The sequence below is a fragment of the Castanea sativa genome, chromosome 8, assembly GCF_040712315.1.
Source record: "Castanea sativa cultivar Marrone di Chiusa Pesio chromosome 8, ASM4071231v1".
In the NCBI taxonomy this organism is placed as follows: Eukaryota; Viridiplantae; Streptophyta; class Magnoliopsida; order Fagales; family Fagaceae; genus Castanea; species Castanea sativa.
This window is the reverse complement of record NC_134020.1, coordinates 53791306-53934233: the sequence shown is the minus strand read 5'-3', so window position 1 is coordinate 53934233 and position 142928 is coordinate 53791306. Positions and strand designations below refer to the sequence as shown.

Sequence of the window (142928 nt, the reverse complement as noted above, 5' to 3'; positions counted from 1 at the left end):
CAGCGACTCTGGTCCTTTTCCACCTGGTTCTTTCCTTTTTAATAATATCTCAAAGCTATATGCCAAAAAACTGAAAATAAAAATAAAAAGAAAAAGAAAAAGAATTGCTGTGATATCATAAATTGAAATTAGGGTGAATGAAATTAAATTCACAAAAATAATAAATTAAAACATGCACACAATAATAATATTTAACATGGTTTAACAATATTGTACTTACAATAAAGTTTAACTAATTAGATTAAAATTAACTATTGGCAATATTGATTCTATATAACTAACATAACCTTTACAGTTCTTGCTGTTCTTCACAAACACTAACTCACGCATAATTTCTCATCAAGCGAAACTAAACCAAGTAAAATACTAAAAATAAGCTCTTAATGTGAACATACAAGCTTCATACACTCTCACAAATACTAAAACCCCAGATGATCCAATTATGCTCTCATACTAACGTATTAATCATAATCAAACTCTCAACTCATACATGTGGGCTAGCTATCTTCAACCCTAAAAAATAAAAAAAACTACCAAGCACTTTCAGCTTCCCAATAAAATCACACTATGAAAATATTTCAACACAGCCATTTTTTTACACTTTCAAGAAACACGCTTCACGTTCTTCTTAGTGCCTTTCTTCCCAAATGGAAGGACCGTTTGGTCAATTCTATGTTCTTTTTGGAATTTTTCGTTTTAGGCGTAAATCTCGTCAGGTAAAATCACATTAATTTTGTTAAGGACATATTTTATGTAGTTGGCTAATCCTTTGACAAAACGCACTTTACTTGTATTTGGGTAGATCTAGGAAGTGCTTAATGCTTCAAAGAACATGTTGTTCAAGTCTAGTATTAAAGCCATGAAAATTGGACTAAGAAACAAGTGAAGAAAATGTGTTTACTAAAGCTGGACACCTGCGGACAGCTGTTCGATAGATAGCTATCTATCAAGGTTTAATGAGGCTCGACACCTGCTATCTATCGAGGTATCTATCGAGGTTACGGGAATCAGAATTTTTAGATATGATTTTTGGGCCAGGCTTTTGTATTTGTGTAGGGTTTCTTTTCTCACAACCCTAGACATATATAAGACTTATTTTAGAGGCCGTCACATAAGAGAATACAAGGAGAACATATGCAAGAGGTGACCGAAGCCTTATTCTCTCTGAAAGAAGCTACTGCGTCTTTGCGCCTTAGGGTTTTGTAACCAAGTGCTTCTTGATTTTCATTGTTGATGAAGTGAAGAACTTTGCAACCAACATCTTCTTCTTTAGTTGGTGATTGAAGTTGCGTACTGGGATCCGCACAATTGGTTAGTCACGTATTGGGATTCGTGCATCAAAGGGTGGCGTTCATATATTGAAGAGTTCAGAGGTTCTGAAGTGATAGAAGGTTTCTACTGTAAGTTCATCTACGAAGATTATAGAGTCTAGGGACAAAAGTTTTGTATTAGATCTGAAACTTCTCTTTACTCTAGTGAATTGCTTTTTGGGAAGGTTTCCCCCCAGGTTTTTTACTGTGAAACTGGTTGGTTTAATTGGTTTTCCTGGGTCATCATATCTTGTCTTGTTTATTTTTCCGCTGCACTTAGTTTTGACATGATATTGATGTTTGTTTGTTTTAATAAGTTTTATGAATAATAAATCTAATTAACAACTTGAGTTTAAAACTTGTTTATTCTATCAATCGGGGTCTAAATTTCCCAACAAATTTATATTTATAATTTGGAAATGTGATAAAGAAATAAAAGAATACATATAAACCATAAAGTACGTGAATTTATCATTTCCAGACTTTCTGATACATAAATATTCCTTAGGTTTCTATATTATTAGTTATTACTATAGCAAAGCCGACGTAAGTGACAACGAGAAACTAATGTTGAGATGGATACCATTGGGCACGGTGCAATGATTTCTAATTCTTTATTAAAAAGTTCTATGCATACAGTATAATACTGTACAATACTCTCATAATAAATCTTAAATGACAGAGCGTTACTAACTCTTATTAATAGGTAAAAAAATAATTTTAGATGTGGGTTCAATTTTTTTTTTTTTGGAGAAAGATGTGGGTTCAAATTAGAATTTTAATAATTTACTACTTAAAATTTCTTGTGAAAATATTTTAAACAAATTATCAATTATAAAAATGTTGTGAAAATGTTGTGGACGTAGCACTTAGTTATTTCCAATTATGTTTTTGTTTTTGTTTTTGTTTTTTTTTTCTTTGCCCTTCAAGTGGACTTTTATTTAATTCTGCTATATATGGAGCACTGACTTCCTCTCAAGTTTATTAATTAATATACGTTAGTACGTAAGATAAACTTAATTATTAGCAAACAAATACATAAATGAGAGAATGAATAAAAATAAAAAAGAAATTTCACAAAAGATTCGTATAATTGAATTGTTCCATGACGAATATCCTAATACCCTATTCCAATCACGCATGAATCTCACCAACACACGAATATTTATAGCCTTTGAAATGTGCCAATGTCCTTATCTCTCTCTCTCTCTCACCGTCACTGAGTCTAAGCTAAGGAACACTCGCCAGTGAGTACCATGGGGGAGATCACAGAGAAAAGCATGGAAGAGAGTTTATTACTGAAAGAGAAATCAGAAATAGTGAAAATCGAAAGTGTAACATGGAGTGCTTTGACTCAGGAGTTGAAGAGAGTGGGATGCATCGCAGCACCCATGGTGGCTGTGACTTTAACCCAGAACTTGATGCAAGTTATTTCATTGATGATGGTGGGTCACCTGGGTGAGCTTTCTCTCTCTAGCACTGCCATAGCCATCTCTCTCGCTGGTGTCACCGGCTTTAGTCTTCTTGTGAGCTTCTCTCTCTTAAGTTTCAAGTATCATTTAAATAATTACAAAAAAAATATTTTTTTTTCTCAAAAGATTTTTTTTATAGAAGAAATACCATAGACTTTGATTAATAAATTAGCCATAATCGGCTAGAAGAACGTCTTGAAGGTGTGGAAATGCATTCTTCATCTACACTAAATATATAATCACTAACATGCCTGATATGTTTAATTAGGTTATGCACTATAATATTGCTTAATGCAAGCCTTAGACGCTTATGTAGGTTATGAGCTATAATATTGCCTAGTTCACGAAATGAGAAAAACATATACTTTCTATATGAACAAAGAAAAAGATTGACAAAAACTAGGTAGAATATAAGGACATAGTGACTTTTTGTCATGACCGATGGATGCCTTTTTTACCATAAAAATCTCTATTGGAAATGATTGGGGCTTAATAAATTTCATCTTCAAAACTTCATGGGATCTCTTTGTTTTACATTCTGGTGCTGGTTGCATTACATTTGGGTAGTGTACTTTTAGAAATACAAAAAATAGCAATTTGTGATTTAAGTGGGACACTTCTATTTTTGTTTTTCTTTTTGTAAGTGACATGTATTAAGAGATTAATTAAGGGTGGTTTTATTGATGGACTCAAAATAAATTTATCTTTTGGAATTTGGATGATTATATGTCTATGATCATCTTGCCAATAATGAGCCCTAAGCATATTTTTATATATATTTTCATTAATTTTTATACCACACTTGTTTTGATACCATGATATGTAATTATCACTTGTTTCTAATTAAAATTTAGAACAATTAAAAATTAATAAATTTATAACTATATAATATTCAATAGTATTAATATTAAATATGTAAATACAAATTATTACAACATTTTCTATTATTCTTTGATGTGGGTGATGCATAAGTCACATAATGACATAGGTACCTGTTTGAGGTCAATATTAAAGTCAATATTAAAAACATATGACAATAGTATATTTGGGATCCACCAACAAGACACCACATTAGTATATTTTGGATCCACCAACAAGACATCAAATGCACATGTGGATATGAGGGGTAGATATGTAACATGCACACAAATAACTTTATTCTTGCACACACTTGGAGTGCTACCTTCGTAATTATTTAATCTAAATCATGATTTCAAATGGGAGGAAAATTTCTTAAAAAAAACTTATATTCAATTTCTTAGGTGTTTGAATTAAGTTTTTTAATTAAATTAAATTAAATTGTATAATTGTATTAATCAACATAACACATCTTTTTGTAAAGATAACTCAAATTCAATATATAAAAGTTGAATTTAAATAAAGAACTTAAGGAACTGTACTTAAAACATAGTTCACAAGAAATTGTACTTATGTTTTGTTTAAAATTTAATATGTGTACTTTTTCAAAACACTAATACCATCAAATAAAGACATTAATTGATTTATTTTTGGTGTAGACGAGATTTGATCCTGTATCCTTCATTCGATGATAATAAATTTTTACGAATTGAACTAATTAACTAGAATCCAAATCACTCACCCTCCAAAAAAAAAAAAAAAAACTAGAATCCAAATCTCCGATTATATTGGTCTACATAAGCAATTTGGAGTCTTGTTATTAAATATGCTCCAGTTTTTTTTTTTTTTTTGAGAATAAAATATGCTCTAGTTGGTAAGCGGTTGCTGTCATTTAACTTTAAAACATGCAATAAGACGGAATATGCTGAGACAGCGAATAAACTCTTTTGGTTTGATTGTAATTGTATGCACGTGGGCTCGGTATCTTTAGCATCATCATGGTGAAAATTATTTCATATTCATAATCACAATCATAAAGGCCAAAGGGGTCACAGCTTGGAGTGCAACATATTATGTCATATCTTTAAGTATCATCATGATGAAAATTATTTTTACTTGGAGTAATAAACAACTTGAATTACTGCTACATTCATGATTATTTAATCTGATTCAGGATTTGAAATGGGTGGGATAATTTTTTGAATAAAAAAAAACTTATGTTCAATTTCATTCTTAAATGCTAAATTAGGTTTTTCAATTACATTCAATCATATACCATTTTGTAAAGAAAACTCAAATTTAATGATAGTTAATAATAGTTAAATTTAATTAAAACGCCTTAAGATACTATACTTAAAACATACTACGCAAGAAGCTTTACTCATGTTTTGTTTATTTCTCAATATATAAATGTAATTGAGTAATTCTAGTACTACATAAAATGCTACAACTTTTATCACAATTATCCTGCATGTCAAATTGTGACTGGTTGCCTATTACTTTCGTATGAACTCATTACTTTTTCTTTACTATTCACAGTCTACCATATAGATAGTTGTGACACAAATTTTGGCATTTTACGCGGTCTTATAATTTGTATGGAAATTTATCTACATTTGATAACTAACTAGACTTTGTAACTCCTCATGTTCCCAATAGTTTGGAATGGCAAGTGCACTAGAAACCCTATGTGGGCAAGCTTATGGAGCTGAGCAGTATCGAAAGCTTGGAATCCAGACACACACAGCTATATTTTCTCTAACCTTAGTCTGTTTCCCTGTGTCTTTGTTATGGATTTACATGGGAAAGCTACTTAGTCTCATTGGCCAAGACCCTCTAATTTCATATGAAGCTGGTAAATTCATTGTTTGGCTTATTCCTACACTCTTTGCTTCCGCTGCTCTTCAACCATTTATTAGATTTTTCCAGACACAAAGTTTGATCATGCCCATGCTTGGGTGCGCTTGTGTTAGTCTTTGTTTACACGTACCTATAAGTTGGGTTTTGATATTCAAGTCTGGCTTGGATAACCTTGGAGCAGCAGTGGCACTCGGTATTTCTAACTGGTTGAATGTCATTTTACTTGGATTATATATGAAGTACTCTTCTGCTTGTGAAAAAACCCGTGTCCCTGTTTCAATGGAGTTGTTCCAAGGAATAAGAGAGTTCTTTCGCTTTGCTATTCCTTCTGCCATAATGATGTGGTAATTTACTTTTCCCTATTAGCTTGTTTAGAAAGGTTGAGAGAATGGAATCAATATATATATATATATATATATATATATATATATATATATATATATATATATATATATATATAATGAAGTCATTAATTTTTTCTTTAATGTTAATGTTGTCACATGAGTTTTTGAAATCTTACAATTTTCCACATTTTTATTATAATAAAATTTTTTAACTTGTGTTTTAAGTTACGAATAATATTAAATTACGTTATAGTTTGAAGTTTAAACTGGTTAAAACTTATTGTCCTTTTAAATAAACCATCCAAATATTAATATATTATGATTAAATTAGGTTTGATCAGATAAATTCTAACTAAGTTAAATTTACTTTTTTTTTATGGGCTTTTATAATTTACTTTTTACATCTTATTCCATTTCTTTATGATAAACGTATCTATAAAAAAAAGTAATTCTTTTTTAAGATACTAATTATACATATATTTTTTCAATGATTGTTGATTCTAGCCTTGAATGGTGGTCGTATGAGCTTCTCATTTTGCTATCTGGGCTTTCACCTAATCCGCAGCTTGAAACTTCAGTTCTTTCTATATGGTAGGTTTTTCTTTAAAGAATCAGTACAACTTGGATACTCTTGAAGTTAATTGGAAATTGTGATTTGAACCTCAAAATTGTTCTAATTTACTGTCTTTTTTTTTTTTTTTCCTGGACAGTCTCACTACCATCTCAACACTCTATGCAATGCCTTATGGACTTGGTGCTGCAGTAAGGTTTGCTCCTAGACAAGTACACACACACACTCTATCGTGCACAAATATGTAATGCATTGTTTAATTAATCTTTTCTTTGTATTATAGCACTAGAGTTTCAAATGAATTAGGAGCTGGAAACCCACAAGCTGCTAGGATAGCCGTCTTTGCTGGGTTATCTTTTGGAATCACTGAGGCTTGCATATTAAGCACAACCCTCTTTGCCGGCCGGCATATTTTTGGTTACAGTTTTAGCAACGTGAAGGAAGTTGTGGACTATGTCACAGCCATGGCTCCTCTGATTTGTCTATCCATAACAGTGGACGGCGTTAAAGGGGTACTTTCAGGTTGGAATTTCGTCTTTTCTGCCAATGAGTAAATTTCAACTAAGGAAAATAGCCTGAAAAAATTACATATCAAGGAGTAACAAATTAAAGAGTTCTTCTAGGTCACAAAACAAATGATTCACAGCACCCCCTTAATTTGTATATCACCTTCCATATGGGTCATTTTAAAACAAAAAGAAATTTTTTGCAAATATTTTTTGGCACAATTCTATATAGTGATATTTTATAACAGGTGTTGCTAGAGGATGTGGGTGGCAGCACATAGGAGCTAATGTGAATCTTGGTGCATACTATATTTGTGGAATTCCGACTGCTGCTATGTTGGGTTTCTGGCTGCAGCTGAGGGGAAGGGGCCTTTGGATTGGAATACAAACTGGTGCTATTGTTCAAGTAGTTTTGCTCTCTATCATAACAAGTTGTACAAATTGGGAAAAACAGGTCCAATCTACATTCCTTTTTAATCTTAGTTTAGCCAAAATATTCACAGTCAAATCCCTAGCAGCTAGCACTAATATTATACATATGATCACTCCAAAAAAAATCCAAATATCCAATGATTTAGCACAATCAAGTGAGGCCCTCCACAGAGCCAATTTCATGCCAAACAAGTCCTTTCACTTATACTTTATCTTTTGGGGGTAAACTCATTTAATTAAACTTTAATTGTGTATTAATTATGTTTACATACAAATTCATGTATCTAAACTCAAAAAAGGACGTGGCTTCTATCTAGTTCCTCCAATGCACTAGACTTGCTATGATCATGACATGTGTTCAAAAATAGATACGTGTCATGATCTCAGCGGGTCCAATGTCACGAAACATTGGACAGAAGCCATAACCCTTAAAAAATACAAAAGCACTTAATTTGAATTTATTATACTTTTATTTAATACTATGATTGTATACAATATTACTCTCCCCATTCCAATTTGTTTGTCTTCTATTTTATTTTTGGATGTTCCAAAATATTGTCCTGTTTTTAAAATTATAAATCATTAATTTACTAATATTCCTATTATGCTCCTATTTTGTTTCCAAAACTACCATTTTGATAAATTTATTTAAGGGTAGTTTTGAAAACTTATACATTTTTATATAGCAGACAAGATAATAAATGATATTCTCTTAAAAAATTGATTTTTAAAACATGACAAATAAATTGGGAAGGAAGGAGTATTTATTAAGTAGCACTGCTACATATGTGGGTGTGTGTTCTACACCATGCATATACATTGTTTTTAAATCTGGACCGAACCGGCCGAGTTAACCCAGAATTGGTTCTTGGACCAATTCTGTAAGACATGGTTTAACCATGTCATTATTTTGATAAAAATTAATGAAAATATAGGACTTTTTTTTTTAGAGAGTTTCAACTTATGGCGTCTAGCATGCAAACCATTGGGCCACGCATATCATGTTGGTCAATAATGAAAAATTAATAAATATAAGTCAATTCAAGTATCAAATATATTAAAAAAAATTAAATGACACATCACGGTTTGATCTCGGTTGAATCTTGGTTTGACTTCAAAAGTCTTGAACCTCTCATTTTTTCAGTTCATTAAACGGTTTGAGTTTCAAAACCATATGCATATATAAACTAATTTACACTTATATATACTTAACACAAAAATAGAGTACAATTAAAAAGACACTTGGCATATAGTTGAAATTGATTTAAAATCTAAGGACAACTAAAAGGATACATTAATTACACAACATTTGAGTGCAACTAACATTTAATTTGAATTCTTGATTAAGTTTTCTCTTTAATATATAATATAGATTAGTATAATAAGGATGATCATTGATAGATTATTTATTAGTTTTTGCTCATAAGAAATGATATTTAGCCACCAAAGTTATGGAGACTTGATTCTATATATGGATCATATCACCTTAATTATTAGGGGTGCAGCTTACGTCCAGTGCTCCAGTGCACTGGACGCGTTACGATTGTGACACATGTCACAATCGGCGCGGCTCCAGTGCACTGGAACACTGGACTTAAGCCGCATCCAATTATTAGGACCCAAGTAACATGACAGCATTATTAAAAACAGAAAGAAAAAAAAAAAAAGAAAAAGTAACACATATAGCACCTCTCTCTTTCTCTCTCTCTCTCTCTCATGGTAGGGATATTGGGATATGCATATTGGGATTTTGTTATAATTATAGTCAAATTCTGACTTAAATGATAAATAATTAAAGGGATCTTCATGTGCAGGCACGTAAGGCAAGGGAGAGATTGTTTGAGCCAAGAAATTGATTAGAAAATGAATTAACGTCAGAATAGCATCCGAAGAATTTTCAAAGAGCTGATTTCATGTTGCATCTGTATTGGAGAAATATTGCTTAATTGAGGTAAAATCAATTTTCACAGTATATGGAAATGAAGCTTCGGTAATAATTGTATTTGATATTGATTAGTAAAAAAAAAAGTGTACCATCGTACGGTCGATAAATTTTTATCCAGCAGATAATCATCATCACGTACCTGTACATCATAATATCTTAATCTTAGATGATTTGATTAAGAATTATGTGACTATCTAGAAGTTCATAAAATGTTCTCCCAAAAAAAAAAAAAGTTTGTAAATTGTACCTTCTGAATTTGAAGCAAATTTATTTCAGTCTTTCCGCTTTACTTTCGTTTAATTAAGTAATTTAATTTTTAAATTTATTTAAAGTACTTGATTCCTGTTATTTTCGTTTAAAAGCAATTTTCAAATTTATGCAAATTAAGTACTCTTAACTTTATTTCGGTCTTCCTTAAACAAAAACAAAAAAAACTTTATTTCGGTCTTCCTTGAGTAGTCAAAGTACTTGATCTTTAATTGAAGTGAACAGTCAAACTGATCAGTCCATGTCTCCCACAACGATAAGTTTAAAGGGCTTCTGTTCAAATGGTTATGGGAGACATGGACGGATCAGTTTGACTGTTCACTTCAAATAAGGATCAAGTACTTTGACTACTTAAGGAAGACCGAAATATATATATATATTTTTAAATTCATATTCTTGATGTTCTTGATACGTATATCAAATTTCTTTCAAATCGGTTGTTATTTACTATTCGATCAATAAATTTATGTTTTTACACAAATTTAGATCACAAAAACTTAAAATTTTAATATTTGTTTGATAACAAAGTAATTGATCTTTGATTTTCTTGAAATTTTGCAAGCATGAATGATATAATAAGAACATGCAATTTAACAGTTAGATTTTCAAAATTTACATTCAATGTAAAAATATATGATAAGTTTGAAATGTTTCTCTCCAAACTAGTTTTGAGAGAAACTTTGTTCTTGATAGAATCATCATCGCCAAACTACAATACCTATGGCCTCCCAGATAAAATCTCATCTTTAGGGTCCGTTTGGTTGAAGGAATGAAAAAGTGGGAGAATGTAAAATATTTAGTTTTTCTTCTTGTGTGTTCAGTTGGAGGAGTGGAAAAGTGGGAGGGTGGAAAACTTTTTTGTTTGGTTGGAGAGAAAAAGGAAATGATGGAAAATGTAATTTATATAAATAGACTATTATATCCTTGTTACATAATATGTAAGAAATCGATTTATTTGTACTCATTACATAATATAAAATTTATCACATCATATATATAAATTTTTATTATTATTTTTATTATTATAATGTAAAAAAAAGAGAATGTTGAATAGGGCCATGTTGAAAAAAAAAAGAATGTTAGGTCACGCTGTGAAAAAAAAAAAAGAAAAAAAAAGATTTGAAAAAAAAAAAAGGAACGTCAGGTCACGTTGTGGAAAAAAAAAAAAAGTCAAGGCATGTTGTGGAAAAAAAAAATGTTAGGTCATGATGAAAAAAAAAACATTGAAAAATGGAAAGAGGACATTTTTGTAAAAGTGCTACCATAGCACTTTTCTTTCTAGATTTTCCTTCCGATTTGGAAGGAAAAAAAATGTGGGCAGGAGAGAAAACTTTCTCCTAGATTTTCTCTCTCTTCTATTTTCTTTTCCCAAACGAATAGTGAAAAACAGTATTTTCTACTATAGTTTCCTCTTTATTTTCCATCATCTCTGTTTTCCACCCAAACGGACGAGCCCTTAATGTTGATGAATGCCCTGAATTTTTCCTAGTCGATTTTTTTTTTGTTTTTTTGTTTCAACACTTTATACATTATTTTAAAAACAAGGTTATGTTAACGGTGTCTTTCGGATAATTTTTAATAAATCTAATTTTATAGGAAATACAAAAAATTGTTAAAAAAATTAATTATTTTATTATTTTACAATAAAATTAATTATTTTAATATCAAGGAAGACGATTTCGTATCACACTGGCCGGTACCACTGGAATATTCCGTTCCCATATCTTAACCAGTATTGAAATAAGGCTGAATTGTACCGCTCCAAATACCGGGGTATACCGGCTCATTTCGGCTGTTCTGTTCTGGCGGATTTCAGAGCTTTTCTTAAAAAAAAACTTTATACTTACAGCAATTAGTGGCCATCATTGAAGCATCGGCTTGCCAGATCATCAACAAAATCATTTTCTTCTTCGTTTTAGCCACTTAGATCTTCTTTTAAGCCACTGTAATCTCCCTTCGTCTCCGCTTGTATTCTTTCTCAACACACTACACAGGCTATCAATGTTTTACGTTTTACTTTAAGGTTGTACTTGTACTAGTGAAGTTGTGGGCTGCTCACCTCATTTTCGGTTTCTCCACCAAAAGCTTAAAAGAGTTTTATTTTATTTGCCTTTTCCAAACCCACGTGACTCCTTGGTTTTTATCTCTTCTCTTTAATACTTATTATGTTTTTTTTTTTTTTTTTTTTTTTTTTTTTTTTTTTTTTTTTTTTTTTGGGCTGAATGCTTATTTTGCTCTTTCAAATTTTCAATTACTTTTTTTTTTTGGTCAATTGCTAAGATGGGCAAGTGTCAACTCCTAGTGGCATTTAGTTTTAATTTACTCTACTTAATAAATTACATGGGCCATAAATAGAAATTTAGGACTGTTTGGTGAATAAGTTATAACACACTTACACACATTTTAAACAACCTTATACATATTTCAACACACTTTTTTATCTACATATATATAAAAAATACTCAAACAACATAACTTAAATTACTCTTCCAAACACCTCCTTAGCTATTGTTAAAATGTGTTAACAAATTCTATAAGTCCTAAACAACATAAAAGGTATACGCTCTAAGAAAATTATTATTATTATTAGCAGTATTTTCGAAACGGTACACTGGTACAGTATTTCGTTCCAATAATCAAACCAAAACGGCCTTGAATATGGTATTGACCTCCTTGTTTAATATACTCATTATAAAAAACTGAAATTCATCATCAAAATTCATTTAAAAAAAAAAGAAAAAGGAATTCAAACCTCATGCAAACTTTTGCAACGTGGTTCATTCATTCTACACAAATGTTACAATTTCGTTGACGCCTTTTCTCTTTACACACTCAAAAAAAAAAAAATCTAAGGCATATATAGGTCTAGCCCATGAAATGAAATACCGAAAGTCCAAAACGCATCTCTATCCTATCCTGTTCCACATTTGAGCGAGTGAGGTGGCTGAGAATGAGTTTTAACAGAGACACAGAGAAAGGCATGGAAGAGAGTGTATTAGCAGAAGAGAAAAGAAAATCAGAAACTCCATCTCTAACATGGGTTACTTTCAGTGGGGAGCTCAAGAGGTTGGGACTCTTGGCTGGTCCTATGGTAGCGGTGATTCTATCACAGTACATGTTGCAGGTCATTTCAATAATGATGGTGGGTCATCTGGGTGAACTTGCTCTCTCTAGCACTGCTATAGCCATCTCTCTTTCTGGAGTCACCGGCTTCAGTTTTCTTGTAAGCCTTTGTTATTTATTTTTTTGTTTCTTTTTTGCCATTTGAAAAGATATCAGATTTTTCTTATCAATAAAATTGTGACAACATTTATAATTTTAAATAATGGACCACACTATTTAATTTTGGAAATAAAATCTTAATCGTAAAAATGGATGAAATTGAGATCGAAAGAAATCAAATAATGGAAGAAAATTATTGTATATTTTTAAAAGTATACAGTGTGATCACGCCTCATTTTATATAATACAGAAATGCTTAAGTCTATAATATATAATAAGAAGAGAAATGATATGTCTACAACATTTTTACAACATTTTTACAACAAATCTTAAGTGGCAGGTTGTTACTGGTTGTTATTGTTGGGGCAAAAAAGTAATTTTAGTGTTAAGTTCAAATTTGAACCAATAATAACTAACCACCTATGATTTGTTGTGAAAATATTGTAAAAATGTTGTGGACGTAGCACCTCTCTAATAAGAATCATAAAAATATGCAATCAATTGTATGATAGAGTAATTATTGGAAATATTATGTGATTGCTTACTTGGAGGGATTATTACAATAATGGTTGACAAGGACTAGATTTGGTACGATGGGAGCTAGTGATTGTCAGGATTTCGGAGGATAAGGGTTTAGATTAGGTCCAGTGTTCTAGTACACTAGGTCTGATTGGATGGTAATACGTGTCCAAAAATAGATACATGTTACAATCCTAACGGGTCCAATGTCCACCCAAACCTCCCCGGAGGATAATGTGCAACTATTTCCTTAGAACATCTCAATATTAAATATATGGTTGGCTAGAGTCAGATATGGTAAAAATGGGATTGACAAGATTTTGTATCTTTGCCTTGATTTCCATTAGTAAAGATGACTAGAGATAGAAAGGACCATGTTCTATATAAATTCTTTAAATTTTTTTTTTGGTAAAATGCAAAACTGATCCTCTAAGTTTCTTTAATTTTCATTTCAGTCCTCTAACTTTGTTTTTGTTCATCTTAGTCCTCTAACTTTCATGTTTATTCAATTAAAGTTTTTTCATCAACTTTTGTTATACATTGTGGTTAATTTTTCAATTTAAAATTTTTTCTTCAAATTTTTTTTAAATTAAGAAAATTAAATTAATGATTGAAAAATATTTTCCAGATTTTTTTTTCCAAAAAATTTTAACAAAAGTTAACGAAAATGCCTTAATTAAATAAGTCTAAAACTTAAAGGACTAAAATGAACGAAAGTAAAGTTAAAAGACTTAAATAAAATCTGAAGAAAGTTAGAGAGTCAGTTTTACATTTTAGCAATTTTTTTTAATTTGTAAAAATGTTAAACTCAACTTAAAAAAAAGGGTTTAAGTTATACCTAGTGTAATTTCTATGGAGTTATACTTTTTATACACTGTAGATTTATGATAGATTCAATAGTAAAAGGTCAACTACCATATCATTTAACTTAATTTAAGATAATTCTTTTCTCTCTCCTCATTTAATGCTATATAGGTATAAGGAAAGTGATATTCATGGAGAAAAAAACCGACTAATAATAGAAGTGTAGAAAGTGGGAGGAAGTAGGAGAAATTGCAAAGAAAAAAGAAAGAAAGATTTAATTAGGAGAGAGAAAAAGAGACACAATAAATTAATAAGGAGAGAGATGATGAGGAGACTATTAATAAGATAAGTATTTAATGTTGTAATGGATAATAGTATAAATTATCATTAGACTTTTGGTAATTTACACCTTATTAATTAGATAAGTATTTATTGTTGTAATGGATAATTAGAGAAATGCTCCGTCTACATATTTTCATAACAAATTCTAAATGGTAGGTTATTATTGGTTGCTATAGATAGATAAAAAAATAATTTAAGTTTTGAATTCAAATTAAAATCAATAACAATTTTACACCTATAATTTGTTGTAAAAATGTTGTGGACATAACACCTCTTTTTAAGAGTAATGCTATACTCACAAACTCTTTTACAACATTTTTACAAATTGTTTTTGGTAGCAAATTTCTATTGGTTCGCATACGAGCCCACAACTCATATAATTTTTTTTTACTTATCAGTAGCCACTTATCACATTAGTAATTTAAAAAAAAGTTTGTAACTCTCGCATTTTCCTTATTTTAGTGACCATAATAAAATTTATAGATCTAAAATCTAAAACAAAATATAAAAAAAAAATCTCAACAATAAAAATTACCAATAGTAAAACTAAAAAAAAAATTAAGCTCAATCAATCAATTTGATCCAAAATAAACAACTTTGCCCTTTAAAAAAATTCTATACAAAAATAATTTTTTTTTTTACCCACAAAAAAAAAAAAAATCTCAAAAGCTAAGTAGTAGTAGAGTCAGAGGTTAAAACCGTTGTATATAGCCAATAGTACAACCACCTCCCCTAATTCAAAGTTTTGGCTTTGTCCCTGCAAAAGGCGTAGCCATGATATTTTATTTGGGGGGCTGAATTATATATCCATAAGTCAGTCATAACTCACACATATGTTATATACAAAAAAGAAGTGCTACATTTTACAATATTTATACAATAAATTCTAGGTGGTAAATTATTACTAGTTCTAATTTGAACCCACCACTGGAATTAACAGTCATTAACAGCCTAACATTTAGAATTTTTTTTTAGAACAGTAATACTTATTAGAACACAGACAAAAATAGTAATATTAGTATTTTAAACCAGATTTATTATACATTATATAACCAGAGTACAACTACATAGGTTACCTTTGAAGTTGTAGACTAGGGTTATAAACAGCGAACACTAGATACACACAACCAATGTGGGATAAACAGCTCTACTATTGTGGACATAACATTTAGAATGTGAGGTTATAAACAACCTAACATTTAGAATTTGTTGTGAAAATATTGTGGACATAACATTTCTCTATACAAAATAATCAAAGAAATTTAATAATCTTTCTAAACTCAAATCATTGTACAAAAATGACTAATTTGCTATAAACATGAACCAAAAAAAAAAAAAAAGATTTAGCTTCTCCTATAAAAGTTATGTTCGACGCTAATCTTTCATAGAATAAAAAATTCACCAATAATAAATCTCTATTGTAACATAAATTCTCTTCTAGAAAAAGAAATCAAAAGGAAATTCAATGTTAGCACAACTTATCAATCACCTAAATCCAAAAGTAAAAGATAAAATCGGCTAGAGAAAAAGAATGAGATGATGAGAGAAAAAAAAAAAATCAAATTTGTTGGGAGTATAAAACCCTCAGTGCATTGTGCACAATGCGCATCAAAATTGAACACACAAAAAATACATAGCACTTTTGCTAGAAGGGTGTGTTTTATTTGCGTGGGGTCTACATAAAAACTAATAGTGGAGTACTTCTATTAAATTTTAGGGGGGGGGGGGGTGGTTCAAAGCTATACGTGCCTCTACCTTTGGAAAACTCTTATATGTTACGGGTGCATATTATCTCTCTCTCACAAGGGGTGGACCCCACCCTTTTGGGAGAGAGAGGTTACATGTTACGAGTGCATATTACCTCTCTCTCTCACAAGGGGTGGACCCCACCCTTTTGGGAGAGAGAGGTTACATGCACCCGTGGGGTCCACCTTCGTGTGAGAGAGAGGTAACATGCACCCGTAACATATAATAACTTCTTTTGCCTTTGACCAGGTATAACTCGAATACATCTGTGAAAAAATTAAACTTATTATTATTATTAGTGTTATGAATAATCAATTTGAGATATTTTACATGATTTGATAGTGTGCATCGGTTATCGAATAAAGCAGCTGTTAATACACTATATGAAAAAATTTGGTTACAATTGCTAGAAATCAACACCACATCTCTCCATCTAGAAAATAATCTCTCATTTCAGAATTTTCTCTCTTGCTCACACCGGAAATATCTACAAAACATTTCTCATACTTCCTCTGTAACCTCTGTAAGCTTCCCTAGACAATTAACTTTCAGCCGCAATTTGCCTAAAGTTCTATAAGCTGTATTGTGAAAGAAATAAGAAAATGGGAGAAGCACAAAAACCGGAAACTTGTAGAATAGGGACTGTACTGACAGAAATTAAGTTTATTTCGATCAGTTTCATTTATCTCAAATGATCAAGATGCACATCTCGACCGATTGAGATTCATGCTAGATTTCAAATCTTGCTTTACTCTCAGTCGTTGGATCTAAGGTTTTAATGGATTTTAAGTATATATAAATAAAAACTTTAGAGCATGTTTTTACACATTCAAAAGGGTAGTGTTATATACACAGATCTGGAGATTTTCCATACCCTTTTGAAGTTACAACTAGAGATCTTGTGCAAACAATAGATCTAATCATAAAACAAAGTTGTTGCATTTAGTCAATCACAGTTGTTGATCTAAATCTTTGAGTGGAGATCTCAAAGTCACAAATTGGAGGATTTGTATTGTTGATCCAAATCTTTGACTAGATATCTCAAAGTCACAAACTAGAGTTTGTGTAACAGTTTTACAATAGAAGGGTCTGTGAATTTGGAGTTACGTGTGATCACGCCAGTAAGTATTACATGAGATAGCAGTCAAGGGCGGCATTATGCATGATTCAGGGTGGTCACAGGACCACCCTAAACTTAGAAAAAATTAAATTTTATACCTTATAAAAATAATAATTTTTAAATAAATATGGGTTCTTGACTCCCTAGAGAAAAAAACTTGACCACCCTAAAAAAAACACTTGAATATCCTAAATAAAAATTTGAGTCCATTTAAACTAAAATTTGACAAAAAAATTATGAAAAATGCTACATTCACAATATTTTCACAGCAAATCTTAAGTGATAAGTTGTTACTGATGAACAAAAAAACAATTTCAGTGATATGTAATTTAGGACCAATAACAATTTTCAATTAAAATTTTTTGTAAAAAATTTTGTGGACATAGCATTTCTCAAAATTTATCAAACAAATAAATTAGCCTAAAAGCTCAAATCAAATATTAATTGTAATATTTAAATTGTTTTTTTTCAAAAGACTTAATTTAAAATTGCTATTTTTTTATATAAAAAAAATTCATATTTTCCAATAGCTTGTTGGTTAGTGCTTGCTTTAGTCTTTAGTTGAATTTATGCGATGCATCTTTTTTTATTATTATTATTATACAAGATAAAAATTCTACTATAGTTTAATCTAAGTGTATATATGTGCGATACGTCTTGAACATACATATATGCACTAAAATAATATCTCAGTACTTTATTGAACATTATTAATGTGACGGTTTAAAGCCTAAGTTGAATATTTTGAATGAATTCATAGTTTACCATTTATTCTTTTGTTAGCACTATTGACAAAATTCTTATAAGAAAATCACCTTTATTGCAAAATTTATCTTCTAAGCAAATTCATATTCACTTGAATAATCTTCTTTCAGATCTTAGGCTATGAGAAAATGTCTTATCTTTTCATCATAATGATAAGGAGAAAATTAAAAGAGAATATTTACAAAGATATTCTTGTCAACCTCTTAACCATGATTGCCCTAAAAAAGAAAATAGTGGAGCATTGCATTGATTTAATCCTGATTAGTTTAAAGAATACAAAATATTGGTTGGAACATATCATAAAAAAAGATGATGCATTTTGTTTATATTGTTACTTATTTAGGCAAGATTTTGGTAATTGAATGAGAGAGTAGTAGTTAATTTAATGATTACTTGATTGTGTGTATTGAAAAATATGTAACTGATAGCATTAATAATGAAGCTATTATACTACAATTTCAAATATGAAAAACTCATAGAATGAAATTTTAAAACTTCATGTATTTGAGTTTTTATTTTTATTTTTTTATGTCAATATATTCAAGTTTTATTTTTATTAAATTCTGTTTAATTTAAGTTTCTTAATGACCACCCTTAAAAAAATTCTTAGAGCTGCAATTGGTAGCAGTAGATTTAAGGTTAAGTCTATTGTATAAACTTCGATTTTATTAGTGAAATCTTGCCTTGAGAATTGTTTAGGTTAAATCCACCCAAATTTTTTACTTTGAAACCACAGTTTCAAAAGTTTTCCTAGGTCATTATTTTTGGTATTCATGTGATATGTGCTTGTTTGATCTTTAATTGATTCAAATCTATTGCATAATTAATTTAATTAATTATTTTATCTGAGATAGTTGGGGTCTGAAACCTAATAGTTTTTAGTCCCACTTCCTCTTGCCTGGTTTGCATAAATAATTGTTGTAGACTAGTTACTATCTTCAATAAATGGATGTCTTTTCAACATGGACTGGACGACGGGTAGAGTTGGAGATAGGTGAGTAATGCTTAGTTACTCGGGGGAGTGAGTATTGTTAGTTACTTATAGAACGAGTTTCTTTAAAAGATTATCAACAACAACAAAAAAAATGTTTCTTGACAATTGAATTCACAAATTTTTACTGATTTTTATATGAATATGCTTTAGTGATATTATTTTATCTACTAATATTATTTTAACAATTGTGTCTTTCGTGGATCTAAACTTATTGCGGGAAAATTTGCAGTGTTTCATTATTTAGTATCAATTTCATGATGTTAGACACTGTGCATTAGTTTTATGAATAGAAAATATGAATTCATATGTGACATGAGATTAACGAGGCCACACTGAAAATCTCCTTATCCCATTAAGAAAAAAAAGTTTCATGACGTTACATGATTGAATTTAATGTGCACGATAGGAGTCTAGTGACCGATGAAATAAAATCCCATTCCTAATAATTATAATTGCCAGCCTTCTCCTTTGCAGTGGTACCTTACCCTGAACCAGTGACCCACAAGAAGCTTTATGCTTTTGTTTAACACTAACCCAACAATAAGGGGAGAAGACAGCAGTAGATAGAAACTAGAAAGGGATGAAATGGTTAATTCATCATGTTTGGATTTTAAAAAGAAGATGGGAAATGATTTGAGGAGAATTAAAATGATATCTTATTTTAACTCCTCCCCAAAAACTTTTTTCTTGGGAATCCCACAACAACTTGTTTTTAGTTCTTCAAATTGGGACAATTTCAACAAATGGAGGAATGTGACTAAAAGGATTTTCTATTCAGATCAACAGAACTTGAACTTATTTATTTTAAAGAACTAATTGGATTTTCTATTATGCATGTGTGACAACAGTTAGGAATGGCAAGTGCACTGGAAACTCTATGTGGGCAAGCTTATGGAGCTCAGCAATATCAGAAAATTGGTGTTCAGACTTACACTGCTATATTTTCTCTCATCCTAGTCTGTCTTCCTCTATCTTGGATATGGATCAACACAGAAAAGTTACTAAATTTTATAGGCCAAGACCCTCTAATTTCTCATGAAGCTGGAAAATTCACAACTATGCTTGTTCCTGCACTCTTTGCACATGCAACTCTTCAACCGCTCGTTAGATACTTTCTGACACAGAGTCTGGTCATGCCAATGCTTATAGGCTCTTTTGCCACCCTATGTTTTCACATACCTTTATGTTGGGCTTTAGTATTCAAGTCTGGAATGGAAAACCTAGGAGCAGCTTTAGCTCTTAGTATTTCATATTGGTTTAATGTGATTTTGCTTGCATTATACATGAAGTACTCTCCTGCTTGCGCAAAAGCCCATGCTCCAATTTCTATGGAGCTCTTTGAAGGAATTGGGGAGTTTTTTCGCTTTGCTATCCCTTCTGCTATAATGGTTTGGTAATTGTTTCCATTTGCTCCCATTGTAAAGAATTGAGTGTATATGTTCATATTAATTATTGTTTTTGTTTGATGTTTTTATTCGTTTTGATGATTGCAGCCTTGAGTGGTGGTCTTTTGAGCTTCTTGTACTATTGTCTGGGCTTTTACCCAATCCAGAACTTGAAACTTCAGTTCTTTCTGTATGGTAAGTTTTCTTGTAGCATTTCATATCAAGAACACTATGGATCTTCTACAAATTAATCAGAATTTTTCTTTGATTTATATGCACTAATGAGATCCATTCCTCCAAAGAATCTGAATATTTAATTTATTGTTAACTTTTCTTGACAGTCTCAGTACCAGCACTACACTCTATACAATACCTTACGGATTTGGTTCTGCTGCAAGGTTTGCTCAATCAAATATATTTAAACATACATATAAAGACATTTATAGCTAATATTACTGCCGTTTATTGTGGTAAATGCAGGAGCTATGATACTACTTGTGTAATAACATTAAGAATGTGAACAAATTTCAATAAAAACATATAAATCAATTGGCACACACAATGAACACTAGAATTTATGTAGTTCTACAAATAGCCTAACTCCATGGAGAGAGATCAAATCCACTATAGTTAATAAGAAATACGACTATCAATCTCTCTTACATAGCTTTCTCACAAATGGAATTCCTTTCAACCCCAAGAAAACTATCAAACTATTCTTATTCTAAGAAACTTCTCCTTTTCCCATACAAGAGGATCCTTGGGCCAAGACCAACAAATCATTTAATGTATTGTCGATCTATAATCATTCACATCCTATTTTTTGATGGACGAAAAATATCAATTACTTATTTGTCAAGAAATACATTAGTTAGTTAGGTTTTTTTTTTTTTTTTTTATACAAGGATTAGACTTTTCATTCACACAAAGAAAACCACAATTGATTTAAAAATTAGGAATTTGGAGCTGTTAAAATTTCATATCTCTAAGAATGTTTTCTCTTTCTTTTTGGTTTAGTACTAGAGTTTCAAATGAGTTAGGAGCTGGGAGCCCACAAGTTGTTCGTGTAGTTGTCTTTGCTGTGTTGTTTCTTGCACTCATGGAGAGCAGTTTAGTAAGCACAATCCTTCTTGCAAGCCGGCGAGTTTTTGGTTATGCTTTTAGCAATGAGAAGGAAGTTGTGGATTATGTCACAACCATGGCTCCTCAGATTTCTTTATCGGTTTTATTGGACAGCTTACAAGGGGTCCTTTCAGGTTGAAAATTTCTCTTTTTTGCCAATGAGTGCTTTCTATTCATAATATAAGTTTTTGCATATAGTTCAATCTAGTTATTGTTAACTCATCAGGTATTGCTAGAGGATCTGGGCGGCAGCATATAGGGGCTTATGTCAACTTGGGGGCATTCTATCTTTGTGGAATTCCAGTTGCTATAGTATTGGGTTTCTTGGCAAAGTTAAGAGGAAGGGGCCTTTGGATTGGAATACAAGCTGGTTCTTTTGTTCAGACGCTTATGCTCTCTATTATAACAAGTTGTACAAATTGGGAGAAACAGGTCTATCCTCCAATTCTATCTCTTGATCCTTTTATTCCTAGTCTAGCTTGGAATTCCCATTTCCTTCGCTTGGTTGCCAAGACACTAGGAGGAAGGATTTTCCGATAACCGTTGTGATCCGAAATGCTTATCAAATTCCCATATTTGTTCCCTTTTTTCCATTTCTTTGGATTTTCATCTATCCACTTGGCAATTGATACCAGAGAACCTCCCCAAATAAATGTTATTAAGGAGAACGTTAGATTTTCCATTTAAATTTAAAAACATAGTTTCACTGTATATAATTATGCTCGGAAAAAATAATGCAATTTGTCTTTCGTTGGTTAATGCAACCATATGCTTAAATTTAGTTGAAAAATCTAATGTATTGCATTTAAGAAATTGTACCTAAGTTTTTTCTTAATATTTGCCATGAATTTTACTCGTAGTGTTCCTTTTTTAAGGGGTAATTTCTTTTGACTTTCTTGATATTTCAGGCAAGCATGGCAAGGGAGAGGATACTTAAAAGGAAACTTCCAATAGATAATGATGTGAATGAGCAGAGAACCAAGGTAAGCTAAATTTTCTTTGATGTCAGCACCACCCATATAAATAATGTTGGTCAGGAAGTTACCTTATTGAGAAGGAAATTCCAGCTGTGTTAAAATTGTAAGTGCTATGTCTGCAGCACAAGTGGAAGCTAAGGGAACAAGTGATGCAACTGAAGTTAATCTCTAGAAGTGGCCGAAGATAAAGCAGCTGAAGATAAATGCCTCAAATGTTTCGTATTTGAATCAAGTGATAGTCGTTGTTGATGTATTTAAACTATGAGCCATTGAATAAGAGGCAAGTTGATATTTGACGGGATAGATTTCTTGGGTGCCATAGTAAGGAAAACTAAGGAAAAAGGAAGCAACACACGCGCTCGGAAACGAGAATAGAAAGGAAGAGTAACGCATGCGAATGCATGAGCATGTGACATGTAAAATTAAAAGCATCATGAGCAAAAATCCATCCATACTACTGCACTCACAAGTTATTGAAGCACACAGCCTAGAAATTGCATGAAAACTAATGTACAATAGAATGAAATACATGGCTATGTGATAGCAAAACAACAACACCCAAACCCATAATTTTATCACAAAAAAAAAGACCCCAAAATTTCCAAAGAAATTCAAAAACCTAGATCTAAATGCATGAAATTCGTGAGAAATGAAGAAAAGATGAGATTTAGACCACTTACCAATGAAATGAAGCTCAACCATGTGTTTATAAGCTTTTTGGTATCTTTCTTTTGCAAGTCGGTTTTCAAAAGCCAGTTCTACTTATGAGTTTGTAACATTTGGTATTAGAGCCAACCACCACGTTGAATAATCGGACGTAGCTCATTGAGTATAAGATAAAATGAGTTGTAGCTTTGTGGTTGGATATTTTTAATTCTTCAAACTGGGACAATTTCAACAAATGGAGGAATGTGACTAAGAATATGCTGCTACAATTCCATACATTGCTTTACTTGTGATTTGGATGACAATTATGAATACATGCAGAGAAAAATCATTTGGTTGGAATGCAAGTGAAATTTAAAAATTATTTTCTCACGAACAAATGGCAGTAATACGCTATAAAAAAAATGGTGGATGATTGTAGTTTATTTTTCTAAAAACGAAGTAACATTAAATTTGTTTAGCTCGTTATTGAGATCAACAGAACTTGAACTTATTTATTTTAAAGAACTAAGTGGATTTTCTATTTTGTATGTGCAAAATGGCAAGTGCACTGGAAACTCTATGTGGGCAAGCTTATGGAGCTCAGCAATATCGAAAATTGGTGTTCAGACTTATACTGCTATATTTTCTCTGATGCTAGTCTGTCTTCCTCTATCTTTGATATGTATCTATATGGAAAAGTTACTAAGATTTATAGGCCAAGACCCTCTAATTTTTCATGAAGCTGGAAAATTTACAACTATGCTTGTTCCTGCACTCTTTCCACATGCAACTCTTCAACCACTCGTTAGATACTTTCTGACACAAAGTCTGATAATGCCAATGCTTATAAGCTCTTTTGCCACCCTATGTTTTCACATACCTTTATGTTGGGCTTTAGTATTCAAGTCTGGAATGGAAAACCTAGGAGCAGCTTTAGCTCTTAGTATTTCATATTGGTTTAATGTGATTTGCTTGCATTATACATGAAATACTCTCCTGCTTGCGCAAAAACCCAAGCTCCAATTTCTAGGGAGCTCTTTGAAGGAATTGGGGAGTTTTTTCGCTTTGCTATCCCTTCTGCTATAATGGTCTGGTAATTGTTTCCATTTGCTCCAATTGTAAAGAATTGAGTGTGTATGTTCATATATATTATTGTTTTTCTTTGATGTCTTTATTCATTTTGATGATTGCAGCCTTGAGTGGTGGTCTTTTGAGCTTCTTGTACTATTGTCTGGGCATTTACCCAATCCAGAACTTGAAACTTCAGTTCTTTCTGTATGGTAAGTTTTCTTGTAACATTTCATCTCAAGAACACTATGGATTTACTACAAATGAATCAGAATTTTTTCTTTGATCTATTGCACTAAAGAATCTGAATATTTAATTTATTGCTAACTTTTTTGTGACAGTCTCAGTACCAGCACAACACTCTATACAATACCTTATGGATTTGGTTCTGCTGCAAGGTTTGCTCAATCAAATATATTTCTACATACATATAAAGACATTTATAACTCATGTTACTGCCGTTTGTTTTAGTAAGTGCAGGAGCTATGAGACTACTTGTTGTGTAATAACATTTAAGAATGTGAACAAATATCAATAAAGACATATAAATCAACTGGCCAGTGAATTGTTTAATGTATTGTCTATCTATAATCATTCACATCCTATTCTTTGATGGACAACAAATACCAATTACGTATTTGACAAGAATACATTAATATTTTTTTTTTTACTATTAGACTTTTCATTCACACAAAGAAAACCACAATAAGTTAATAATTAGGAATTTGAGACAATTTTGAGCCGTTAAAATTTCATCTCTAAGAATGTTTTCTCTTTCTTTTTGGTTTAGTACTAGAGTTTCAAATGAATTAGGAGATGGGAACCCACAAGTTGCTCGTGTAGTTGTCTTTGCTGTGTTGTTTCTCGCAGTCATAGAGAGCAGTTTAGTAAGCACAATCCTTCTTGCACGCCGTCAACTTTTTGGTTACACTTTTAGCAATGAGAAGGAAGTTGTGGATTATGTCACAACCATGGCTCCTCTGATTTCTTTATCTGTTTTATTGGACAGCTTACAAGGGGTCCTTTCAGGTTGAAAATATCTCTTTTTTGCCATTGAGTAATTTCTATTCATAATATAAGTTTTTGCATGGTTCAACCTAGTGATTGTTAACTCAGGTATTGCTAGAGGATCTGGGTGGCAGCATATAGGGGCTTATGTCAACTTGGGGGCATTCTATCTTTGTGGAATTCCAGTTGCTGCAGTATAGAGTTTCTTGTCAAAGTTAAGAGGAAGGGGCCTTTGGATTGGAATACAAACTGGTTCTTTTGTTCAGATAGTATTGCTCTCTATTATTACAAGCTGTACAAATTGGGAAAAACAGGTCTATCCTCCACTTCTATCTCTTGATCCTTTTATACCTAGTCTAGCTTGGGATTCCATTTTCCTTTGCTTGGTTGCCAATGTACGTTTTTAGACCCCTTAAAACACAACTAGATTAACTTAGTTATTTAGCCAAGTGATTAACTTAGGTAAATTATGTAGATCTAGGTGAGCACATATAAATCATATAGTTGTAAAGTGTAGAAAATAAATAACACAACAATATAATGACCCAGGAAAACCAAACGGTAAAAAACCTGAGGAGGATTTAACTTAGCTATCCTCAAGGTAAAGCAAAAACCACTATGAAAGAATTAAAGTTTACAAAATAGTGACTTAGACCACTAACATCCTATTGCTACCTCGAGTAAGAAACTTACTACCACGACCACGTGACAGCTTCGAGTCCACAGACTACTTTTTTCTTGAATTCACAGCAAGTACAAGTACTCCCGCTTGTATATCTTTAAGCTCTTGAATTCGCAACTGAATTGATCACCAAGCTCTTGACATCATTCTAGATCTTGATAACCCTAAGTGTATGTGAAGGCAAATACCTCTAGATCTCACAAGAGATTCACACACACAGAGCAAAAAGAGCCACAACAACCAACATCATAAAATGTGGTTAGGGTTTTTCCTTTTATACCTAGGGCAAAATATAAAACCCTACACGTCAAACCGGGCTTGGGCTGAGTTGAAAAATTCTGCAAAAAAATAATCTGCATGACTTTCGATTGGTCGAGTCTAATTCTCGATCTATTGAGCCTAGCAGAATTGCACAGACATCCTACAGTAACTCGATTCCAACTTTACATAAATGACACATACTTTGAGCACGTCTAAACAAGACTAAAACATTTTGATCATGATTTGCCAACATCACAAATTAGAGTTCTAATACATTTAAACCTAAAGGTCTTAGAACCTAACAAACTCCCCCTTTGGCAATCCGTGACAAAACACAAACATAACAAAGTGCTCAAAATTTACATAAAAACAATCCATTACAAAATCATAGCCCAACATAACAAATTCAACCCAACTACTATCCATCAGTTGCAAGTGTAGACAGCAGCACGACTAAATCAACCTGTATATTCCTGTAACACTTAATAGACACATAAATGCGTGTGTGGAAAATACAAGTAAGATAAAAATATAATTTCTTGATTTCACATAACACAAAATAAAGACATATATTATGAATAACCTCATAAATATAAATCAATAAACAATGTGAAACAAGAAACATATAAACAAAGTATCTCCCCCTATCATGGACAACCCAAACACAATACATCATGAGCCAAAAAAGATAAATACAGAGTGAAGCACCTAGATACAATCTAAAAACTCCATAGCTCCAAACAACACAAAATCTCCCCCTAACAACAAAAACTCCTTTCTACACCATGTGCACTCCCCCTATTTGTGACGAATTGCCAAAGGACACTCACTCATCATCAAAAGGAGGTGGCGGTCTAATACTGCTTAGCTTTTTACATTTTATTATATAGTCTAATTTACTTATTAATAAAAATCCTACATATTGTTCTGGAGTCCTGCAAATAACATGTGTAAAAAAAAAAAAAAAAGAGTAGCATAGGTAAAAAAAATGAAATAAAATTCAAACCCTTTGATAATACTTTCTATATTTCTCGAGAAATACATATAAAAAAATTACTTTAGGTGTGTAAAGACTATTTTTAATACTTTAGGTGTCTAATACTTTTTACTAATTTCCTAATGATCCATATCAACCTAGCGTTTTGATCTATTCAGTCCATTCAAACATGTTTTGTCTACTTTGGTCTTTTTTGATTCTATTCGGTCCACTTCGATTCTATTCGGTCTATTTCGGTCTTATACAGTCCATTCTGTCCGCTTGAGTTCTATTCGGTCCACTTTGGTCATATTCGGTCCATTCAGTTCTATTTAGTCTATTTTTTCCACTTTGGTTCTATTCGGTCCTATTCGGTCCGCTACGGTCCTATGAGATCCACACTAGTCCAATTCGGTCCTATTACTTCCATTCTGTCAACTTCGGTCCTATTCGGTCCACTTTGGTCCTATTCGATCTACTTCGGTCCTATTCGCTCCACTTTGGTTCTATTCGTTTTTATTCAGTCTACTTCTGTCCATTCGGTCCTATTTCGTCTATTCTTTCCACTTTAATTATATTTGGTCTAATCAGGTCCATATCGGTCCTATTTTTACCATTCTGCCCACTTCAGTCCTATTCGGTCCACTTTGGTCCTATTTGGTCAACTTCAGTCTACTTTGGTTCTATTCGGTTTTATTCGGTCCACTTCGGTCGATCCGGTCCTATTTTGTCTATTTTGTCCACTTTGATTCTATTTGGTTCTATGAGGTCCACATTGGTCCTATTCCGTCCATCTTGTGCACTTTAGTCCTATTCGATCGACTTCATTCCTATTTGGTCCACTTCGGTTCATTCAGACAACTTCAGTTTATTTCACTCCATTTGGTCAAGTTTGGTCCATTTCGGTCCATTCAGTGCATTCAGTCAATTACTGTGCACTTAGACAATGGGAAAAGAAAGGTTTGGGTTTAAAGCACCTCTTCTAAATCGAAATTTATTAAAAAAAATATATAGATCTCAATCTCCTAATATCTAAAATATTAAGTAAAGCATTTACTATTTCTATGCCTCTGTTAAGTCATATTAACGTAGCATTTCAGTCGATTTTTATATGGCTAAATTTAAGTGAAGATCTTTCTAAACATGAAGTCTTACTTTAGAACAATTACTTATTTATTTTAACGCCATTACTTTTAAATGAATTGCATAAGGTTGATTAGTTACTTACGGCAAGTTTTTGGTTACACTTTTTTAGCAATGAGAAGGAGTTGTGGACTATGTCACAACCATCGCCCCTCTGATTTTCTGTCCGTTTTATTTGACAGCTTACAAGGGGTCCTTTCAGGTTCAAAATTTCTTTTTTTGCCAATATTGATAAGTAATTTCTGTTTAATAATATAAGCTTTTGCACGATTCTATCTAGTATTTGTTAACTCAGGTATATTGCTTGAAGATCTGGTTGGCAAATAGGGGGGCAAAATTTGCTAAAGAGAACCATTTTAGAAAGTTTGGTGAATAGCACGTGGTTGAAGTTAATTAGTTAAGTAGACAATTTTGGAACTTGAGTTTGGGATAGAACTCGAGTTTGTCAAACTCAAGTTCCAGCCCAAACTCGAGTTTGACAAATTTGAGCTCCAAAAAAGTCTACTAAACTAATTAATTTCGTCCGTATGCTACTTTCCTAAAATATTTCTAAAAACATGCTATTTGGCAAATTTTGCTCAAATAGGGGCTTATGTCAACTTGGGGGCATTCTTTCTTTGTGGAGTTCCATTGACTCATTGAGTGAGTGTTTGGATTCAGAGTCCACGGCCACGTTTTGCATTTTTCACTTCTTTTTTTTTTTTTTTAACCAACGCATAATATATTGTTTATGGGACATGAAGAGTACAAATAGAAAAATGAACAGTATTTTTGGTGTGAACAATAATCTGAAAATTATTTTTTTATTATTTTCAGCTTTCAGAAAAATAAGTGGTATTTATACACACCCTGAATATGTGAATGTAAGAGGGTTTGTGTGTGAATCAAATTATTAGTGTCTGTCTAAGTTCTGAGGTGTCTAATGACTAATCTAATGTTTTAGCTGGTGAGTTTTGTTAGTGTCCTGAGCATATATGGTGGCTATATCCTTTTGATGTGTCGTGCATATGTAATGGGACTCTGATTTATGTACTATAGAGCCTGTGTTGTGTCTTTTGTTGTAACTTTCCCTTAAAAAAGCCCAACCAATATCCGTATGATATTAGTACTCTCGCGGTTCCGTATGATATACCGCTCTGTGACTGGGTTAGTTGTGCTGGTGGAGGTGACGGTGGGTCATGCTTTAGATGAGAGAGAGAGAGAGAGAGAGAGAGAGGCATAAAAAAAAATAAAATAAAAAATAAAGAAAGATTATTTAAAAAAAGTGGTTGCTAAAATAGAACTATTGATATTGGGTGAATTGTAAAGTGAGATATTAAAATAGATAAAGTAAAATTTTGAGTCGATAAAAGCTAAAAAATATGAGTAATGCTACAGACGCAAACTATTATTCAGTATTTTTACAAACTGCTGATGTGACTTTAATAATTTTCAAATAATTATTAGTAAACATAATTATGATGTTAGTGGTGGACCCATATTAGAACTAATAAGAATTTATTACATCAATAATTTGTAAAAATATTATAAAATAGTTTCTAACTGTGTCATTACTCAAAAAATATGAGTCCACCAATGTGGATGCTCTAAAAGCATTTAAGTACGTAGCTTAATTTGACGAGTAAATAGTTAATGAGCAGTCCTACTAATAAAATTTAGATACAAGAAAATTGCATCCTCCATGTTAATTTTGATTTTAAGTTTAAAACTTTGGTTTTAAGCCCGTTACTTATATAATGCTTCGAGTCCTTCCTTCTAAGTCTATTTCTGAGGTGGCCGTCAAGGTGAAATTTTTTACTGTAGCATGGATATTATAATTCCATTAAAGATAAATCTTATTATAATTTTACTTTAATTTTTTTATAAAATATTTGCCCACTTAACTAGTTTGTTATCTATTGTAAGGGTATGTCCACCGGTGCTCCTTAAAACATTTTTTAATGGATCATTTTAGAAAATTTTTAGCTCTTTCATAGAAAATATAAAAAACTGTGAAAAAAAAAGTCAATTACTTTTTTCTTTTTCTATAAAAAAAATTTTAAATAATTTTCTAAGCCAATGCTTTTAGGATATGCATTAACATTTCCTTAATAATAAAGATCCATTTTATAAGCTCTTATCTATATCTATATCTATTCAATATATATCTAAAAATTGAAGCATAACATTTATTATTGATATACTCTTATTGAACTATATTGGTAGATATGTCATTATTTTCTTTTTATTAATAAACAAAATTATATTATTTTCATTTATTTCTATTAGTCTTTTAACGATTTCACAACTTTCACTTCAACTTCCAAAACACCCCTGACTCTCTCTTTCCATTGTTTTCAACTTCTATGCTCCTTAATACCTCGGACTCTCCCTCTTCTCATTTCTTGCCACTTCCTCTCCTCATTGAACCCAACCAATTTATACATGTTTGGTTGCTGCCGCTGCCATTATAAAATCAAAGAGATAATATATAAACTATTAGACGTCCTATCTCTCTAAACTATAAAATGAATGGTTTTGGATTTAGCTCTTGCCAAAAAATAGCTCATTCCAGAGCAATAATCCTATATTCTTGAGTGGAGATATTGCTCTATTCCTTAAAACAACATGGTATGTCAAGCATGTTTTATATAATGGAGTATTATGAGTTTTTATTTTTATGTATCTTTTACAATGAATTTTTTCCGGGCAAAATGGTTTGCTCTCTATTTCGATACTAAAGTTGATCCCAATATTTGCAATTCTATGTTTCATGTGTTTAATAAAATGATGATAAGAAGATTTTTAAAATTTTTTTTTCCATACAAGATAGAAATTTTACTCTAGCTTAATCCAAGTGTAAATGTGTGTAAAGTTTCCTCCTAGAAACTTGAACTCCGGCCCTTATCCCCTACACCCCACAAACACTTATACTTGTAGAGTGACTACCGCTCCAAGGATGCACGGTGGTACGTGACTATAAGAAGAATTAAAAAAAAATCAAAGATGGCCATGTTCATGTAGAAGAACAAATAGGAAGAACGAATGTTGAAGATGCTATTATGTTAGTAAAATTCATTCATAAATAGGTTTTCAACACTATGTAAAATTCTTAAGGTGCGTTTCATTGGATTTATCGTAGCAATAAAGATAGTAAAAACAATATTAGGCAGCAATAATTTTGATACATTATCCTCTTCTCTATTAACATGTTCTAACAATTGTTCATGTTTTCCCCTTTAGCACCAGGATTTCAGAAGTTCAAATAAAGAACAAAGATTTGCATAACATATACTTCATATTAGTTTGCATCGATCGCACCAAAAAATGACAAGACATACAATATACTTATATTACAAATAATCTTTATTTTCATTATCCACATCATCTTTGCCAAAATAGAATAAACAATCTAAAAATTTTGTGACTCTAATAATAATAATAATCAAAGTCCTATTTGAAACATTTCACTAAATATAGAAGTCATCAAACACTATAAGAATGACTCTTTTTTTGCCTAGGTAATTCAATCTTATGAGTATATGAGTATGTTCTATATTGTTTTAATTACTTTAAATTACAATCAATTATCTCCTCCTCTTCTTCTCCAAAAAAAAAATATATATATATATATATAAATAAATAAAATAAAACTGTCTCCTCCATTATATTAGAAAAAAAAAGTTTAGGTTTTAATTATTTTTTCTCTTACTTAATATCAAGAAGTCACAATAATCATTCAAATAATAGTTAGATTCTTACTCATCTATGTATATATATACAAATAGATCAACAAACCTTAATATGGAGTCTACAAGTATGACAGTGATATTCAACTACACAAAAATTTACACAAAGATTTGTCTTTTTTTTTTTCTACTTCTTTTTTATTCTTATTCTTCTTATGTCAATTTAAATTCATCCATTTTGTAAAACCATGTATACTTGACACTATTTAATTACAAAGTTTCTTGGGTATGTCATATATTTGATGGCTGACAAAATGATTCTTATGTGGTAAAAATATCCTTTTGGTGATTCACAAAATGATTCTTAACGAACTATTATTATATATTTTTACTTTAAAATAAGTACCATACAATGATCATTAATAATAGTCTCATGCATCGCGTGGGTCTACGGCTAGTTATATTTAAAAACTGATACATCAAATTATAAGATTTGTAATATCTTTTATCATCCGGTTAAGGGTTTACTTTAAGAGATTTGTTACTAGACTATTTCAGGAATGTTTTAATATCACTTTTATGAGAAATATAGAAATTTGGGAAAAAATGTCATTATTTCTTTTTCTATTAAAAAAAACTACTAAAAATGTTTTATAAACCAACACAGTTAGGACATTTGTTAACTTTTTCCTATCTTTAATATCTTGTACTTTATTTTTTATAGCTACAACAAAGATGAGGGAGTTTCAAATCTAGATTTTCATTTAAAATGAGAACAATCAATGTCAATGCCACTAAATTAGAAGGCGCTTGACTTTAACGTCACTCTAAAGATAACATTAAAACAAACAAACAAACAAAATAGAGAAATGGAGGTGATAGTTACAATTTACAACACATACATATCAAGAAAAAAAAGAGAGGCTTTTTAGTGCATTTGAGCAAGTTAAATTCGTAAGACTATAACCCCCATCAACAACCAAGTTCATCCCACTCACATATTTAGACTTTTTAGTGCATTTGAGAAAGTTGGATTGGTAAGACTATAACCCCCGTCAACAACCAGGTTTATCCCACTCACATGTTTAGACTCATCACTCCCCAAATATAGTGCCGCCTCAGCAATATCTTCAGGCTCCAATAACACTCCCTTCAAGTTTGCACAAGATGAAACTACATCCTCCACCTTATTTTTCTCCATCATCCCCATAGCTTTTCTTAGCATAGGAGTTGCAGTTGAAAAAGGAGACACACAATTAACTCTTATTCCATATTGTCCCAACTTCACACTTAAGTTCTTAGTCATTCCCACCACAGCATGCTTTGATGCCACATAAGAATGTGGAACATTGCTGGCCATTACTGAAGCAATGCTTGAGGTGAAGAGAATGCTTCCTTTTTTAGCTAGAATCATAACCCTAGCAGCATGCTTGGCACCCAAGAAAGCATCGAAAACGTTCACGTCTAAAACCCTTTTGAAATCTTTGTTTTCAGATTCTAAAATTCGTGATTCCATGTTGCTTGAAATGCCAGCATTATTGAACATGATGTCCAGCTTTCCATACTTGGATACAACCATGTCCGCAGCCTTTTCAACGTCAGATTCATTTGTTACATCACAATGGATGTAAGAGATGGATTCAGAGCCAATGTCGTTGCAAACTAAGTGGCCAAGCTTGTCTTGGACATCTGCAATAAGGACCATAGCACCATGTCGAACAAAAAGCCTTGCAGTGGTCTCACCTATGCCACTGGCACCACCGGTTATTAACGCTACCTTACCTTCTAATCTTCAAGGACAAAGAAATAAGGAAACTAAAATTTATTAGTCTAAACTCTTAGCTAATTTTAATATAACATAAATGATAGAAAAAAAAAAGTGAATTAGAGGATATAGAAAAAAAAATGTTGTTATAAGAATACCTTTGGTGATGGGAGTTGCTGAAGAATTAGCATTCATCTTTTCCTTAAAATTGATGTGAAATCTCTGCCAAATCGAAGATGTGAGTTACAGGAAGGTTGAGTTTGGTGATGGAGAGTTGGCGGGGGTAGTGCTACAATAAATAAGTTACTTTTAACTAATTTTAGCATCTGAAGTTTTCGGCCATCGTAAAAGATAGCAAAAAAAACTAATGTCTTATTCAGATTAATTTAAGGTCATTCAAAAGTGTATAAATCAATTTAAAATTTTTTGACAAAATTATATGAGAAATATTATATTCACAACATTTTCATAAAAAATTGTAAGTGCTATGTTCTAATTGGCTGTTACTAGTGGGCAAAAAGTAATTCTAGTGGTGGATTCAAATTAAAACTAATAATAACTTATCAATTAAGATTTTTTGTGAAAATATTATAGATATAACACTTTCTTAAATTATAAAAATCTAAACATAGGCATATGATAGAAATTTCCTGGCATTGAATAAAACTGTGTCCAATTGAGTCACAAATCTTATAGATAATAAAAATGACTATTTGACCGGCATGATTTAAGAAAAATGTTAACTAAATTAAGTTGCTACATGTTTAAGATGGTGTTTATCCAAGAAAAACATGTTTAAGATGACAAGCCTAATCCTAATAAAGGCATAAGACATTTTTTTTTTTTTTTTTGATACAAGATAGAAATTCTATTCTAGCTTAATCTAATTGTATATATGTGTGTGAAGCTCCCTCTTGGAGACTTGAACCCGGCCCTTGCCCTCCATACCACAAATTTATTGACAGTATTTTACTTGTACAACAAATTTATTAACCATGTATTATGTATGGTTGTTTTAGGATTTAGTATCAAGGTGGTCAATACCATACTGACCGGTATGTACCGTACCGGTATGTATACCAGTATCGAAATACTAATGTTTTATACCAGTTTAAATACCAGCCAATTTCGGGCATTACCTAGGCATACTAGTCGGTACAGAAATTTTTTTTTTTTTAATTTTGTAATTTTTGAATTTTTGTAAGGGCAAGATGGTAACTTATTTGCATTAACTTATTATTATTATTTGTTTTCTTAGTATGCAATGAATAATTAAGTTTTCTATTTTTTATGTTGTGTTTTTTTTTAATTGATGCTAAAATCTAAAACCATGAATAATTTATTCTGAATTGAAGTAATGTTTTATGGTAAATTTTTATATTTATTATAATACATACACACACAACCATTGGTATGAGATTGACTCCCTTGTTTAGTATCCTATAAATATGATATCTCACATTGAGTTCATTATAAAACTATACTCAGTATAGTAAAGATATAATTGTTAAGGGCTTTCTTATGTGAACATAGGCCAAACCATGTAATCCACATCTTCCCTCTATAAACAATCCTATGATCTAGCTACTTAAGATGGTCAAGATCAAGTGGCTACAAATATCTATCTTCAAGCCATATTAAGGAGAGGAGAAATAAAGCTAGCCCTAACAAGTGGAGAACATATGGTTGAAGGCTTGAAGTGTGAATTTCTAAATGTAGGTCATCAAGTTTATTTTAATTAACAGTCTTATTAATGAACATTGTATCATAATTTTTTTCACATCTCCTTTAAACTTATTTTCATATTGAGGTGAAAATCATCATTCCTTCATCAATTTGTCATCAATTTATTGAGTTCTCAAGGTTCTGCACAAACGCAAAAATGTAAATCTAGGGTGTGTTTGGATACTGCTTATTTTGCTGAAAACTGAAAACACTGTAGCAAAATAATTTTTAAATGTGTAAATAGTGCCGTGTGACCCATTTTTAATGAAAGTTTTGCTAAAAAGAGAGGGTTGTGGGTCCTGTGAACAGTGCTTCTCAAAAAAAAAAAAACGAAAACACGGACGCTGAGGAAATCATCAGTATCCAAATGGGTACTTAATAGTTAAAATGAATATATGCCAATGTGACATGTACACACACAATAATAGAAATTGAATTAATATTTAAATTACTTACAAAATAATACCATTAATAAAATTTTAGAAATTGTTATATCAAATTATAAGATTTGTAATATCTTTAAGCATCTGGTTGGACATAAATGGAGATGGCTTGACGTTCTTTCAATTAGCGTTAGGAGCAGTGAGCAGTGAGTAGTGCACTATACACGAAAAAAAAAAGTGATATGAAACATTGATTAAACCCGCCAAAAATTCGATATCTTCTCTTACCATCCATCGATAAAGTATAACAATAAAATACTAATTCCAGAGACATACATAGCCCACAAATACTCCACCAAAATCTAAAAGTTCCAAACACTTTCTTCTCTCTCTCTTATAATTATTCCAAGCTTTAGCTAGTAAGGCGGCTGAGACCAGATAGTTTCACGAGACACAGAGATAGAGAAAGACATGGAAGAGAGTTTATTAGCGAAAGGGATCAAAGAAGGTGATAAAAGAAAATCAGAAACAAATCTATCATCTCTAACATGGGCTACTTTCACTGAGGAGCTCAAGAGGTTGGGCTCTTTGGCAGGTCCTATGGTGGCAGTGGCTCTATCACAGTACATGTTGCTGATCATTTCAATGATGATGGTGGGTCATCTGGGTGAACTTGCTCTCTCTAGCACTGCTATTGCCATCTCTCTTTCTGGAGTCACTGGCTTCAGTCTTCTTGTAAGTCTTTGTTTTGTTGTTTCCAACTTAATTATTATATATTTTGTTTTCTTGCGTATAGGATTTTTTTTTTTTGGATTTCCATTAACTGGTCTGATAAAGCTCTCTTCTCAAACAACTAGATATCTGAGATTTAAACTTCAATTATATTAAAAATCAGTTGGTGTTTTAGTGTTGTGATAAAAGGTTTTATATATACATTAATTTTGTGTTTGAGTCACCTTGGAAAATATAAAAAATGTTCTTTTTGAGTTCTTAACTTCTTATAACAACCTACGTCAGATTCTTGATTCACTCATCTGGTTTTGGAAATTAGGTTTTAGGCTCTTTGGATGCTTAAATCAAAATATTTTATTTGGATATATAGTTTAAAAGATCAATAACTTGAATTTGGGCCAGCTAAAGAGTTTAGAACCTATCCTTTGATTTGAAATAACATCTAATTAGATGTTATAAGCATTTGGTCAGCATATGGATGAAATTTAATAATTACAATCTCACTATGAAAGGGCACTGACACACCAAAAAAATGGCAGAGACATGAATGGGTGAAGTCATGCATTTACAAAAATATATATATTGGATGATGGTCAGTTGAATGTTTTAAAAAGAAATAACATTAAGTTTGTTGACATAGTTACTGAGATGAACAGGACTTTGACTTATCTATTTCAAATAACTAAGTGAATTTTCTATTTTGTATGCGGTAAACAGTTAGGAATGGCAAGTGCACTCGAAACTCTATGTGGACAAGCGTATGGAGCTCAGCAGTATCAAAAAATTGGAATTCAAACTTACACTGCTATATTTTCTCTAATCTTGGTCTGTTTTCCTTTGTCTTTGATATGGATCTACATGGGAAAGTTACTAATCTTCATAGGCCAAGACCCTCTAATTTCACGCGAAGCTGGAAAATTCACAATTTGGCTTGTTCCTGCACTCTTTGCATATGCAACACTTCAACCACTCGTTAGATACTTTCAGACACAAAGTCTAGTCAAGCCAATGCTTATAAGCACTTGTGCTATTCTATGTTTTCATATACCTTTATGTTGGGCGTTAGTTTTCAAGTCTGGACTGGAAAACCTTGGAGCAGCTTTAGCTATTTGTATTTCATATTGGTTGAATGTGATTTTGCTCGGATTATACATGAACTACTCTCCTGCCTGCACAAAAACCCGTGTTCCACTTTCTATGGATCTGTTCCAAGGAATTGGGGAGTTTTTTCGCTTTGCCATCCCTTCTGCTATAATGATTTGGTATTTTTTTTTCATTTCCTCTAGTTGTAAAGAAAACTGTATGTTTTTATTTAACGTTTTTGTTTCTTTTTGATGATTGCAGTCTCGAGTGGTGGTCTTTTGAGCTTCTTATACTACTGTCTGGGCTTTTACCAAATCCAAAACTCGAAACTTCAGTTCTTTCTGTATGGTAAGTTTCTTGTAGTAGTTCATAAGAATAATGCTATGGCTCTTCTACAAATTAATTAGAATATTTTTTTTTTCCTGATCTATATGCACTAACATGATCCATTCCTCTAAAGAATCTGATTGTTATAATTTGTTGTCAACTTTTCTTGACAGCCTCAATACAATTTCAGCACTCTATAAAATACCAATGGGATTTGGTTGTGCCGCAAGGTTTGCTCAATAACTGAACATATTTATACATACATGGAAAGACATTTATATACTCAGATTACTAGTGTTTATTATGGTTAATGTTGTGTTATAGTGAAAAGCTCTGACACCACTTGTGTAATAACACTCAAGAATTTTTTTTGAGCAAATAACAATAAAGGCAAATAAATCAATAAGCACACGCATAGAAACATAAATATTTTCTGCATACAGCCTACTTATACAATTAATGAATTACACCAATAAATTGAAATTTATTATAAGAACATATCATGGAATGGGCCGACGCTAAAAATCTTACAGTAACTAAGACAACTTTTTTTCCATACCAAGAAAAATAAAATAAGTAACCAAATGCAATTAGAAATTTGAGACAATTCCCAATAAAAGTGCATATTTCGAAGAATTTTTTCTCCTTTTTGGTTTAGTACCCGAGTTTCAAATGAATTAGGAGCAGGGAATCCACAAGCTGCTCGTGTAGTTGTCTTTGTTGTGTTGTTTCTTGCAATCATCGAGACTAGTATAGTAAGCACGATCCTTCTTGCAAGCCGGCAAGTATTTGGATACACTTTTAGCAATGAGAAGGAAGTTGTGGACTATGTCACAACCATGGCTCCTCTGGTTTCTTTGTCCGTTATATTGGACAGCATACAAGGGGTCCTCGTAGGTTAAAAATCTCTCATTTTTGCTAGTGAGAAATGTCTATAAAGAATATAAGTTTTTGCACAATTCTATCTAGTGTTTGTTAGCTCAGGTATTGCTAGAGGATCAGGGTGGCAGCATATAGGGGCTTATGTCAACCTGGGGGCATTCTATCTTTGTGGAATTCCAGTTGCTGTAATTCTGAGTTTCTTGGCAAAGTTAAGAGGAAGGGGCCTTTGGATTGGAATACAAACTGGTTCTTTTATTCAGACAGTTGTGCTATCTATTATAACAAGTTGTACAGATTGGGAAAAACCGGTCTATCCTCCACTTTTATCTCTTGATGCTTTTGTTCTTAGTCTGGCTCAGAATTCCTTTTTGCTTTGATTTATTGCCAAAACACTGGAAGGAGGAAAAGATCCAAAATATTGGAATTTTTCAATATCCATTGACCCTGAATGCTTATTAAATTCTCATATTTGATTATTTGTTAATAATCTTCTATATATTTGGATTTTCCTCTATCCTCTTGGCAATTGACTAAAGAACCTTCCTAAATAAATGGCACTGTGGACAATGTCAGTCACTATGAACCCCGTAGTGATAATCAATCACAATTACAAAGATTTGGAGATTTAAATGCTTTAAGATTTTCATGAATTTTACTCATATTGTTCCTTTTTAAGGAGGTTATTTCTTTTTGGGCTTTCTTGATATCTTAGGCAATCAAGGCAAGGGAGAGGATATTTCAAGGGAAACTTCCAAAAGATAATGATGTGACTGAGCAGAGAACTATGGTGAGCTAATTTTCTTTGATGTCAACACCATCGCTGTTAGGTCAGGAAGTGACCCCTCTGAGGAGGAAAATCCAGCAGAGTTTAAAGTGTAAGAATTCATATCCAATTAAACTCTAAAGCTGATTTAAGAAAAGTGAATCAGTACTGGATAAGTTTCCAACACATCCAAACGAGCATCAGTTATTGTTGGCTTAGTGGAGGCCAGGTCGGCTAATTCAGCTGACTTTTGATGAACATACATAAAAGGTTTTAATGTGAGGCAAATTATGAATGTCTGTGTGCAAGTTCATAGGTTTCTAAAGTTCTAGTATGTGTTTGTGTGCTGAGCATATTTGTTGATTATGTTATTTTGATGTGTAATGCATGTAATGGGACTCTTATTTTATGTACTGTAGTACTCCAGAGCATGTGCTGTAATTTAGAGCAATATTCATGAGTTGTCGTACTGGTAAGGACTCAGTAGAATCAAAGCTTAAATGAATGAACTTATCAGCTTTTTTTCCTTTCTCTTATTGGTGGGACCCAAATCACTGCAACCCAGTAAGGCAATGACATACTTGAGTTTGGTTTAGAATTTAAAGTAACCCAGCTAGATAGAAATTGGCATAGCCATTTGATAAGGTTTAAGTAAAACTTTTGTCTAAAATTATCAATTCTTCCTCCATAGAGCCTGTGTGATTTCCATGGCCATTATATATAAAAAACAATATTCACAACCCAGATTAAAAATCCTCTTGGCACTTCATCATGAATTAAGGTAAACAGCTTATCATTAAAAACAAGGAGGCAAAGAAGCCTGGCAGTTCTCAAATCCTCTAGGCATCAAAACTTGCATCAGACAAGGTTTTTCTTTCTCTGTTCATCTGTCTACAGCTCATGTAGTACTGTGTTGATAATTGCCTCAAATTATCAACATATATGATGACGATGTTGGTTCCTTTGTATAAGTTCAGGCACTGCTTGGATTTGGTTGGTGTTTGCAGCTGGTGATAACGCTTAATTAGGGGCTCTGATGGAGGAGTTTCATTCATGATTCTTTATCAAAATTCAAGCTAAAAGGTGAAGATGTTTTAATGGATTTTATTAATGTGTACTAGTATACTATTTTTTGAGAAAGTTATCGGAAATTAAATAAAATTTACAGTTTTTTTAATTTTTCATAAAATATTTTCAAAAATAAATGGATTAGGCACACATTAATCCAGACCTTTTTTTTAATTGGTGGCTTGAATGAGTGCACATAAATAACCACTTAGGTTTATATATCAAATTAATAAAAAAATATATATAGAAAAAAAAATTTTAATATCAAACTAATATGCATCAGCAATGATTCCCAAATGCATGCATTTTTCCACTAAAGGTAACAATTCCACTGTGCTCAAAAACTTTTTGACTGCTAGCACATGCAGAAGTCTTTTGCCCTTCACCAATCACCATGCTTGGACGATAATGACTATTGGCTGTTACTTTAGAATGGCAAATGGTTTTGTACTTGCCCTCGGGTCTCCACCTTAGCACTTGTATGAAAGAAGCGCACTGCGCATGTGAACCAAATAAGCTTAGAAAAGTGTTACAAAGTAACTATGTCAGATAAAGCAGACTATATATATATATATATATCCATGCAAGCGAAGGCCGTGTAAAATTTACTAGTACTATAATATTGAAAACTGAAAAGTGCCGAATGACTAATGTGAACGAGTTCTTAAACCCATCTACTAGGAACTTGTGCATGGTGAAGATATCAATTTGTGTTTGTCTTCCAATAAAGACAATGAGTCCAAGCACTTCAAAAAAAAAAGACAATGAGTCCAAGTGTGTTGTCTGCTATAGCTAGCTCAAAAAATCACTGCCAGCTATTGCTCATGTTCTGCATTAGCAAATTAGGACCTCCTTGATCCTCGCTATATATTAATAACAACGTAATAGTTATGCTTGAGCCAAGAGATAAGATTGAATATGCCTATGAGACAGCCAATATCAGGTTTGCCTTGTTTAGATCTATTATTTTAGCCTAATTTTTCCCGAAGAATATAAATCCATGCACGGGGAGACTCACAGTGAAATTAAGGCTTAAGGAAATTTGAACGTGCAGCTTCATTTCTAAAATCCATACTACAAACACTTTTAAATCACATGGCCGAGCTTCAAGAGACCAATCCATACCCTTATACCATAAGGGTACTTTTGTATACGTCTTGTTTATACATCAAACTTTTTGTGTCTTGATTCTAATTAATATTGAGTTCAATGAGATTTTGAAGTAGAATTAATTAGATGAGTAATATGCAGAGATTGAGAACACATCTATATATATATATATAGAGAGAGAGAGAGAGAGGTTCAAGTTACACCTGGTGTAACTCTACAAAAGTTATATATTTTTTAAACCATAGATTTCTATGAAATCTAATGGTTAGAAAATCACTATAATCAATGTCATCTTTAAAATTTATATTTTTTCATATTAGCTAACCTAATTAATTTGAGAGAATATTATATTATTTTCTTTTTAACTTTCTTTTTCTCTCTTAATCAATTCATCCCTAACCTTACACAAAAGCGTATTCTCAACTTTCTTGGGCATGGAAATATGCACTGGATTGAAATGGTTGTCTAAACTCAGCCAATTAATGAATTAAAATAAAAAATAAAAATAAAAATAAAAAAAAAACTCAGCCAATTAATTCTTTGTCCAGCCTTGCCTACTATACAACTGAGATCAAGCTAGGTTCAAAATTTAGTAGTCAGAAGATTCATGCTTGAGCACTTTTTTACTCGATTAGCCTTAGGGGTCTAAACATGCAAGGTTAAGCCAAATGGCTTTTACATACTCATGTTCTTGTAAATACTTTCTAAAAACTATCCTCTGATTGTGAAACATGCCCAATCATTGGCGTGAAGAAGTTGTTTAGAAAAAGTATACTTTGGGGTGAGTTGGCTTTTATTTTTTATGAACACAATCCTTGTTTTCCGAGAATATGAGATTTAACTAAATTTTATATTATCAATCTGCTCGGTTGTCGTTAGAAATTTGTGGAGAATGTTAATCAACAATGCCATAGACGTCACACTAGTGGTGCTTAGCTATAGTTTTGACCATTGCATCGTTGCAAGATTTTCTGTAATTTAAGCCTAGCATTGGAGCTATTAGTGATGTAGCCCTAAGTAATTGTGAATGATAATTGTTTGATTTTTTAGCAGTTGATGATGTCGTTCAATATAAATAAAATATAAATTTGGTGAAAAATCCTCAATGTCCTTGCTCTCAAGTGGATTTAGCGATGTGACATTCAAAAGTTATAATGGGTATGTTGAAAAAGATTCCCAGCAAAAGTATTTTTAATTTTGATAAATCAATAGAGCAATAATACAAGGGTTCTGTTTGAATATGCAGATTTGGTCATTACACAATCCCTCATCAATGGCTTATTAAACAATTGAAAGTCCAGCACAACTGCCTCCATGCCCAAGAAAGATGAGAATATGCTTTTGTATAAGGTTAGGGATGAATTGATTAGGAGAGAGAAAGAATGTTAAAAAGAAAATAATATAATATTCTCTCAAATTAATTAGGTTAGCTAATATGGAAAGCAATTAATTTAAAGAAGACATTGATTATAGTGATTTTCTAACCATTAGATTTCTTAGAAATCTACGATTTAAAAAAGGTGTAACTTTGGTAGAGTTACATTAGGTGTAACTTGAACATATCTCATATATATATATATATATATATATATATATATATATATTTATATTTAAAGCTAAATTTGAGAAAAAATTCAATTAAATTTTAAATTGAATTTTAATTAGAGTCCAATTTTAAGCCATGTGTCTCATCTATATTTTTTAGTTTTTGTGTCAAGTGAATTATTAGGTGCAAAATCGATAAGTCTAAATTTAATTAGATTTTAAATTGAATTTCAATTGAAATTCAATTTTGCGCTAAATAATCTATTTATATATATATATATATATATATATATAAGATAAAAATTCTACTCTAGCATAATCAAAGTGTATATATGTGTGAAACTCTCTTTTGAAGGCTTGAACTTTAGCCTTTATCCTCCTCTCTACACTGCACAAGTATTTATACTTGTAAAGTGACCATTGTGCCAAGAGTAAATTATTTGGTGAAAAAATAACCGAAAAGTCCAAATAAAAAATCATTACATATTTTAAAAAATTTATGACTTAAAAAATATGTAAATTATAACTCTTATATCATATATAATTTAAATTTATATACATGTATAATTGTGATTGACTAATTATTTTTATTTATATCCGTATATATACACGTATTATATATTATTTATTTATGTGGATGCCAACAGACCCAGGGACGTAGATTTTGTTTTTGTTAGTTGTTTTTCTGTCACATCATTTATTATTATTTTTTTTATAACATTAGTATATCATTGTTAATTATTAGTTATATGAAGATGTATTTGAACTTTCTTCTCAAAAAGTAAAAGACGTTTTTGGACTTTTCCTCGGAGATGAAAATGCATGAACGGAACTTCTATTAACTTTTCTAAAAGTGAACCCTGGCCCCTCCGATGTGGAACGAACGCAACGCGTGAACTTTCTTCTTACCCATACAATTATTGTGGGTTTCAATATTTTTGATAATGACAACACTCTTTTTTCCAGCATGCCATTTTGCCACGTTTGCTCACACTTTGTAATTCATTATATATACAGAGTCGGTTTGGTAGAGGCATTTAAGTTGAGTTATTTGTAAATTTTTAAAATATATATGATGAAAAGATATGTAAAAAAATATGTAAGGTTGTTTAAAATTTGGTAGAGTTGGTTTGAACCACTCTACCCAACAGGCCCTAGACATTATGAATTCCACTTTGTTCCAAAAAGCTGTATTCATACCGTTATGTCTCTTGCACATTAATGCTCGTAATTTAAACATATTCCTGAGACTTGGTTGGGTGTGCCACAAACTTGACTCACCCATATTGCAGATCCCAGGTTTTTCCCTGGAATAAAATATGGAAAATACTGTGAACACAAAAAGTTTCATAATTTTTTCTGCAATTCATCATGTGACAAGTTGTGAATAACAAAGACTAAATGATAAGTTCACACATTTACTGTTCACAACTCACAACATAACGAGTTGTGAAAAAAATAATGATACTTTATGTCTCTAACATTATTCATAAACTATTTGCCGACATTACATTAAAAAACAAAAGAAGATTATGTGAACTCCTTCTAATCATGTTGTCAATTACTATTTTTTATTGGTCGTAGTGTTATGGAGTACTAAATTCATGACGTTTGCTTTTGGGTCCTACAAAAAGAAGGAAGATTACTAGTTGTAATTACTAATTACTAATTTGAGTCCATGTTGAGATGGGTTAAAAATTGTCTCAAATTGCTTATTTGATTTGATTTCCTGCTCCTAACTCACAACATAATGAGTTGTGACAAAAATTATGAGACTTTACGTGTCTCTAACATTACTCATAAAATATTTGCTGGCATTAGAGCACTCTCATCGAGCATGCCAAATGTCAAAATATGGCACATTTGGCACACCAAACTCTAAAATATAAACCTCATGAAATGTTTTAAATGCCAAAAAATTTAACATATATGCACAGTACCGTTTCAAAGATGAGACGGTACGAAGATATATGTCAAACACTGTTTGGTTTATTAAATTCGTTTTTTTTTTTCTCTCTTTCTCTCATCTGCAACTCAACTTTCTCTCTCTCTCTCTCTCTCTCTCTCTCTCTCTCTCTCTCTCTCTCTCTCGTCTGCAACACATCTCTCTCTCTCTCTCTCTGTCTGGCCACGCTGATGATCTTGTTTTTTCTCATCGCTGATCTCACCACGCCGATCTCGCCACTGATCACTGACCCACTTTACGACGAAGAGGAACTCCAGTGTGAAGGACACGATGGCCAGAAGTGAAAACTTCCCTCAGTGACGGCGACGGAGGCGTGGGTTTGTGCCGGTGGTGGATGTGGGTTTGTGAAAATCTCTCTGGTTGTGTTTTTTTTTTTTTTTTTTTTTTTTTTTGAGGTGGCATTGGTGGATGTGGGTTTGTGCCAGTGGTGGCTGTGGCCGTTGTTGTGGTAGGGGTGGTGGTTGTTGTTGTTGTTGTTGTTGATGATGATGATGATGATAGGAGGAGTTAATATATTATTTTAATATGTAGTAAATATTATTTTAATGTATAGAATTGAAGGATAAAACATCTCATAAATGAGATATTTTAAAATGATGTGGTAAAATGATAAAGTAGGTGTTTGGTGTGTCAAAATAACATTTTTTTTTTAAACATCTGATGAGAATGCTCTTACATTAAAAAAAAAAAAAAAAGATTATGTGAACTTTTTGTAATCATGTTGTCAATTACTTTTTTTAATTGGTCCCAGTGTTATGGAGTTTGACTAAATTCATGACTTTTGCTTTTGGGTCCTATAAAAAGAAGGAAGATTACTAGTTGTAATTACTAATTACTAATTCGAGTCAATGTTGAGATGGGTTAAAAATTGTCTCAATTTGTTTATTTGATTTGGTTGGGTTTATTTTGTTGGTGGAATGAAATTCTATTCCTTCTTAAAACTAAGATTGGTTGTGAGAACTATATGGGCTTGGGAAAAATCTTACAAATAGTGAATAGATAAAAGGAATGAAGAAAACTAAAAAAATAATAAAAGATTCAACACAACTCATAAGAGAAGAATAGATAAGTTTCTATTTCCCTAATCTAATTGCAGCACAGGACAGCATACTAAGGATGAAGAATAGATAAGACTGCACAACAAAGCAAACCCCATAAACAATCAAGAAACCTAATACATATCACAAATAGGTCGGTTTTAGGTTAAAACAAAAGGTGACTCACAAGTAATAGACAGATACCAAAACACAAAAGTTAAAGCCAGCTTGTGTACTTAAATAATTTAAGCCACAAATTGTCAGGCAGGACCATGTTAAATAAAATAGAAAATTTTATTGCACGATTAATTTTTAGGTCTTTTTGGAATATGGAGAATAGTACTCTCTCATCTTACATTTATGGTAGGGTTTACTTATTAAATTCATGATAGAGTCCATCATGAATATGAGAGGAGGGAGCATCATTTCTCCGTGTTTCAGAAATACTTAAGAATTTTCCTTATTACACTCCGAACACACCCTCTTTTGACACTATAGAATCTATAGTTAAAAATTGTGAAATGGTGTTTTGAAAATACAATTTTAGTCCATGTGGCAGTATGTATACAATGAGTATGTTTTTTTTATTTTTTTATAGAGTTTCAACCTATGGCGTCCGCTCCTGATAATAGCTATTTATTATCAGACCAAGACACCAATCAGTTTTTGGTGTAGGCGAGAATTGAACTCTAAATCTCTTATACAACCATCAGAGACTTTACCAGCTGAACTAACTGAAACTTACTACAATGAGTATGTAATAAGGAGTATGTGTGATAATCATTACTCTAGTAAAATAGGGATGGCTACATAGTCTATAAAGCTCAACTGCATAATACATTATGGTATTTTCGACAAAGACATCTAGGTTTAAATTATTTTACCCCAAAACCATCGATTTTTATATATACTGTCTTGGAAATTTTTGTTATTAATTTGAAGGAAACAGCCTTGTTGAACTGAACCTTGAAAGTTTAGTTTTGAGATAGATGTGTTTAAAGAGTCCTAAGCCCTGACACATATTTGATGGACCATCTCCTTGGTTGATCTAATTTTTTCGCGCCAAGCATGGTTGATATGCTTAGATCCCCCATTTTTGTAGGACTTAGATCCCCATAATTTGAACACCAAGCATTCCAATACCCATTTAAAGTTCGAAGAAGAAAGAGCCAATTCCCAATACGGAACCATTATTTATGAGAAGATGAAATCATATATTATTAAGTAATTAAAAGAAATATAAAACGATAAAATTTTATAGGAGAAGATTTTAAATAAATAAAAAATTCAGAGTAAAATCAGATTGCTATGTTATTTTTATTGTACTATGATTGTGGAACTACAACACCTGCCCTTTTCAGGTCTCCCAGTTAAAATTTCACTTTTATATTTAATGAATTCTATTGTTAACTAATGTCCTAACTTTTCTCTAAAAACCAACAAAAAAATATATTAATTTCCTAAATTAATGCAATTTTTTTTAACATTTTATAGGAAAAAGTTTAACTCCATAGCCTAAAAGATATGTGGCCATGAAATAGGAATTAAGCAGAACATAATTAACTAGGTGGTAGAGTCATGGAAACATCTTTGTCTTCCATATTTTGGACCTTAACTCCATGGAACAGTATACTTACTTCTGCTGAAACATGAAAGAATTGAAATCTTATATCAAAACATTATGTATGTATGGATGATATGAAATGCCTAAACAAGATTTTTTGAACAGCAAACAACTTGAGCTAGTACACACTACATCAAACAAATTCCATTAATAAAAGATGTAAGTCCATTGAAAAATAAAAAATACTCATGTCGGATGAAATGATTGTTGCTAGTTTAGAGCTATCTTCCTCTAACCCACTATATGGCGATTAGGGGTGACAATGTATGACATGACCCATGAATACAAAAGATTTTTTTGTGAATTAGTGTTTAGTGTAATTGGGTGGACATGCTTTAACACGATTAATAACTGATCAATTTTGTGTTGACTTGCTTAACCGGCAATTATCATGACATGACTCAATTAATATAAGTAAATGTAATTTTTATCTAACATAAATTTGAATTCTAAATATAATTGAGTACTTCAAAATCTTTTAATGGTTTATTAAGAAATTATTCATTAAAAATCTTAAGTCCATAAACTTTTTTTTTTTTTAGATTATCTATTAAATGGGTTGTGTTGCACTTATAGTGTTTGGATTGAGGGGTTTTGACACAACTATTAAATGGGTTGGGTTAGGGTTAAACAATGTATTTAATTACCCTTACCTCAACATGATACAATCACAACCTCCTAACACGAATTTCCACCCTTATAGGTGATTGAATAGATCATTCATGTGTAATTTTGTTTATGTGACTTTTTTAATGAGTCATGTGACTTATTTATATAATACACATGGATAGTCTTATAAATCATCATATATTAGGTTGGAGGAATTAGCTCCCAAACTAATTTGAGGCTAAACTCTGTGCCATTTTACATATGTATTAAAAGAATTTATTAAATAGTAGAATCAAGTCATATTTATATTCTTCTAAAAAAAAGTTATATTTATGTTTTTTTTATTAGTCATATTTATATTGATTGTGTGTTATATGTTTTTTTATTGGTATATTTATATTTTGTATAATTTTAAATTTTCATTTAAATATAAATATTTTATGCATAAAATAATCATGGTTAATCTTAAAATTTTGTAAGCCAACTATAAGAGTAAGGAAATGTTTAGCTTCAAAATAATTTGAAGTTATTTTCCTCTGGCTGATTAATGAGTCATGTTAATAATATATATTAATAGTGTTATGACTCATGAGTAATGCTATTGAGGCAACAAAAAGTCATAATAATTTTACAACATTTCTAAATTAACATGACACATATTAAAAAAATATTAAATTAGAGATTGTGGTGGGCCATAATATTGGAATATTGTAAAATTATTGTTTTTTTTTTTGTTAGAAGTAAAATTATTGCGACTCGTTGTTAGGTAATGGGTTGGAATTGGATGATATTTTTTTGAGGGAAAAATTAATAGATGCCCTAAAAGTATTGGTTTAAGAATTATTTTAAAAAAAATTTATGAGAAAAGAAAAAAAATAACTAACTTTTATTTTTATCATTTTTTTTTATATTTTTCATAAAAATGGTATTAGAATTTGAGTAATATTACAGTCACAAACTATTTTACAATATTTTTACAAATTATTGATGTGGTAAATTCTTATTAGTTCTAACATGGGTTCACCACTAATATCACATTCATGTTTATCAATGATTATTTGAAAATTACTAAAGCCACATCAGTAGTTTGTAAAAATATTATAAAATAGTTTGTCTGTAGTATTACTCTTAAAATTTTCCAAAAATGGTTCATTAACAAATGCCTTAAGGCGCCTTAACGGACCCACTAGATTGGAACTGGTCCTTTATTTATTTATAGATAAAATGCAAAACTGACCATATAAGTTTCTTTAGATTTTATTTCAATTCTCTAACTTTACTTTTGTTCATTTTAGTCCTCTAACTTTCAAGTTTATTCAATTGAATAAATCTGAAACCTAGAGGACTGAAATGAACGAAAACAAATTTAAAGAACTAAAATAAAAACTAAAGAAATTTAGAAGATCAGTTTTACATTTTAACCTTTCATTTTTTGAATAAAAGACTTTATTGACAAATAAAGAAAACTTCGCAAAGACTGGAGCTGGTCTTTGTTCCAGTGAATTTCAGTACATTCCGACCATTACGGACTGTTTCGGCCAATTCCGGCCAAAACTGGAATTTTGGGCGGAAAAATGATACACTACATTTGCTTTTTTAACTTTTCTCCGCATCATATTGTCAGCTACTACTACTTTACTTTTTACTCTTCTTCCTCTCATTTATTGTATTTTCTTTGCTTCTTTCTCATTTGTCTTTTCTTTACTCTATGTCTTACGTAGCAATGTTCTATTTTTTATATTTGTTTTCTCTTTCTCTAAAAAATTAAAAGCCTAAGAACTTATCAAGTTATCATTCATTTTCCTCTCCAGGCACTATAATTTATTATTTTATCTTATTTTATTTTAGATATATTTTGACTGTAAAATATATAATATATTCTATTAATTGATATTAAACTGATATATATATATATATATATATGTAATAATGAAATAAATAATATGGTATATATATCTTTTTAAAAGAAATGGTATACATTTGATTTTCAATTTTGATTTGTGTAATGATTTTGATTTTGGGTCATTTTTTTAAAATGCTGTTTGACACTTTGTGATTTGTAGATTTGTGTTTAATTTATAGTTTTATACAATTAAATGGTGTCTTTTCTTTGAATTGATAATTTTATGTTATATAAGAACATATAAATTTTTAGAAACCCAAAAACGCCTTAAAATGGTATATCGAAATAGGTTGATACCGAAATAAGCCAATACCGAAATATTCCATTCTAATGAACAAACTAAAATGGATCCGGAACGATATTCATAACATTAATATATACCACACATGGCCCCGGAAATATCAAAAGTCCAGGAATCTCTCCTTCTCTGTTTTTTCCTTGGACCTCTCATATTCCACGTTTGAGCTACTGAGGCGGCTAAGAGACAAAGAGAAAGACATGGAAGAGAGTTTATTAGCAACAGGGATCAAAGAAGAGAAAAGAAAAGCAGAAACTCCATCACTAACATGGGTTGCTTTCACTGGGGAGCTCAAGAGGTTGGGATTCTTGGCTGGTCCTATGGTGGTCGTGACTCTATCACAGTACATGTTGCAGGTCATTTCATTAATGATTGTGGGTCATCTGGGTGAACTTGCTCTCTCTAGCACTGCTATAGCCATCTCTCTTTCTGGAGTCACTGGCTTCAGTCTTCTTGTAAGTCTTTGTTGTTATCTACTTAGCTTTTTTTTGCTTATATACATTTTTAAAGTCTTACTTTTTAACCAACTTTTAGTAAATAAATAATAACCAAAAAAAAAAAAATCCAATGCAACATTTAGTTTGTTTTCTTTCATGCATACTTTGGATTAATTCTTGTTCAACCACTTTTTTTTCTATAATATTAGTACAAGATATTTTAAGCTCACCTTGGAAAAACATGAAACTTGTTTCTTTCTGAGTTATTGTGATTACCCTTGTGACAAGATTCCTGGTTCATTTTATGTGATTTGAACTCACTGCAATTTGAGTTTTTGTGATTACCTCTTCGGGGCAAGGCAGGTCATGCCGGGTGGGAAATTGATTACTTTTCAACGTAACCGGGACTAGGGGTAATTGGAGATGTCAGATGAGGGAATGGTGACTTGGGTAGTCTTATAATGTTTTATCTTCGGGTACCAGATTCATAACAGTTTAGTAAAATAAACCACTTCCATGTTTTGTTAATGAATCACTAAACATGTCTATAAGTTTCATTTTGTTCTTTCAATATTTGTGTGATTTATGTAATGATCAGCTTCTTGTCATAATGGATTGGACTAACATTGCTCAACTTGTGATTTGGATAACATTTATGAATACTAGTGCAAAAAAGCATTTGTCATGATTTGGATGAAATTTAATAATTAGTCTCACTGAATGGCAGTGACACACTGTCAAAACAAAAAAAGAAAAAAAATCAAACGGCAGTCACATGTATGAGTTTCAATAAGCCAGAGCTACTAGAAGATATGGGTGAAGTCATGCACTTACAAAAATATATATTGGATGATTTAAATGTTCTAAAGGCCAAAAAACATTAAATTTGTGGACCTAGTTACTGGGATGAAAGACATTGAACATATCTATTTCAAATAACTAACTGGATTTTCTACTTTGTATGTGTTAAACAGTTAGGAATGGCCAGTGCGCTAGAAACTCTATGTGGGCAAGCTTATGGTGCTCAGCAATATCAAAAAATTGGAATTCAAACTTACACTGCTATATTTTCTCTAAACCTTGTCTGTCTTCCTCTGTCTTTGCTATGGATGAACATGGGAAAATTACTAAGTTTGATAGGCCAAGACACTCTAATTTCACATGAAGCTGGGAAATTCACAATGTGGCTTGTTCCTGCACTCTTTGCTTACGCAACACTTCAACCACTCGTTAGATACCTTCAGACACAAAGTCTAGTCAAGCCAATGCTTATAAGCTCTGTTGTAATTCTATGTTTTCACATACCACTATGTTGGGTTTTAGTATTCAAGTCTGGACTGGGAAACCTTGGAGCAGCTTTGGCTATGGGAATTTCATATTGGTTAAATGTGATTTTGCTTGGATTATATGTGAAGTACTCTTCTGCCTGCAAAAAAACCCTTGTTCCAATTTCTAAGGAGCTGTTCCAAGGAATTAGGGAGTTTTTCCGCTTTGCTATCCCTTCTGCTATAATGGTTTGGTAATTGTTTTCATTTACTCCAGTTGTAAAGAAAAGAGTTTGTATGTTCATCTTTAATATTTTTTTTTTTTCTTTTTTTTGTTGATGATTGCAGCCTCGAGTGGTGGTCTTTTGAGCTTCTTATACTGCTGTCTGGTCTTTTACCTAATCCGCAACTTGAAACTTCAGTTCTTTCTGTGTGGTAAGTTTTCTTGTAGTATTTCATATCAAGAACACTATGGATCTTCTACAAGTTAATTAGATTTTCCATTCCTAAAAAATCTGATTGTTCTACTTTATTATCAACTTTTTTTACAGTCTCAATACGATTGCAACACTCTATACAATACCGTATGGACTTGGTGCTGCAGCAAGGTTTGATCACTCAAAACTATGTATACATCTATATATTATGAATATTACTAGTGTTTATAATGGTTGAAATTGCATATCTCTAATAATGTATGCTAATTTCTTTTTGTTCAGTACTAGAATTTCAAATGAATTAGGAGCAGGAAACCCACAAGCTGCTCGTGTGGCTGTCTTTGCTGTATTGTTTCTTGCAGTCACAGAGACAAGTATAGTAAGCGCAATCCTTCTTGCAAGCCGGAGTGTTTTTGGTTACACTTTTAGCAACGTGAAGGAAGTCGTGGACTATGTGACAACCATGGCTCCCCTGGTTTCTCTGTCAGTTATACTGGACAGCTTACAAGGGGTACTCTCAGGTCAAAATTTTCTCTCTTTTGTCAATGAGTGTTGTCTGCTAAAAATTTTAGTTTTTGCTGAGTTCTATCTGGTGTTTGTTAACTCAGGTGTTGCTAGAGGATGTGGGTGGCAACATATAGGGGCTTATGTCAACTTGGGGGCATTCTATCTTTGTGGAATTCCAGTTGCTGCGGTTCTGGGTTTCATGACAAATTTAAGAGGAAGGGGCCTATGGATTGGAATACAAACTGGTGCTTTTGTTCAGACAGTTATGCTCTCTATTATAACTAGTTGCATAAATTGGGAAAAACAGGTTTATCCTCTACTCTTATGACTTGATGCTTTTGATCTTTGTCTAGCGTATGTTTCCCAATTGCTCTACTTGGTTGCCAAGAAATTGGATTACGGAAAAGAGAAAAGAATTTTAGATTGTTCAATGAGTTAGAATTTTTAATGCAACTCCACCATGGATTTATTAAAATATTAATCATTCATGATTAAATGAATGGTTAAGATTTTGTTATGTCATTAGGTCATCATCATTTAAATAAAAATAATGAAGCAAAATCTAAACTACTTATTAAAGAAAGAATGATTTGAATTTTAAGAACTCTACAGTGGAGTTACCTTAGGAACTCTTGAGGTTTCTAATAACCTTGATGGCCCTAAATGGTTATCAAATTCCCAAAGTCATTCCTTTTCTTCCATCCCTTGGTAGGATTGGATTTGCGTCTATTTTGCAATTAGGCAGAGGACATCTCCAAATAAATGGGATGAAGGACAATATCACTCTGAACCTCATAATGATAGTCAATCACAATTAAAATGTTTTAGATTGTCGAAGTCTATAATATTTTTTATCAGTTCTACCCATAGTGTTCCTTTTTAAGGGGTTATTTCTGTTGTGTCTCTTGATATTTCAGGCAAGCAATGCCAGGGAGAGGATATTTGAGGGGAAACTTCCACAAGATAATAATGAGAGTGAGCAGAGAATTTTGGTGAGCTAAATAATGTTATTATTACTGTTGTAACCTGAAGGAATAAGGAGGAACATTGATTATATAAATGAGCTTAGTTTATCCACTTCGCAGTATATTTAGCTCATGTTCAATTCACAAGCAAGATTGATTTCCCGCCTAAACAAATGTACTCTCGATTCCACTCTGCTCAGCTTGGTATCAAAGTCAAACTCACATTGTACTACAGCTGTAACCCTTTTGTTTGGTATGAATTTTGTTTTTGGGGGGGGGGGAGTGTTGTAGTAGGATATATGAATGCCTTATTCTGATCCCAATTACAAAAAATTATTAAGTGTACCAAAAATATAGTGACGTGATACTCTCAGCTCTTAAATAATAGCGGATCTCACAAACTCAAATACTTACAAGTTCATTAATTATTGTTACGTGATACTCTCAGCTCTTATATAATAGCGGATCCCACAAACTCAAATACTTACAAGTTCATCAATTATTGTTCGTTATGTTCAATTTATAACCATTAATGGTTTTCATCTATCCTAATAAATGTTACAAGGACAATGTCACTGGGATGGAAAGAGATGAATCCCATGGTTCAAATATGACAACATGACTGTAACAGAATATTTACAGAACCTGTTTTGCCAGTGTAGTCCTGTTTATATCAAATTTCCTATTATCAATATATTATGACAACATGAGATTTTAAATATTTACTGTCATAAAACTCATGTAATACCTGTATAAGATAGACCTTCGACTGGGTTGCCTGGATATTGCAAGCAAGGCAAGATAGAGGATTATTAAAGATCTTCAACAAATGGATTAATGTGAGCAAGCAGAGGATTTTGACGAATTGATTTTCATATGTTTATTACATAAGTTGTAATAGAACAAATTAGAAAAAGAAAAAAATGTTGTAATAGAAGTCCAATGGTCTTTTTTAAATATATCAATGTAGAAATCATGAAATTAGGAATTCTTCTATCGTTTTTTTAGAGAATTTCAACTTGTGATTGTTTACTCTTAATGATAGCTCTTTATTATTAGACCAAGACAACAATCTTTTATCATCATTTAATTAAAAAAGGAAGATTCATTTTTGTAACAATCCAAGGAAAATCGTTAGCCATATCTGTGTTATATTTCAAAAGGATTAGTCACAATTGAGACTCTTTATATTTGTTAATAAAGCCTAGATCTACCCAGTAAATACTCGATGTGGGACTTATCACTCACTCACACACATCACATAATCAATCAAATTGGGGCATCACACATTTCCTTTTTATTTTTACGCTACAATAAAGGAATGATTTAAAAAAAATTTTAAAAAAAAGTTTATGAACTAATGGTATTCCTTCAAAAAAAAAAAAAATCTTCCATTATTTTGGCAGTAAGCTTCCACAAGGTGGACCACAACAGTTTATTTGATTTGTTACATATATCTTCCGTTTTTTTAATGTCATATATATATTGAAAATTAAATCAACCTCCATTGATATTATATGAAATGGCATTTCCCTCCACCAAACATTTCAAGAAATGATACTCCCCCCCAAACATTTCAAGAATTTTTGAACAACAAACAACTTGAGCTAGTACTCACTACATCAAACAAATTCCATTAATGAAAGATGTAAGTCCATTGAAAAATAAAAAATACTCATGTTGAATGAAATGGTTGTTGCTAGTTTAGAGTTATCTTCCTCTAACCCACTATGTAGCGATTAGGGGTGAGAATGTATGACATGACTCATGAATACAACATGATTTTTTGTGAATTAGTGTTTAGTATAACTGGGTTCATGTCAAAATGGGTGGACATGCTTTAACACGATTAATAACTAGTCAATTTTATGTTGACTTGCTTAACCTGCAATTATCATGACATGACTCATTTAATATAAGTAAATGTCATTTTTATCTAACATAAATTTGAATTCTAAATATAATTGAGTACCTCAAATTTTTTAATGGTTTATTAATAAATTATTCATTAAAAATCTTAAGTCCGTAAACCTATATTTTTCTTAGATTATCTATTAAATGGATTGTGTTGCACTTGTAGTGTTTGGATTGAGGGGTTTTGACACAACTATTTAACATATGTATTAAAAGAATTTATTAAATAGTAGGATCAAGTCATATTTATATTCTTCTAAAAAAAGTTATATTTTTTAGTCATATTTATATTGATGGTATGTTTTATGCTTTTTTATCCGTATATTTATATTTTGTATAATTTTAAATATAAATATAAATATAAATATTTTATGCATAAAATAATCATGGTTAATCTTAAAATTTTGTAAGCCAACTATAAGAGTAAGGAAATGTTAATAATACATATTAATAGTGTTATGACTTATGAGTAATGCTATTGAGGCAACAAAAAGTCACAATAATTTTACAAAATTTCTAAATTAACATAACACGTTATTAAAAAAAAAATTAAATTAAAGATTGTGGTGGGCCATAATATTGGAATATTGTGAAATTATTGTTTTTTTTTTTTTTTTTGGTAGAAGTAAAATTATTGTGACTCATTAATAGGTAATGGGTTGGAATTGGATTATATTTTTTTGAGGGAAAAATTAACAGATGCTTTAAATGTATTGGTTTAAGAATTATTTTTAAAAACTTTTTATGAGAAAAGAAAAAAAAAACTAACTTTTATTTTTATCATTTTTTATAAAAATGGTATTAAAATTTTCCTAAAATGTTTCATTAACAGATGTCTTATGGCGCCTTAATGGACCCACTAGATTGGAGTTCGTCCTTTATTTATTTTTGGGTGAAATGTAAAACTGACCATTTAAGTTTTTTCATATTTCATTTCAATCCTCTAACTTTACTTATGTTCATTTCAGTCCTCTAACTTTCAAGTTTATTCAATTAAAACTTTTTCATCAAATTTTGTTATATGATGTGGTTAATTTTTCAATTTTATAAATTTTTCTTCAAATTTTTTAAATTAAAAATTTTTTATTAATGATTAAAAAATATTTTCCTGATTTTTTCTTTTAAAAAATTTTAACAAAAGCTAACAAAAATGCCTTAATTAAATAAATGTGAAACTTAGAAGACTGAAGTGAACAAAAACAAAATTAGAAAATTAAAATAAAAACTAGAGAAATTTAGAGCTCAGTTTTGCTTTTTAACATTTATTTTTTAAATAGAATACTTTATTGACAAATAAAGAAAACTACGCGAAGACTGGAGCTGGTCTTTGTTCCCAGTGATAATCCACGGATATATACCGTACATGGCCATGGAAATACCAAAAAGTCAGGACTCTCTCCTTCTCTGTTTTTTCCTTGGACCTCTCATTTTCCACGTTTGACCTATTGAGGCGGCCAAGAGACAAAAAGAAAGACATGGAAGAGAGCTTATTAGCAAAAGGGATCAAAGAAGAGAAAAGAAAACCAGAAACTCCATCTCTAACATGGGTTACTTTCACTGGGGAGCTCAAGAGGTTGGGAATCTTGGCTGGTCCTATTGCGGTCGTGAGTCTATCACAGTACTTGTTGCAGGTCATTTCATTAATGATGGTGGGTCATCTGGATGAACTTGCTCTCTCTAGCACTGCTTTAGCCATCTCTCTTTCTGCAGTCACTGGCTTCAGTCTTCTTGTAAGCCTTTGTTGTTATCTACTTAGCTTCTATTTGCTTATATACATGTTTTTCTTTCCTTAAATACAATTTCAAAGTCTCTCTTTTTAACCAACTTTTAGTAAATAAATAATAACCAAAAAAAAAAAAAAAAATCAATGCAACATTTAGTTTGTTTTCTTTCATGCATACTTTGGATTAATTCTAGTTCAACCACTTTTTTTTTTTCAATAATATTTGTACAAGATATTTTTAAGCTCACCTTGGAAAAACATGAAACTTGTTTCTTTCTGAGTTTTTGTGATTACCCTTGTGACAAGATTCTTGGTTCATTTTATGTGATTTGAACTCACTGTAATTTGAGTTTTTGTGATTACCTCTTCGGGGCAAGGCAGGTCATGCCGGGTGGGAAATTGATTACTTTTCAACTTAACCGGGACTAGGGGTAATTGGAGATGTCAGATGAGGGAATGGTGACTTGGGTAGCCTTATAATGTTTTATCTTTGGGTACCAGATTCATAACAGTTTAGTAAACTAAACCACTTCCATGTTTTGTTAATGAATCACTAAACATGTCTATAAGTTTCATTTTGTTCTTTCAATATTTGTGTGATTTATGTAATGATCAGCTTCTTGTCATAATGGATTGGACTAACATTGCTCAACTTGTGATTTGGATAACATTTATGAATACTAGTGCAGGAAAGCATTTGTCATGATTTGGATGAAATATAATAATTAGTCTCACTGAATGGCAGTGACACACTGTCAAAACAAAAAAAGAAAAAAAATCAAACGGCAGTCACATGTATGAGTTTCAATAAGCCAGAGCTACTAGAAGATATGGGTGAAGTCATGCACTTACAAAAATATATATTGGATGATTTAAATGTTCTGAAGGCCAAAAAATATTAAATTTGTGGACCTAGTTACTGAGATGAAAGACTTTGAACATATCTATTTCAAATAACTAACTGGATTTTCATTTTGTATGTGGTAAACAGTTAGGAATGGCCAGTGCGCTAGAAACTCTATGTGGGCAAGCTTATGGTGCTCAGCAATATCAAAAAATTGGAATTCAAACTTACACTGCTATATTTTCTCTAAACGTTGTCTGTCTTCCTCTGTCTTTGCTATGGATGAACATGGGAAAGTTACTTAGTTTGATAGGTCAAGACCCTCTAATTGCACATGAAGCTGGGAAATTCACAATGTGGCTTGTTCCTGCACTCTTTGCTTATGCCACACTTCAACCACTCGTTAGATACCTTCAGACACAAAGTCTAGTCAAGCCAATGCTTATAAGCTCTGTTGTAATTCTATGTTTTCACATACCACTATGTTGGGTTTTAGTATTCAAGTCTGGACTGGGAAACCTCGGAGCAGCTTTAGCTATGGGAATTTCATATTGGTTAAATGTGATTTTTCTTGGTTTATATGTGAAGTACTCTTCTGCCTGCAAAAAAACCCTTGTTCCAATTTCTAAGGAGCTGTTCCAAGGAATTGGGGAGTTTTTCCGCTTTGCTATCCCTTCTGCTGTAATGATTTGGTAATTGTTTTCATTTACTCCAGTTGTAAAGAAAAGAGTTTGTATGTTCATCTTTAATATTGTTTTTTTTTTTTTTTTTTTTTTGTTGATGATTGCAGCCTCCAGTGGTGGTCTTTTGAGTTTCTTATACTGTTGTCTGGTCTTTTACCTAATCCGCAACTTGAAACTTCAGTTCTTTCTGTGTGGTAAGTTTTCTTGTAGTATTTCATATCAAGAACACTATGGATCTTCTACAAATTAATTAGATTTTCCATTCCTAAAAAAATATGATTGTTCTATTTAATCATCAACTTTTTTTGCAGTCTCAATACGATTGCAACACTCTATTCAATACCGTATGGACTTGGTGCTGCAGCAAGGTTTGATCACTCAAAACTATGTATACATCTATATATTATGAATATTACTAGTGTTTATAACGGTTGAAATTGCATATCTCTAATAATGTATGCTAATTTCTTTTTGTTCAGTACTAGAATTTCAAATGAATTAGGAGCAGGAAACCCAAAAGCTGCTCGTGTGGCTGTCTTTGCTGTATTGTTTCTTGCAGTCACAGAGACAAGTATAGTAAGCGCAATCCTTCTTGCAAGCCGGAGTGTTTTTGGTTACACTTTTAGCAACGAGAAGGAAGTTGTGGACTATGTGACAACCATGGCTCCCCTGGTTTCTCTGTCAATTATACTGGACAGCTTACAAGGGGTATTCTCAGGTCAAAATTTTCTCTCTTTTGTCAATGAGTGTTGTCTGCTAAAAATTTTAGTTTTTGCTGAGTTCTATCTGGTGTTTGTTAACTCAGGTGTTGCTAGAGGATGTGGGTGGCAACATATAGGGGCTTATGTCAACTTGGGGGCATTCTATCTTTGTGGAATTCCAGTTGCTGCAGTTCTGGGTTTCATGACAAATTTAAGAGGAAGGGGCCTATGGATTGGAATACAAACTGGTGCTTTTGTTCAGACAGTTATGCTCTCTATTATAACAAGTTGCATAAATTGGGAAAAACAGGTCTATCCTCTACTCTTATGACTTGATGCTTTTGATCTTAGTCTAGCGTATGTTTCCCATTTGCTCTACTTGGTTGCCAATAAATTGGAAGAAGGAAAAGAGAAAAAAATTTTAGATTGTTCAATGAGTTAGAATTTTTAATGCAACTCCACCATGGATTTATTAAAATATTAATCATTCATGATTAAATAAATGGTTAAGATTTTGTTATGTCATTAGGTCATCATCATGATTAATCATTCATGATTTGAATTTTAAGAACTCTATAGTGGAGTTACCTTAGGAACTATTGAGGTTTCTAATAACCTTGATGGCCCTAAATGGTTATCAAATTCCCAAAGTCATTCCTTTTCTTCCATCTAATGGTAGGATTGGATTTGCCTCTATTTTGCAATTAGATAGAGCACTTCTCCAAATAAATGGGATGAAGGACAATATTTTACAATGTTTTAGAGTGTTGAATTCATAATGATAGTCAATTACAATGTTTTAGTGTGTTGAATTCATTAAGATTTTTTATTAGTTCTACCCATAGTGTTACTTATTAAGGGGTTATTTCTGTTGTGTTTCTTGATATTTCAGGCAAGCAATGCAAGAGAGAGGATATTTGAGGGGAAACTTCCACAAGATAATAATGAGAGTGAGCAGTTGGTGAGCTAAATAATGTTATTATTACTGTTGTAACTTGTAAGGAATAAGGAGGAACATTGATTATATGAATGAGCTTATGGACCTTTTTTTTTTTCTTTGTTTTCATTCGTCTTCCTTTCTTTTTCCCACCCCTCTTTTAATGGTGGCAGTGACATCCTTGAATTTGGTTTACATTCTAGAGGAATCTATATGGGATTGGCATAACCATATGGAAAAATGTTTTCCTTGCCAAAACATGTAGGAACTCTGTCTGCAGCTAAATTAATAAACTGTCCCTCATAAAAAGATTAAAATAAAAAAATTGGTTCACAAATACTAATCCTTTCTCTATAGATTATATGGGTTTCAATTGCAATTAAAGATTACTATTTACAAACCTAGAATCCAATCCTCTAGGCATTTCATGGTAGATTAGAGTTACAGTTTTTCTTCAAAACAAGCTAGGCAGTTTTCAAAACCTGCACCTTCTCTTCTTTTTTTCTTTTTTTGGGTAGAAGCTTAGGCACCAAAACCAGCATCAGGCAAGGTTTTTGTTTCTATGTTTATCTTTTCAATGAGTTCATAAATTAATCTGTTTGTAATTTTCAAATTATGTTCATTGTTGTGTAGGTTGACCAAACCAAAGTGGTCAAGTTTTTTAGCTATGTACCTTAAATGTTCAAAAAAAAATTATAAATTTATTATAATGTCTAACCTGTTCTCTAAAATATAATAAGTTGACAATTTGCTATGGAGATGAGTAATTAAACTGATAAAAAAATAATTTATATATATAATATTTTTTTAATAAAAATTCAGGGGGTAAATGAATCCCCTATGACCAAATATGATATAATTAGCTGTACATTGGAAATTTTAGATTTGAAGCCTTGTGTTGTCACTGTTGTGTTTCCAGATTGATATTGCTATAGTTAGTGTGGGATTGGGAAGATCAAAAATTAAAATTATTTTACTATTCAGCTTATTTTTGCTACTATTCAAGGGCTTTACTACACTTTTTGATACTATTCATGGGCTCCGTTGTACTGTTTCAACTAACTTTTACCTTTATCTAAAATATTTTCAGCAATAAGTTTTTAGTTTTAGAAAAATAAGCAGTATCCAAACACACTCTTAATAACACAATTTGGAATAAAAAAATATAGTCAACAAGACCTTTACACTACGAGAAAGTCATGACTGGCTTAATGAGCACTGTCTTCACATTTGATGGAACCATATATTGTGAGAGGGTGCTCCATAAGTCGATATCATAAGATAATTTTTCTTTTATAAGGTAGGACATAAAATCAACGGTCAAGGTGTTTAATATAAAAACAAGTGACACTTACCTGTCTGCCTTAACATGAGCAAATTTTCAAAATTGCCGGCAAACCAGCATTCCAATTACTTCTCTTTGGATATGAGTTATTCATAACCAATCTCTGTCATTGAGCTTCCTACAAACTTCAATTGGCCTCTATTATTTTGGAGGAGTTTTTACAAATTTATCAATGGTTGTTTAAGAGTCAACCTCCAGCAGAATATTCGAATAACAGTGAAGCCTTGAGTTTTGACGTGAATAACAACAACGTTCAACTACCACATTTGAAGCCATCATTTTTTTTCCTTGTCATGTTGTAATTAGGGATGGCAATTTTTCCCTGCCTCTCCCCGCTTCGCCCCGTGCGGGTTTTTCCCGCCCCGCAAAAGTGATGGGCGGGGATGGGGCGAGATTTTAGACCTGCACCACGGGGCGGGATGGAGATGGGTTTACACTTTTTAGACCCGTCCCGCCCCGCTTCGCCCCATCCCCGTCCCACCCCGCGTTAATAAGGATTAAGTTGTAATTTTTTCATACTCTAAAATCCTACTTTTTAAACAAAAATATCATTAGCTTATTTTATTCTACCTAACGTGGTTCTACCTCTCTTTTCTCTTAAGCAAAGTTGAAAATAAGGTACCAATTTTAACTGTCTTTTTTGCCTTTCATACATGATTCATATGTCTTTCTCAACTTACTTTTCATTATTAACATAATATGAGATTTTTGTGTCATACTATGAGATTTTTGTTGTGACATTGTCTTGTTAAACATTTAGATAATATTATTTAGTTTTTGCTAAAAATTAGTTTGATTTGACCGGATAAATTTATTTATAATTTCAAGTATATTTTTAATATTGAAACATGTCATTTTATTTGAAAAAATGGTAATAGTTTTAGGGAAAATTAACAAGAAATAAAGTTTTACGGTGTAGGGTGGGGTTTCGCGGGTCTTCACGGGGCCTTAAGGGCAGGGATGGGGCAAGAAATATTCCCGTCATGCAGGGCGGGGCGGGGCGGGGCGGGAATGGGGTAAGAAAAATCTATACGGGGCGGGGGTGAAGATCCCACCCTTCGGCCCCGCCCCGCCCCATTGCCATCCCTAGTTGTAATCTTTCATCTCTGACCTCATAATTATATTGCTGACATTATATTAGAGTTATTATGAATATGTTATGGCCAAATCAGGCCACACCTCTTCTCAAACAAAAATTTTTAAAAAACCATTATTGGCCCAATAATAATAAAATTGGGGCTCAATAATAATAAAATTGGAACCTGACCGGTTTTTTTTTTTTTTTTTGAGGAAGGAACCCGACCAGTTAATCCGTCCAAATCTGCAGAAAATAAAAAGAAAGTTGAATTTATTGGACCAACTGTAGAGTGTAGACTATAAAAATTAATTACTAGACTATAAACTAAAGCATTTATGTATTATTTTTATTTATTAAGTGTTTTATGTTTTTTCTTTTATTATATACGGATAAAAAAATGTTAGAAAGTGTGTTAATGTTTATTTATTTTTGTACTTGAAGAAAAATACGGGTAACATTAGATTGACCCATCAAAGCCCGGGTAAAGGTTGTCCAATCCAACCTATTTTCCAAAGCTAAGACAATCAAGCAAGATTAATTTATCCACTTTGCAGTATATTTAGCTCATGTTCAAAGCACAAGCATGATTGATTTCCCGCCTAAACAAATGTACTCTCGATTCCACTCTGCTCAGCTTGGTATCAATGTCAAACTCACATTGTACTGCAGCTGTAACCCTTTTGTTTGGTATGAATTTTTTTTTTTGGGGGGGGTTGTCTTGTAGTAGGATATATGAATGCCTTATTCTGATCCCAATTACAAAAAAATTATTAAGTGTACCAAAATTATAGTGATGTGATACTCTCAGCTCTTAAATAATAGCAGATCCCACAAACTCAAATACTTACAAGTTCATCAATTATTGTTCTTTATGTTCAATTTATAACCATTATTGGTTTTCATCTATCCTAATAAATGTTACAAAGACAATGTCACTGAGATGGAAAGAAATGAATCTCATGGTTCAAATATGACAACATGACTGTAACAGAATATGTATAGTACCTGTTATGGCATTGTAGTCCTGTTTATATCAAATTCCTTATTATCAATATATGATGACAACATGAGTCATGAGATTTTAAATATTTGCAGTCATAAAACTCATGTAATACCTGTATAAGATGGACCTTCTACTGGGTTGCCTTGATATTGCAAGCAAGGCAAGATAGAGGATTGCTAAAGATCTTCAACAAATGGCAATGTGAGCAAGCAGAGGATATTGACGAATTGATTTTCATATGTTTATTACATAAGTTGTAATAGAAGAAATTTTTTTTTAGAAAGAAAAAATGTTGTAATTAATAGAAGTCCAACGGTCTTTTTTTAATATATCAATGTAGAAATCATGAATTTAAGAATCCTTCTATCGTTTTTTTTAGAAAATTTCACCTTATGGCTGTCTACTCTTAATGATAGCTCTTTATCATCAGACCAAAACACCAGTCTTATATCATTTGATTAAAAAAGGAAGATTCATTTTTGTAACAATCCAAGGAAAATCGTTAGCCATATCTGTGCTATACTTCAAAAGGACTAGTCATAATTGAGGCTCCTTATATTTGTTAATAAAGCCTAGATCTACCCAGTAAATACCCAATGTGGGACTTATCACTCACCCACACACATCACATAATCAATCAAATTGGGGCATCACACTTTTCCTTTTTATTTTTACACTACAATAAAGGAATGACTTATAAAAAATAAAAAATAGAAGTTTCTGAACTAATGGTATTCCTTCAAAAAAAATCTTCCATTATTTTGTCAGTTAGCTTCCACAAGGACCACAACAGTGTATTTGATTTGTTACATATATGATATAACTTCCGCTTTTTTAATGTCATATATGTATTGAAAACTAAATCAATCTCCATTGATATATTATGAAATGGCATTTCCTTCCACCAAACATTTCAAGAATTTTTGAACAGCAAACAACTTGAGCTAGTACTCACTACATCAAACAAATTCCATTAATGAAAGATGTAAGTCCAATGAAATTTTTTTTTAAAAAAAATACTCATGTCAGATGAAATGGTTGTTGCTAGTTTGGAGCTATCTTCCTCTAACCCACTATGTGGCAATTAAGGATGACAATGTATGACATGACCCATGAATACTACAAGAATTTTTTGTGAATTAGTGTTTAGTGTAACTGGGTTCATGTCAAAATGGGTGAACATGCTTTAACACGATTAATAACTAGTCAATTTTGTGTTGAGTTGCTTAACCTGCAATGATCATGACATGACTCAATTAATATAAGTAACTATCATTTTTATCTAACATAAATTTGAATTCTAAATATAATTGAGTGCTTCAAATTTTTTTAATGGTTTATTGATAAATTATTCATTAAAAATCTTAAGTCCGTAGACCTTTATTTTTCTTAGATTATCTATTAAATGGGTTGTGTTGCACTTATAGTGTTTGGATTGAGGGGTTTTGACACAACTATTAAATGGATTGGGTTAGGGTTAAACAATGTATATAATTACCCTTGCCTCGACATGATACAATCACAACCTCCTAACACAAATTTCCACCCTTATTGGTAATTGAATAGATTATTCATGTGTAATTTTGTTTATGTGACTTTTTTAATGAGTCATGTGACTTATTTATATAATACAAATGGATAGTCTTATAAATTATCATGTAGTAGGTTGGAGGAAATAGCTCCCAAACTAATTTGAGGCTAAACTCTGTGCCATTTTACATATGTATTAAACGAATGTATTAAATAGTAGGATCAAGTCATATATATATTCTTCTAAAAAAAAGTTATATTTATGTTCTTTTTTATTAGTCATATTTATATTGATTGTATGTTATATGCTTTTTTATCCGTATATTTATATTTTGTGAATTTTGTATAATTTTAAATTTTAAACATAAATATAAATATTTTATGCATAAAATAATTATGGTTAATCTTAAAATTTTGTAAGCCAACTATAAGAGTAAGGAAATGTTTAGCTTCAAAATAATTTGAAGTTATTTTCCCCCCGGCTGATTAATGAGTCACGTTAATAATACATATTCATGGTGTTATGACTTATGAGTAATGCTATTGAGGCAACAAAAAGTCACAATAATTTTACAACATTTCTAAATTAACATGGCACAAATATTAAATTAGAGATTGTGGTGGGCCATAATTAGGGGTGTTCACCAAATTGCATAAATCGCACAAACTGTAAAAATCGCACCAAAACCACCCGCAAAATGGCAAAACCGCACCGCAAGTAAAATAGTACACCGCACCGCACCACACCGCATGGTGCAGTTCGGTTTGCAATTTTATAATAAGAAAACCGCATCGCACCGCACTCTTTCTATATATTAATATATTTAATTATTTTTAATATTAAATATATTATTAATAGTTTAATAACCCTAGTTTTCAAAAAAAAAAAGTTTGATAACCCTAACAAGTGTTGATTAGGAAAGCTAGCTCAAAATAAAGAAAAACTAGCTCAATAGTTTGAAACTTCGAACAAAACAAAAGGAAAAAATTAGTTTTGGTCTAGGTAGAAAAAACCTAAAATTTGAAAAATATACCAACTTCAAATCATTGAAACCGCATTTTATACACCGCACCGCATATGTGACCGCAAAAATGAGGTGCAGTGCGGTTATGGTTTTAACTAAATTTTAAATCGCACCACATCACACCGCACCGCACATGTGACTGCAAAAATAAGGTGCGGTGCAATTATGATTTTAGCTAAACCGCACCGTAAAGTGCGGTGCAAAAAATGGCCCAAAACCGCACTGCAAACACCCCTAGCCATAATATTGGAATATTGTATTTTATTTTATTTTTTTGGTAGAAGTAAAATTATTGTGACTCATTGCTAGGTAATGGGTTGGAATTGGATGATATTTTTTTGAGGGAAAAATTAATAGATGCCCTAAAGATATTGGTTTAAGAATTATTTTTAAAAACTTTTTATGAGAAAAAAAATAACAAACTTTTATTTTTATCAATTTTTATATTTTTCATAAAAAATGATATTAAAATTTTTCCTAAAATGATTCATTAACAGATGACTAAAGGCGCCTTAACGAACCCACCAGATTGGATCTAGGCCTTTATTTATTTTTGAGTAAAATGCAAAACTGACCATTTAAGTTTCTTCAAATTTCATTTCAGTATTTAACTTTGCTTTTGTTCATTTCAGCCCTCTAACTTTCAAGTTTATTCAATTAAGATTTTTCCATCAAATTTTTTTATATAATATAGTTAATTTTTCAATTTTATAAATTTTTCTTTAAATTTTTTAAATTAAAAAAATTTAATTAATGATTGAAAAATATTTTTCTTTTTTTTTCAAAATTTTTTAATAAAAGTTAATAGAAATGCCCTAATTCAATATATCTAAAAATTAAAGTACTGAAATGAAAGTAACTAAAGTTAAAAAATTAAAATAAAATTCAAGAAAACTTAAAAGATAAATTTTGCATTTTATCTTTTATTTTTTTAATAAAAGACTTTATTGACAAATAATGAAAACTACGCAAAGACCGGAGCTGATCTTTGTTCCCAGTGGTAATTCCAGGGATATATACCATACATGGTCTTGGAAATATCAAAAAGTCGGGGTGCTCTCCTTCTCTGTTTTTTTCCTTGGACCTCTCATATTTCACGTTTGAGCTACTGAAGCGGCTAAGAGACAAAGAGAAAGACATGGAAGAGAGCTTATTAGCAACAGGGATCAAAGAAGAGAAAAGTAAACCAGAAACTCCATCTCTAACATGGGTCACTTTCACTGGGGAGCTCAAGAGGTTGGGATTCTTGGCTGGTCCTATGGTGGTCGTGACTCTATCACAGTACATGTTGCAGGTCATTTCATTAATGATGGTGGGTCATCTGGGTGAACTTGCTCTCTCTAGCACTGCTATAGCCACCTCTCTTTCTGGAGTCACTGGCTTCAGTCTTCTTGTAAGTCTTTGTCGTCATCTACTTAGCTTTTACTTGCTTATATACATGTTTTTCTTTCCTTATATACATTTTTAAAGTCTCACTTTTTAACCAACTTTTAGTAAATAAATAATAACCAAAAAAAAAATTCAAAGCAACATTTAGTTTGTTTTCTTTCATGCATACTTTGGACTAATTCTTGTTCAACCACTTTTTCTTATTTTTCTATAATATTAGTACAAGATATTTTTTAAGCTCACCTTGGAAAAACATGAAACTTGTTTCTTTCTGACTTCTGAGTTTTTGTGATTACCCTTGTGACAAGATTCTTGGTTCATTTTATGTGATTTGAACTCACTGCAATTTGAGTTTTTGTGATTACCTCTTCGGGGCAAGGCAGGTCATGCTTGGTGGGAAATTAATTACTTTTCAACTTAACCGGGACTTGGGGTAATTGGAGATGTCAGATGAGGGAATGGTGACTTGGGTAGCCTTATAATGTTTTTATCTTTGGGTACCAGATTATAACAGTTTAGTAAACTAAACCACTTCCATGTTTTGTTAATGAATCACTAAAACATGTCTATAAGTTTCATTTTGTTCTTTCAATATTTGTGTCATTTATGTAATGATCAGCTTCTTGTCATAATGGATTGGACTAACGTTGCTCAACTTGTGATTTGGATAACATTTATGAATACTTGTGCAGAAAAGCATTTGTCATGATTTGGATGAAATTTAATAATTAGTCTCACTGAATGGGAGTGACACACTGTCCAAACAAAAAAAGAAAAAAAATCAAATGGCAGTCACATGTATGAGTTTCAATAAGCCAGAGCTACTAGAAGATATGGGTGAAGTCATGCACTTACAAAAATATATATTGGATGATTTAAATGTTCTAATGGCCAAAAAACATTAAATTTGTGGACCTAGTTACTGAGATGAAAGACTTTGAACATATCTGTTAGGTTCTAAGTACTTAGGAACTAATGTATTAGAACCCTAATGTGTATTGTTGGCAAACCATGATCAAAATAGGTGTTTAGTCTTGTTTTAGACTTGCTCAAAGTATATCATTCATGTAAAGTTGGAATCGAGTTAATTGCAGAAGTTACTGTGCATTTCTGCCTAGCTCGATCGATCGAGAATTAGACTCGACCGATCGAAAGTCGTGCAAATTGTTTTTTCTGCAGAATTTCCAACTCACCCCTAAGCCCATATGACGTGTAGGGTTTTATGTTTTACCCTAGGTATAAAAGGCAAACTCTAGTCACGTTTTTGAAGTTGCTCATATTGCTATTTGTGTGAATCTTTTGTGAGATCTGAGAGGTGCTTGCCTTCACACAAGCTTAGGAATTAGGATTATCAAGAAGGAGATTTCTTCAAGAACTTGATGATCATTCAGTTGCTACCATAAAAGCTTAACGATACACAAGCGAGAGTGCTTGTACTTGCTGGAGAATCCAAGAAAAAAGGAGTCCGTAGTCTTGGATCTTGCACGTGGTTGTGTCAGTAAGTTTTCTACTGGTGGGTAGCAATAGGATGTTAGTGGTCTAGGTTGCTATTGTACAAATTTCGATTCTTTCATAGTGGATTCAGTTTTACCTTGAAGATAGCTAGGTTAAATCCTCCCCAAGTTTTTTACCGGTTTGGTTTTCCTGGGTCATCATATCATTGTGTTCTTTATATTTCCGCTGCTTTGCATGATATGATTGTTTTGTGTTAACTTAGATCTGCATAATTTACCTAAGTTAATAACTTGGCTAAATAACTAGGTTAATCTAATTGTTTTAAGGGGTCTAAAAACGTACAATATCTATTTCAAATAACTAACTGGATTTTCTATTTTGTATGTGGTAAACAGTTAGGAATGGCCAGTGCGCTAGAAACTCTATGTGGGCAAGCCTATGGTGCTCAGCAATATCAAAAAATTGGAATTCAAACTTACACTGCTATATTTTCTCTAACCCTTGTCTGTCTTCCTCTGTCTTTGCTATGGATGAACATGGGAAAGTTACTAAGTTTGATAGGCCAAGACCCTCTAATTTCATATGAAGCTGGGAAATTCACAATGTGGCTTGTTCCTGCACTCTTTGCTTATGCCACACTTCAACCACTCGTTAGATACCTTCAGACACAAAGTCTAGTCAAGCCAATGCTTATAAGCTCTGTTGTAATTCTATGTTTTCACATACCACTATGTTGGGTTTTAGTATTCAAGTCTGGACTGGGAAACCTCGGAGCAGCTTTAGCTATGGGAATTTCATATTGGTTAAATGTGATTTTTCTTGGTTTATATGTGAAGTACTCTTCTGCCTGCAAAAAAACCCTTGTTCCAATTTCTAAGGAGCTGTTCCAAGGAATTGGGGAGTTTTTCCGCTTTGCTATCCCTTCTGCTATAATGGTTTGGTAATTGTTTTCATTTACTCCAGCTGTAAAGAAAAGAATTTGTATGTTCATCTTTAATATATATATATATATATATTTTTTATGATTGCAGCCTCGAGTGGTGGTCTTTTGAGCTTCTTATACTGTTGTCTGGTCTTTTACCTAATCCGCAACTTGAAACTTCAGTTCTTTCTGTGTGGTAAGTTTTCTTGTAGTATTTCATAACAAGAACACTATGGACTTTCTACAAATTAATTAGATTAAAAAAAATCTGATTGTTCTATTTTATTGTCAAATTTTTTTTGCAGTCTCAATACGATTGGAACACTCTATACAATACCGTATGGACTTGGTGCTGCAGCAAGGTTTGATCACTCAAAACTATGTATACATCTATATATTATGAATATTACTAGTGTTTATAACGGTTGAAATTGCATATCTCTAATAATGTATGCTAATTTCTTTTTGTTCAGTACTAGAATTTCAAATGAATTAGGAGCAGGAAACCCACAAGCTGCTCGTGTGGCTGTCTTTGCTGTATTGTTTCTTGCAGTCACAGAGACAAGTATAGTAAGCGCAATCCTTCTTGCAAGCCGGAGTGTTTTTGGTTACACTTTTAGCAACGAGAAGGAAGTTGTGGACTATGTGACAACCATGGCTCCCCTGGTTTCTCTGTCAATTATACTGGACAGTTTACAAGGGGTACTCTCAGGTCAAAATTTTCTCTCTTTTGTCAATGTGTGTTGTCTGCTAAAAATGTAAGTTTTTGCTGAGTTCTATCTGGTGTTTGTTAACTCAGGTGTTGCTAGAGGATGTGGGTGGCAACATATAGGGGCTTATGTCAACTTGGGGGCATTCTATCTTTGTGGAATTCCAGTTGCTGCGGTTCTGGGTTTCATGACAAATTTAAGAGGAAGGGGCCTATGGATTGGAATACAAACTGGTGCTTTTGTTCAGACAGTTATGCTCTCTATTATAACAAGTTGCATAACTTGGGAAAAACAGGTTTATCCTCTACTCTTATGACTTGATGCTTTTGATCTTAGTCTAGCGTATGTTTCCCAATTGCTCTACTTGGTTGCCAAGAATTTGGAGTAAGGAAAAGAGAGAAGAATTTTAGATTGTTCAATGAGTTAGAATTTTTAATGCAACTCCACCATGGATTTATTAAAATATTAATCATTTATGATTAAATGAATGGTTAAGATTTTGTTATGTCATTAGGTCATCATCATTTAAATATAGATAATGAAGCAAAATCTAAACTATTTATTAAAGAAAGAATGATTTGAATTTTAAGAACTCTATAGTGGAGTTACCTTAGGAACTCTTGAGGTTTCTAATAACCTTGATGGCCCTAAATGGTTATCCAATTCCCAAAGTCATTCCTTTTCTTCCATCTCTTGGTAGGATTGGATTTGAGTCTATTTTGCAATTACGCAGAGCACTTCTCCAAATATATGGGCTGAAGGACAATATCACTCTGAACCTCATAATGATAGTCAATCACAATTAAAATGTTTTAGAGTGTCGAAGTCTTTAAGATTTTTGATCAGTTCTACCCATAGTGTTCCTTTTTAAGGGGTTATTTCTGTTGTGTCTCTTGATATTTCAGGCAAGCAATGCCAGGGAGAGGATATTTGAGGGGAAACTTCCACAAGATAATAATGAGAGTGAGCAGAGAATTTTGGTGAGCTAAATATTGTTATTATTACTGTTGTAACGTGAAGGAATAAGGAGGAACATTGATTATATGAATGAGCTTAGTTTATCCACTTTGCAGTATATTTAGCTCATGTTCAATGCACAAGTAAGATTGATTTCCCGCCTAAACAAATGTACTCTCGATTCCACTCTGCTCAGCTTGGTATCAAAGTCAAACTCACATTGTACTACAGCTGTAACCCTTTTGTTTGGTATGAATTTTGTTTTTTTGGGGGGGGGGGGGGGGGGGGGTAGTAGGATATATGAATGCCTTATTCTGATCCCAATTACAAAAAAATTATTAAGTGTACCAAAAATATAGTCTCAGCTCTTGAATAATAGCGGATCCCACAAACTCAAATACTTACAAGTTCATTAATTATTGTTACGTGATACTCTCAGCTCTTATATAATAGCGGATCCCACAAACTCAAATACTTACAAGTTCATCAATTATCGTTCTTTATGTTCAATTTATAACCATTAATGGTTTTCATCTATCCTAATAAATGTTACAAGGACAATGTCACTGGGATGGAAAGAGATGAATCCCATGTTCAAATATGACAACATGACTGTAACATAATATGTACAGAACCTGTTATGATTGATTTTCATATGTTTATTACATAAGTTGTAATAGAACAAATTAGAAAAAGAAAAAAATGTTGTAATAGAAGTCTAATGGTCTTTTTAAAATATATCAATGTAGAATTCATGAAATTAGGAATTCTTCTATCGTTTTTTTTAGAGAATTTCAACTTGTGTCTATTTATTCTTAATGATAGCTCTTTATTATTAGACCAAGACAACAATCTTTTATCATCATTTAATTAAAAATGGAAGATTCATTTTTGTAACAATCTAAGGAAAATCGTTAGTCATATCTGTGCTATATTTCAAAAGGATTAGTCACAATTGAGACTCTCTATATTTGTTAATAAAGCCTAGATCTACCCAGTAAATACTCGATGTGAGACTTATCATTCACCCACACACATCACATAATCAATCAAATTGGGGCATCACACTTTTCCTTTTTATTTTTACGCTACAATAAAGGAATGATTTAAAAATTATAAAAAAAAAAAAAACAAGTTTATGAACTAATGGTATTCCTTCAAAAAAAAAAAAATCTTCCATTATTTTGGCAGTAAGCTTCCACATGGTGGACCACAACAGTTTATTTGATTTGTTACATATATCTTCCATTTTTTTAATGTCATATATGTATTGAAAATTAAATCAACCTCCATTGATATTATATGAAATGGCATTTCCCTCCACCAAACATTTCAAGAAATGATACTCCCCCCAAACATTTCAAGAATTTTTGAACAACAAACAACTTGAGCTAGTACTCACTACATCAAACAAATTAATTCCATTAATGAAAGATGTAAGTCCATTGAAAAATAAAAAAATACTCATGTTGGATGAAATGGTTGTTGCTAGTTTGGAGTTATCTTTCTCTAACCCACTATGTGGCGATTAGGGATGAGAATGTATGACATGACTGATGAATACAACATGATTTTTTTGTGAATTAGTGTTTAGTATAACTGGGTTCATGTCAAAATGGGTAGACATGCTTTAACACGATTAATAACTGGTCAATTTTATGTTGACTTACTTAACCTGCAATTATCATGACATGACTCAATTAATATAAGTAAATGTCATTTTTATCTAACATAAATTTGAATTCTAAATATAATTGAGTACCTCAAATTTTTTTAATGGTTTATTAATAAATTATTCATTAAAAATCTTAAGTCCGTAAACCTATATTTTTCTTAGATTATCTATTAAATGGATTGTGTTGCACTTATAGTGTTTGGATTGAGGGATTTTGACACAACTATTTAACATATGTATTAAAAGAATTTATTAAATAGTAGGATCAAGTCATATTTATATTCTTCTAAAAAAAGTTATATTTTTTAGACGTATTTATATTGATGGTATGGTATATGCTTTTTTATCCGTATATTTATATTTTGCATATTTTGTATAATTTTAAATTTAAATTTAAATTTAAATATTTTATGCATAAAATAATCATGGTTAATCTTAAAATTTTGTAAGCCAACTATAAGAGTAAGGAAATGTTAATAATACATATTAATAGTTGTAAGTGCACAATTGTACCCGGACCTACAAACGAATGTTGGGCTCAGACCCATTGAGCCTTATACAATAAAACTTGTAGAGTATGGGTTTGAAATCTAGGTTCGGGATGTTGGAAGTTCAATTAACAGGTTATTAAAATTGTTACAATCCGTGCAAATGATGAACAAGTATGACAAATAGATCTCCTCGGACGTAAGCCGAGGATGATTCATATAAATGTTTTCTTTCTAGGCTAATGTTTACAATTCTTAGTTCCTATTTTTGTTTAACAGAAATGTCCAGATCCCCTTCTCTTTCCTCTCTTGCCTCTTTATATACTTCTTTTTCACTAGCTCCTCCACGTGTCATACAAATCTTCCCCTCAGATACTTGTCCCATCCGCCACCTTCTTGAAATCCTCAAACAATAGCAGGGAGGCTGGATCCTACTGTTCAGAGGTCATTTTCTCATTAATGCGGCCAGGGAGGTAGGTGCAGGGTCTTTAATGTGGAGGTTGCAGCATTTTTCTTAGATATTTCTCTCACGTCCTTGCTTCCAGAGGGTACTTGGATCACCCTCTTACCCATTAGCCTTCTCCAAAACTGTGCCTTTAACCTTCTTGGCAAGTCCTAGGGTCATTAGCGGACCTGTCCGAGGAGACATTCATCCTCAGACAACTCCTTGGACCTCTGCAGTGTAGGTCGACTCGTGGGTTTAGAGGCCCAATGACAAAAACAAACTGGTACCGATTGATCAAGCCCAAAGCCCATTTGTTCATTTAATAGCTCTTACCCCCCACAATAGTGTTATGACTTATGAGTAATGCTATTGAGGCAACAAAAAGTCACAATAATTTTTCAACATTTCTAAATTAACATAACACATTATTAAAAAAAATATTAAATTAAAGATTATGGTGGGCCATAATATTGGAATATTGTAAAATTATTGTTTTTTTTTTTTTTGGTAGAAGTAAAATTATTGTGACTCATTGATAGGTAATGGGTTGGAATTGGATTATATTTTTTTCAGGGAAAAATTAACAGATGCTTTAAAGGTATTGGTTTAATAATTATTTTTAAAAACTTTTTATGAGAAATTTTTTTTAAAAAAACTAACTTTTATTTTTATCATTTTTTATATTTTTCATAAAATTTGTATTAAAATTTTCCTAAAATGTTTCATTAACAGATGTCTTATGGCGCCTTAATGGACCCACTAGATTGGAGCTGGTCCTTTATTTATTTTTGGGTGAAATGCAAAACTGACCATTTAAGTTTTTTCAGATTTCATTTCAGTTCTCTAATTTTACTTTTGTTCATTTCAGTTCTCTAACTTTCAAGTTTATTCAATTAAGGCTTTTTCATTAAATTTTGTTATATGATGTGGTTAATTTTTCAATTTTATAAATTTTTCTTCAAAATTTTTAAATTAAAAAATATTTTCTTGATTTTTTTTTCAAAAAATTTTAACAAAAGTTAACGAAAATGCCTTAATTAAATAAATGTGAAACTTAGAAAACTGAAGTTAACAAAAACAAAATTAAAAAAGTAAAATAAAAACAAGAGAAATTTAGAACTCAGTTTTATATTTTAAATTGAATACTTTATTGACCAATAAAGAAAACTACGCGAAGACTGGAGCTGGTCTTTGTTCCCAGTGATATATACCATACATGGCCCTGGAAATACCAAAAAGTCAGGACTCTCTCCTTCTCTGTTTTTTCCTTGGACCTCTCATATTCCACGTTTGAGCTATTGAGGCGGCCAAGAGACAAAAAGAAAGACATGGAAGAGAGCTTATTAGCAAAAGGGATCAAAGAAGAGAAAAGAAAACCAGAAACTCCATCTCTAACATGGGTTACTTTCACTGGGGAGCTCAAGAGGTTGGGATTCTTGGCTGGTCCTATGGTGGTCGTGAGTCTATCACAGTACTTGTTGCAGGTCATTTCATTAATGATGGTGGGTCATCTGGATGAACTTGCTCTCTCTAGCACTGCTTTAGCCATCTCTCTTTCTGCAGTCACTGGCTTCAGTCTTCTTGTAAGTCTTTGTTGTTATCTACTTAGCTTCTGTTTGCTTATATACATGTTTTTCTTTCCTTATATACATTTTCAAAGTCTCACTTTTTAACCAACTTTTAGTAAATAAATAATAACCAAAAAAAAAAAAAATCAATGCAACATTTAGTTTGTTTTCTTTCATGCATACTTAGGATTAATTCTTGTTCAACCACTTTTTTTTTCAATAATATGTGTACAAGATATTTTTAAGCTCACCTTGGAAAAACATGAAACTTGTTTCTTTCTGAGTTTTTGTGATTACCCTTGTGACAAGATTCTTGGTTCATTTTATGTGATTTGAACTCACTGTAATTTGAGTTCTTGTGATTACCTCTTCGGGGCAAGGCAGGTCATGCCGGGTGGGAAATTGATTACTTTTCAACTTAACCGGGACTAGGGGTAATTGGAGATGTCAGATAAGGGAATGGTGACTTGGGTAGCCTTATAATGCTTTATCTTTGGGTAACAGATTCATAACAGTTTAGTAAACTAAACCACTTCCATGTTTTGTTAATGAATCACTAAACATGTCTATAAGTTTCATTTTGTTCTTTCAATATTTGTGTGATTTATGTAATGATCAGCTTCTTGTCATAATGGATTGGACTAACATTGCTCAACTTGTGATTTGGATAACATTTATGAATACTAGTGCAGGAAAGCATTTGTCATGATTTGGATGAAATATAATAATTAGTCTCACTGAATGGCAGTGACACTCTGTCAAAACAAAAAAAGAAAAAAAAAATCAAATGGCAGTCACATGTATGAGTTTCAATAAGCCAGAGCTACTAGAAGATATGGGTGAAGTCATGCACTTACAAAAATATATATTGGATGATTTAAATGTTCTGAAGGCCAAAAAATATTAAATTTGTGGACCTAGTTACTGAGATGAAAGACTTTGAACATATCTATTTCAAATAACTAACTGGATTTTCTATTTTGTATGTGGTAAACAGTTAGGAATGGCCAGTGCGCTAGAAACTCTATGTGGGCAAGCTTATGGTGCTCAGCAATATCAAAAAATTGGAATTCAAACTTACACTGCTATATTTTCTCTAAACGTTGTCTGTCTTCCTCTGTCTTTGCTATGGATGAACATGGGAAAGTTACTTAGTTTGATAGGTCAAGACCCTCTAATTGCACATGAAGCTGGGAAATTCACAATGTGGCTTGTTCCTGCACTCTTTGCTTATGCCACACTTCAACCACTCGTTAGATACCTTCAGACACAAAGTCTAGTCAAGCCAATGCTTATAAGCTCTGTTGTAATTCTATGTTTTCACATACCACTATGTTGGGTTTTAGTATTCAAGTCTGGACTGGGAAACCTCGGAGCAGCTTTAGCTATGGGAATTTCATATTGGTTAAATGTGATTTTTCTTGGTTTATATGTGAAGTACTCTTCTGCCTGCAAAAAAACCCTTGTTCCAATTTCTAAGGAGCTGTTCCAAGGAATTGGGGAGTTTTTCCGCTTTGCTATCCCTTCTGCTGTAATGGTTTGGTAATTGTTTTCATTTACTCCAGTTGTAAAGAAAAGAGTTTGTATGTTCATCTTTAATATTGTTTTTTTTTTTTTTTTTTGTTGATGATTGCAGCCTCGAGTGGTGGTCTTTTGAGTTTCTTATACTGTTGTCTGGTCTTTTACCTAATCCGCAACTTGAAACTTCAGTTCTTTCTGTGTGGTAAGTTTTCTTGTAGTATTTCATATCAAGAACACTATGGATCTTCTACAAATTAATTAGATTTTCCATTCCTAAAAAAATATGATTGTTCTATTTAATCATCAACTTTTTTTGCAGTCTCAATACGATTGCAACACTCTATACAATACCGTATGGACTTGGTGCTGCAGCAAGGTTTGATCACTCAAAACTATGTATACATCTATATATTATGAATATTACTAGTGTTTATAACGGTTGAAATTGCATATCTCTAATAATGTATGCTAATTTCTTTTTGTTCAGTACTAGAATTTCAAATGAATTAGGAGCAGGAAACCCACAAGCTGCTCGTGTGGCTGTCTTTGCTGTATTGTTTCTTGCAGTCACAGAGACAAGTATAGTAAGCGCAATCCTTCTTGCAAGCCGGAGTGTTTTTGGTTACACTTTTAGCAACGAGAAGGAAGTTGTGGACTATGTGACAACCATGGCTCCCCTGGTTTCTCTGTCAATTATACTGGACAGCTTACAAGGGGTACTCTCAGGTCAAAATTTTCTCTCTTTTGTCAATGAGTGCTTTCTGCTAAAAATGTAAGTTTTTTCTGGGTTCTATCTGGTGTTTGTTAACTCAGGTGTTGCTAGAGGATGTGGGTGGCAACATATAGGGGCTTATGTCAACTTGGGGGCATTCTATCTTTGTGGAATTCCAGTTGCTGCGGTTCTGGGTTTCATGACAAATTTAAGAGGAAGGGGCCTATGGATTGGAATACAAACTGGTGCTTTTGTTCAGACAGTTATGCTCTCTATTATAACAAGTTGCATAAATTGGGAAAAACAGGTCTATCCTCTACTCTTATGACTTGATGCTTTTGATCTTAGTCTAGCGTATGTTTCCCATTTGCTCTACTTGGTTGCCAATAAATTGGAAGAAGGAAAAGAGACAAAAATTTTAGATTGTTCAATGAGTTAGAATTTTTAATGCAACTCCACCATGGATTTATTAAAATATTAATCATTCATGATTAAATAAATGGTTAAGATTTTGTTATGTCATTAGGTCATCATCATGATTAATCATTCATGATTTGAATTTGAAGAACTCTATAGTGGAGTTACCTTAGGAACTATTGAGGTTTCTAATAACCTTGATGGCCCTAAGTGGTTATCAAATTCCCAAAGTCATTCCTTTTCTTCCATCTAATGGTAGGATTGGATTTGCCTCTATTTCGCAATTAGATAGAGCACTTCTCCAAATAAATGGGATGAAGGACAATATTTTACAATGTTTTAGAGTGTGGAATTCATAATGATAGTCAATTACAATGTTTTAGAGTGTTGAATTCATTAAGATTTTTTATTAGTTCTACCCATAGTGTTACTTATTAAGGGGTTATTTCTGTTGTGTTTCTTGATATTTCAGGCAAGCAATGCAAGAGAGAGGATATTTGAGGGGAAACTTCCACAAGATAATAATGAAAGTGAGCAGTTGGTGAGCTAAATAATGTTATTATTACTGTTGTAACTTGTAAGGAATAAGGAGGAACATTGATTATATGAATGAGCTTATGGACCTTTTTTTTTTCTTTGTTTTCATTCGTCTTCCTTTCTTTTTCCCACCCCTCTTTTAATGGTGGCAGTGACATCCTTGAATTTGGTTTACATTCTAGAGGAATCTATATGGGATTGGCATAACCATATGGAAAAATGTTTTCCTTGCCAAAACATGTAGGAACTCTGTCTGCAGCTAAATTAATAAACTGTCCCTCATAAAAAGATTAAAATAAAAAAATTGGTTCACAAATACTAATCCTTTCTCTATAGATTATATGGGTTTCAATAGCAATTAAAGATTACTATTTACAAACCTAGAATCAAATCCTCTAGGCATTTCATGGTAGATTAGAATTACAGTTTTTCTTCAAAACAAGCTAGGCAGTTTTCAAAACCTGCACCTTCTCTTCTTTTTTTTCTTTTTTTGGGTAGAAGCTTAGGCACCAAAACCTGCATCAGGCAAGGTTTTTGTTTCTATGTTTATCTTTTCAATGAGTTTATAAATTAATCTGTTTGTAATTTTCAAATTATGTTCATTGTTGTGTAGGTTGACCAAACCAAAGTGGTCAAGTTTTTTAGCTATGTACCTTAAATGTTCAAAAAAAATTATAAATTTATTATAATGTCTAAGGTGTTCTCTGAAATATAATAAGTTGACAATTTGCTATGGAGATGAGTAATAAACTGATAAAAAAATATTTTTTATATATATAATATTTTTTTAATAAAAATTCAGGGGGTAAATGAATCCCCTATGACCAAATATGATATAATTAGCTGTACATTGGAAATTTTAGATTTGAAGCCTTGTGTTGTCACTGTTGTGTTTCCAGATTGATATTGCTATAGTTAGTGTGGGATTGGGAAGATCAAAAATTAAAATTATTTTACTATTCAGCTTATTTTTGCTACTATTCAAGGGCTTTACTGCACTTTTTGATACTATTCATGGGCTCCGTTGTACTATTTCAACTAATTTTTGCCTTTATCTAAAATACTTTCAGCAATAAGTTTTTAGTTTTAGAAAAATAAGCAGTATTCAAACACACTCTTAATAACACAATTTGGAATAAAAAAATATAGTCAACAAGACCTTTACACTACGAGAAAGTCATGACTGGCTTAATGAGCACTGTCTTCACATTGGATGGAACCATATATTGTGAGAGGGTGCTCCATAAGTCGATCTCATAAGATAATTTTTCTTTTATAAGGTAGGACATAAAATCAACGGTCAAGGTGTTTAATATAAAAACAAGTAACACTTACCTGTCTGCCTTAACATGAGCAAATTTTCAAAATTGCCGGCAAACCAGCATTCCAATTACTTCTCTTTAAATGAATTTTGGAATTCTTCTATCATTTGATTAAAAAAAAATGAAGATTCCTTTTTTTTTTTAAGTTACAATAAAGGAAGGATTTTTTTTTTTTTTTTTTAGAAATGTTTCTGAACTAATGCTATTCCTATAGGAAAAAAAAAAAAACTCTTCCACTATTTTAGAAATAAGCTTCCACAAGGACCACAACAGAGTTTTTTTTTTTTTTTTTTTGAGAGAGAGAGAGAGAGACCACAACAATGTATTTGATTTGTTACGTATAACTTCCTTTTTTTTTTTATGAGTAATGCTATAGTCATAAACTATTTTACAACATTTTTACAAACTGCTGATGTGACCAGCCTTTTATTTGTTTTCATCTAGGCCCACCATTAATATCACTTTTTCATTTACTAATAATCACTCACTATATTAGCAGTTTATAAAAAAATTTGTAAAATAATTTGTATTTCTAGCATTATTCTTTTTTTATTGTTACACATGACTTAATAGGTCTGCATATATATATATATATATATATATATATATATATATATATATATATATATATATATATATGAGATTAAATTCTATAAGAACGTGGTGTAAAATCCATATTTTACCTCTTTATCCCAACATGTCACATCATCTTATCACATATTTAAAAATAAACACAATTAAACTCAATCAATTCTAATACCCATATATAAATCCAACAAATTTGGAAATCTATCGAGATGTTAATAGATGTAGTAAAATGTATTGAATTTTAAGTAAAATGCTAATGTGTTAATCACTTATTGAATAGTGTAAAACATGGATTTTACACCCCATCCTTACAGAATTTAATCTCATGTATATAATTAAATCAACCTCTATCAAGATTTTATGAAATGACGTTTTCCTTGAAACATTTCATGAAATGATACTCTCCAAATGTTTTAAGAAACGACATTCACATTTTTATAAATGTATAAGTGCAATCACTTTCACATCGACAATTCATCTCCATCCAATCAAATCGAATATTATGTTAAATATTATTATAGGAAAGTCAAGATTTGGGAACACCATATTTTTTGTGTGTAAATTATATCAATTTTCCTTAAGGTTTTATAAAATGACATCTCCGTCCAGACATTTGAGGAAATGACATTTCCACCCTTGAGGTTTTATAAATGTAACAAATAAGTTCGTCCGCTCTCAAATCATTACTTTTCTAACAAAGTAGTCTATTACATGGGACTTGGGAGTGTCATGTGAAAGAGAATGAACTTATCTATTCCATTTATGAAATTGGGATTTTCATCTCTTCAAATATGTTTGGCTCGAATTGTACTCAAAACTCATCAGATCCAACCCATTTGCCAAGGCAACAACAATCAAGCAAGATTAGTTTATCCATAATTAAATGCAGTATATTTAGGTCATTGTTCAATGCACAAGCAAGATCAATTTTCAGCCTAAACAGATGGAGTTATCTATTCGATTTATGAAAATGGGATTGTCATTTGTCATCTCTTCAAATGTTTGGCTCGAGTGGTACCTTTCCTGGTTCGAATTCTTGGATGCTTGTCCTCCCACTGGCCATATAAAATAAATTGTACACTCTCACTGAAACAAGTAAGACAACTTATAGAAAATATATAAACTATGGCCCTTCTTCTGCACCATGCAGACAAAACTGTCTGTTTTGTAAATTATTGGGTAGGTCGATGTCCTGTCATAGACAGATGAAATATGTAGTACTAGCCAGTAAACTATTAACATGCTAGTGCCTTTAGACTCTCTTTTGTTATTGATAGAAGTGCCTTTAGACATTAGTGCTTTTAACGTGTCAATATTATATGGTTGCCTTCTAGAAAAACTCTTTACGACTCTGTGATAATGAGTTCTGTCTTATGTCAATTAAAGTGCTTTCAGTTCAATACAGTACCAACTAGCAAATTAATATCCCCTCGACAAAAAAAAAAAAAAAAAACTAACAAATTAATAGTAAGTTCCGATCCGAAAAATTTTGATTTTTAAAAGAGTTAGGATCATATCTCCACATACACCAAAACATTAAAAGACAAAAATTAATTAGTATCTTGATCTGATTATGATAATGAAACATAATCATTCGAAATGGACATCATATATTGAAAGTCTATAAATAAAAATAAATAATAATAAAAAAAACTTGCAAATTAGTAATGATTCTCTTGGTAATTGATGAGATATATCATGTATGCAGAGCCTATTGACTATTGTGTAAATTATGAGGGTATATTCCACATTTGAGCGTTAACAGGTGCTTATATGGATTTTTTTTTTTTTTTTTTTTTTGAAGAACTCTAAGGAATTTGTTAATAGATTATTTTAAGAAAGTTTTAATACTATTTTTATAAGTAATATAAAAAGTTTTTTTTTTTAAATTAAGCTATTTCTTTTTTCCTTTTTCATAAAATGCTTACAAAAATATTTAGCATCTCCCTATAAATAAGAATAATGCTAGAAACACAAACTATTTTACAAAAAAATTTATAAATTACTAATGTGGTGAGTAATTATTGGTAAATGAAAAAGTAATATTAATGGTGGGCCTCGATAAAAACCAATAAGAGATTGGCCACATCATCATTTTATAAAAATATTGTAAAATATTTTGTGACTGTATCATTATTCTATAAATAATATGGCAATCACAACATAAAAGGAATCATTAGCATTAGCATTTTCTGTTTGTTTCGATATTAGCATTTTCTAAAATATTCAGAAAATTATCTCTTTATTTAGCTTCGTGTGGAATAGAGTTATTTTCCTTATTTAGATACGTGTGAAATAGAGTTATTTTTTAGAAAATTTTAGCTGAAAACAATATTTCATATCAAGCTTAATAAGGAAGTTTTTTTTTTTTTTTAAAGAAGATAAATAAGGAAGTTAAGAGACAATTTTTCTTTAATCTATTTTTCTTATACTACCAAAAACAAGAAATTTTGAAAAATTATCTTCACGTAAGTTTTCCATTAAAAAAAGTATTCGTTTGGATACAGTCTGCGTCTGCATCTACGTTTCAACCCCTTTTTTTGAGAAGCGTGTCTTTCTGTGGCTTTATGTCACACTAATAGGTGTCGTGCACTGTTTACAGATCCCACAAACCCCTTTTTTCAGCAATTTTTTCATTAAAAATGAATCTCACAGCACTATTCACACATTTAAAAATTATTTTACTACAGTATTTTCAATTTTCAACAAAATAAGCGGTATCCAAACGGACCCTAAGTATAAATACTCATATAATCTTTTTATTTTTGGTAGAAATTTATCGTGTATAATTTTTAATGTGTGTAGACAAAATAATAGGGTCATATATATGCTAATGATCATTATAAATCCTGTTATAACTATCATAATAAAATTTCAGCAATCTTGTGAATGTTGTGTTTGTGTGCGCCTTATACGTACACAAGCAAATTTTTCTTCTTTTTACCTTTTCTTACTTAGATTAGTAGGTGAAGAACATAATTTACTCAAGTTCGGTCATCGGTGCACATGGAACAACATCCAACCAATATTAAAAAACAAAAAACAAAAGAGCGTGTCGTGGTTTCTCAAAAAAAAAAAATAAGAGCGTGTCGTGTGCAAACTCTTTTGTTTTATTTGTTTATTAGCTTGCAATTTGGATCCTATGAAAACACAAAGAATATTAATGATGTAAATCAAGAAAAATATATTTGAACTCGCTAAGGCCTTTTCAAACTTATCTGGTAAGATTTGACAAAATAAAATTTCATGTGGAAAGGTCCAAAACATACATTGAGTTAAGTGCGTGTGTGTATATATATACATGTATAAAACATTGAAAAACAAAAGGGCCAACTCAGAATAAAACACACGTACATACAAGCACAATAGAAAGGAGGAGAAAGTTTGTGGACATAATTTTTGTGCCACAACTCTTGCTATGAGCCTATGACTTAGGTATGGTTGATTTTGTGGTACTACAAAAAAAATATATTAAGTTTGAGAAATGAGAGGAAATTTATTGATGATTGATAGAGCCGAGATGTGGAACTCAATCCACTATCCTAAGAAGTGATTTCACCCCACTAGATACAATTTATCCTTGGTGCATGCACTCACAAACCCAAGCTTTGAACTCATATTGATGCCCAAAATAAGTTGAGAAAACAGATAGAGAGACAGAATCACAGAAGTATAATCCTTTGTAAATTTTCAGCTACCTCAAGTGAACCATTGCTTTGGTATATATAGGATCACATATGAGAAAATTAAGGAAAGACATTGCACAGGTTTGCACATCCCCAAGAATATGTCATGATAGGAATCAAAACACTTTTCCTTATATTTTTTTATGAACAAAAAATAAGTAAAGAGGAGCAATCTGAGTTAGCGTTTTCTACTTAGACGTGACCATAATAACACTTTTCTTTATATTTTTCTTCAATAGTTAATGAGATTAAATGATATTAATCTGTTATTGCGGAAGTCTTGATACAGAGAGGAAAGGGCAGATTTTTAGCAGAGTAAATAGATAAGAGAAGGCTGGAAATTAATATCACCAAACAGTGGGTTTTGTGGATTTAATTCTCACCTACCACACTAAGCACTAATTTGGTCAATAGATGTTCCATGTAATAAATTTGAAACATTTCCAATATCTGTGAGTTGTGAAAAACAGTAATAAGTCCACCTAAAAGTGATTGAACACTACAAAATTGTGACATAAAATTTGAATAGTGAAAAAACAATTAAGTCCATATAAAAGCGATTGTTTACTTTTTATAGTCAAACACTTCAAAATTGTTACATAAAATTTGTGGTAATAGAAGATCTATTACAACCCAAAAAAAAAAAAGGGCCGCCATTTTTCTTGGAGAGTTTGATTCATTCTTCAACTTAACCCCCAATCACATTAAAAATAAAAAATAAATAACCTTAACCCATAAGAAAGAGTCATAGCCGAATAAGATGTATGGATTATTATTATTGAGAAGAGGACGTATGGATTTAGAGAATCAATAAAAGCAAACATGCATGATTGTAACACGTATAGAAAGGCCAAAAGGCCCAAAACCTCTTATCAAGTAGAATAAAACAAGTCTCTTCCTCCTCGTCATATGTTTCCAAACAAATGTGCCAAAGTGTGAGTGTCAGGGAAACTGATTTGTGAGTGAGACACAGGTCACGAAAGAGAGATGGAGAAGAGCTTGTTAACAAAAGAGAGAGAAGAGAAAAGAGAGGGTTGTTGTTCAAGTTTAAGCATAACAACATGGGGATGGGGTCATGGTGAGTTTGTTCAAGAGGCCAAAAGAATAGGGTACTTAGCAGGACCTATGGTGGCTGTGAATTTGTCACAGTATTTTCTGCAAATTATATCAATTATGATGGTTGGTCACCTTAGTCAGCTCTCTCTCTCTAGCACTGCCATTGCTATCTCTCTCGCTGCTGTCTCCGGCTTCAGTCCTCTTGTAAGTCCATTCGTGTATCTATTTATAGTTTTACTTTTTATCTCAATCTATGATTTTTTTTTCCTTTTTCTGCTTTTTTTTTTTTTTAATTTACTTTCAGGGAAATTATTATTATTATATTTTTTTTTTTTGGTTATAAGTTTTGGCCGGAGAAGATAAACAAGAGATATTCGAACTAATAGAGAGGACAGGATTTGAAACTAATTGTTTTTTACTATTAGGTTAAGATACTAATTAGTTTTGGGATAAAATTGATTTAAATCAAGATCTTTAATTTATAGATAAAGTTTGGTTACAACTGTACTCAATATTTTTTTTATTAAATGTGAAATTTGACAATCTATCGTTGAATTATATTTTCTTCTTTGTATTTCTTATGTTTACAAAATTTTCAAAAGATTAAATATCAATAATTATATTATCAATTAAATGTTTAAATTTTAAATTTTTGTAGTCTAAAATTATGCATAAAAACTAATTTTATGAATCGAATAATAAATAATATCCGATTGGTACGGAATTTAACATGCCTATTGAAAATATAAAAAAAAATGCAATCCAACTATTAAATTTTTTTTTTTTAAGGGATTATTAGATTTTTAAAATATATAATCAGGTTAATTTTTTTATTAGGAGTTATAGCCAAACTTTATCTGTCTTTTATTCAATGATAAGAGAGATTTTACCACCTTAGTCAATAAGATTTATTCCGGTGTACAAAGGTGGGTCTGAACTTCAAAAATTAGGAGGAAGTGTAAGTGTCAAGTTTTGAAATTGCAAAATACTAATAATTAATGAAGTTATCAGGCAATTTTGTCTTGTAACTGATTTTTTTTTTTTGAAGGTTTTTGATAAGAAATGAACGTTTGTAACCACTCACTTCTGTCTTTTGGTTTAATTATTGTATTGGTCTAGAATATATATGAAGATGGTGAAATGACAATTACCATTATGAAATACAGATACGCTATTTTGTCCTATCATCATCAATATCTGTCGGACAATCTGATTAAATTTTGGTTCCCCGAAACGTTCTCAGCCCTCTTTTTTAGCTTGTCTATGATTTTAGTCTGTCTCTTTGTATTTTATTCTACTTTGTTTGATCGTTCCGTACAAAGGAATCTGTTGGCCTCACGTATAAAATTTAAGATTTCAAGGAATTTTGAGGCTGAGATTGTTACAGCAATGAAAAACAACAAAACAAAACTTGTGTTATTACAATATGAACCTATTAAGAAGAGGCATATTCCATATCAGAGCAGGTGCCAGATGGTCATGAGTTTTCTCCAAGGAAAGAGACCACATCTGCACTATACTCAAAGGGATTAGGCTAGTGCTCGAATCACACTGTCACACTTAGTAGCTGTTTATAAAGTTCAGATTGGACTTGGAATACACTTACAGTCTTACACATGTCACACTTGATCAATATGCAATCAATACGGGCATCACAATAGGAAATGCTGCTATACCAACTTCATTAGCATGGAGATCTGAATCCCACTGGCATTAGAGATGGATGGTTGAACACATGCATTAAAAGAACTATCAGAATACATTATTATGAGCTGAACCATTGGCCAATTTTCAGAAGATATAATAGTCACACATGCATGAGAGAATGCACACCCAGAACCACAACAATAACAGAAAATTGGGTTATTAAGTTGCTGCATTGAATTTGGAGTTAGCTGTCTATATTGATAACTAACAGAATTCTTGTAATTTTCATATGCTAAACAGTATGGATTGTCTACTGCACTGGAAACTCTATGTGGACAAGCATATGGAGCTCAGCAATATCAAAAACTAGCAAATCAAACGTATACAGCTATTTTCTCTATAATTTTGGTTTGTCTCCCTCTGTCTCTTGTTTGGATCTACATGGGAAAGTTACTTGTTTTAATGGGTCAAGACCCTACAATTTCACATGAAGCTGGCAAATTCATAATATGGCTCATTCCTGCACTCTTTGCTTATGGAACTCTTCAAGCCCTTGTTCGATATTTTCAGACACAAAGTTTAATCATTCCCTTGATAGTAAGCTCTTGTGTTACTCTTTGTTTCCATATACCTCTGTGTTGGGTTTTAGTACACAAGTCTAGACTAGGACATCTTGGAGCAGCATTAGCCATTGGTATGTCATATTGGTTGAATGTGATTTTACTTGGACTATACATGAAGTACGCTAGTGCCAGTTCAAAGACCAGGGTCCCAATTTCTATGGAGATGTTCCGAGGAATTGGAGAATTCTTCCGTTTTGCAATTCCTTCTGCTGTAATGATTTGGTAAATTTTCTCCTCCCCTTGTTTACAGATATAGTAGAGCACTATTGTGTTTTTTAGTTTTTACTAATGTTCTCTCATGTGATCTTTCATAGCCTTGAATGGTGGTCATTTGAGCTGCTTATCCTGCTGTCAGGGCTTCTACCAAATCCAACACTTGAAACTTCAGTCTTGTCTGTGTGGTAAGTTTCTATTAGTCTTTCAAAAGTAGAACAACTTAATTCTCATCGTTAATTGTAAATTACTAAAGCAAAGAATATTACAAACTTTACTACATAAACTAGTATGTCTATTTTTTAACACACAACAAAAAAAATATATTTATTATGTTGTTAACATGGCACCAATCACTCATTAACATGTTAATTTGTAAGCTTTTTTATAATAAAATTAATAGTAGCTTTAGCAATTTACAATGCAAGTTGTTGTTTGAAATTTTATTTTGTCTCTATTTACACCCAAAAAAATCCATGCAATAAAGAGATGAATTCATTAAATGGGATATAAATATTTTTCAACTTTTCTAAACAGTTTGTCAACCATCTCAACACTCTACATGATACCGGATGGAATTGCTGCTGCAGCAAGGTTTGAACTGATGCACATTCTTATATATAACTAGTTAACTACAGACATGACAATAGATATAGATATATCTACACGTGTATAAATTATTTCTACCTCTTTACATGTACATTTTTTTCTTTTTCTGTTTTTGAGAATATAGCACTAGAGTTTCAAATGAATTAGGAGCTGGGAATCCACAAGGAGCACGCTCAGCTGTAGCTGTAGTGATGTCTATTACGGTTGCACAGGCACTCATATTAAGCTTAGCCCTCTTTGCTAGCCGTGGTGTTTTTGGTTATGTTTTCAGCAATGACATGGAAGTAGTAGACTATGTCACAACCATGGCTCCTTTAGTATGTCTATCAGTTATACTGGACAACTTACATGGTGTTCTTTCAGGTTAATTGCTTTATACACCTCTCTTGGTAACATGTAATTACATTTCAGTGTATGGATTTATGGGCAGCTGAGCTCAATCTAGTGTTTCTTCATATTTCAGGTATTGCTAGGGGATGTGGGTGGCAGGACTTAGGCGCTTATGTCAACCTCGGCGCATACTATCTATGTGGACTTCCGGTTGCTGCCATATTGGGTTTTTGGCTACAGATGAGAGGACAGGGCCTTTGGATTGGTATACTGGTTGGTGCTTCAGTGCAGGCATTACTGCTCTCTATCATTACAAGTTGTACAAACTGGGAAAAACAGGTCTACCCTCCACTTATTATTCCTTCCAGCCTTCAATTTTAGCGTAGTCTATATTCTAATTTGTCCTCTTTCCTTGCATTTGACAATTTTGACATCTTGAAATATCAAGGTCTTATAGATTTTGCTAAAACTATTGGCCTTTAACGAGTATATTGATGTTGCAGGCAAGTAAGGCAAGGCAGAGAATGTTGGAGGGAAGGTCTTCAGTGGAAAATAGATTAACGACCGACTCTTGATCAACTATATTATCTTATTCCAAAGTTGTAAGAGAAATATAGTGCTTAAACTAATAAGATTTGTAGATTTTTTGCCGGCTACACTTAGGGTTTGTTTGGATATTGCTTATTGCTAAAAACTGAAAATATTGTAGTAAAATAATTTTTAAATGTGTAAATAATGTCATGAAACCCAGTTTTAAAGTTGTTTTTGTTGAAAAAAAATACTTGTGTGTCCTGTGAACAATATATGGAACCTACTAAAAAAAACCATAACCGCTGAAAAACATGCAAAACGCACTTCCTAAACTTACACTTAGTAATATGCATCGAGTGTTTTTTACAAAATAGAAGCAAAGAGAGCATGCCAACATTATTGTTTTTTCCCTACGCAGAGTGATAGCAAAAGAAGAGTTAGTGTACTGTACAACTAAACCCCAGAACATAGAAATAGAATAGAAAAGATTTTTTTTGGAAAAAAAAATTTTGAATTTTTTTTTTTTTAACCTCGGCCATTGCCTCTCACACCCCATAAATACTTATACTTGTAGAGTGACCAATACACCAAAGGTGTGTGGTGGTCAAAAACTGAAATATTGATAGTGAACTTATTTTGTATTACAACTTTGGTTGTATTTTTTATTTTTTATTTTTGTAAGTGTTTCGGGGCAGTCTAAAGGCAAAAAAATTCTTATTTCCAAGCAAGAATATTTCTAAATAGATCCTAATTAATAGCCTTCCATATAAGAAATCTAAATTGAATAAAAAAACTATTAAAAACTTAAAATAAGTGTATAAAAAACTGTTAAAAACTCAAAATAACGGTATAAAGTCTATTCTAGAAAATTCTAAAAATGACAACAATAACAAAAATAAAATTTCCATAACTTTCTATATTTAGCTTAGGCTCTGTTTGGGAGTTCATAAGGAAAGGAAATTGAATTGAATTGAATGATCATAAGGGAATGGTAAGGAATGAAATGGAATGTATTTAAGTAAGGGAAAGGAATAGAAAAGAATGAAATGGAATGGAATTAAGTAACATTGATTGGATGTTTTAAAATAAAAGAATGAAAATGAATGGAATATAAGTAATCTTATTTGGGAGTAACATGAAGGGAATGGAATGGAATCATTTTATGACAATATTACTATTAGATCCCTACTTTAAAATAAATGATTGAATATATAGGGGTATTTTGGGAGTTTTAGTTAAAAAAAAATAATTAAATCTAATTTCATTCCCTACCATTCCTCCCAATTTTGGGAGAATGAAAATTTGAGGTTTTAAGGGAATAGAGAGGAATGAGTGTTCCCTCCTACTCATTCCATTTCCTCCCACTTAAACTCCCAAATAAGGAAATGAACTTTTCATGCCCTCCATTAAAACTCCAAAACAAGGGAATGGAAGAATATTCTAAAATTATTCTTTTCATTCTTTTTTATTTCATTCTCTTCCCTCCTCCCAAACGAGGTGTTAGTGTAAGATAGAGTTGTTTTTCATAAAATTTTAGTGGAAAACAACTCTATCTCAAAATAGACAAGGAAATCAATTTTTTTCTTTTTCATTATTTGCCAAGAACAAATTTCATACTTATCTCAACACACTATCATCTTGTATGCAATCCCACCATTTGGCCATGTCACTCTTTAACTTATATGAAACAAACTTTACTTTTTCTTCTTCAGATGCCTCTGCTCAATAATCAAAATAATCTTCCAAATCAAGAATTCAGTCAACAAATACCATTTATGCATTATTTTATTTAAAAACAATGTTGTATCTAAGAACGCATCCACAAAAAGGTTGGCCTCAATGTAGATCTCCAGTACAATATTTCTTATTACTTTCACAATTCTTATGGGTGTAAATCCTTTTACCAACAAAAATAAATAAATAAAAACCATTTTAATTTTAATCATAGGAAGAGAATGGTTAGTGCACGACTAGATCATGAAACACTTTGAATACTCAAGGTAGAGATTTGGATCTATCACAAAAAAAAAACAAAAAAACAAAAAAACAAAAAAAACAAAAACAAAAAAAAAAAACAAGAAGAAGAAGAAGATAAATAAAAGGTAGAGATTTGTTTTCCATCTATAAAATAGATAACATGAGAATGAAATTTTATTGTTAGTGAACTTATTTCCGTTTTACAACTTATGAGTTATGGCCAATTTAAAAGCTATAGAAAACTTAATTTGAACAATATTCTTTTGATACAAGATAGAAATTCTACTCTAATCTAATCTAAGTATATATATGTGTAAAACTCCCTCCTTGAAACTTGAATCTCGTCTCTTGCCCCCACCACCCGACAAGCACTTATATTTGTGGATAGGGGTGTCTAAATAGAACTGGAACCCGACCCACCCTCCCAAACCGTCCGCTCTAACGTCAGTGACGGGTCGGCGGCTAGGTCTCTGCCCCCTGAACCCAAAAACAACGGGTCGGTTGGCGGTTTGAGGCTGAGAAATCGATTTTCAATAGACCCAACTATATATTGAATGGAAAACGTTGATTTTTCTGTCCGATTTGAGGAGATCTGGTGTGAACTCGAAGAGATCAGACGAGATAGCGCTGATTTTCTGTTCCATTTGAGGAGATCCGACCTGAACTAGAAGAGATCAGGCAAGATAGCACTGATTTTCTATATAATCTGAGGAGATCCAGCGTGAACTCGAAGAGATCGACAAGATAGCGTTGATTTTCTGTCCAATCTAAGGAGATCCAGCTTGAACTCAAAGAGATCAAGCGAGATAACGCAAAATTCGGCAGAGTTTCTCACAATCTGAAACCGACCGAAGACCGATTCGTACCCAATGAAAATCCGACCACCTGAACCGACTTCGTTCACCGATCGGCGGCGGGTTTAGGCATGGAAAACCCGAAATGATCGGGTCGGTTCCAGGTTAGGCACAAACCCAACCCGGACCGACCTATGGACAACCCTACTTGTGGAGTGACCATCGCATCAAGGGTGTGCAGTGATAATTTAAACAAAATTTTTAAACAGATCTTAATTATTAGAGATTAAATTATATAAGAATGTGGTGTAAAATTCATGTTTTACACCTTTAATCCCAATATGCCACATCATCTTATCACTTATTTAAGAATAAACACAATCACACCCAATTAATTTTAATAACTATACCAATTGGTGTCTTGGTCTGATGATAAAGAATTATCATTACGAGCGAACGTCATAGGTTAAAACTCTTTAAAAAAATTATAATACACATATATAAATCCAACCAAATTGAAAGTTTATTGAGATGTTATTAGGTATAGTAGGATATATTGAATTTTAAGTAAAATGTTAATGTGGAAATCTCTTATTAGATGGTATAATGTTTTACACTTCATCTTTACCAAATTTAGACTCTAATTATTAACCTTGCGTATAAGAACTCTAGTTTAATTAATTATAAAAAATAAAAAATCCTAAAACTCTCTTAAATAAGGAAATAAAATTATATATTTCTATACTTCAAATTTTCAAAAACTATAAGAAAATTCTCCCAATGATAATGTAAGATATCCTGCAACACTTTCTACTCGTAGATTTAAAAATAACAATTAAAAAAATCAAAAGAACAAAGTCTTGAAAATTCCATTGAATCTTTATTTTTTAAAAATGAAAATGAATAAATAAATTCCTCCAACATGACAAGTGACAACACAATAAGTTTTTCTTTTTTTTAAATCTACCCCTCAAAATATTTTTTTTAGTGTGTTTCCATTTCGAAAAGCAGATATATAATTTTTAATATTTTGGATAAAGTGCAGATTTAGTCCATATCTTATATACTATATATCAATTTGATCCTAACCTTTTAATTGTGTCAATTTATCCTCTAACCTTTTAGTATCGTGTCAATTTAATCCCTACAGTTATCTTTTGAATGACAATTGATGACATTTGTAATGATCAAAATAAAAAATTAGTTTCTATTAATGTGACCATTAAACTAAAATTTTATTTTGATCGTTTTTCATATAAGCAATATATATCTGATATATAGTAGCAAAGACTGAATTTATGTGATACTACCTATCAAAAAAAAAATTACATGATACTTAAAAGTTTATGACCAAATTATGACCATTGAAAAGTTAATAACTAAATTGAAATATAATGTAAAATGTAGCGACTAAATATTCAGTTTCTCCTATACATTTATATATTTTCTAAAATTTGTTTTGTAGCATACTATAAATTACAATACAAAGCGGCAATACGGCGGCGATTCAGACACAACAATCAAAACCCCTAGCCATCAAAAGCTCTGACAATCTTCAGGCTCTTACCTCAGCACCAACATTGGTTCACCAGAAAAAGAGATGGGCAGAGCTGAGAAAGAGCAACTGAACAAAACCCTGACTTCCCACCTCAACACCATCCATGAAACCTTGCAGGTTTGCTATCAATATCTCTATTTATGGTTTTGGTTTTTGGGATTTGAAGGGTCTTTTTTGATGATTGATATCATGTGGCTTTGTGTTGAATTGTGTGGACTAACAATAAACTGTGCGTTTAGGTGTTGGATCAAAGCCCAGCTTCTTCTCTTGGCAAAGTGAGCTGGGAGGAGGTGATCAAAATGGGGGACCAAGTCTCCAAGCAAGCTACCATGGGTATTCTGCTATCTATTCACTTAAGTGTATTTCAGCTTTTCTTACACTCCATTTTGATTTTGGTGAGATGGGTTCTTGTTTATTTTGAGGTATATGTTGGACATCCTTATTCAATTGTTAAAAATATTGATTTTTATTTGAAAAAAAAAAAAAAGAACAAAGAAAAAAAGATAGTTCTTTGCAATTATTCAATGTTTAGATGCTGATTGCACCTGTTCTATTTGCAAAATAATTTCATGATGTGTTTCGGAAGATATTAACGAGTGTCTTACACTGTGAAAGTCAAGTCATTTTAGCTGCCTAAACGCAACAAGTTCCAACTTTGAAGAGAAGGACATGATTTTGTACATATAATGAAGCACAAGAAAGACCAAACAGAAAATTAGGACTTGTAAAAGATGAGAGAAGAATATGATGAACTCATTGAGTTTAGTTTTTCTTGTGCATGTGTAACTTTCTACTAAAAAGAAAAAGCTGTCTCCAATTTCATTATGAAAATAATACAGAGACAAAACAGTCTAGATAAATTTGATAGTTATCTGCACATGCTAAAATTAAGGGAGGAGATTCCATACCCTTATTTACAAGTTCTTCCTTTGTATATCCTTTGATAGAGGGAACAACGATACCCTATACTGTTGCCTTTTGCCTTCTTTTCATGTGACATAATGGCTCAAGTAATTTATTCTATTATTTACACAGCTGGAATGCTTTGGACTGGAGAAACACCGGAAGTTAAAGCACTTGAGGAGAACATGGAAGCATACTTCAATATACTGCAGGGCTTCCTTCTGCTTTCCCATGGAAGTTCAGTGCGTGCAGGGCCTACTCTGTCTTCCTGTATACATAAATCCGCAAAACAAGTTGTTGATAGCAGTTTTAAGTTGTTCATGGAATCTGTCTCTTCATATGGTTCTCTCTCTCTCTCTCTCTCTCAATGCACACACACATGCACCAGCCCATTACAATCAATGAGATATGTAACTAGATATATATCTTTTCAATACCTGGAGATCATTATGTATATTACTTTATTGCTAAAGCTATACACACTTTGTTGTCTAGGAAATTTCATCTAGAGCCTAGGATTTTAATGTGAGGATTTATGTAGTCCACTTAAAGTGAATGAAATTTCAGGCTGAGTGAGGATTATGGATCCTTCTAAAAGGAAAAGTGAAGGGTACTTTTTAAGATCCAGGACCTCAATAAATGAAAGAAATAAATAAATATTTTTTGAAAATATATACTGTCCATTGATAAGCCAATGGGCTTAACCCTTACCATTAAGCTAGTGTTACAAAATAGTATCACACTTAATGGTGCAATTAATTACATTTTAAACTAAATCATTAGCATCATTTTTTAGTAAAGAAGTCATCTAGTTAATATGTGAGTGTTTATATCACTAGAAATACACTATTAGGGTTTTAGGGATCCCTATCAGGGTGAAGTATTAGGCCTTATGGTTTGAGAAAGAACTTGAATTAGTAGCTACTTGCAAAGCAATGGTGTTTTCTTGAAACTTTAGTTACAGCAAAGAGCATTACAAGGTTGTAGTGTAACAATTACTAACTAGTAAACCTGATTAAAATTTTCCAGCCAATTATTGATAAATTGATATTTATATATATGCTGTTTTGATGTAAACAAAAGGGTCACACACACACACAAACTAAATAGGGCTCTCACGGCATTACCATTACTAACCAATAAAACTGATCACACACATTTGCACAAGACTAAATATTAAGGGAAGAATATTGTGGCCTGGTGTCAACATTGTTAGAAACAAATAGTGCAGGCAAGGAAACATTCCCATGTGGCGGTGTTGTAAGTGTGGTGGTTTATGTAGTGATGCTGGCAGTGGAGGAAGAAAATTAGGTGGTGATAGTGGTATTGGATGAAATGGTAGTAGTGTTGCTCTAGTTGTGCAGTGTGTGTAAGATTTTTCGCAACATATGTTATTGGTAGTTGTCAGCTGTGGAGGTGGTGGGTGCTAGAGCACCTTGGCAAAGCTGGTGGTAGTGTAAGTTAATTTGAAACAGAGAACTTCTAGAAAAGCTAGGATTTTCTTAGATTTCATTTATAAGGTTTTAACTGCTGGTGTAGGAATATTTCTACATTGCAAAGTGAATTGTTTTAATTTTTGGTTGACCCTTCACTTATTTTTTTGATACAAGATAGAATTTCTACTCTAGCCTAATCTAAGTGTACATGCGTATGAACCTCCCTCCTAAAGACTTGAACTCCGACCCTTGCCCCTCACACTCCACAAGCATTTATACTTATAGAGTGACCACCGCACCAAGGGGGAGCAGTGGTGACCCCTCACTTATTGCTTTGAGGTAAATCAATGTAGCACTTGAGACTAGTAAATGCTAACATGGCATTTTAGAATAGGGCAATGTTAGCGAGAGAAATTTTTTCACAAGTTGCTAAGGTGTCAAGTTGTGATTGGTCATTGGTGCAACATTATTTTTACATATGCTCATCGTTGACATCATTTTTATTATATAACAATTACAATCTCCTCAGCAGTTGTGTAAATTTTGTGTCACTAGACTTATTGTTGAGAATAGCTTATCACATTGCATAAGCAATGGCAATCTCTGCCCGTAGGCCTTTGCTCAAGTGGTAAAAGGCTGGGATGGGGTTGAGGTAAGATTCGTTGCTTCGTAAGAGCAAGTAGATATAAGAATAGTCATGCAACCTCATACTAAACATATTGGCCAGTATACTACACATGCTTGATGCACATATAGTTATTGCAAAACTGTAGTATCATTCTCCAAGAGATCCAAAAATATAAACTTTATATGTTTGTGTCATACAGGCTGGTTATTGCATAAGCTCATTCCACTTCTATTAATGCATCATGTTAGTTATTGTGGCATACTATTTTTCCATCATGGTGATACGTTCCCATCCAAGCATATTAATAATTTTCTATTCCATTGAAAAACAAACTCGTCTTATCATCTTCATGGCTGGACATGAGCAGGATCTCACAAAAAAGACCAAAAACTCTCAATCCCACAGTTGGTTGGTTCAGTATGGAACTCATGTTCTGCTCTTAAAAAGACTCCTTCGACAAATGTCACAGCCATTGGGCGAGGTATGACACAAGTTGCAGTTTCTATAAAGGATGTTCTTCGCGAGATGAAGGAGCTTAAGCCAGGTTCCTCTGACCCAACAGATGAAACTTATGAAGAGGTTTCTAACAAAGCAGAAAGTGGGCCCCAAGATGATGACAATTCATGTGAGGATGAGCTAGGCAATGACCTGTCACCTGAAGAGATGAAAGTTGCCCAATCAGCAATTGGGGTTGTGTCTGAAACACTTGTAGTTATTAAGGATCTTATTCGCACCATCACAGGTTTGCTTGAACTGGAAAATCCAAATGACTGCAGTAATTTTGTGGATTGTTTGGAGAAATTGTTGAAGTTGTGTCAAGGAATTGGAGAACAGATTGATGAGCTTGGAGCTTGTCTTTACCCCCCACAAGAGGTTCCAGCTATGAAGGCCACTTCCGAGAAAATCTTCAGCATCATTGATGATATGCAGGTAGAGCTGGAAAATCTTAAAGGACCATCGGAAGGTTTTATTCAGGCATGTAATGGTTTGAGGAGTTCACTGAGACTGTTTGAATCTGAACTAGGTTGTCCTACTACTTCTGATCTGGAAGCCAAAATGCAGAACATTGCCTTGAGTAGTTGAGTCCCAGAGACTTTTACTAGTGTGGTATTTTGTAATTTGTTATGACCCAGGTGTTGGATAAATTATTTAAAGTAGTTTAGTGATAGAATAAATCTTACTAGATAGATTAATATTGTTATTTGTTTATATTTAATTTAATTCATATGTTTTTGGATAAGATTGGTTCCTATGTTTTAGGATTTATTGATGAGGTTATCTCATCTTTGGCTATTTATTTAGATTGAATGCATTAATGAGAATTAAGCAGAAAAATAACCAAAAAATGTCTATTGCCTCTTTCAAGTTCAAAAGATTAGTCATCTCAAATTAATTACACTATTTTTCAATTATCTCAGTTCATAACATTTGGCATCAGAGCATTTCGATCCATTTGAAATATCACCGTATCTCAACAAGCAACCAAACTCACCCTTCTCAACATAGAAACCTACATCCAGCCAACACCAATATCAACACACGTAAAAGATTATTTTCAAACCCACTGTACATCAACCTATAGCCATCTATTAAATACCATAAGTCCACAAAAAAAAAATCATTGTGCCCACCATAATCCAAAACCCAACTCACAGAGTACCCATCAAGCCATCATGTCTACGACTCAAAGGAAATTTATGGAGATACCAAAATTGAAAGGTGGAGACCCTTTTTCATGGCTTTTCAAGGTCTATAAATTCTTCGCTTTTAACAACACACCATCACATGATATGGTTTCCATTGTCTCTTATTACATGGAAGGAGAGGCACATGATTGGTTTCAAACCTTAGAGGCAACAAGATTATGTACAAATTGGGTGGAGTTCATATGCATCCTTCAAGATTGATTTCGAATACCAATCAATGAAGTATCAATGGAGATTCCTATTGAAACCAACAATTCAAGTGTTGGTGATCAAAGAACCACCAACAATTCAAGAAGGTAATACATTAGAGGGAGCACTTGCCAAAAAAATCACGTTTGAAGATAAAAGGATTAGTGAAGTGGAAAAGATAAATTAAAGAGATCTCGTGATTTCGAATAAACCTAGTCTAATTTCACACATTGAATTTGTCATTCCCGATGAGTTCAAGGATGTGAAAATCAAGACTTTTCTATTTCACACAAATGATTAAAGAATTGGTGCAAATATCTATGGTTCAAATTCATATCCTTCAACTCTTTAAGATTCGAGGTCGAGTTTTCTCCAATTGGGAAAGAGGGATATGGTGCGGGCAAGCATCTATTTTCATGTTTTGGAATCTTGAGAACAAGATTCATTTTGAAGGGGGAGAGAATGTTATGACCCAAGTGTTGGATAAACTATTTGAATTAGTTTAGTGATAAAATAAATCTTCCTAGATAGATTAATATTGTTATTTGTTTGTATTTAATTTAATTCCTATGTTTTAGGATATGATTAGTTCATATGTTTTAAGATTTGTTGATGAGATTATCTCATCCTTGGCTATTTATTTACGTTGAATGCATTAATGAGCATTAAGTAAAAAAATAATCAAAAAATGTCTATTTCTTCTCTCAAGTTTAGGAAATTGGTCATCTCGAATTGACTACACTATCTTTCAATTATCTCAATTCACAACATAATTACATCATAGCTGACTTTCAGAAATTAAAGGAAACAGGATTCTGTTGTCACCTTTCAAGAGATTATTTGGATACAGATAAAACTCATGCTTTTCTTAAGATAATAGATTTTGGATGCTAACGAGGTGCAATAACTAATTCAGTGGACTAGAGACAAATAAGTTTCATACCATTATATATTTCCATCAGAAAGCTTTTACAATGATAGTAGTACAAAACAATCACATTTAAATGGGTGATTCATCCTCTGCTTCTCATCTATATACCATATCATTTTTTGAATATACAATTCCGTGCATTTAAATCAGCGTGGTTCATCGCCCTGTAAGCTTAACCATCCATGCGCCACCCAGGTAAAGACCCAGTAGGGGTCCTGCCAGAAGCATCTGAGTAAGAGGATCAGTTGATGGGGTAAGTACAGCAGCTGCTACAACTGCACCAACCACTACATATCTCCAAATTGACAGCATTTGATCCCCAGACACTAGACCAACTTGTCCCAGTAGTACTTGTATGACTGGTACCTGTAGAACAAGATGAAAAGTTCAAGCCATAAATATAATTTGCCATCTCAAGATAAAGGGGTGAAAATGCAGTTTTAATTAATGAACAAGCATATGAAATCTATTTTCATCTTTTCTAGCTTTTGACTGCAGATCTCCTAAATGTAAAATACAAGTGTATACTAAGTTCACCGAAAAGATTATCATTATTGAAAGAAACAAACAAAATATAGATATACATTAAATCATCTAAGCTTTATTACGCATCACAAGTCAGTGAAAGCAATAATTAACTCATGCATCGGATATATGCATCCTTCCATTATATCCAATGCACGAAATACCTTCTCCAATGAAAAACAGTCATTTCACTTATAAGAAATAGAAAATGAACAGCACCCATTAGGCATGGTAAAGTATATTTTAAGAGCTTGAAGAATGATTAAATTAAACGAATATTTTTTTACCTGACTAAGCAAAAAAAAAAATCTCATTATTACAGAAATGAAAGAAAATTTTGTAAGTCTCACTTTCAAATATGAGTCTTGGACATATGGTTGCTAATTTGTAGATACAAGAGTCATCCTCTTGTGCAGAGGATAAGCTTGCAAAGAAGGCTTTACCTGGAATGACAAGCCTGTGCTGAACATTAACACAAGCACGAACTCAAAGTATTGATCGATGGACCACAATGATTCAACTGCCCCTTCTGCATAACTAACGAAGAAATTTAGGGCTGCTGGTGTCAGAACCAAGTAGGAGAAGATAATACCGGTATAGAAAAGTATAGACGAGCCGAATACAATTGGTGCCAAAAACTGCCTCTCTGATCTCGTCAAACCTGGGAGAACAAAGGCTATAATCTCATAGAGAATGACAGGGCTTCCTAATAGAAGGCCACAGTATCCTGATACCTACAGAACCCATTAAAAGAATTTTATGGATATTAATAACAGCTTTCTTTTAATCTAATTCAACAAAGAACCAATATATAACCCAAAAACTGTTCATTGACTTGTAATTTATGCAATGTGCCCGGCGTTGTAACTTGTAAAATCACATTCTACATAGAGCCGTGTGGGACAACCATTAGTTGAACAAGAAGGGAAAATTCAATTAAAAACAAGAAAAAAGGACTAAAAAAGGAAGAAGATGAATTTGAACTTTTCATTTCCAACAATGATTATAAGAAATACAGACCATAATGTTCATGGGCCAGCCACTTTATTTGGGAAATAGCTACTAGCTACACTAGTGGGCACCCATAAACCAATGGTACAACACCAATCAATCCTAAGTTCTTCCTTTTTCAGCACTTGGGACAAACTGTAAACAATATAAATGACACTAAACATAGACACGCCCCGCGCCAAGGGGGGTTGTTGGGTTTAAAAACCAAGGATACAAGCTTTCGAAAATAAAATATGTTTTAAACCAAGGAAAGATGTTTCGATTCAATCTAACCTTCAAAGTTGTAAAGAAGAATTCACCGGGAGCTAGCTGCAGGAACCGCACACCTTGTGTTTTGACAGGAGCTTCAAGAACCATTATTAATTCTTTTGAAAATGCAAAGCATCCCAAAATAGCAGCTCCAACTGCCAAAACTGACACAAATAGTCTCTGACGCAGCTCTTCAAGATGATCAAATATAGTCATTTCTTTATCGTCCGGGAGGAGCTCTTTACTAGGATAAAGAAAATCATAAAGTGCACCCTCTCTTCCATTTTCTTGCCCAAAATTTTCAGAACTTTCTTCTCTTGAGCTATCAGCCACATCTATATTTCCATTACAAAAATGATGACAACATTACACACACACACACACACACACAGTTTATAAGACAAGAATATGCAAGAGTACTACTACAGATTGTTCCAGGACATCTAATGAGAACAAAATATTTAAACTTATTTACAATTTGCAATTATTAACAGCATAAGCAAAAACTACTTCCAACCCCAAAATATTGGGAATAAAGCTTGGTTGTTGCTGTTGTTTTGTTGTATAAGCAAAAACTGTATCAGTATAACGACAATAATACGAGACAGACATATGTTAGATGTCTAAGACATGGTTATATTTTCACATCATAGAGATTCATTCCTATTATTTTTCTCTACAAAGACAAGAGGCTTTGACAAACTATGAAGCACGGGTGCGTTTCGGGATTCGGGTGCGGGTGCGGGACTCGGCAATTTTTGAAAAAGTAGGGTGCGGGTGCGACGGGGTGCGGCGATTAAAAAATTATTAAAAATATTTTTATTTATATTTTTAATATATTGCTAAACATAATTTTTTCACATTATATAAATATATACCAAATTTAAGAACAATAGGATATGGAAGTGGAAGATTGCTCAAATTTAAGATTGACCAAATTTAAGATTGCAAGTTGAAGAAACACTTCCCGCCAATCCAAGTCCAACAACATGCTCCAGAGACATTCAACAGCACCTATTCTCTCTACTACACCTTTTTTTTTTTTTGAATTTCGGCCGGTACCGGCATATTTCGGCCGGTATCGGGATATTTCGGCCGATATCGGCCGGTTTCGGCCGGTATCAGCCGATTCGCGGGTATCGGTTTGCGCCCGATTCGGGCCGAATCGGCGCGCGTTGGCCCAAATCAGCGCCATATCAGCGCGAATCGCGCCGAAAAAATGGTTTTTTTAATGCCCGACGCGGCACGGACGCGCAGGCAGCGGCGTCGCCTGCGCGTCCCCATGTCGGGCCGCGTCGGATGTGGGTGCGGCGGCCCAAACGCCGCACCCGTGCTTCCCAGTTGACAACTCATATTTTCATGGAAATGTTTTTATCACATGAACAACACAAGACACAGAATCAGGGATTTCTGAAAACACTAGATTGTAAAACACCCACTTACATAAAATTTCTGCAGGTATTACTTAAAAGAACTAACTAATAAAATGAGATGAGCACAACCACATGGCCACTGTAGATTCAACTGCAACTTCCAAAAAAAAATAATAATAATAATAATTCCCATAATGCCCTAGATTGCATGGATTTTTGTATCACTAACTAAATTCATCATTTCTAACCACTTTTTTTTTTTTTTTTTAAATCATCATTTCTAACCACTTACGATTTTAGGAAATGCAGTAAATTCACGATTTGCTAATAACTTAATCTTTTCGAACGGTCCAAAATTTATCATATTAAATCAACCTAGAAAAGCTATATATGACTAGACATTTTAAGCTATAGTGTAAATATAACTAGGACACATAATAAAAAAAATAACAATGGCATATAAGCTAAATTTTAAAACATGTAACAATAATATCAGGCACGTTATAATAAATTTTTTTTTTAAAATGGAACTTTTTTTTTTTTTGTTGGGGTTATGCACTTACCAGGTCTATCCTCAACGGCCGAACCAACAGAAATACCCAACTCTTGTTGCTTCTCTCTGACATCATCATCAACGGCGAAACAAACGACGTCGCGGAGACTCCTAATCCTACGGTTAACAACAACCTCGTCGAATCTCAATCTCAATCTGGCTCTCCTCGAATTTCGGACCTGTATAGACCTCAGCTCGCTTCTGATTGGTCCACGCCGCTTGTAGCAGCAGCAACTGTGGAGTTGCAACTGCGGCACAATAGCAACGCTCGCGCTTCCCATCCTTCCTTTTTTTTCTCTGTTTTTAGTTTTTCTATCCAAATAAATACATAAATATAAATATAAATAAATAATAATAATAAGAATCAAAAATTGGTTCTTGGAGTTGTTAGCTCAGGCTCAGCTGGGTGCAGCAAATCTAAAACGGCATCGATGAAACGATTGGCTCTAATTTCATTTATACTGGGCTGCCCGATATTTTTACATGTTTGGGATTTTGGGCGTATTTTAGCAGAAAGATGTTGAGGATTTCTAATGAACGCCATGGGCGTAGAGAAAATAAAAAGGTTATTCTGATCTGGGCTTGGGCCCTTAATGATGGAGTTGAGCCCATGTTAATTAACATATTATAGAAGGGAATGATATAAGATCGCTCCTGTTTTTTTCCACCTATTTTTTTATTCGATTTTTTTTTTTTTTAAAAACTTAAGTGTATTTGGATGACGCTTATTTGCTGAAAATTAAAAACCTCTTGTTGAAAATACTGATTCACGCATTTTGTGTAAGTTAGCTGGTCCGTCTACTGTAGCCGTAAATTTCACTTTTTCAAATGTAAACGCAAACTTGGAGCTGAAAACGTATAATTCAAACGGAGACTTAATAATGCCCAGTCAGTTGTTGGATGTAGCCTATTTATAAAAATTATTATGCTATATGCACTTGAAATTATCACAAAATGAAAAAATCCACACTCTCACGCCTAGATTTGTCACTCATCTCACTTAAGCCTGTAACAACACAAAAAGGGATGAATGGAAATTGTGTTTATAAACCAGTTGAATTTGTAGTAATGCTGACATTTTTTTACCATTTTTTGTGGTAATCACGTGTCACAAGGTATTTTGATAGACATGTTAATATATATTTTTTTATAGTTACTGTGTTAAGCGTACTATTATGGGTTAGCGAAGACTCTTTGATATTTAAATCAACAAAAGGCAAGATATCTTACCACTAATAATTCCTGTTGAAAATGAAGTATTCAAATTACAATGCGAGTTATAATCCTTTAAGCAAATTTTTGTAAATCCCTAGTTCCCCACTTCACTTAGGGTTAACACGGCCTTCTTTTTGAGCTTAACCATATTATCAGGCAAAACTAAGGTTCTATCATAACTTGTCGTTTCTAAACTTAAGTGCTACTTCATTATTAATGTATAATCAATTATTTTGGATAAACAATATAATTAGGTATACTACTTGACTTGAGACTCAATACACATCTACATAAAATAGTTATTAAATCAAATCCATATATTCGACACACCAAAATGATAATTTGAAACCTTACAAATTTTTACTTTAATCCAAGTTTTTGAGAGATCATGGGTCTGTTTGGAGTTAGTTTATTTTGCTGAAAATACTGAAAATAAAGGTAAAAGTTAGTTGAAATAATATAGTAAGACTCATAAATAGTACCAAAAATGCAGTGGAACCCACGAATAGTAACAAAAATAAGTTGAATAATACATGTACTATTATCGGCCCATTATTAGTAGGCCTATGGGCTATAGGTTGGATAACAATTCCCTGATGGGCCCAATCCATGGTGCTCGACAAATTGGATCGTGGACTAGTTAGTTTGCAGGGTCCAATCTTACTCGGGGTCCACTTCAAGGGTATTTTGGTAATGCCTTGAGGGATATTGTAGCTAAGTAGCATCCGACGTCCAAGTCCCAAAGGCTAAAAATCCCCATTTCCAAATTGAGGTACTTGTTTGTTAAGAATAATCTTAAAGGACCCCACCTGCACAAAAAATACTAAAATCAATCATTGCTGGTTTACAAGGAATGCTATAGACGATAAAAAGAGTGGAAGAGAAAGAGGTTAGACATGAGAGGGGAAAGAACCAAAGAGAGAGAGAGAGAGAAAAACCAAGAGCAGTTAACCAAGGATCTGGCACACACAGTAAAATAAGCTGACTTTTTAATTTGGAGCCAAATGTACAATAGTAATTTTTTTCTTAGATTTCAAACATCATGATTGAAAGTTGGTGAAATAGGCAAATTATTTAAAGGAATAAATGGTAAAAGTTAAGTGGGAAAAGGCAAAAAAAAAAAAAAAAAGTCACTGTGCACGTGCGAAATAGTTGGTGTGTGTATATAAAGCATGACCAATGGAATAGATGCCCTACTTCTAATTTTCCCGCCATTTCAAAAAATCTCTCAGTTTTTGTACTATCAGCAATGGGAAGAGAGAATACAGTAGAGGAAGCCCTAAATCTACTCCGAAGCAGACTCTGTAACCCTAGTTTCGTCTTCAAGCCTCTCTCTGATTCTCCAGATAGCAACTACAGGTCCGATTCTCTCTCCATTTTACTCTAATTTTAAATTTCATGTTCTCTGTTTGTTTCCCGAGAAAATGTTTCCAATTATATTTTGATTGATCGAGGGAATTGCCATTTTTTTTGGCAGCAAATTGAAGTTCATAATATCGAGTTCGGTCACCGAGGCATGCAACAACTCGATCCTGCTTCTGGGTCCTCGTGGTTCTGGAAAAATCGCGGTTTGTGCTTTTTTCTTTGGTTAAGCTCTATTATGATTTTGCAAATTGATTAATTTGATTAACAAAGTTTTTATTATTATTATTTTGGTTGTGATGTTAGGTGTTGGAGCTTGTTCTCAAAGACTTGTTGGTGGAATTTCCTGATTTGATTTCAGTTGTAAGCACCAATTTGACCTTCTTTTTGTTTTTTTGTTTATGAATTAGTAATTATATTAATTAATAGCATATTGTTTTAAGTATATTATTGGGAATTTGGACTAAATTAAACTGGATCATTGACTTGTAACTTGTTTTAGATAGCATTTGAAATGAACCCATATCTTTTTCTATTAATGTCAATTTGAAATGAACTATCTTTACTTTCAAAAATGTATACCTGAAATGAACTAGACCTGAGTTTAAATCCTGCCTACGCTAAAAAGAAACCAATTGGTGTCTAGGCCTGATATTAAAGAGTAATAATCATGCTTCGTTGATGAGGGAAACTGTAGAAAGCTTAAAGATGTTTGAGGATTTCAAAATGGAATTCGAGGTGCATGTTGGCATCCCATTGCAAATGGAATTACATTGTTTGTTTCATAGTGAATGTTGTTTGTAGATCCCACCGTCTCTTATTAGGACAGTTATAATATGGTATCCACCAATGTACTTGCGAGTTAGAACTAATTTTGGTGGTATGTTATGAAACAATAACATTGATAGCATGCCATTAATTTTGTATGGCTCTAATTTTTTTAAGTGACCCCATTGAAGATGCAATGCACCATCCTTGTTTCTTTTCTCCTTTTAATTATTTTGGCCATCAAAGTAAATGTCTCTATATTTTAGTATCGTGGATACTAGTTCATGCATGCTAGGGTTCCAAATAACCCCCTCCCCGAAAACAAGAAAGGAAAAAATAAAGAATAAGGAAACAAATTTTCACAACTTACTTTGTAACGGATATTTTTGTTGCAGATCAAGTTGAGTGGGCTGTTGCACAGTGATGACAACTGCGCTTTCAAGGTTTGATATCTATTAATCTCTTTGCCTCTAGTAGATGTTCTGCACACTTCGTTTGAATAACATTGTTTTCTGTGAAATTTCCTAATCAAATATTGATATTTTATTAAAAATTCACAATATCAACATTTTAAAAATGCTGGTTGAGGTTTGTTCGATATTATTTTTTAAGGTACTTGATTTTGACTGAACTTGAAATTGTAGACTTATTTATACAAATACAAGAATCTCTGAAACTAATAAGATTTGCAATGCAATCATATTGCTGCTTAAATGAAGCCGAGTTACCCATGTTATTAATTTCTGACCATAATAAGGAAAGATAGTGGATGCTACTTAGATATCCTAAGGTTGAGAGGTACTTATCAAAAATAAAATAAAATTATGGTTACTATCAAGAAGTTAGTATGGAATTATGAAAGATAAAGATTCCAATTGTATGCTGAAACAAAAGAGAAAGGTTCTGCACGAGTTCAACTTAAGTTGAATATGCATTTACACATGGCATTCTGTTGAAGTTCCAACAATAGTGCACTACAGATCCATATCTTATAGGTTAAATTCTTGTTGATGGTGCATTTATGAAGAAGATCATCAACCTTGTGAAGACAGTACAATGTACATTGATATTATAAATTTTGAATAAGCAATGTGGCATTGTGGTAGATGCTAAGGTGATTTAATGAAATTGTATGGAATTGCTCAAGCCAAAAAAAAAAAAGGTGTGCAGAGTTTTAGGTGTAAGATACTTCCAAAATTTTGAATTTGATTTTTTTCTTTTGGTGACAAATTAGATCAATCTTATTGGGATCATTTTAGTAATGACTAGAGACTAACATTCATCGAATGCTTAATGCATACAAGCAATGGAGAAGAGAACCCATTGTTTTGATATGCACACTTATAAGCAAAGCAAAATTACGAAATATGTGTACATTTAAAGATTAGAATAGATGCATGTCATTGTTTTCTGAGTAGTTACTTCCATGAAATAATTTCCATTCAGAGGTTATGAAGTTTCTCTGACATCCTCGTTGGTCTTGCAGGAAATTTCTAGACAGTTATGTGCAGAGCATCAATTATTGTTCTCAAAAATGGTAAGATGTTTAATCTAATTGAGGTTAGTGATAATTTACAACTAAATACTTCTGACTTGTTGATCTTGATGTGGTTCTTTCAGGCATCATTTGACGACAACTCCCAGTTCATGATAGCCATGTTAAGGTGAGTATAAAGTTTGCTTGATGCAACTCTTGTTCAATGGTCTAAACTAAAGTTTAATTAATTTTGTGATTTCTGGTTTGTTAGGGAGTGTGGATTAGCGCATAAAACCATTATTTTTGTGCTGGATGAGTTTGACCTTTTTGCTCAGGTAAGACACTGCCATTCTGTGCCAATTCATTATTTGCTTTGATTGAATTTGATGATAGGCCACGTAAAATCTTCCCTGTATTAAGAAGAAAAGGGCCCATTTTGAAACGTACAATTTTGTTTGATCCATTTAAATTTTCTGATTATGATATTTCTGCTTTCTTTTTTTTTTTTTTTTTTGGTCCCCGGCAGGGAAAACAACGAGTACTTTACAGTTTGCTAGATGCAATGCAATCAGTAACATCACAAGCTGTTGTCATTGGTGTGAGTTGCCGACTGGTATGGTGCTCTGAAGTTTCTTTCATCTGTCTTGTTTATTATCTTCAGATTCATGTGCATGATGATTTTTTTTAAATAAATTTTTAATTAGAAAGGAATAAGAACCTTTCTTGTCTTTGGACTCGATTGGATTAGTTTTAAAATAAATTTGGAAGTTTTGCCCATTGTGGTCATATGAAAACTGCATATAAATGTTATATACAGACTGCAGTTGTGGAAACATGGTTTTAGTTGCTTGTACATTGTGAAAGAATTTTGGGAACTTGGGCTATAATCTATGCAGGATGCTGATCAGCTTTTGGAAAAAAGAGTGAGATCTCGCTTTTCACATAGAAAGCTGCTGTTTCTTCCTCCCTCCAAGGAAGATTTACAGAGGTAAGTGTGTTTATTGTCTGTGTCAGAGATCTCACCATGGCTTCTGCCCAGATAGGACGAATTATAAATTTAACAATTTCTTTTGTCTTGATTTTCCTCTGTTCTAACTATGCAGATTGTTGGAGCACATTTTATCATTGCCAGTAGACTCAACCATTTCTCATGACTATGCTGTTGAATTTAATGCTAAGCTTCAAGTATCCTTTTAATGAAATAGCAATATGGGCATTTTAAAAGAAGGTTGTGCTCCCCACACTGGCCTGCTCTTCCTTACACGTATACCTTTAGCATGGTAATATATTTCAGAAGAACTTGTCTATATGAGGAACACCCATGTGAAAATAAATAAATGTGCTGTGTCCAAATAAGCATATATTTTTTAAACTTAAATAAGTTAATGAGCTTTTGACACCTATCAAAAAAAAGTTAATGAGCTTTTGACAAATGGAAATGAGTCAGTTATGGAAGGTTAAGTTCCTTCTAACCATATTGGCCATTAAATTTGGGTGATTATCAGTTTAACTAAATTTTGATAACTTCAGAGAGATCAGTTGTTTATATCTTGCCAAAGAGGCTAAGACAAACCTTTTCTTTTTTTCTTTTTTCCCTTGAATAATGAAAGATTTATTTTCTCATATCTGGTTAAGAAATCCTTGACATTTTACAGAACATGCTAGCAGATGAGAAATTCAAACAAATTATTATTACATATATGGATTCTGATGCTACTGTCAACCACTTACTGAGGTTTCTGTAAGTTCATTCATCCAGAAACGTAGAATCTCTGTACTAATAAGTTAAAATTATGAGCTTCTTTCATCCTCTGCTGAACTTACTGTTGATAGACCATGACACTAGATTTCGTGCTGTTTCTTATATGGAATTGGGATCTGGATACCTATCACTTGAGAATTTCAAAACTGCACTTTCAAATATCCAAAGGCAGCCAAAGCTGGAGTGTATAAAAGGTTTGAAGGATTTAAATACTTTTTCTTTGATATTTATGTATTGCTTATGTGGTACTCATATTTCTAAACATCTGCTATTGACTCCTCTTTCATTCTTGGAGTCTTTGTCACTATTTTTTTATATTATTTTTGTTAACCTAAGGTCATTCATCTTGCCTAAGTAAGCTGCTGGAACACAAAATCATCATTCTTTGCTTTGTTTTCTCTGTTTTCGAACACAGTTTCCCTCCTCCATGCTTAAATGATTAAATTCACAATTTTCCAATACCTAAAGCTTTTGGAACAATCAATAATTTATCATAGTATTAGAGTAGATGGGCTTGAGTTTGAACCTTGGCTCCACTTTATCTCCCGTATAAAAAGTTAAAAGTCCCATGTGTTTAGCCTCCCACTTATGAAGAGGGAGGTTAGGCCCAAACATGACGGGGAATGTTAGAATAATGGTGAAACAATTAAATTACTATTTCCAAATGAATTAAGCTTTTAAGATAAGTGGTAGTTTGTCATGTACAATTAGAGGAAGAGCATGAAGTTGCTCCCATTGGATCTTCTCTAGCTAGTTTTCAATTTATAAATTCATTGACTGTGACTGAGAGCTAACTTTATCTCTAAACCTGTCTCTTATTCCTATTCATCTATTTGATGAGTTTTAAAGTAGTAACTGCTCAAATAACTAAAGTTACTATTGTTAACAGATCTTTTTGAGGAAAAAGGTTTTGGCTATGCTTAAATTATAAACTCATTCTTGGTAACTAAATTCAAGGTTTGCAAGTTTAGCATATTAACCCATGACTGTGCACAAATAATTCCCGTGCGGGCTTGCATGTTTTTATGGAACATTATTTGAATAAAAGCCTTGCTTATGCAAGCTAACAGTGATCTAACTAATGATTATGAATGCACATTTGACTTGAAACAGATTGCTCCATCTTGGAACTACATATTCTGGTATGCATGAAGAGATTGGAAGTTAAAGAGCAAAATTCATACAACTTCAATTCCGTAATGAAAGGTCAACTTATGATGTTTCTTTTGTTATCATTCCATTACCATTATCAAGTTTGTCAATTTACATGTTTGTCATGCTCAGCAGAGTACAAAAGCATACGCGCTTCATTCCAGATATCTGAGTATTATGCATGGAGCATATGCTTACGGGTACTAATAGTTCTCTATAATTTCTATTTGAAGGATCTTAAGGTTTAGTCTCCCTGTATGTCTGAACAATATTTTGCTTTAACTTTTCCAGGCATTTGAACACCTACTGCAACGGGAATTAATCTGTTTTACAGACAATAGAGGACAAAATCAATCTGTTGAATTTCGTCCAGTGAAGCTTTTAATCTCATCCCATGAACTTCAACAGGGACTAAAATCATATCGCTCCTGTCCTGTAAGTTAATAAAGGATAATTGTGGTTGTGCATCCCTGCATGAAATATCGTGTGTGAAAGTATATTGGTTCATCTGTATGGATGAATATGTTGGGCAGTATGGACTCTTAAGGAAATTACTCGAAGCTTGCTGAAACATGCTTATTTTCTATATTACAGATTTCTTATAATTTTTTTTTTTTTTTTTTTTTGCTTTTGGTCATGAATTCATCACTAGAACTTCACTGGTATTATAGTTCTTGCAATTGATGATCTCTGGTGAAAAATTCAGTAATTGAGGCATTATTTTTCTTATCTTGGCAGGCTATTCTTTTTAAGTTAATGGATCGTGAAGTTTAGTACAGTTGAGGGACAGATCCATCGCTGCTTGATTGCCTCGTGTGTAATGACCGGAGAAAATGTGGATTCTACCGTCAGCAGTAATCCCTTCTGTTGAAAATTCCACTATATTTTTGGGATGGGTTAAATTCTTTTCACAGGCCTGCTGCTTTAACTAAGATGCATCCAGATGGAGATGTCCCCCCACATTGTGATTCAATGTAATTGTTACTGCATATGATTAAATTTAATGATTTCATAACTTCATTGTGTTTCGCTTCCTCTCCCTTTTGTTATCCAATTCCATTGTCATTATTATCATAAATTAATTGTGAAGTTGCTATACGTAACCATCACGTGGTATTTTTTTTCTTCGGTGAGTGCTTCTAAACAATCTTCCACCACTCAAAGCTTATCAGATGAAAGGTGCACTTCTTGCTACGTCCCCCTTTACATCCATCCTTGCACAAAGCACACGACCTTAGTCTTTTGGGTACGTGCATTCTCTATGCACCACATATGTATAACACTATGAGTCCGTTTGGATAGAACTTATTGCTGAAAACTGAAAACTGAAAATACTGTACAAAAATAATTTTTTAATGTGTAAAATTACTGTTCATCCCAAAAAGTACTGTTCATTGGCCTAAAATCACTGTTCATGACCAATGAACAGTGACACATGCGCGTGGAAAAAAAAAAAAACTGGCCAGACGTGGACGCAGCCTCCTATCCAAACGCATTCTATAGCAGCAGGGGTTAAAACGTGGACCAGCTGTACTTAGGGTCTGTTTAGATAGAACTTATTGCTGAAAATTAAAAACACTATATCAAAATAACTTTTAAATGCGTGAATAGTACCATAGAACCTATTTTTAATGAAAAAGTTGGCTGAAAAGTACATGAACAGTGCATAAATAGTGACTTGTCCTCTAAAGCTGAAACGTGCAGGAAAAAAAAAAAAAAAAAAAAAAAAAATCTGAAAACGCAAATGCGTAGACGACGACGCAGATCCAAACAGATAATTAATATTGAGGGGGCTGAATAAGTCATTTTAATTCTTTCTTTGGGTATGCATATAAGCTAACTGCTAACCTAACACTATTGAAGGTTGTTGATTCAATTTTTTTTTTCTAAAATTTTGAACAAGATAAGTTTTAGCTATCATTTTTTGTTTCCATGTGGGGTTGTATGGAGTTTAATGAAAAGTTGTCATTAAAAATTATTTTGTAATATGCTAGTAACTTTACTCATTTTATGAGATACTTTTTGCTTCCTAAAAACTTCATCAAGGGCATTACCTTGTCTTGTCCCACTCCATCCCATTGATTAAGGCAACTTGCTTCCACCTTATCTTGTGGACTCTTACCTCATCTTAACCCGTCTTTACTTCATTTATAAATTAAAGTATATATTAATAAAGTAATGATTAACACAATAAAAAAAAATTATTAAATCAATGTACAAATATGCATCAATACAAAACATAAAACCTTAATCTAACAACATAATTGAACAAAGCAAATTCTTCATCAAGCAATAATACTCAATAATACAAAAAAAGATATTCAACACTAATACAAATTACAAATTTCACACTAAATTGTATAACAAAACAATAATACAATCTCCAAAATCAAACATTCGATTAAAATAAGTAAATATACAAATTTTCTAATGGTTAGAATATCAATTTTGTAATTATTAAAAAAAATCACATTTTAGTAAATATATTTAGGATATGACAATGTGACCGATTAAAATAAGTAAATATACAAAGTTTCTAATGGTTAGAATATCAATTTTGTAATTAAAAAAAAAAAATCACATTTTAGTAAATATATTTAGGATAGGACAATGTGACGCGTGAAATTACCACCCCTAGGCTAAGGTTAAGCCTAAGGCAAAATGTCAATAATTAGGTAAATAAAAAAGTTAGCTAAAATAGAAGGATGAGATTCATTAATAGTAAAAAAATATAATAGGATTATGAATAATAGCAAAAATAAGTTAAATAGTAAAATAATTAATAAAAATAAGTGATGTCAAACTCACACTAAATCTAATATTTGATTAAATTTAGGAGTTCCTTGTAACTTGTAATTTACCCCCAAAAAAAAAAAAAAAAAAAAAAAAAAAGTATCCGAACCAATCAAGAAAAGAACCACAGTGATCCGAACCGGACCCAAAACCCCAAACCCAAAACCTCCGAAACCCCTGGGCTGGAGTCCAGAATCCATGGCTGCAGCATCTTCTACATCACCTCCTTATTCAAACCCTCTATCGGAGCAGCCACCTTCTTCTACATTTCTCTGCGGCAGAGCTCTCTCTTCCAAACTCAAGCTCCGCCGTCGCCACCAACAACAACGACCCTCTACCATGTCTCTTCCTCAAATCCCAACAAAACCCACATCCTCAACTCTCTAAAACCTCTCTCTCTCTCTCTCTCTCAAAACATCAAACGCATGGTGTAGCTTCTCTACTCAATGACCCACTGTGTGCGAGCTTCTAAAGCTTTAGTCTTTACTACAGTTTCACACCCTTTTGCTCTCAAGGTACGTCTTTTATTGCCTTTGTTTTCTTCTTTCCACAACTGTCCCGCTAGTACTACAACCATAGGCATAGCTTCTGGTACCGCTACAATCTCTGAGACCCAATACAGAGACCTTATTTTCGATACCATTGAAGAAAAGCCCTGGGCTTTTTGTAACAACAACTGGGTGTCTGATCAATTTCGAGCTGTTATTGTTGACCCCGAGTTGTTCATCCGAGTCCTTGATTCGATTCGGATTAGACCCAGAATTGCTTTGCGGTTCTTTCGATGGGTTGAGGGTCAACCGGGGTTTAAGCGGTCTGAGTTTGCGTTTTGTGCCATGCTTGAAATACTTGTGAAGAATAATTTGATGAGGTCGGCTTATTGGGTGGTGGAGAGGGTTATTAGTGTAGATATGCATGGAATTGTGGATGTTTTGGTTGATGGGTATGTGGGTTATGAGGTTTCGGTTGAGCTTCTCGATCTTTTGTTATGGGTTTATACGAAGAAATCCATGGTTGAGCAATGCTTGTTGGTTTTTGATAAGATGATAGCAAATGGGTTGTTGCCGGATGTCAAAAATTGTAATAGGATTCTTAGGATACTTAGGGATAGAAATCTTGTAACTAAAGCTAGAGAGGTTTATAGAATGATGGGGGAGAGTGGGATTAAGCTGACGATTGTTTCTTATAATACTTTGTTGGATTCGTATTGCAAGCAAGGGCAAGTGCAGCAAGCACTCGAGCTTTTGTCCGAGATGCAAAGGAGAGGATGCTTTCCGGATAATGTGACCTATAATGTGCTGATTAATGGGTTGTCAAAGAAAGGGGAGTTAGAGCAGGCCAAGGGGCTGATTGGGGAGATGTTGAAATCAGGATTGAAAGTTTCAGCTTACACATATAACCCATTGATTTGCGGGTATTGCAAGAAGGGATTAATTGTTGAGGCATTAGGTTTTGAGGAGGAGATGGTAATTAGAGGAGTTACCCCCACTGTGGCAACTTATAATACGTTAATGTATGGCCTTTGCATGTTGGGAAGCATGGTGGATGCTAGACAGCGGTTTTCTGATATGTTAAAGAAGAATGTGAGGCCAGATATAGTTTCATATAATACTCTGATATATGGGTATTGTAGGTTGGGGGATATTTGGGAGGCTTTTCTATTGTATAGTGAGTTACGATGGAGGAATCTTGTTCCTACTGTTATTACCTATAATACTCTTATAGATGGTCTTTGCAGGTTGGGGGACTTGGATGTAGCTCGGCAGATAAAAAATGAAATGGTCAACCAAGGTATTCGCGCTGATGTTTTCACTTATACGATTCTGGTGAATGGGTCTTGCAAGATGGGGAATTTGGCAATGGCTAAGGATTTCTTCGATGAGATGTTGCAAGAAGGATTGAAGCCAGACCGCTTCGCATACACAACTCGGATAGTGGGTGAACTCAAACTTGGTGACACATTAAAGGCATTAAGTATGCAAGAAGAGATGCTAGCTGTGGGGTTCCCTCCTGATTTGATCACATACAATGTTTTCGTAAATGGGCTCTGTAAGTTGGGCAATTTGGAAGAAGCAAGTGACTTGTTGCAGAAAATAGTTCGTGATGGTCTTGTTCCTGATCATGTGACATATACTAGCATCATTCATGCGCATTTGGAAAATGGACAACTTAGGAAAGCCAAAGAGTTATTCAATGAGATGCTGAGTAAAGGCTTATCCCCTTCAGTAGTGACATACACTGTACTAATTCATGCGCATGCGGGTAGGGGGAATCTAGAACTGGCATATATGTTTTTCTTGGAGATGCAGGGGAAGGGTGTTTTGCCCAATGTGATCACCTACAATGCTCTGATAAATGGTCTTTGCAAAGTTAGGAGAATGGAGCAGGCTTACAAAATTTTTGTGGAGATGGAAGAAAAAGGAATACTTCCAAATAAGTATACCTACACGATTTTAATAAATGAGAACTGTGACATGGGCAACTGGCAAGAATCTTTTAGATTGTACGTGCAGATGCTGGATAGACAAATTCAGCCTGATTCTTGTACACACAGTGCACTTCTAAAACATCTAGACAAAGATTACGGAGTGCGTGCAGTCCAGTACCTTGAGAGTTTAATTCTAGATAGCAAAGAAACTTCTGAAGTAAGGGCTTGAAATATCCCATTGTGGCATTCTAGCTGACTGGTGATTGTTGAGAGAGAGCAATGTCTATAATTTGGAGTAGTCCAATCAAACGAAAAGTTGCCCCACTAACCATTGGGTAATAATTCTTGGGACGATACATTGATTTTCCTTGAAAGTACACATTTACATTGTATTATTTCCATATGTTGTTGTAATCTTCTTCCCTTGATTGATTTATAGGATGGAGCTGCTGATGGGTGAATTTGGAAATTTCAAAAGTCAAGGGTCAAATACCTATTTCATTTTTGATCCATTGTTAGCTGCAACTGAGCAATACTTAAAACCAATCCTTGGATCGGATCAATAAAAATATATATTGGAGGCAGAATTATGCTTCAAAGAGTTAACAACAGGTATACAGATAAAATTCACAATTGTATCAAGTTGTTTCTAATAATTCTCTGACAAGATTATATTGTATTTATTCATTCTTTTAATATAATTTGGAGGAGAAAAAGGAGGGGATGGGTGGGGTATTGCTTCTTCTTGTATTATTGTGAATTTGATTATTTTAATCTAGATAAAAGATTTTGATGAATAGTACCTTGTGTTTTCCGGAGTTGCAATAAATTACTGGAGCGAAAATTTCACATCTTGTAGTTTGTTCTATTTTATCCGTTATTCCATGTCAACTTCTAATTCCATAGATCAAAACATTGTGGGAAAAAAGCATCCCCAGATGTGGTGTGTCTGTTAGTTAATAGGAAAAGGAAGTAGAAAGAGAGGGGGGGGGGGGGTTGGTGAGAGAAAAGCTAATCTTCTGTTTATTATAATTTAATGTTTCCTTACTCTCAGTTTCAAAAAAACCTAAATCTTTAATTTACAGAATTCAAGAAAGAAAAGAAAAATGAAGGTGTCGAAGTGATGTTGTGGAGGAAGGTCTTTAATATCATATTGGTAAGAGTGTTGACCGTGCCTGTGTATATTAGTTTTTCATCAGAGATGGTTCTTCTCCATAAATGAATATCTTCTATTTAAAATCAAATGATCATATCTCAATTTCTATGTTCTTAGTAGTTAGTAGTGTGTGTGTGTGTGTGTCTGCACTGCACGAAAAAAAAGTGTTAAAATAGCTTATTGGAATGCCAACACATTAACATAATCACTTACTGGTTTATCTTTAAGTTTCAAAAATGAACAGAAGTTTGTACCTTTAAATGTTGTGGTCTTTAATTTTGAAAAAATGAATGGAAGTTTGTACTTTTACATGTTGTGCCTTTTCTTTTTGGATAATTCGATGGTTGGGGGAAAGGGGATTTGAACCTAAACGTGTTCGTTGGAGACACCAAGAGATGCTAGTTGAGCTACAAGGCTATTGGAAATTGTGTGGATTTTGAAAATAATGGAAAATATTATTCGATGTAGGACAATTTGGGGGAAATTTCTAAATGTGGTTATAAAATGCCAACATACCTCAATGCTCAAAACACTCAATATAAAATTAATCAACTTCATCTTGTCTAAATTCATTGAGCATAATATATATATACATACACACATATATGGACTCTTTTTGGTAATAGTGATTTAGACTCTCAGTAGTACTAGGATTCTTAGTTTGATTAGTAAACTAAAAAACTAATAAAAGACTAACCTGGACTCAAAAGAAAATAAAACCTAAGATACTTAAGGTCTCCTAGAAAATTCTAGACCCAATTAAACTTCTAAAATACCCTTAATTCACAGGAATTGCCAAAATTACAGATTTTCCCTTGACTATGAAGTTGACCATAACTAATAAAATCAAAGATTGATACCTAGACCTTTAAAACAACATGACTTTTGCTGCAACTAGACTTTACATGTGGACCCCATAAAATAATTTTTGAATAGGCGAAATGACAATGTAATAGCTAATCATTTTTCTATGGCTGCATTAGTGTGATCCTCTATAGGGAAAAAGAAAAAGAGAGAGAGAGAGAGAGAGAGAGATTAACATATTACTAAACTACCCAACCCAATACTTTTTTTTTTTCTAAAAGGAGGAGAATTTTGAATATCACTAGTTTCACTAATACTTGGAGTTGTAAAGGCAAATTTGAGACATCTTTCTTTAGAAAAGAGGAGTAATGTTTATTAGGCATTTCAAACCCATAGGACTTATTGGTCATGAATGATGATTGCTAAATTTTTGTTGCTAATTTCTTAAAGAGGAAGCCCAGAACAATTTCACTGAAGGAGGGTGAATCTATGATGCATTTACATTTTGTGTATCTTTAGATTCAAGCCTACATATTAAAAAAAGTCTTTGGAGTTTGGATTCAAGCTTTGAACTTAAAAGCTTCTTCTATGTGTTTTTTCATTCAGCTGGATATTTTGATGGTTTATTGGCATGTGAGATGTGTTTGGATTCAGGCCTTGAAGAATGAATTCTGGAATTAATAGAGGAAATGCATTTGCACTTGCACCTAAACTGTTTACTTCACTGCATAAATAGTTGTTATCTTCCAATTTCTTAGGATGCTTTAGTCAACTTGAACAAAGAAATCTTCATTGTTATGTTTACTTTCTTTTTGGTTATGGCGGCCTTCATTATTATATGGTGATGGTAGTTCATAATTGGTGGTAATTTGTTTAATTTGTTTTAGGCAGTTTGTTAGATTGTTACCTGAGGTTCATCACCTCTCTACGGATGATTTGATTCATTAAAATTTGGGAGTGATGGGTAGCAGATTATTTCTTGGAAGTGATTTGATTTGCTATGAAGTGATTTATTGACTAAAGATTATTGGAACCTAGAAAGTGAGGACAACCTATACCAAAGGAGACTAATTCATACCCTGCTAATTTCTAGGGCTTTGCTTTGCTCAAATGTTATTATCTTTAACACCCATGTCTGCTTGCTCATCTCATCCCTCCCACCTTTCCCTATACCTATGCTTCTATTCCCTTCAGTGGGCGATTGACAAGTCCTTTGGGCATCTGGAGCAGCATATGTAACTGAGGTATGCCACTAGACCCAGGTGCTTGTTATAAAGGCACAAACCTTACGATGGCCTATAGCATTAACCTGCGTATGAGTATATGGGTTCCTGTTAAAGACAATAAAATTAAAAGATAAGGGTTCTATTTATTTATTTTTTTTATGTAAGCTTTACTCTAGATGTTTTATGGTATCAAGAATGAATACAGCTCAAACCTTTTTTATTTATTTGAATTTTGATTGTTAAGTTATACATTCACTCAGACTTCGTAGGTTTTAACTCATGACCTTACCCTCAACGTTGCACTTACAAGAGGAAGAGGAGCTGTTTAAGGTAGAGCTCATAATTCAACTTGTTTTGGTATCATTGATGTAGATGCATGTCATGATATGAACAAGACATGTATAACACCATGTCAATTGTTGGCTTCACATCCTTTATTTAAGAAAATCATTGAAGTTCAAATATTAATTTTGTATGCTTTGTCCGTTTGAATTATCTGTCATCCTTCCTGCATCTCCAGCTTCTAATAAGTCGGTGCTGTTTCATATAGAAGAAATTAATTTAATTAATAATTTTCTTTTTGTTTTGTTCTGTATTGTTTCATCATTCTATCCTTTTTCTTCTTATGTCATGGTCATAGAAGTTATTAATTTTACTTTGTTCTCTATTCTGTTTGGTGGATAGAAACAAGGTGCTGTGTGTGTGCTGTGTTTGTATCACAAAGAGAGAGAGAGAGAGAGTTATAACTTACCTATCAAAAAAAAAAAAAAAAAAGATAGTTATAACTTATTGCTTCACTGTCCTATTGCTTTGGAGTTATGGTCTATAGTGTCTGGGTTATTCAGAGTGTCTTAGGTTACGCAGAAGTCTGTTGTTGATCTATTTGCTGCTTGGCAAGGGTGATTTGGAAATCATAGAAATGGTATTATTTGGAAAGCTGTTCCCCATCGTGTGATGTGGTGTATTTGGAGGGAGAGGGAGAGGGATAGGGATGCTCGAAGCGTTGAGAACATCGAAAGAAATATACGGGAAAGCTGTTCCCCATCTGTTCTTTTTAAGAACTCTGTTGGATTGGATGTCTACCATGAGTTCTTTAATATATGATTTGATTGACGTTTGTATACATCCTGTATACTTTGGGTAACTCATTGTTTTGGTATTAATAAAATTTTATTATTTATCAATATATATATATAAGAGGGAAAAAAAAATTAGGTAACTATTTGGGATAACTGTGGCACGTAGGATACAATTTTTATTAGAAAAATTGATGTGTTATGATGAAGTATTAGTAACCTCTTTTTTTTCTTTTTTTCTTTTTTTGGGTTTGGGGGGGGTGGGGTTGGTAAACTTGTACATCCATTAATTTAGTCAGGAAATGATATGTAAAACATATAAAGACAATGAATAAACTTGTTTTCCAATGAATATCAGAATGGGCTCAATTGTATACTTGCTACTTGTTTATAAGTTCATTAATCATCAGCCTTGACGCGCAAGATTCCAAATTTCAAAAACCGTGAATTACAATGTCTTTAGTTTTCCTCTTCTGTCTTGGAAACCATCGGCAATTTGCATGATTAATTTGGGTTCAAATCAAGTGTCATTTAATCTAAAAGAAAAATATTTAACTAATTGCTGCTTGTCTTACTATGTTTTAAAGGGAAGCCTAATTCCATTTTTGAGACAATACTGCATACCCTTGATTCTGTTTTCTTTTCTTTCTTTCTTATTATATATATATATATATATATATATATATATATATATATATATATAATCTTATGAATACTCAATTTGGCTTTACCTTTTGTTTTTTCCTAAATAAACAATACATTTTGGAAAGGAAGAAAGAAGTAAAAGAGTTGCCATCAACTTCTTAAATAAACAATACATTTCGGAAAGGAAGAAAAGAAGTAAGAGAGTTGCCATCAACTCTACTCAAGAGGACCAAAATAAAATGATGATGGAACTAGGAAGCTGGGGATTAATCCCTCCAAATTACACAATAGAGTCTACATACATTGCAATATTGTGGGTCACAAAATTAGCTTGTCTAAAGGTATGAATTTCAAACTAGCCATAAATGGATTTTCAAGTAGTTCTCTAGCTTCCAGAATGAGATGCTCAATTGACCCATGGGCTGCAAGTAAGAATTATGTAGGCGCAAAATCATGTTTAATGCATCCCCTTTAGAAATCACATTCTTATGTTCCAACTCGGCTGCTTTTGATATTGCTGAGGGTGCTGTATGCGCTTCAACTTGATAAATTTTTTTTTTTTCTCCATTCATTTCCCTCCTCCTAAACGAGCTATTAGTGGTTTTTATTCTTCAACCTAACACAGTTCAAACAAAAAGAATTTCTTTCGTGATTTCTACCTACTATTGCAATGCAGGATTTCTCTTCAGTCATTGCTACATAAAAATTGATCTTCACAAAAGGGGGGGAGGGGTTCCCATTTGCTGTTTCTTAGATTAGTTTCACCTGCAAATTTCCAAGAGAAAATATGATTTATATAGGTGTTTTGAATTTGAGAACATAAACGTAAAGGATCTTGTACTGACCCAAGAAAAAGTAAAGAATTTTCACTATATCCTAAAAGGATTAGTCTACACACAATCAAGGCTTATTGTAATTTTTAAAACCCAAATCGACTTAGTATATTATAGATGCGGAACTTATCACACACCTGCACAACACAATTAAGATCTAACAACATTTGCATTACACCCAAAAGGAAATAGTCACAAGTAAGATTCCTTATTGTTGTTTATAAAGCCTAAATTGACCCAGTATATGCCTGATGCAGGACTCAACACAAACTCACCTAATTCAATTCAATATTTAATCAATTCTCCACAAAAAAAAAAAAAAAAAATCAATATTCAATCAATTTGGGGCGTCATAATATTAAATCCTAAAGAGTTAAAGATTATTGTATTTGATGTAGATTTCAAGTTAGCTCTAAGCTTGAGAGGGATTTGAAACCTATTTTATAATAGTGAACTTATTTGCATTGGAACATTTACATTTTCCACTCGAGAAATAGTTGCCTCCTTAATTTTTGTGTTCGTGTGAATGATTGATTTATTCTTATCTGAGCTTAGTAATTTTGGTTATATTAATTTTTTTGAAACTTTGGTTAAAATTATTTATTGAATTTCTTAATTCACATAAGATTAGACTGTAACCCTACAAATTCAAATCCTATGCGTTTTTATAACAGCAGTGGCCTACATAAGAGGAAATTCTGTACACACTTCACCTCATACTTGTCTTATAACTCTTATTTATAGGATCTAAATATCATTTAGTGTATTTCTTTAATTTAAAAATTATAATTGTTCCAACAAAACAAGGACTGTAAGACCAATGCTGTCTCAAGCATGCAAAAAGAAAGAAGGGGGGGGGGGGGGTGTGGGGGCGGTCCTCCATCTTAATTAGTCAAAGAACCATTCCATTTGTTGTCTAATGTCTACATGAAGATGAGGAGAAAGAGAATTGAAGGCTGTGCACTTTTGGTTGTTCCTTTTTTTTTTTTTTTTTTTTTATATGGTAAACCATTACTTAGACTTTCATTACTTAGGACAAACTGTCCAAAGCGATTACATCCATGTGAATTTGATTTGCAATAACAGTGGGGGTATCTTCCACCCAAATCAAACACTCATTTACATTAAAGGCTTCCTTAGCCATGAGATGCGCAGCCATGTTGCTCTGTCTACGTACGTGGGAACAACTCCAGGAGCTGAATGCAGTTAGCCCAAGTTTAGCCCCTTCCACTACTTTCTGTATTGAGCACGGGCCTGGATCAGACCCTCCAATAGCCAACACCACAGTTTGTGCATCGCTTTCTTTTAACCTCCATAGCCCCAAGGGGGAAAGACAATTTTTGCTCATAGTCAGACCTTCCTCATTTCTAATAACTACCCCAACTCCACAGCACCCCATGCACGCAAAAACCGCCCCATCCACATTTACTTTATACCTCCCCTGCCTCGGAGGTCTCCACTGATTGCAGACCGAGACCATACCACGCGGACATGAGGTCTGAGCATCTTGCAATTCCTGCCCATACTCATGTTTGAAGCTGGTTCTATTGTTCCAGATGTGCCAAGCCGTAATGGCAAACAATTCCTAATCCATGTACTCCTTCGTATCCTTTAGCACCCAAACCACATCCACAAAGTCCCTTGTTGGCTGATTCAGCACTGGCAGACCGAACTCAACTTCCTCCAAACCTCCACGGCTACTTTGCAGTCCCAGAGGATGTGTCCTGAAGATTCACAACCACCACAGAAACCACACCTATCATCATTACTTACCTTCCTCAGTTCCTCGCAGCCAGACGAAAGTTTGTTGGCAGGATGTCTCTACAAGCCCTCCAAATGAAATGTTTTATTTTATTTGGGCAATTGAGCTTCCACAATGCACTTTTGGTTGTTCCTATAAATCAAAGCTACATGCAAACAAAGCTTGGCCTATTTGAAAAATCCAAGAAATGCAAATGTAAAGCCACAATAATTCCCTCACAATGTATTTCTTACATCCAGAAGTGACAAAAAGACATCTACACTTTTTTCCAACTTGCCTGTCGAACAGCCCAAGGACTTTAGATTCACCACTATATTATTTTATGACATCAAAACTACCTCCCTTCAGCACACACACAAGGCCTTTTTTAATGCTTAAGCTCTATGACAAATTTCTCTAAATTTTGTCCTCTATCTAACACACACAAGCCTTCAACCTATAAAGCTATTTCATTGGTCATTTCTCTGTTCCAACCTTTATCCCATTTACATGAGAAAACAATTGCTACTTTCTCATATCCATCCTATTTTATAAGGGCATCTTCCAATAGAGATAGCCATGACCAAAACAAGCAAAAGCTAAACAACATAAGAATAAATGGAGCTTCTAGTATGTCCTCTATGAAGCCTGATACACTGAGCCAACCTGCTGGAGTTGTAAGCACATACAATTCATTTACTTCTGTTAACGGAAATAGCATCACCACAGAAGAGTGTCGCCAAAATATTCCAACAAAGAAGCAATCTGTGGATCCTCATCGCCAAGGGCTCATCATCGAAGGAGGTGTCGGGTACAGGCAGACTGTTGTCATAAGGTCCTATGAAGTTGGTCCTGATAAAACTCCAACTCTTGAGAGCATCCTCAATCTTCTTCAGGTGAGAATAAAAAAGAACTTGTTCAACCATCCATTCCAATAATACATGCACAAAAATATGAAAGAAGATTATATTTGAATTACTTCAACAGCAAAATAAATTAGTATTTGGATCACTTTTCTTTATGATAGGTGATATATTAAGTCTCATATAGTATAATCTGTAGTATCGTAGCAAGTGATAAGTATATTAGTAATTATATTCTTCAAGTGTATCTTTGGTTGCCCTTAAGAGTATTCATTGTTATCCAGGAAACAGCATTAAATCATGTGTGGATGTCTGGTCTTTTGAGCAATGGATTTGGTGCCACACATGGAATGGTGAGGAACAATCTTATATGGGTTGTCTCAAGGATGCAAGTTCAAGTGGATCACTATCCAATTTGGTTAATCCTATATATTATCCTCCTTTATTTATTTTTTTGTTTTTGTTTTTGATGATCTAAATATTCGAATGGCTTCAATTTACTCGCCTCAAGGCCCTTGATCAACAACCTCTAAACTTTCTAACAATGTCATTTTTTCTCTCCTCTTTTTTGATCCCACCCTTTTCACTGATATGTGCGCAGTACGGAGTCCTTTAGTATGTTGTCCAAAGTATAATTATCTGCATCTCTTCTTTTTAACGTGAACTACTTTCTCCCACTTCAAAACTTGGTAACACTGCTGCATACAAGCTAAACCAACTATTAAAAGTTTAGAGTTGTTCAAACACGAGTCGAGTTTGAGTTTATTACAAAATTATATTATATATTCACGTTTAGGTTTTTTTTGTTGAATATGTTTGAGATTAATCATGAATTAATTTAATTAATCTTTATCCACATATAATAAACACTACAACTACAATTTTTTTAAACCTTCACAAATCTATACTAATAACCATATTATAGTTAAAATGATATTATTTAAGCTAATTTTGTAGAATGATTTTTGTTTATTAACTTATAAAAATTATATTCACCAACCTTAGGATTGTTACAAATTATATATAATTTTTTTATACTACAAACTTATATTACCAATAAATTATAAATAAAAATTTGATATCTTTTAAACTTATTTACTAACATGCACAATTCAATCTCAAGTCTATATGAATATATTTTTATATATGTATCCATATAAACATATAATATTAGATATACTTAAATCGAGTTTCATATTCATGAGTTTATTCACAAGCAAACAAATCATTATATTTGAGCTTGACTTGTTTAAAAGTAAAATTTCAACAAAGGTTTGAGTTTGCCTCATTTTTTAAATTAACAAACATAAACAAGTATTTTTCTAAAGCAAGCCCCGAACTGCTTATCTTCGTTATAGATTATAGACCAAAATACTATACAAACAACTTTCTTAGTTGATAAATTAGTTTCCAACTATAAGCTAGGGTTTTTTCTAGCATGAACCCTATTCATAGCACAAAAGTTCACATGGCACTTTTTCTGCCTGCAGGGGAGAGGTAGTGGAAATTGATACATGGGTTGGAGTATCAGGGAAAAATGGAATGCGACGAGATTGGCTTGTCAGAAGCCAAGCCACAGGCCATGTTTTTGCACGTGCCACCAGGTATTTCTTATGAACTTTTCCATCATGTCTCTTTGATATATAAACTCAGCTCAACTCAGTTAAGCTTTAATTAATCCCTACTAAATTGGGTTCTACTTCTACTTCATATGCTTGTACTAATAACTTAAATGTGAAACAGCACCTGGGTGATGATGAAGCAGGAAACAAGGCGCCTCTCAAAAATGCCAGAAGAAGTGAGGGCTGAAATATCACCCTGGTTTATAGACAAACAAGCAATCAAAGAAGATTGTCCCGGGAAAATTGTTAAGTTGGACAATAAAGCAAGATATATGGACTCCAATTTGAAGGTAAATAAAAAGACAACACAATTTTAATACCTTATTAATATTATACACATTCCACAGCAAAATAATCAAACGCTGACTATTGCAATTTTCTAGGCCAAGAGAAGTGATTTGGACATGAACCACCATGTAAACAATGTGAAGTACGTAAGGTGGATGCTTGAGGTAATACACAAATAGATTTGGCTTGCGTCTAATGTTCCTGGATGTGACACAGACATGACATGTATTCAAAAAAAATCACGTGTCACTTCTGTGTCACTCCTGTGTCCCGTCTAATGATCGATGCACTTGACCAAATCTTCATCATCCTACACAAAAATAACATTGCAATTTATCTTTTGCCTGTAAAATTTGAGTTTCTTCAATTTTCTTTTTCTTATAATAGACCATCCCAGATGAGATTTTGGAGTCTCACAAACTGTCCACTATCATACTAGAATATAGAAGGGAATGTGGGAATTCAGACATAGTTCAGTCACTTTGCCAACCGGTCGAAGGTGAAATTCTTGAAGATGGATTGAAACATAAAAATGGCATTAGTCTAAATGGATTTTCTCTGGCATCAGAAAGTCTTGAAGGTAGTGGACTCGTGTAACTTTGAGAAGCTACCATTAAGGTATACACATCTCCTCCAAGTTAAAGGTGAGGGTGGAAATGAAGAGATTGTTAGAGGAAGAACCACATGGAAGAGAAAGAAACCCTCCAAGCCTATCACCACATAGTAAATCATATTAGACAATTGAATTGGGATTTAGAAAGCTTCCCATAATCAAGTAAAAAATTTATGTTTGAATATGCTTCAGAGGGATGCTGAATGAAGATCCAAAAAGTCGTCCAAGAGGACATGAGAAGTCCTTTAAGGGTACCAGAACAGTATATTAAAAAAAAAAAAAAGTTCTGAAGGAATTTCTTCAAAGATGTATATTGCTCATCCTTTGTGAAAACATTATTTGGTATATAATAACAGTTTCGTAATTTTCATTATGAAAAGCCAAAAAGAACATAGTTTCAACCGATGATTTCACACCCCCCCCCCCCCTTGTCTTCTCTTTGATCCCTTAATTCAATCACACAATGAAAGAAGGAAGAACAAGAATTTGAGGAGAAAAGAAAATATACACTCCCCAACCTTATCATAATTTTCAATCACTCCGTTGTCGTTTCAGTAGTTTCAATCTCAACAAAAAAACAAAAACAGGATTTCGATTCTTTTTGTCCAGACTCTATGTGAACACACTTGCTGAAAACAAAAAACAACCTTTCTAGAAATGGGGAGCAATTATGGTTAAACATGGTAGGGGGAGATCTAGTAAATTATTTTGTATAATTTCTGTAAGAGAAGAAATTGCTGAGAGAGAGAGAGAGAGAGGCCGGCCAATTAGCTATACGATGCAACCATTGAGCAATAAAACTGGAGCCTAGGCCGGTTATAATTCCACTGATCCAGTCCAGCCAAGTTCTCAAAACAATTTCTTTTTTTTTTTGTTTAGAATCCACAAAACTAAAATTATGTGCTCAATTTTGTGCTACATTAGTCAATTACATTTGTCATACAGCTCACCATAAACTAGATTTAATTAAAATTACATCAAAAACTGGAAACTACAACACGAAAAATTGGAATGTCCAATATGGCTCAACAAGTGAAGGAAAAAAAAAAATGTATACCAGTTAAATTACAGCAAACCAGTAAAAACTCATTACCCCTACGTTGGAACCATTTCCCACTACCTATCATGTAAGAATAAATAATCTGTGCTCCAGAGACTGTGATCCACTACCCTATTGGAATAAGCATTTACAATTTATAAAGGTGCAGAACATTTACAGCAGCATTGGCTGGATCCCCAAAGGAAAAGGAATCAAAGAATCATGTAGCGGAACAGCAAAATTATCGCCTCTTTCTACCTAAACTTTGATGCAGTTGCCACGACCAAAAGATGAGGAATATTAAAAGGGCCCCTCCAACAGATGACCAGAACATTACCAGCCAAAAAGGCATTGGTTTAGGATATAATCCTGGTGGATGTCAAGAACAAGGCCATTACAATCAAGAGAGAGAGAGAGAGACATGGTTGGAGAGCAACACACATAATAAGAAATACTTCAAGATGATTGAAAAAAGACTAACATACCATGACCAAACTTGATGCAGATGAGAAGCTCAACAATGCAGATAGCAAGTGAAAGCCAACAAAATGCTCCAACCTTTTTCACCTTACTTCTGGAATATTAACACAGTAATTAAGCAGGTTACACATATTCTTTTGAGAATAGAAATTCTTTGAGAATGTAGTATTTACTTTCATGTGAAACATGTTGGGGGAGAGAGATAAGAGAGAGTACCGGTCTTGAAGGTATGAGTTGTACTCACGAATTGTTGGTATTGCAATTAGCCACCACAAGATCAGCCTATACACAATCACAGGGTTCCGTGGAGGAACCCAAAGACAAAACTTCAAAAAGAAAGTGTTCAACTCTACTGTCAAAAATATGATGCAAAGGGTGAGAACTTGAAAGAAACGCCATGGACCAAGCAGGGGGTGCCACTCATCTTTGTCCCACTGAGCTGGTGTAAACTGTAAAAATGTTCGTTTCACCTGAACAGAAAATAATAATTGATACATTTTCAAGACACAAACCGTGAATGACAGAAGACCACAAAACAAGAAAATATTCTACCACAAAAAACAAGGAAGTTTCTGTCTAGCAAAACAACCAGAAATGTTTCAAAAAAAGTAGGCATACGACGTACAAAAAATTACATCAGACACAAGAATCAGTTCCATCTATCTCCAGAAATTACGATACAACTACTACATATCTCATTAAAAATTTTCCATATAAGGGAAAGGACTTGCAATTATCATTAGTATTTAAGCAAACAAAAAAACGTAAGACAAAACATATTTTTTAAACATACTTTTTCAAAAATATTAGGCTGACGACTTAGACCAACCCACTTGTATGTTTTTCCGTCAAAGTGCCTGACAGTATTCATCCCTGCCCAGATACCTGTTAAAAACCAAACAAAACTTGTCATAACAGACTCTAACTAACTCTGAAAAAGATCAATACAATTTAAAGAGAAAGTGAAGAAGAAGAAGGAATGTTCTTTTCTAAAATTCAATTCTCAAGTGGGAGAAGGGGGACTTGAACCCGAGATCTCTCAAGTAGGAGACCAGGCAATGCCAATGAACTACAAGGTTCTTGGCAAAGAAGAAGACAAAATACACTGTAAGTTGCCAAAATTGAAAGACTAACCAGTAAAATTAGCAACGGAGGGCAAATTTTTTGATATAATATAGCATAAGATTTGTTACCAAGGACTCGAAATTCTCAATGCTCTGATATTTACCAAGTTTTATCAGTTCCTTAAATAAATGTAGTATACACCCAAGACACCTAGAAGCGTAACAGATGGTTCTTAAATAGCATAGCGACATCCAGAAAATCTTCTACCTTCTAATGTCAATAATTATATCCTGCATCTAAAATTAGCAACAGATGCACAAGATACCTCATCCTCTTATGCATCCTATTTACTATTCATAAATGGAAAAAACATTGTTCAAAAAATGGTAAAACACACTAAGATCCCCTAAACCTTTATGCTGCCGCATTAAGATCTCCTGAACTTTTTTCTTTACCAAATTACTACATAAACTTTAGAACTGTAGTAAATTGACCCCATGTGTCCATTCTCTGTCTATTTTAACGTTTTTTGGTACCAAATCATTAAAATAAATAAGGAATGGGACGTACATGCAACAGCAAAAAAGTTCAAGGGGCCTTAATGCATTTTTTTTTTAATGAATTGGTGCAAACAATGTTGAAATAGACAAAGAATGTACAAAGGAGTCTATCTGTTATTGTACCAAAGTTGGCAGGGGAAAAAAAAAGAACCTTAAGGGGGTCTTACTGCCACAGCATAAAAGTTCCAAAGGTCTTAGTACATTTTATCCTATTAAAAAACCCACCCTACCAAGAGAAAATGCAATAGGAATCTCACCAAACCAATTGCAGATCAAAATGTCAAGAATTATACTGTCCCACCAGCACTCATTGAAATTTGGTAACATGTGGCGAAATGTAAACTGAAAAAAGCCAACATAAAATTCAGTCCACAATAAAAAAATAGCCAACTTGAGCATACAAAGATGATAACATGTTCAGGGACATAAATGCAGACAATCAACCTGAACAGAAAATGGAAATCACAAAAGATGTATGTCTCAAATAAAGGAACTAACCTCCATCATCTCAAATCCTATTGATAACACCCATAGAAGGGGCTGGTTGCGGATCAATATAGCCTTACCCCACCATCCAATAATATGTGCTAGCACAAATTCATCAAAAAGTGTTTCCTAGAAGAGATGGGGGCAAAAATCAGAAGCCTGCAGCAACCCCTGACATTGTGCTGATGTGCACAAAGATCAAAACATGCAGGGGAAACAACTGAAGTAAAAAAGTTGTGAAAGAAGAAATCATACATAAACATTCTTAAACCTGTTTGTGGGATTCCCAGGTACATATATGCGGCAATCAGCACCGTATGATCTTTCTGGAAGTTCTGCAAGAAGTCATGCAAATAAAATTAGAATTCCTTAAAAAACAATGATAAACTTGTCCATCCAAGCTAATATATTTTTTAATTAATAAATTATACATGCAACCAACAAGTTTTGAACTCATAACCTCACCCTTTACAGTATTCTTACAAAGGGAAGAGGCTCCATTAACCAATGAAAAGCTTTGCAAACGTCAAATACATCACGAATTCAATGACAAAAAAATATCCCTATCAATTAACAATTTTGTAAAGAAGAACAGCATTACCAATGCCAAGATCAGGATGGAGAAACTTCATAAATTGCCGAGCATCATCACGCTTCTAGAAAATGAGAAGGTGAAAAGTTAAAATCAAAGACCACTAATTGGAGTTTATGACAGTACAGCCATAAACAATTAAGTGAGGGAGAAGAAGGTGGAAAAGAAATGGCAGACACGAGGAAATATGCAAAACTGAAGTTTGTTCAGCACACACCTCAATTTATAAAATGACCATCATCAATGAGAGGTATATTTTAGATGTTTATTAATTGAGGAATATAATTGCAAATCCACAAATGAAAGAACAGAGCATAAGGCATAAGTTTCCAACAAAAATACCCCCATAATTTGAGATTGTATATATAAATATGCACATACACAGGAAAATGAAATTCATTTTGCACACACCAGAAGAAAAGGAGAACCAACCTGAAAAAGCAAAAAAGTGAGTGCAACAAGGTACACCACAGCCATTCCATGTACTAGGCGCCAAATTGCAGGATGTGGCCGAATAAGAATCCTGTAAAGGAATATAATTTTACATATGTAGTATCAGAGGGCTAAATTTTAAAATATCCCCCCTCCAACCAATGAAGATTCTAAATATCAAGTGACAGATTGTTTATTAATAAATATGATCTGGTTACCGACTTACGTAGATGGGGCTTGCAGCAAGCAATAGGCAAGAAAAACTGCAATCATAGCCCATACACCCCTACACAAAACCATGAGGATATTAAAAAGTGCAAAAGAAAAGAAAGTCAAATGAACTTCGTTAGATTAAAAAATAAGAAAAAACCTTTTAACAGATGTAACAACATCACCAGAGGCACCACTATCAGGATCAAGGGCTCCACTTGCCCAGCTGTATGTACATCAACAAGCAACAAGAGGAAACACAAACAGTTTAATTCCATGTATTAAAAATTCCCCACTGAGGATGTTAGTGTTACACGTTATACATACGCTACAACATTGAGTTGAAAGTGCAGCAGCAAAATTCTCATCCAAGGCATTATTACTTTTTAAACAAAGCCAATCCTCTGCATATAGGAACATCATAGAACATACAAACAATGCTGCTGGATTATTAGAAATGACAGTTGAGAGCTAAGAGACAAGCACAGAAGCCTCTTGAACAAACATATAAACTAAAAGCCCCTTTTTTTTCAATTTCCATGATTAATGCAGAAATTCAAAACACCAGGTTTTATATATGCTTCTTCCTAATCTCCCTGGCAGTAGCATGCATGTAAAGTCCTTTTTTACTGGTGAGTTACACACACTCCATAAGTGGAAAAATTATTTTACGCACTTAAGAGGATAATCTGAATATAGCAATCTACATATGTAGATTCTTTTCTTTTTTATTGGCAACTAAAACCAGTAAAGAAATCAGTAATTCCATATAACTAGACATGCGCAGCAACCAGCAGATGGCAAAGGCTTTAGCAGAGAACCAAAACAGAAATTCAGTGGGAAAGAAAATATTCCATCGAGGTAGGAAATATTTAGAAAAGGAATATGTATTTGAATGTCTATAAATCAAGGCCTAAACTACTAATAAATAATTTGTGAGATGAGTTCAAATATCATCAGATAAAACTACCAATTGAGTTGAGCACGCACATAAGAAAACAGGCACCAATAAGTAGCAAGGAAACGGTACGAGGCCTGTATGCCCATGCAGTCCATGGATCAAGTTCTTCACCAACACTCGTTAGACTGCCATTACCATTTGCTTCTGCAAGATGGTCCTTTTTTCTCACTCTCCTCTGCCCATTAGGCTCCATAACCTTAATTTTCAAGGGATGTAACTTGTTATTGCCTACAAGTCAAAGAAAACGAAATAAGGTAGGTATTTAAGGAAATAAATTTTTTTCCTAAATTGCCAATCCTTACTAAAAATATAAGACCATTAAAGCTAATAGAAAACCTTTTTTTTGGATAAGTAGGCTGATAGAAAACTAATAGAAAGTCAAAACATATAAGCACTAAATAGTATACAAGACTCTAGAACAGTGAGATATTTTAAACATAAACACAAGTTATTTTTTAAAAACCATTTGTCCCTATAAACCATGAGTCAATGTTTATAAGTTTGCCTCAACACCAAATCATATATAGTATAAAACACGAAATTAATCTATACAATGGTAGTGAAATAGAAAGTAGTTGATTGGCCAAAAACAAAAAAATAAACAAAAAACAAGAAAAAACGAAAGATCCTAACAACCATGTAGCAAGGAAAAAAATATATATCATAGAATTAGAGTCCCATGGATGTGGCTTTGGAAGATATCGACAAAAGAAATAAAAATTGGGGAAAGCTTAACATAAAAATGTCAACACGTTGGTAAACAACACTATACTGACATTTAGAATAAAGAAACATACCAAATTAGAAAAATGCAAAAACATTTGAATCAGATTACAAGATCTAATTGCTCAGTTCTAGAAAGTTCCACAAATGGTTCAAAAAGTTCCTAAAAGAATCTAACAACATCATGCGAAGCAGGATTTCCCCCAAATCGAATATCATGAGAACATTAGCAGGAAAGACCTAGCGTTTATAAATCTCATTAGGAAGCTCTCTACAGGGTAGTGATTGACTAACATTCACCTTGTATCCATTGTTATATCTATAGCATTAAAGAATCTCATACATACAAAGAAAATTCAGGAATCCTTTCATTTGTAAAAGGTTAATTTTACCTAGACACCTACAAGCCCACAATTAAGGAATCCTTTGATCAAAAAAAATCTTGACACACATTTTAAGTTGCATGAAAAATAATATTTCCAAGGGTAATCTATTTATAATTTTATGTACAAATCCATCATCACACAAGGAACCATTACAGATAATGAGAGAAAAATTTTGAATTGGCAGAAGTTTATAAGAATCCGAAAATGACAAGCCATACAATCCAGTTGGGCAACATCTCAAAATCTCAAACTTTCTTTCTTTATTGGATAGGTAAAATATTCTTTAAAAATAATACAACTAGAGAATTTAAAGAAAATTCAACACTAATGAAAGTCCATAGCGCAAACTTTTTCTATGGTTTAAGTGATGGTCTTATTCCATCATTACAGTGTAGACAATCAACTATACAATCAACTTCCACATAGTGTTAAACCATAGAAAAGGTGATATTTTACAAACTGCAATCTATCAATATGCTGCAGTAGATCCACTCATAAAAATGTAACTCTATTTTATGTCAGCCATCAACTGACAACCCTCATCCCTTTTCAAGGCTTGGGACTAGTTGTGAACAAAATATATGACACTAACCACAAACAACGGTGAAGTTTGCAATCTATCGCTACTAATTTTTTTATTTTTTATTTTTACATTGAAAAACAAAAAGAACCAAACTTTATGCTAATTGCATATGGAAGAAAATTCTAACAAAAAGAACCAAACTTTATGTTAATTATATATGAAAGAAAATTCTTCCAAAAGACCCAAACTTTATGTTAATAGTATATGGATCCACTTCCCACATAGTGATGAACAGTAGAAAATGTGATAATGAAATCTATCACTATACTGCAATGGATGATCCATCAATAAAAAAGTAAAAGTAGATTTTATGCTCGCCGCCAACTTATCGCATCCCTCATCCTTTTTCAAGGCTTGGTCAATTATGAACAAAATATATGACACTAATTACCACAGTAAAAAGGCGGAGTTTGCAATCTTATCACGGATAATAAAAAAATAAAAAAATACAGTGAAAAACAAGAACCAAAAGTTATGTTAATTGTATATAAAAGTAAATTCTTCCAAAGTCAAAATTAACAACCAAACCCCATTTCAAAAACGTAAAGATTCAAAATTTTAGGTCTGGCTGAATCTTTTAAGAAAATATAAGCAATTTCTATTTTATGTAAATTTAGAAACACGTGTATGTCATGGAATTTCAACCTTGCTAATTATATCATTATTAGAGATTGGAACCTAAAGAGATTACTAAGTAGCTCATAATTCAATACCAATATCAAAACACTAAAATTTATAACCTTAATTAACATTTCCCAGAAACTTAATTACGCTCCAGCAATCATAGAGGGAAAAAAAAAAAAACCACTAACACAGTAATGAAAAATATCATTAATCAGAAATTGAATCAAAAAACACATACTTATCCAAAATTTAAAATAAATAAATAAACTTGTAAGAAACTAAATCTACATGCAGATTGTATTAAGAAAATTGATAATAGAATCAGAATATTACTTTGATCATTGATCAAGTAAGAATAACACTGGAAACTTAATTCCTAAGTAACGGTCATATTATTAAAACTAATAAAAAACTATTTATATATATATATATATATAAACTATATATATGGAAAAACTAAATCTCCAATCCGAAATGAAATGGAATGAAATTCAAATTGAACTTTGAAGATTAGATAAACATACAAAATTCGAAATTTGAATCATTGCATGTTATCAGATAGAAAACATTTTTTTTTTAAAATAAAAATACAAGTTTAAAAAATATCAATTTTATTGAAAATCAAACTTCATCAACGAAACGTATAATAATTGTCAGTATCATATAAAAACAAAAAAACAAAAAAAAGAGAAAAGAAAAAGAAAGCAAAAGTAATAAAAACAAAAAAACAAAAACAAAAACAGAAATACGAAATCAAAATTACGTACAGATAAACATGAACAGTACTGAAATACAGATTCCGAAAAACGGAAACGATGAATTCCGAAACCGTCACATCCATCCATCCATACATACATACATACATATATATATATATATATATATATATATATATATATACGTGATGCGTGTGTATGTGTGTGTATGTAGCGAAATGAATGAGAGAGAGAGAGAGAGAGAGAGAGAGGAAATACTTACGTTGAGAGAAAAGAGGGAGGCGTAGGCGTACGATTGGAGAGAAGAGGCGATCGTGGCCGTCGGATCAGAGAGAGTTTGTTACGAAATCGATGAAAAACGAATTCGAAGAAATACAAAAACTGGTTTATTCAGTATGAGTGAGTCAGTGTGAAGATGAAGAAGAAGAAGAAGAAGATAAATAGAGAAAGAGAGAGAGAGAGAGAGAGAGAGAGAGAGAGAGTCTGTGAGTTCTGAGAGAGAGAGAGAGAGAGACTGCAAATAGTAACAGCGGCGAAAAGGCACTCTGGATATTTGTGATGATGAAGAAATTAATAGCTGAAAGAGAGAGAGAGAGAGAGAGAGAGTACGACGGTCAAAGATAGATTTGAAGAGGTGTGTGTTTGTGTGTTTGTGTTTTATTTTTTTATTAGGGAAGAGGGGGACACGGTTTCCCTCGATATATATGAAGGATAGATGGGAAAGAATTAAAGAAAAGACGTTAAAACGACGGGACTTTTTTTTTCTTCTTTCCCTAAACTACCCTTCAGGATCTTCTCTTTTTGCAACCGGCATATTATTTTATTTTGCTCTCGCTCTTCTCCATTTTATTATGCCGATTCCCGGATTTTCTCCTTCTAATTTTTTTTTAATTATTCTTAATTAAAAAATAATAATTAATAAATTTGAAAAATATATACAAAGGGACTCATTGCTTATGTGACTTTTTTTTATTTTATTTGAGAAATACATACGTATATATAGAAAAAAGAGAATGAGATAAGAGAAAACGCTCATACGCCAACACCAAAACGTAGTTAGTGTCATGGAGTAAGTGATAAATCTCTTCTTAATATCACACCTTATCAATGTGGGATGACTCGACAACACTATGTATCTTTTTTTATTTGAGAAACATACACACATACATAGGGAAAGAGAGATAATATAAGATAAGATCGTATTATGTGTAATACATACCAAACCAAGTGAGAAAGTATCATATTGTGAATGTGGATTGACTACTCCCACATGTCTTATTATGTATCAAACAAATATAGATTACATGGATCAAAATTTATTTATTTGTTTTTTATTAAGGTTACCTAATTCTTGTGGAAAATAAAAACACATTACTTGGTTGAATCCAATAAAATAACACGTCTATAAGTTTTTTTTTTTTTGGGATCTTTCTCTCTTACAAAATTTGGACCACATACTTATACTTTAGTTGCACATAAGCAAAATTTCCCCCACACATTTAATACTTCAATTTCACATAGACCAAATAAAATAAGAGTTAAGCAAGGGATTCATATGTGAACCTTTATGAATCGAGCCATAGTCTCAAGGTTCAATGACTTTGGAGTGTACCCCAAAATTTTTTTTATATATACTAAACATTTTGCAATGAGTAACAAGAGTTATGAAGGATTTGGATCCCATGCAATATCCATTTTCATGGTTGAGATTGAGAGTTAAAAATATAATTTCCAATTTCAACCCTTAAATTTGAAATTTTTATAAGGATAAAAAGTTTAAGACTTTTTTGATCCAAAAGTTGAGATTTAAAATTAATTTTTTAACTCTTAATCTCATCCATTGAGAGGTATTAAGTAACGAGTATTGCACGGGATCTCAATCCTGGGGAATGATCTCATCCAATTTCCTTCCATTTTTAGCAAGATGTGTGACATTTATCTGAATTTTTCCACCTAATTTCCTTCCATTTTTAGCAAGATGTGTGACATTTATTGACTTTTTGTTATACAAGATAGAAATTCTACTTTAGCTATCTTCTAGAAACTTGAATCCTGACCCTTGTCCCCCACGCCCCACATGTACTTTGTACTTGTGGAGTGACCATCATGCTAAGGGTGCGTGGTAATATTTATTTGGCTTTTAAATGCCATGAATTTTGCATCTAAATAAAAATAGGAGAGAATTGAATGATTCAGTAAGAATACAAATCCTCTATACCACTTTTGTATTCTACTTTATGTTTCAACAATGACAAATTATCGTGTATTGTTTTAAATTTTCCTTATAAAATGACTAAGATTTATAATGGAAAAAATTGAAACACAGCAAATTGTGATTGATGGAACACAAAAGGTGGTATAGAGGATTTATATTTGATTCAGCAGAAGAGCGTCTTACTCCATAAGATCCTGGCCGCTAACCCACAACTTTTATTTTTGTTGGAAGTATATGATATGACTTTTTTTTTTAATGAGGAAAAGTTTAGTTCCAAATATGTTTGGAGTTATCTTATTTCAACCCATAAAGTGGTGATTAAAGAAATCATCCATGTGTAGTTTTAGTCATATGATTTTTTTTTTTAAAGAATCATGTGACTTTTTTAAAAATACACATGAATAATTTTATAAATTACCATATAATGGGATTGAAAAGATAACTCTAATTATGTTTGGAGCCATTTAGCAAAAAAAAATGTTTAGAGCCAAAGTTTGCTCTTCATTATAATAAATGCGGTAATTTTTTTTATTTTTTATACTGCGATAGTTTAAATTTCATTGGTGAATATGTAAGAGAGGGTCTTATTTTACAATGAATGTAGGTGCTTCTTCAATCCAAATTTCCACTGAATAAGTTTTAAGCTTGTTGAGGGACCACAATTTGACTCCCTACAACCACTTTAAAAACAAGCCTGCGTGGTGTGATGTCGTATGCCATAAAAGATTTGAGTGTGTCTTCTTCATCACCAATTAGTTTTGAAGTAGAATGGCACAGCTCACGGTCCGACAAAACTCCTAGGGTTAGAACATTTAAAACTTTAACAAAACCTTTTTCGGTACAATTAATACCTTTATAGGTGGAAGTAAGAGCCTTTCCATATAAATTCTCTTCATTTTGTCTATTATATTTCATGATTAAGATGTTATTTTCAAATCAAATAATGTACAGCCACATCATTTATGAGGTGTCTGGTCTCATCTTTGGCATCTTCAATCAAATGACCTTGGATCTATTGGATATTAGTATTACCAATCTAATTGTCAAAATCATGGTTGCAGTGTTTCTCAAAAAAGATCATGGTTGTAGCATCCCCTTCAATGATGATATCTTACACACTGATTTCTTTGTCAAACCATGGCTCTTACCGCTGCTAGTGCTTTTGCATCCTCAGTATTGCCCCCATGGAAGTTCTCTCACTTGCTATTCTACATATTTCCTTGAGGATCTCATACAAATTCCCCAATGCCAAAAAATTGTTACATTACTCCATCCAAGTTTACATGGCATTACTTCATGAGCAATGCCATCCAAAATGACCTTAGCTCTTAGTTTCCTTGGTAAATGGGGTGAAATTTCAGTTTTAGTACTTCACTACACTTGACAAGATACAAAAGTAGCACGTAATAATTTTTAGACACATGTTATATCGGTGTCACATTTATGATATGTAGTAAGTAATATAGCATCACTCTGACGATATCGATGCTCTAATAATGGAATTCATATATATATGATAAAGAGATATAATAATGCACGTATTGGATGCATCATGTATGAAATACTTTCACCATAGCCGTTGTGATTTGAATTTGGAATCTCTGTTTTTCGTTTTTGGGGCCAAGCCCTCAGCATGTGGAGTCAGTTACTGAGAAGCTGAAAACAATCAAAGTGAACTGATCTCTTCCGTGTGCAAATGCATTACAATTCAGTGGTTGCAAACTTGCACTCCTAGTAGATAACGTTGACATGACACAAAACACAAAGGCCCTTATAAATGAGCTAAGCAAAGAGGTTGGCTGAAGTGGAGCCCGTTTCATAATGATTGCTGAGGTTTTGATGTGGAACAACTCAAAGTAATATTCCTCTGCCTCGATTATTCTACCAACAGTTCTTTGATTTTTTTTTTTTTCCTCATTTATTGTCATCAAAATTATTAAGGACTTCAAGTGGGGAAGAGAATCCTACATATCCACATGAAACAGGACCCCATATGATCAGTACTATTACGGCCGAGAAAGAGAGACCAACTAGGTAGCCAATACTCACTAGAGTAATGCTATGGAGTATGGAGTATGGAGCATAGACATAATACTTTTATAACTTTTCTTATGGTAGTTGTTTGTCCATGTAATTTGATGTAGATAGTTGTAATTGGAGTAATATCACTTTTGATATAGATGGTTGTAATCGGAGTAATATCACTTTTACTTCTTTTTTTAATGAAAAAAAAAGAGTTTATACGGTGCAATATCACTGCCCTTGCCCACTTAAACCCGAATTTTATGACATAGGACTACCAAAGCTGCTTGGGGCTATCCATGTGAATACAACATTTAGACTAAAGCGCCACAACTCGAACCACAACCCTCGAACTCGCAAGGTTTGATAGTTCAAGGGACTCCTACCATTAGGTTGCTATCCTTCGATGGTGTAATATCACTTTTACTTTTTTTAGAAAGAATATCACTATTACTTGAATTTATTATTGATACAATTTGTATTATGTATCAATCGTGATGGGTTATGTAAACAATTATAAAAAACGCTATATCCATAGACTTTAGACTTATTGAATGTTTTGTATTATGTCAGTTGATACACACACATGCACATCTATGAATATTACATCACCCAATATAATCAATCAACGGTTAAATAATATATTTTCACCGCACCCATCATGCTTTTATTTAAATATAAAGAAAAATGAAGATTAATGATCATTTTCTTGATAAATTGTTCAAATTAATTTTATTTATTAATTTAAAATACTCTAAATTTAATGTATGATTTTTATGGTTTTGATAGTAAACAATAATCAATTGATTCATTAAAAAAAAGACAATAATATATTAATCCAAAATTTGACATATATAATGTGGACAAAACACATAAGATTTACAAAATATTAATTTAATACAAAATCATTAACTAGTGTAACATTAGTCAAAAGCTAATTTTGGTCAATGTTCTTCTCCCATTATATTTTTATTCAACAAGTTTTTTGTCAAACTTACTCTTTGAGTTGTATGTTTTTCTCATGCATGTCATAATTAACAAGAATCATGATGTTTATAGGTTAAGAAAACTGTTAAATAAAAAAAAAATCTTTTTATCTATAAATGGTACAAAATTTGAGTTTTTTAATATTTTACAATATATTAAATGTACGAGATACGATATGGCATTAGCTTCATGATGATTGCTCTTTATCATCAGGATAAAACACCAAATAATTTTTTGTGTAGGTGTGATTTGAACCCCAAAAATATTTTTTTTTTAAAGAGAGTTTCAACTTATGACATCCACTCCTGACAATAACTCTTTATTATCAGACTAAGACACCAATCAATTTTTTGTGTAAACGGAGATTGAACTCCAAATCTTTTATACAACCATCACAGACTTTACCAGCTAAACTAACTGAAACCCACCAAAAATCTTATTTGATAATAAGAAACTTTATTAATTAAACTAACTAGAATCCACAAATTTATAAGGATTTCTATTGCTACTAATGGCATCCAATTGGTTTGTAATGTGGCATGCATAATAAATCTGAAGAGAAT

General features: G+C 32.6%; 13 protein-coding genes and 2 pseudogenes across 16 annotated transcripts; 12 read left to right on the top strand and 3 right to left on the bottom strand.

Moving 5' to 3' along the window:
- The first annotated feature begins 2369 nt into the window (after positions 1–2369).
- On the top strand, positions 2370–9574 carry LOC142607898 (protein DETOXIFICATION 12-like). Its single transcript, XM_075779556.1, has 7 exons — positions 2370–2836; positions 5300–5844; positions 6349–6435; positions 6555–6611; positions 6699–6937; positions 7170–7375; positions 9168–9574. The coding sequence occupies exons 1-7, from the start codon at positions 2567–2569 to the stop codon at positions 9207–9209; spliced, it is 1446 nt and encodes a 481-aa protein (XP_075635671.1). The 5' UTR covers positions 2370–2566; the 3' UTR covers positions 9210–9574.
- A 2941-nt stretch (positions 9575–12515) lies between these two features.
- LOC142606657 (protein DETOXIFICATION 12-like) lies at positions 12516–22576 on the top strand. Its single transcript, XM_075777983.1, has 7 exons — positions 12516–12788; positions 19926–20470; positions 20571–20657; positions 20804–20860; positions 21480–21718; positions 21811–22016; positions 22493–22576. The coding sequence occupies exons 1-7, from the start codon at positions 12516–12518 to the stop codon at positions 22574–22576; spliced, it is 1491 nt and encodes a 496-aa protein (XP_075634098.1).
- Positions 22577–23765: 1189 nt separating this feature from the next.
- LOC142606555 (protein DETOXIFICATION 12-like) lies at positions 23766–25692 on the top strand (annotated as a pseudogene).
- A 7317-nt stretch (positions 25693–33009) lies between these two features.
- Positions 33010–33975, bottom strand: LOC142605570 (short chain aldehyde dehydrogenase 1-like; annotated as a pseudogene).
- A 2219-nt stretch (positions 33976–36194) lies between these two features.
- LOC142606729 (protein DETOXIFICATION 14-like) lies at positions 36195–40082 on the top strand. Of its 2 annotated transcripts, XM_075778065.1 has the most exons (5): positions 36195–36623; positions 37338–37882; positions 37965–38051; positions 38204–38260; positions 39625–40082. In XM_075778065.1, exons 1-5 carry the CDS (start codon positions 36360–36362, stop codon positions 39680–39682), a joined length of 1011 nt encoding a protein of 336 aa, XP_075634180.1. In that variant the 5' UTR covers positions 36195–36359; the 3' UTR covers positions 39683–40082. The 2 variants fall into 2 exon arrangements, with proteins under 2 accessions (XP_075634180.1, XP_075634181.1); XM_075778066.1 differs by lacking the exon at positions 38204–38260 and having other exon boundaries at positions 36232–36623; positions 39625–39830.
- Positions 40083–50915: 10833 nt separating this feature from the next.
- Positions 50916–54943, top strand: LOC142606656 (protein DETOXIFICATION 12-like). The gene is made up of 8 exons (XM_075777982.1): positions 50916–51290; positions 52247–52791; positions 52886–52972; positions 53089–53145; positions 53257–53495; positions 53583–53788; positions 54399–54473; positions 54567–54943. The coding sequence occupies exons 1-8, from the start codon at positions 51036–51038 to the stop codon at positions 54573–54575; spliced, it is 1473 nt and encodes a 490-aa protein (XP_075634097.1). The 5' UTR covers positions 50916–51035; the 3' UTR covers positions 54576–54943.
- Positions 54944–57720: 2777 nt separating this feature from the next.
- Positions 57721–61375, top strand: LOC142607970 (protein DETOXIFICATION 12-like). The gene is made up of 7 exons (XM_075779663.1): positions 57721–58090; positions 59075–59619; positions 59718–59804; positions 59922–59978; positions 60090–60328; positions 60416–60621; positions 61204–61375. Exons 1-7 carry the CDS (start codon positions 57836–57838, stop codon positions 61279–61281), a joined length of 1467 nt encoding a protein of 488 aa, XP_075635778.1. The 5' UTR covers positions 57721–57835; the 3' UTR covers positions 61282–61375.
- Positions 61376–68267: 6892 nt separating this feature from the next.
- Positions 68268–72917, top strand: LOC142606846 (protein DETOXIFICATION 12-like). The gene is made up of 8 exons (XM_075778203.1): positions 68268–68622; positions 70469–71013; positions 71105–71191; positions 71301–71357; positions 71469–71707; positions 71795–72000; positions 72611–72685; positions 72779–72917. The coding sequence occupies exons 1-8, from the start codon at positions 68368–68370 to the stop codon at positions 72785–72787; spliced, it is 1473 nt and encodes a 490-aa protein (XP_075634318.1). The 5' UTR covers positions 68268–68367; the 3' UTR covers positions 72788–72917.
- Positions 72918–76496: 3579 nt separating this feature from the next.
- On the top strand, positions 76497–80133 carry LOC142608368 (protein DETOXIFICATION 12-like). 2 transcript variants are annotated; one of them, XM_075780131.1, is made up of 7 exons: positions 76497–76853; positions 78277–78380; positions 78475–78561; positions 78679–78735; positions 78847–79085; positions 79173–79378; positions 79961–80133. In XM_075780131.1, the coding sequence occupies exons 1-7, from the start codon at positions 76599–76601 to the stop codon at positions 80036–80038; spliced, it is 1026 nt and encodes a 341-aa protein (XP_075636246.1). In that variant the 5' UTR covers positions 76497–76598; the 3' UTR covers positions 80039–80133. The 2 variants fall into 2 exon arrangements, with proteins under 2 accessions (XP_075636246.1, XP_075636245.1); XM_075780130.1 differs by having other exon boundaries at positions 76500–76853; positions 77836–78380.
- Positions 80134–86557: 6424 nt separating this feature from the next.
- On the top strand, positions 86558–90848 carry LOC142607151 (protein DETOXIFICATION 14-like). The gene is made up of 7 exons (XM_075778576.1): positions 86558–86881; positions 88625–89169; positions 89262–89348; positions 89698–89754; positions 89894–90132; positions 90233–90438; positions 90603–90848. Exons 1-7 carry the CDS (start codon positions 86609–86611, stop codon positions 90672–90674), a joined length of 1479 nt encoding a protein of 492 aa, XP_075634691.1. The 5' UTR covers positions 86558–86608; the 3' UTR covers positions 90675–90848.
- A 4011-nt stretch (positions 90849–94859) lies between these two features.
- On the top strand, positions 94860–99166 carry LOC142607838 (uncharacterized). The gene is made up of 4 exons (XM_075779482.1): positions 94860–95076; positions 95199–95292; positions 95995–96204; positions 98294–99166. The coding sequence occupies exons 1-4, from the start codon at positions 95002–95004 to the stop codon at positions 99007–99009; spliced, it is 1095 nt and encodes a 364-aa protein (XP_075635597.1). The 5' UTR covers positions 94860–95001; the 3' UTR covers positions 99010–99166.
- Positions 99167–100742: 1576 nt separating this feature from the next.
- Positions 100743–104911, bottom strand: LOC142608017 (sec-independent protein translocase protein TATC, chloroplastic). The gene is made up of 4 exons (XM_075779722.1): positions 104474–104911; positions 102562–102872; positions 101721–102011; positions 100743–101118 (listed from the first exon to the last, which is right to left on the bottom strand). Exons 1-4 carry the CDS (start codon positions 104742–104744, stop codon positions 100909–100911), a joined length of 1083 nt encoding a protein of 360 aa, XP_075635837.1. The 5' UTR covers positions 104745–104911; the 3' UTR covers positions 100743–100908.
- A 1963-nt stretch (positions 104912–106874) lies between these two features.
- LOC142608034 (origin of replication complex subunit 4) lies at positions 106875–113228 on the top strand. Its single transcript, XM_075779737.1, has 16 exons — positions 106875–107037; positions 107156–107246; positions 107347–107403; positions 108204–108251; positions 109295–109345; positions 109429–109472; positions 109557–109620; positions 109812–109898; positions 110182–110273; positions 110389–110470; positions 110941–111026; positions 111132–111241; positions 112161–112253; positions 112335–112399; positions 112491–112634; positions 112938–113228. The coding sequence occupies exons 1-16, from the start codon at positions 106928–106930 to the stop codon at positions 112971–112973; spliced, it is 1260 nt and encodes a 419-aa protein (XP_075635852.1). The 5' UTR covers positions 106875–106927; the 3' UTR covers positions 112974–113228.
- A 1893-nt stretch (positions 113229–115121) lies between these two features.
- On the top strand, positions 115122–128481 carry LOC142606554 (uncharacterized). The gene is given in 8 exon segments (XM_075777875.1): positions 115122–117640; positions 125348–125794; positions 126046–126179; positions 127252–127365; positions 127505–127673; positions 127767–127835; positions 128059–128264; positions 128266–128481. Coding segments are annotated over 8 exon segments (3471 nt in total). The 5' UTR covers positions 115122–115438; the 3' UTR covers positions 128396–128481.
- Positions 128482–129198: 717 nt separating this feature from the next.
- LOC142608114 (CDP-diacylglycerol--serine O-phosphatidyltransferase 1) lies at positions 129199–137754 on the bottom strand. Of its 2 annotated transcripts, XM_075779825.1 has the most exons (13): positions 137404–137754; positions 134139–134337; positions 133309–133374; positions 133165–133224; positions 132939–133029; positions 132516–132570; positions 132170–132249; positions 131927–132043; positions 131686–131770; positions 130597–130688; positions 130020–130273; positions 129809–129897; positions 129199–129692 (listed from the first exon to the last, which is right to left on the bottom strand). In XM_075779825.1, the coding sequence occupies exons 2-13, from the start codon at positions 134300–134302 to the stop codon at positions 129565–129567; spliced, it is 1281 nt and encodes a 426-aa protein (XP_075635940.1). In that variant the 5' UTR covers positions 134303–134337; positions 137404–137754; the 3' UTR covers positions 129199–129564. The 2 variants fall into 2 exon arrangements, with proteins under 2 accessions (XP_075635940.1, XP_075635941.1); XM_075779826.1 differs by lacking the exon at positions 137404–137754 and having other exon boundaries at positions 134119–134333.
- Between the last annotated feature and the right edge of the window lie 5174 nt (positions 137755–142928).

What these genes read in the sequence shown, in the direction of transcription:
- LOC142607898 (XM_075779556.1), top strand. Translation starts at nt 2,567, where the DNA reads ATGGGGGAGATCACAGAGAAAAGCATGGAAGAGAGTTTATTACTGAAA. An exon ending in ACTTCAGTTCTTTCTATATG is followed by an intron (nt 6,436 to 6,554) that starts GTAGGTTTTTCT and finishes TTTCCTGGACAG; the next exon opens with TCTCACTACCATCTCAACAC. An exon ending in GTACAAATTGGGAAAAACAG is followed by an intron (nt 7,376 to 9,167) that starts GTCCAATCTACA and finishes CTTCATGTGCAG; the next exon opens with GCACGTAAGGCAAGGGAGAG.
- LOC142606657 (XM_075777983.1), top strand. Translation starts at nt 12,516, where the DNA reads ATGAGTTTTAACAGAGACACAGAGAAAGGCATGGAAGAGAGTGTATTA. An exon ending in ACTTCAGTTCTTTCTGTATG is followed by an intron (nt 20,658 to 20,803) that starts GTAAGTTTTCTT and finishes TTTTCTTGACAG; the next exon opens with TCTCAGTACCAGCACTACAC. An exon ending in GTACAAATTGGGAGAAACAG is followed by an intron (nt 22,017 to 22,492) that starts GTCTATCCTCCA and finishes TTGATATTTCAG; the next exon opens with GCAAGCATGGCAAGGGAGAG.
- LOC142606729 (XM_075778065.1), top strand. Translation starts at nt 36,360, where the DNA reads ATGGAAGAGAGTTTATTAGCGAAAGGGATCAAAGAAGGTGATAAAAGA. An exon ending in CCTTCTGCTATAATGATTTG is followed by an intron (nt 37,883 to 37,964) that starts GTATTTTTTTTT and finishes TGATGATTGCAG; the next exon opens with TCTCGAGTGGTGGTCTTTTG. An exon ending in GGATTTGGTTGTGCCGCAAG is followed by an intron (nt 38,261 to 39,624) that starts GTTTGCTCAATA and finishes TTGATATCTTAG; the next exon opens with GCAATCAAGGCAAGGGAGAG.
- LOC142606656 (XM_075777982.1), top strand. Translation starts at nt 51,036, where the DNA reads ATGGAAGAGAGTTTATTAGCAACAGGGATCAAAGAAGAGAAAAGAAAA. An exon ending in TCACTGGCTTCAGTCTTCTT is followed by an intron (nt 51,291 to 52,246) that starts GTAAGTCTTTGT and finishes TGTGTTAAACAG; the next exon opens with TTAGGAATGGCCAGTGCGCT. An exon ending in CCTTCTGCTATAATGGTTTG is followed by an intron (nt 52,792 to 52,885) that starts GTAATTGTTTTC and finishes TGATGATTGCAG; the next exon opens with CCTCGAGTGGTGGTCTTTTG.
- LOC142607970 (XM_075779663.1), top strand. Translation starts at nt 57,836, where the DNA reads ATGGAAGAGAGCTTATTAGCAAAAGGGATCAAAGAAGAGAAAAGAAAA. An exon ending in TCACTGGCTTCAGTCTTCTT is followed by an intron (nt 58,091 to 59,074) that starts GTAAGCCTTTGT and finishes TGTGGTAAACAG; the next exon opens with TTAGGAATGGCCAGTGCGCT. An exon ending in GCATAAATTGGGAAAAACAG is followed by an intron (nt 60,622 to 61,203) that starts GTCTATCCTCTA and finishes TTGATATTTCAG; the next exon opens with GCAAGCAATGCAAGAGAGAG.
- LOC142606846 (XM_075778203.1), top strand. Translation starts at nt 68,368, where the DNA reads ATGGAAGAGAGCTTATTAGCAACAGGGATCAAAGAAGAGAAAAGTAAA. An exon ending in ACTTCAGTTCTTTCTGTGTG is followed by an intron (nt 71,192 to 71,300) that starts GTAAGTTTTCTT and finishes TTTTTTTTGCAG; the next exon opens with TCTCAATACGATTGGAACAC. An exon ending in GCATAACTTGGGAAAAACAG is followed by an intron (nt 72,001 to 72,610) that starts GTTTATCCTCTA and finishes TTGATATTTCAG; the next exon opens with GCAAGCAATGCCAGGGAGAG.
- LOC142608368 (XM_075780130.1), top strand. Translation starts at nt 76,599, where the DNA reads ATGGAAGAGAGCTTATTAGCAAAAGGGATCAAAGAAGAGAAAAGAAAA. An exon ending in TCACTGGCTTCAGTCTTCTT is followed by an intron (nt 76,854 to 77,835) that starts GTAAGTCTTTGT and finishes TGTGGTAAACAG; the next exon opens with TTAGGAATGGCCAGTGCGCT. An exon ending in CTTACAAGGGGTACTCTCAG is followed by an intron (nt 79,086 to 79,172) that starts GTCAAAATTTTC and finishes TTGTTAACTCAG; the next exon opens with GTGTTGCTAGAGGATGTGGG.
- LOC142607151 (XM_075778576.1), top strand. Translation starts at nt 86,609, where the DNA reads ATGGAGAAGAGCTTGTTAACAAAAGAGAGAGAAGAGAAAAGAGAGGGT. An exon ending in TCTCCGGCTTCAGTCCTCTT is followed by an intron (nt 86,882 to 88,624) that starts GTAAGTCCATTC and finishes TATGCTAAACAG; the next exon opens with TATGGATTGTCTACTGCACT. An exon ending in CCTTCTGCTGTAATGATTTG is followed by an intron (nt 89,170 to 89,261) that starts GTAAATTTTCTC and finishes GATCTTTCATAG; the next exon opens with CCTTGAATGGTGGTCATTTG.
- LOC142607838 (XM_075779482.1), top strand. Translation starts at nt 95,002, where the DNA reads ATGGGCAGAGCTGAGAAAGAGCAACTGAACAAAACCCTGACTTCCCAC. An exon ending in CTCCAAGCAAGCTACCATGG is followed by an intron (nt 95,293 to 95,994) that starts GTATTCTGCTAT and finishes TTATTTACACAG; the next exon opens with CTGGAATGCTTTGGACTGGA. An exon ending in GGAATCTGTCTCTTCATATG is followed by an intron (nt 96,205 to 98,293) that starts GTTCTCTCTCTC and finishes GGACATGAGCAG; the next exon opens with GATCTCACAAAAAAGACCAA.
- LOC142608017 (XM_075779722.1), bottom strand. Translation starts at nt 104,744, where the DNA reads ATGGGAAGCGCGAGCGTTGCTATTGTGCCGCAGTTGCAACTCCACAGT. An exon ending in GGCCGTTGAGGATAGACCTG is followed by an intron (nt 102,873 to 104,473) that starts GTAAGTGCATAA and finishes ATGGAAATATAG; the next exon opens with ATGTGGCTGATAGCTCAAGA. An exon ending in GCACAGGCTTGTCATTCCAG is followed by an intron (nt 101,119 to 101,720) that starts GTAAAGCCTTCT and finishes CTTGTTCTACAG; the next exon opens with GTACCAGTCATACAAGTACT.
- LOC142608034 (XM_075779737.1), top strand. Translation starts at nt 106,928, where the DNA reads ATGGGAAGAGAGAATACAGTAGAGGAAGCCCTAAATCTACTCCGAAGC. An exon ending in GTGGTTCTGGAAAAATCGCG is followed by an intron (nt 107,247 to 107,346) that starts GTTTGTGCTTTT and finishes TTGTGATGTTAG; the next exon opens with GTGTTGGAGCTTGTTCTCAA. An exon ending in AATTTAATGCTAAGCTTCAA is followed by an intron (nt 110,471 to 110,940) that starts GTATCCTTTTAA and finishes GACATTTTACAG; the next exon opens with AACATGCTAGCAGATGAGAA.
- LOC142608114 (XM_075779825.1), bottom strand. Translation starts at nt 134,302, where the DNA reads ATGGAGCCTAATGGGCAGAGGAGAGTGAGAAAAAAGGACCATCTTGCA. An exon ending in TCACTTTTTTGCTTTTTCAG is followed by an intron (nt 132,571 to 132,938) that starts GTTGGTTCTCCT and finishes CTCATTTTCTAG; the next exon opens with AAGCGTGATGATGCTCGGCA. An exon ending in TTTGATCTGCAATTGGTTTG is followed by an intron (nt 130,689 to 131,685) that starts GTGAGATTCCTA and finishes GGTTTTTAACAG; the next exon opens with GTATCTGGGCAGGGATGAAT.